The sequence below is a fragment of the Bubalus kerabau genome, chromosome 4, assembly GCF_029407905.1.
Source record: "Bubalus kerabau isolate K-KA32 ecotype Philippines breed swamp buffalo chromosome 4, PCC_UOA_SB_1v2, whole genome shotgun sequence".
NCBI classification, from domain to species: Eukaryota; Metazoa; Chordata; class Mammalia; order Artiodactyla; family Bovidae; genus Bubalus; species Bubalus kerabau.
In genome coordinates, this window is record NC_073627.1 from 136,875,412 (window position 1) to 137,012,051 (window position 136,640).

The 136,640-nt window shown below is 47.9% G+C and overlaps 2 protein-coding genes and 3 pseudogenes across 2 annotated transcripts; 1 reads left to right on the plus strand and 4 right to left on the minus strand.

Annotated features, from left to right (window-relative positions):
- Positions 1-8,325: 8,325 nt before the first annotated feature.
- LOC129650978 (tumor necrosis factor receptor superfamily member 10B-like) lies at positions 8,326-11,004 on the minus strand. The gene is made up of 4 exons (XM_055579730.1): positions 10,980-11,004; positions 10,814-10,925; positions 9,762-10,000; positions 8,326-9,314 (listed from the first exon to the last, which is right to left on the minus strand). The coding sequence occupies exons 1-4, from the start codon at positions 11,002-11,004 to the stop codon at positions 9,124-9,126; spliced, it is 567 nt and encodes a 188-aa protein (XP_055435705.1). The 3' UTR covers positions 8,326-9,123.
- Positions 11,005-11,721: 717 nt separating this feature from the next.
- LOC129651642 (tumor necrosis factor receptor superfamily member 10D-like) lies at positions 11,722-30,279 on the minus strand. Its single transcript, XM_055580273.1, has 3 exons — positions 30,011-30,279; positions 12,672-12,771; positions 11,722-12,047 (listed from the first exon to the last, which is right to left on the minus strand). Exons 1-3 carry the CDS (start codon positions 30,179-30,181, stop codon positions 11,899-11,901), a joined length of 420 nt encoding a protein of 139 aa, XP_055436248.1. The 5' UTR covers positions 30,182-30,279; the 3' UTR covers positions 11,722-11,898.
- An 11,196-nt stretch (positions 30,280-41,475) lies between these two features.
- On the plus strand, positions 41,476-54,943 carry LOC129650350 (rho-related BTB domain-containing protein 2-like; annotated as a pseudogene).
- Positions 54,944-70,355: 15,412 nt separating this feature from the next.
- On the minus strand, positions 70,356-97,313 carry LOC129650979 (liprin-alpha-1-like; annotated as a pseudogene).
- Positions 97,314-110,301: 12,988 nt separating this feature from the next.
- LOC129651644 (2-hydroxyacyl-CoA lyase 2-like) lies at positions 110,302-112,205 on the minus strand (annotated as a pseudogene).
- Between the last annotated feature and the right edge of the window lie 24,435 nt (positions 112,206-136,640).

Genomic DNA, 136,640 nt, shown 5'->3' on the forward strand with positions numbered 1-136,640 from the left:
GATCTTGAGAAGGAAATAGCAACCCACTCCAGTATTCTTGCCTGGAGAATTCCATGGACATAAGAGCCTGGTAGGCTACAGTCCATGGGGTTTCAAAGAGTCTGACATGACTGAGCAACGACTAAACAATAAATGGAGAGGCCCACATCACAAGGACAAAGGACAGCCTCCTGCCAACTGCCCCCAAGAACTGAATCCAGCCCCCACCTCACGTGTAAGCTTGGAAGCACGTCCTTTTCCATTCAGGCCTTGAAGGGACCACAGCCCCAGTCTGGTGAGACTCAGTATCAGAGAACCAACCTACACTGAACCATTAGAAATGGTGATGTAATAAAGGCTGTGACAAACCTAGACGCCGTTTTAGAAAACAGAGACATCACTTTGCCGACAAAGATCCGTCTGGTCAGCGCTATAGTATTCCCAGTAGTCGTGTACGGATGTGAAAGCAGGACCATCAAGTAGGCTGAGCACCGAAGAACTGATGCTTGTTTAACCGTGGTGTTGAAGAAGACTCAGGAGAGTCCCTTGAACAACAAGGAGATCAAACCAGTCAATCTTGAAGGAAATCAACCCTGAATATTCATTGGAAGGACTGATGCTGAAGCTAAAGCTCCAATACTTGGCCACCTGATGGGAAAAGCTGACTCACTTGAAAAGACTCTGATTCTGGGAAAGACTGAAGGCATGAAAAGAAGTGGTCGACAGGATGAGATGGTTGGATGGCATCACTGACTCAGTGGACATGAGTTAGAGCAAACTCTGCGAGATGGTGAAGGACAGGGAAGTCTGGCATGCTGCAGTCCATGGGGTCACAGAGTCGGACATGACTGAGTGACTGAACAACAACAATAAGGCTGTAGTGTTAAAACTCTATGTTTTAGGTTAATGTCCACTAATACGTGCTCTTACCTATCCTGTAAAACTGCTCAGATGCATCCCATATGTGAAATGTTAGTCGCTCAGTCATGTCCGACTCCTTGTGACCCCATGGACTGGGACTTGCCAGGCTCTTCTGTCCATGGGATTCTCCAGTCAAGAATACTGGAGTGGGTTGCCATTTCCTTCTCCAGGAGATCTTCCAGACCCCGGAACTGGACTCGTGGGTCCTGCATTGCAGGCAGACTCTTTATCATGTAAGCCACCAGGGAAGCTCAAGCCTGTTGATTATATAATATTGCCCCTAACACCCTCAGCCCCCCACCCCTCAGCTTCTCATAAAGTGTTAACAGACACACAAAAAAATGGAGGCCCAGTCACTCTTCTCCATTCAAGGACAACATAGGTGATCTGATATAGGGGTCTCACACAGGCACCACTGCTTCTCAAGAATTTATTTTCAAGTAATTATGAATTCACCTCTTCCTCCTGATTTGTGATCTAAAATATTTTTCTTCCCACTCCTGATGTAATATGTTCACAGGCAGGAGTAGGGGCAGTCAGGGGGTGTGCAGCTCTGCTCGAGCACCTTTGCTCTGGGAAAGGGGACAGGGCTGGGACCACGGGGCTCCCCCAGGAAATCTAGGTGGGTGGGGGATCCTACCCTAAGGTCCAGGGGAAGGGAGTTGTGTCTCCATGAGGTTGCAGGGCTGAGCCACCAGACCCACTGTGACGAGGATGCAGAAAGGACAGCAGGGACAGAAGGGGAAGGTGGCCCCAGAGTGGCTGGAGGTTCACAAGTGAGGGGCCACTGAAGAACCCCAGCAAGCAGGGCCCCACCAGCCCTTCCCAACAGCTCTGTCAGAGCCAGTCTGCACCTCCAGGGAGCCCAGCAGGCCCAGACAGGACTCAGAGACACCACAGCGGGGAGGCTGTGCAGGAGCCTGGCCAGGCTGGGGCCTCTCTCCCAGGGGAAGAGCAGGGAGGAGGTGACAGACGAGGGGCTGTGTTCAGGTCCCCCAGGAATCTGGCATCTGGAAATCTTGAGTCAGAGCAGGAGACACACCCATGCAAGATGAGCCTGAGGCATAAAGGGAGAAGGAAGGAGTGGGTCACACAGCAAGAACACACCCCTGTACCCTTCACTCAGAACTGCTCCAGAGAACCAGAGGATGGGGAAAAAACACACACATGCCTCTTTTTATATAAAATTACATATTTAATTTGGTCACAAATTCATAAAATTGTATATTTCATAACAGTTTGATAGTTTTTATACTTTTTATAACATTCCACATTTGTCAAAATGTATAAAACTATATATAAAATTATAATATTTGTATATAACATCACATATTTAATTAAGTCACAGTCATAAAATTGCATATTTATATAAAATTGCAAAATGTTTATGTAACTGCCATGTAATTTGGTCACAAATTCATCCAATTGCTTATTTATATAAAATTATAAAATTTGTATATAACATTGCATATTTAATTTGGCCACAAATTCTTTAAATTGCATGTTTATAGAAAATTGCAAAATTTGTATATAACACTGAATATTCAATTTGGTTCAAAATCATAAAATTGCACATTTACATAAAATTATTTGTATATGACATTGCATGTTTATTGATTTTTTTATATTTAATGAATTTTAATTATCCAATTTTTAGATGAGATATAGTATTATGGTTCTTTTTTATTTTTTAATTTAAATTTATTTATTTTAATTAGAGGCTAATTACTTTACAATATTGTATTGGTTTTGCCATACATCAGCATGAATCCACCACGGGTGTACACGTGGACATAACATATTAAAATTGGTCACAAATTCATTACTGAGGAGAAACCTGAACAGGCATCCAGTCTTCAAGTAAAACTTTAAATTGTCACATTTGCACTGGCATAAAGCAGTAATGCTTCCCGGATGGCTCAGCAGACAAAGAACTCGCTTGCAGTGCCGGAGACACAGGACACGCGGGTTCGATCCCTGGATCGGGAAGATCCCCTGGAGTAGGAAATGGCAACTCACTCCAGTATTCTTGCCTGGAGAATCGCATGGACAGAGGAGTCTGGCAGGCTTAGTTCACGGGGTCGCAAAGAGTCAGACACGACTGAGCGACTAAGCACCCACCGGGAAGCAACAAAGGAGTCAAGTTTCACGTTTCTTGAAGGTTCTCATTAGTAAAACACACAAGAAACGGGTACAAATGAATACACATGACAAATACTGACAAGGCTGATACTCTAGATGGGCACTCAAGGAAGTCTTCTGCGAAAGGGACAAGTGACCTGACACTTGACTATTTATTTTCTTAAACTGTTTTACAAATGCACATGCTTTTTGTAACATATAGGTGACAGTTTCAAATTTTATTGTATCTTATTTATTTTAGCTGTGCAGACTCTTCACTGCAGCACACAGGCTCCTCTAGCTGTGATGTGCAGGCTCTACAGCACATGGGCTCAGTTGCGGAGCACATGCTTAGTTGTGGTATGTGGGATCTCAGTTCCCCAACCAGAGACTGAACCCGGGCTCCTTGCATTGGGAGTGCAGAGTCTTAACCACTGAACCACCAGGGAAGTCCCAAGAATTCATTTCTATCTCCTTCTGGGGATGAAGGCAGAGTGTCCTGCACAGAAGGGACAGCAAAGACAGGAAACACCTGACTTCCAGGAAAGGGAGGGACATCAGGGCCAGAGGGATGTAGCACCAAGACCACGGGGGTCAGCCCTTCTCAAAACACAAGTGAACTCCACCCACTGTATCCATTTGTACCTAAATTTTAGGCAATTCCAGTTTTGACCACACCAGTCACATCAACCTTAGGGAAGACAACATATAAGCCTTGAGATGGACTAGACCAAAAACCTCCCTGAGAATTGCTTCTGCCATTAAATTATCCTGCAGTGATTGGAATACTACAGAGAAGGGTTTAGCAGAAGGCAAAAAAAAAAAAAGTTTTTAATTAAAAAAAAAAAAAAACCTAATATAGCAGGCATTTTAGGTCAGTTCTCACAGTATTTAAGAATCAGCGTTTCTGTGTCTTTTCTGCAGAACATCAAAGCTTACAGAGGGGCTGAGATCCTTAATCAGCCAATTCAAACACAAAAAGGCAATTCTGGGCTCAGAGCACCAGTATCAAGGGGGGCCCATCTAGTGCGGAGCAAGCCAACACTGAACATAACCCAGGAGCCCGTCCATTCTTCCTCCCAAAAACTATGGCAGATCCCTGTCCTCTCTTCCTTGAGCCCAGATGCAATGAAGGTCACTGATAAGAGCAGACATGACACAGAAACTATCTGACACTCATATCTAACCCACGTCCCACCCTAACCTCCCAGATGAGCAGGAGGAAGCCCGGGGAATGACAGCCCAGTTCACGGTCACCAGACACAGCACGGGGGTGCCACTTCCCCTCCCTCTCTGCTCACTTGTTAACATCTCCCTAGGAAAAATACAAATATTCACCCAACTATAAAGTTGACATGTTTAAAGCCTGGACCCTAAAGAAGTCGCCAGGCAATCCCAAAGTGGTCAAATTCCCCCAGCAGTGGGCTTGCTCTCCTTTATTGTTGTTGTTGTTTTGTAGGTTTTTGTTTGTTTGTTTTTGCCTCATGGCTCGTGGGATCTTACTTATTTTTTTTGCCTCATGGCTTGTGGGATCTTACTTTCTGACCAGGGATTCAACTCAGGGCTCTCAGCACAGAGTCCTAACCACTGAACAGCTAGGGAATGCCCTCCTTTTGTATTTCTAATTGCTTTGGATTGCCAGTACTCAACCAGGTAGCCCACATAAACCTAGAAATTATATTTGCAAAATGTTTTTCTACACATATAAATATATGCACCAACATAAAAGTACCAAGACATACAAGATGTTTGCACTTTAATCATGTATATTACAAGTTACAGGGCCTCCCTGGTGGCTCAGTCGGTAAGGAGTCTGCCTGCCCAATTCCCTAAGGTTGATGTGACTGGTGTGGTCAAAACTGGAGACCTAGGTTCCATCCCTGGGTAGGAAAGATCCCCTGGAGAAGGAAACGGCAACCCACTGCAGTACTCTTGCCTGGAGAAACCCCATGGACAGAAGAGCCTGGTGGGCGACAGTCCATAGGGTCACAAAGAGTTGGACATGACTCAGTGACTAACACCTTCATTATAAGTTACATCATTAAATGCATACATACTAACATGAATGACAAATTTCAAACAAATACAAATAAAAACTAGAAGTCTATTAGGAGTGTGTCCTGAAATGAAAGATTGACATCCTCAAACAGTCAGGGCACAGCAGAGCCTGTCTCCCTTTCTTCATAAACATGTTAATACTTTCCTGAGTTCAGCAGGCGCTCTTGAATTGTCTCTTTTGTCAACCTTTGCCCCAGCATTTCCAAGGCATCCATAAGGGTGTTGACTGAGGTCCCCTGTCCCTTCTTGGTGACCGGCAGCATTTCACACAAGGCATCTGGAGAGACCCAGGCCTATTCTCTGGTCACAAGGATCTCATTTCATGTGAGGCCCAACTGCATCAAGAGCGAATCACAGAAATCACAAGGAAAAGATAGCTGCAAAGTCACTGAAGAATAGCTTCAGGCCTAGGTTGGGGGAAAGTCACAGAGACAGAGTTGGAACAGGCTTCCACAAAGGCCAAGGACCCTCAATTCAGGCCTAGACTTCAGGATGGGAACCTGAGGAGCTCCCCCTGCTGGTAAGCCTGCTGCTCTGCGCCCCTGACCTGCTTCCCAGCAGCAAACAAGCCACACAGGCACTGGGCATTGGACTTTGCCAGCACCCAGAGCAGTTGGGGACAGTCCAGGTCAGCAGAGAGTCCTGCCCCAAGCAGGGGATGAGGGCGCATCTGGAAGAGGAGACTGCTGTCACAGAGGGAGAAGGCATCTGTGAGAGGAGACAGAGGGTGGGACAGTGAGGGGCAACAGACCTCAGAGGAGGGCACCTGTCTTTCTCAGGAGGGTGGGGCACCTGCCTTTCTCAGGAGGGTGAGGCCCCCTGGCTGCCACCTCTGCACTGGGGACAAAGCAAAGGCCTGGAGGGAGGAAGGTCTCCGGCCTCACACCCCGCTCGGCCTCACTGCCTGACACTGCGGTAGAGCTGGATGGGGACAGACTCTGAGCAAGAATTTAACCCTAAAATGGAGCAAACACCACCTGCCTCATGGACTGTGCTGCAGATTCAATGCTGTGTGTGTGAAATGCTGTGCACACCACCATCCACAGTACATAAGGAGGGCACCCGACACAAGTTTATATTCTCTAACAGTTACACTGAAAACATGAAACATAACAATACTACTTTTCATGAAATATGGTACTAACTCAAAGTATTCTAAAAAATTTCATTTCAATATGTAATATAGATAGCTAATGGGAAGTGGCTTTATAACACAGAGAGCTCAATCCGGTGCTCTGTGATAACCTAAGGGAGGTGGGATGGGGGCGTTGGAAGGAGGCTCAAGAGGGAGGGGATATATGTGCACCCATGGCTGGTTCAGGTTGCTGTACAGCAGAAACAAGCACAACATTGTGAAGCAATTATCCTCCAATTAAAAGTAAGTTAAGAATTTTTTTCACTGCAATATGTAGTGTTAGCTGCTCAGTTGTGTGTCTGACTCTTTGTGACTTCATGGACTGTAGCCTGTCAGGCTCCTCTGTCCATGAGATTCTCCAGGTAGGAATACTGGAGTGGGTTGCCATTCCCTTCTCCAGGGGATCTTCCTGACCCAGGGACTGAACCCTGTTCTCTTGCATTACAGGCGAATTCTTCACCATCTGAGCCACCAGGGAAGCCCCTCAACATGTAATCAATATACAAAAAAAAACTGTTAACGAGACAAATTACAGTCCTTTTTTCTACCAACTCCTTGAACTACAGTATCGAGTTATATACTACAGTTCATCAGATTTAGCCACAGTTCAGGCGCTCCTCAGGGCTTCCCAGGTGGCACCAGTGGTAAAGAACCTGCTTGCTAATGCAGGAGATGTAAGATATGGGTTCGATCCCTGGGTTGGAATGATCCCTGGAGGAGGGCATGGTAACCCACTCTAGTATTCTTGCCTGGAGAATCCCATGGACTAAGGAGCCTGACAGGCTACAGTCCATGGGGTTGCAAAGAGCCAGACATGATTAAAGAGACTTAGTACGCATGGACAGGGGCTCCACAGCCTCCCTGGGCCAGGAGGTGCCCTGCTGGACAGCACAACCTCTCGGATGTCTCAGAGTGGGTCAACCTGGCCCTGAGCAACCAGGGAGGAGAGAGGATGGTGGAGGAGGGAAGGACAGGGAGGTGTTAGGGGCCACTGTTAGAGGACAGAGGGGTGCAGGGTGGGAAAAAGAGGAGGGGGCAGGGAGGGAATTAGAGTCCCGATGGTTCAGGGACAAGCCATCCCCTCTCTGAGTTGCCCTAACCGCTATGGAGACAGAAATTAGGACACTGTCCCTCCTCCCTCCACTCCTGATCCCCTGCCCAGGAAAAAAACACTTTCAGTGCCGTCTGTTGGAACCAGCAGCCATCTTCTCCTCTGAGATCCTTCAGGTGCTGCTGGTTTCTGTAAAACACAATGGAGAGCAGCCTTGGTCTTAACCGGGGTCCTAGGTTACAGAACTGAGCCTAGTAAACCTTGTTCTGAAATTCTGGCAGATGCAGCCGTAAGCAAAACAAAACCAATGCAGGATCTTTGAAGGGAGCGGACAGAAGAGTCATTATTTTATATACGATTGTATTCTTATAAAACTCTAATGGTTCAACAATAATACGTAAATGTGAGTGTGTGGATGGTGAATGTTAAAAATTATGACAATAAATTCTATAATGAATTATGAGTTGGATAAACTCATAAGGTTATAGAACATTGTAATACAAAGATACAGCCTCAGCAAGAAATGAGTAATTTACCAAAGGAAAACACACATGGAGTTGAGGTATTATAAAACTCTTAACTTAAAATGCTAACTCTTTTCATAAGAAAAATATAGAATAGCTAAAAGATCTCAATTCCTCCTAGATTAATTTATAAATTAAGGTAAAACTCAAAAACCTCAAAACTATTAAAATGATATGACCCCAAATTGTAAACGTCTCTGTATGTGTGTGTGTGTGTGTGTATGTATACATATATAATATACGTATGTTTAGTCACTCAGTCATGTCTGACTCTTTGCGACCCCATGGGCTGTAGCCTGCTGGGCTCCTCTGTCCATGGGGATTCTCCAGGCAAGAATACTGGAGTGGGTTGCCATGCCTTCCTCATACATATATATATATATATATATATATATATATATATATGTACACACACATACACATAGTGAAAATACTTCTATATGTTGACAAAGAAATTTTACTTCAAGTAGATTCAACTTAACAATACTTTTGAAATAAATGTGAAATTCCCACTATGATGAGGAATGGCTTAAAAGTATGTAACAGTCACATAGAAAATTATTATGTAGCTCTGACTCCATCACTGGGTCAGTCATGGGAGGAGTGATTACCCTTCGCCTGCCCTGTTCTAGACGAGGGATGTGGTGACAAGACAGATGAGAAGTAGCATCAGAGCTGCCAGTGGACCAGAACACGGGTTGGGGCTCCCTTCCCCTCCATGCCCTGGTCTCTCTCCAGAGCAGGGGGTGGGCTCCCTTCCCTCCATGCCCCGGTCTCCCTCCATCACCACCTGCCCAGAGAAGAGGAGACCTGACCCACTGCCTCTCCCTGTCTCTACCACAGTCCCAAGCAAGCAGAAGGGCCAGAGCCCCACACTCACCAACAGGCAGTCTGCTTGCTGCATCTCGGGACTGGGCGTTGTTTTCTGCAGCTTCTTTTTCTGCCAAGGGACCAAAATGGAAAGTCAATCTCCATTGGTCAGCCTGTTGTTGTGTGCATGGTCCAGAGCCCCAGACCTTCCTGGGGGACATAAGTGCCAGAAAAGGGCCTCGAAAAAGCAAGGCACTGACCCAGGAGTCACAAACCCACAAACCCCTACAGCTTCTGAGGGGACGCAGTAGGTTCTGCCTTCCCACCTACACCTGTGCTGTGCCCCCCAAGTGGGCATAGACTCAGCACATCTGGGCTCTGCTGATGGCACCCAGACTCTGGTGTGATGCTAAGGGGAACTGAGCACCCCTGCCTGACACCCCCCACACCCCAGGGCTACAGAGTGAGGGTGTCTCAAACAGTAAGGACAGGGCCAGCGCTGCCAACCAGCCTTAGGACAGCTCTCAGCAGGCCAGTCTCCCTCCTACATTCAGCCTAGAGCCCCCAGGCCAGTTGAGAGACTCAGGGACAACAGCATAGGACACACCGGGGACCGTGTCCACCCTGGGCTTTGTTGTGATGCAGTTACTGAGGGTCTGAGGCCACCAGATGCTGGAGAAACCGATCACCTTGTGCCAGCACTCATTAAAGAGACCTAGAAGAGAAGAGACATCCACTGAGTGGTGGGGAGGGCGCTCTTGCCGCACCTCCCTTCCTAGGGACAGGGTGCAGGGTGGGGGCTCAGACACTGAACAAACAACCCCGGGCCTGTGACTGCAAGCGGGATATTCTGAATCTGGAGAGCCCTCAGGGAGGAGAAGAGAAGGGAGAAAATGAAGTAAAATGAAACCCATGTAAAATCTCTGTGCAGTGCTACTGAACCACCCTCTTCTCCTGCCTCCTCCCACCAGACTCGGCCAGGGGGAAGAGGGGACCGTCAGCTGAGTTGGGGGCCCAATGTGATCAGTTTTGTAGGACCAGGTGAGGTGGGAGGAGGAGGGGTTTCCTGGGGAACAAGAGCAGAGACAAGCCAGGAGGAACAGGAGGATTGGGGAGATGGAGGAGGGAGCCAGCACCTCCTCCTTCCCTTCTAGAATCTCACCTGTAAAGTAGCACCATACACATCCGATTAGGACAGCAGCAATTACAGATACAATTTTAATCACCAGCCTTGAAAGGCCTGATGAGGGAGAGAGAGTGATGGGTAGTCTCTGGCTCATGGTTGCTAGCTCTCCAGGAACTGGGGCCTCCCCATGGGGCAGGGTACTTGATTCTTGGTCCACACACTTGATGTTGCTCCAGGGGGTACATTTCATGACCATGACCTTCCCATCAGGGCACCTGGGTACAGACACAGGGGGACCCATCAGGGACAGCTGGCTGGATGAGGAGAAAGAGGGGGCAGCCTCCCGTCCTGGGTCCCCTGACAAGACAGTGGAGGGGAGACAGGCTCTTGCTGTCTGCAGGGGAGGGTCCCCTCACTCCCCATCCCTGGGCGGGAGAACGATCCAGGATTGTGTACTGCGGCTCCCGGGCTCCTACTGAGTGTTCAGAGCTGTCCTTCAGGAGCTGGGCTTCCTCTGCAAGGCCCGCCTGGCTTCCCTGGGCTGCACGGGAAGCTCTGTGGGGGGTGGGGGGGGGCCTCATCCAGGTCAAGGGTCACAAGTTTGACTCATCCTCCAGTTAAATTGGAATATGAGGCCCTCTCATCCACCTGTTGACTCTTCCTACCAATCTCAGCCAATACTGGAGCATCAGAGGATAGTGAATTACTATTGGCCACCGAGTCCCCAAATAGGAAAGATTCAGGTGCTACTGGGGAAAAAGGGGCTGGGTGTGAGGCCTGTCGAGTTGGCTCCGGTTTTATAGGAACCTTGAAGGAACACACACGTGGCCTCCTCATGACTTCTGTCTGCTGTCAGCACTTCGGTCTTTCTAGGCCCCTCCCGAGGAGACGTGGGAAGGGGCCACTGGGAAAGCCGTGCAGGACAAACAGTGGTGGTAGGGAGCACTGCTGCAGGCTCAGGAGACCCCACAGGCACAAGGGAGCTCTGGGAGGTGGGAGGGGCTTCACGGAAGCAGGAGAGAGAAATGGGTACAAGGAAACTCGGGTCTCCTGTGGGTTGGAAGCCCCCCTAGGCTCCTGGGTCTCACCCGGTGCTGCATTTTTGACAGAATTCAGGGGCATCTTCTCCACGGAAAGTGCCAGGTTTGCACTGACACTCAGTGTCCTTGGTCGGGGTGCAGCCATTTTTTTCTTCTTCTCCTAGGGACCAAAGATAAGGTTTTGAGGGTGTGTTTCCCTCATATGTCTCTCAACCCTTCTTCACCACCCAGATCTCCATCCACTCAGTTCAAGAAGTAATTCGGAGGGCTTCCTGGGTGGTCCAGTGGTTAAGAATCCGCCTGTCAAAGCAGGGGACACAGGTTCCATCCCTGGTCTGGGAAGACCCCACATGTTGCGGGGCAGCTAAGCCCGTGTGCCACAACTACTGATCCTGTGCTCTAGGGCCTGTGCACCACGATGAGAAGCAACAAGGAGCAGCCCCCCTCACCACAGCTAGAGAAAGCCCTTGTTCCGCAACAAAGACCCAGAACAGCCAAAAATAAATGAGTTAATCTTTTTTTTAAAGTAATTTTGGGGGCATTTTCTGTGGCAACACACATACACCATCCATAGAACAGCCACTGTTCACGTGTCACCAACCGAGGCATACAAAAGGCACTGTGCATCATTACAGATTGCATCAGGGTTAGGAAGCAAAATGTTTTAGATCACAAATAAGGAGCAAGAAGTGGGCTGGGGTGAGGTGTAATCTGAGATGCTGTGGATGGAGAGGAACCCTTGGTTGATGTCCCAACGGGTGATGCCCTGCTGGAGAGGCAGAGGGACCTCAGGTCATGAAGACTGAAAGAGGCTGAGACCCCAGAGTAGAGGGCATGGCGCCCGCAGGAGCCTGGCCCAGGATCAGACACATCACACAGCTCAAACCCAGCCCTGCCCCACTCCCCCAGGCCTTCTGCACTCTTACCATCCAGCCCCCTCCATCAAGGGACACATTATTCTCCTCTTTCCAGCTGATGTTCTGAAAGACTTCCCTACCAGTTGAAATGCGTTATGCAAGTAACTTCTGTTTTCATTATTTTACTGACCTAAGACAGGATGAAGACCTAGCTGGGCTGGAAATCAGGTCTCTGACTCCTCGTCCCATTTAAATCCCATCTCATCACCCAGCACCCTAACTGCAGGCATGCGGGACCACAGGCTCTGTACCTGATTTGCAAGTCGTGCAAGGTAAGCAAGAAGGGAGGGTGTTTGAATGACTGGTGTAGTCTATCCCATCGGTGCATGGGGCACAACCTCCAATGGCTTCTTCCATATAGAATCCTGGGAAGGAAGGGAAAAGCTGGTGAGAAAATCCCCACAGCATTCCCTGAGGCTGGCAATGTGGCTGCGGAGGCCTCTTTTGGCCATCTGTGGAATCCACAAGGGGAACTCTCCTCAACTGGGCTTTCATCTTTTGATTCTTCATCTAACACATACCCTAGACCAGTACTGCCGACAGAAATATATTACAAGCCACACATCCAAGTCACACTCATAGCTGGCACATTAAACAGTAAAAAGAAAGGTCAGGAGCTTCCCTGGTGGCTCAGTGGTAAAGAATCTCCCTGCCTATGCAGAATACATGGGTTCGATCCCTGGTCTGAGAAGATCGCACATGCTGCAGAGCAGCTAAGCCCACGTGTCACAAACACTGAGCCTGCACTCTACAGCTCGGGAGCCACCACCACTGAGCACACAGGCTGAAACTACTGCAGCCCGTGCACCCGAGAGCCTGTGCTCTGCAACAGGAGAAGCCCCCCAGGGAGAAGCTCAAGTACCGCAACTGGAGAGCAGGCCCCGCTCTCCACAACTAGAGAGAGCCCATGCAGCAACACAGCCTCAGCACAGCCAAAAATAAATACACAGACATGAAGACAAGGGTTGGAGACCAGTCTTATAATCTACCTGGTGGACATAAGTTCTGCTGGGGGCTCCGTTCCAGTGGGGCTGATGACTGCTGGTGAATTTCATCCTTCCTTACAGATATGGCTGAAGCAGCTTTGACCTATGGGGACAAAGCAGGGACAGGCATGAGTGGCTTCCACACTCTCACCCCTTCTAGGATCCACCCCACATTTCCTTGACCACTACCTGCAAAATGAAACAGAACTGGGACCTTTCTTCCCAGCTCTCAACTCTCATTCATGTTTGTTCTTTGGCCTTTTGTGCTAGCAAGTAACTTACACTTAAGTTTTTTCCCCTGTATTTTTTCCTCTTAAAATGTTTATTCCAGAAAGTATGTGCTCAGATATGTCCAACTCTTTGCAACCCCATGGACTGTAGCCCATCAGGCTCCTCTGTCCATGGGATTCTCCCAGCAAGAATTTTGGAGTGAGTTGCCATTTCCTCCTCCAGGGATCTTCCCGACCCAGGGATCAAACTTCAGTCTCTTGCATCTCCTGTGTTGGCAGGCTGGTTCTTTACCACTAGCACCACCTGGGAAGCCCAGAAAGTATGGACAAGGAAAATTTTTTTTATAAGGACACAGAAACCATAGAGATCCCCTTGATTAGAGAAAACATCCATTATTTTGTGTCTTGACTTCTTCTATTTGACCACGTGTGAATACTCTCAGGCTCTCTCTTTCTTTCTCACAGTGCGTGCACACACACACACACACACATTTTCACAAATGAGGGTTCTGCCATGAATACAATTTTTCATAATCAGGATATAGAATCACATATTGAGTAATGGACTTATGGCTTTAATCCAACAAGCGGTCCCCAAAAGGCAGCTGTCAGTGTTCCACAAAATACCAGAACCACATGGAGAAAGAAGAAATTGCAATATAGGGTTTTGAGCCAAGTCTCTGTGCTAAAAATGACAGAATGGGGCCAGTCTGAAATCACTGGAGTCTGAGGATTCCACCAGGATTAATGTGTTGATTATAGTGTTCTGACGTTCAGGATTGTCTTGTCATTTGGGGGGAGACTGCCCTCATTTGTGGGAAATACACATTCAACTGTCCAGTCATGGGATCTGTCATGTCAGCAGCTATGTTTCAGATGATACAGGAAACAAAGGGTTTTGTATAGTTTTGTAACTTTAATCTGGGAGTGATTTAAAGTAGAAAATGACATGAAGAGGAAAAAAAAGAAAGAAAAACAAAGTGAAAATGGAAACAGCTTATGTTGAGCCCAGTTCAACTGCCTGCATCTAAACAAGATAAAATGCCACCAGTTAAATATTTGGGGACAGCTAAGCTCATATGTGTCCCCTAATCATCCTTTCCCCAGTCTGGGCCTCCTCCGAGTCACCCCAAATTGGTGGACTCTCCCTTCCCTGCCCTCACAATCCTATGCCTTCCTTTCTTCCCTGGTTCTCCTCTCACAGACTCTCTCCCTCAATGTTTTGTTACGAACAGTTTCAAACATCCAACAAAGTTCTAAGATTCATTCATTAAACTCTTATATGCTCACCACCTAAGTTCTGTAACTTAGGTGTATCACATATTTCTTTCTCTATCCATCCCCCTCTGTCCATTCTCCTGTCTTATTTTTATGATGAAATTCATATCTGCAACTTTTAATACATCGGCATTATGTCAGTAACTCAAGCTCAATATTTCTTTACAGTTTACGTCAATGTTAAGATTTCCAAAGAAAGACGTGCACAATCTTACGGGAACCATTCAAAGAGTTTTTTGGTTTTTTTTCAATGCATACAGTTGGGAAATCCAAACCCTCTATCTAGATCATGGAAATTAGCTTGCTTCAAAACATTCCCTCATGCCCCTTCCTCAGTTATCCTAATCTCTAATGTGACCCCAAGAGGGAGTGGCCTTCATCATATGGAGGAAGGTCCCTTTTCTGACAGTAAAGAATCTGCCTGCAACGCAGGAGACCCAGGTTCAATCCCTGTGTCAGGAAGATGCCCTGGAGAAGGGAATGGCAATCCACTCCAGTATTCTTGCCTAGAGAATTCCATGGACAGAGGAGCCTGGCAGGCTACAGTCCATGGGGTTGCAAATTGTTGGGACACGATTGAGCAACTAACACTTTCACCTTTTCATTACAGGGGGTTAAGTGTCAGTTCAAATTCTTTTTCTGCATCTGTTAAGCTGTTCGTATAGTTTTTCTCCTATACACTGGGGTGTGTGTGTGTGTGTGTGTGTGTGTGTGTTTTAAATTTTTAATTAGAGGAGAGTTACTTTATGTGACGTTTCTGGCATAGTTTTTAAAGATCTATTTATTTGTGAAGCCACTGCAATGAGAAACCTGGGCACTGCACTGAAGAGCAGCCCCTGCTCACTGCAACTAGAACAAGTCCACGTGCAGCAATGAAGACCTACTGCAGCCAAAAATCTAAATAAATAAATGGATCATATGAAATATTTTTTCAGTTAGGAAAAATAAAACAAAGACCGACCCACAACATCAGATCAAAACTACTGAATTCCAGGAACCAAAGCTGGATGCACCTGTGCCCAAGTGTGTGTGTATAGCTGGGTTACAGTAAAAATACACTTGTATATTTACAAGTACAAAATATGCTTGGTGGGTTGACCCAGATTCTACTCTTCTAGAAAGTCACCTACTAACGTCATCAGAAAACATATATGGTTTTATTTTCAAATATATTCAATGTAATAATTTTGAAAAAAATCAGAAATGTTTAGTTTTAGGAGGATTATTACTAAATATTATAACCACCACACAGTGGAATACATGCAGCCTTTATTCAATCATACAACAACCATAGGAGCACCCGCTCTGTGCTGCCTGCTTGAGGTTTCAGGAATATATTGACAGCTAGTGAAAACAAGACAGGTAATAAGTAACACAACATCTCTTAGAGCAACCAGTCTACCACAGCTGGCTCCCCTCCCCTCCATGAACCTGATCTCCCTCCTTCACCACTTCCTCTTGGGGCAGAAGATCGAACCAGAACAGCCTTTTCCAGTTTCTACTGCAGTCCTGGGCAAGCAGAAGGGCCAGGGCCCCACGAGGTCCATCACACGCTCATCAGCATGGACTCTGTTGTTTTTCTAGCTTTAGTTGCATTACTTTCTGTTCTAATCTGTACTACTTCCTTCCTCTGTTTACCTTTAGTATGTTCTTCATTTTCTAGTGTCTCACTGTATAGTATTAGGTTATTGATTTGAGATTTTTCTTCTTCCTGAATGCAGTCATTTATAGGCATAAATTTCTTTCTAAGTTTTCAGCTGCTTTAGCTATATCCCATAAGTGTTGGTATATGGTATCTTCAGTTTCATTCATCTTAAAAGATTTTACAATTTCTTTTTTGATATCTTCTTTGACTAATCGGTTATTTGAAAGTGTGTTGTTTAAATTTTATCATAGCTGTGAAGTTCCCCAATTCCTTCCTGTTCGTGATTTCTAATTTCATTCCATTGTGGTGGGAGGGTATGTGTTCTATTATGCCTCTCCTTTTAAATATATTGATATTTGTTTTATGAGCTAGTATATGGTTTATTCTGGAGAATGTTCCATGCACACTTGAGAAGAATGTATTTTGTTATTGACTGGAGTATTCAATAGATGTCCGTTGGTCTAATTGTTTTATAATGTTGTTCAAGTCTACTATTTTCCCGTTGATCTTCTTTCGGTTTATTATGAATCCTTACAGATTAAGGAAATTACATTTCTAAGTGTGATTTGTGTTCTGAGTACTTTTTTCTAGTTTGTTTTTATCTTTGTCATGATTTCTTCCCTTTGGCTTTCTTCTTAATTTTTATATAGCTTTGGGCAAGTTTTATAATTTGTTTTCATACTGAAGAAGTTCTTCCCCTCTCCAAAGTGGTAAGACATTTTTTCTCATATTTTTGCAGTACTCTTCTGGTTTCATATATTACAATTCATTCATTGATCCACCTACTTTTAATTATCCAATAAGAAGAGCATAAGGAAGAAACATCATTCTTTTTCAGAAGGCATCCTAGTTGCTGTATCATCATTATTGAAGAGTGAATTTTTTATCATTAATAGGAAGTGTCATCACCATAACACATTATTAAGGAAAGGTTTTAAAGGTTGGGTGTTTTAAAGAGCATCTTTCATTATTAATAAATATGAGTTAGATGAGAGAGACAGATCCTGCAAGGAAGACTGAGGTCATCTGAAGGAGGCGAGCCCAGGAGGTGAAGGTCAAGCCTAGGGACATGGGGTCCCGGGTTGCGACAGCTCTTCCACGTCTTCAGCTCCGTTCCAGATCACAGAGCCCCTTCCTGTGGGTCGCTGTTTGACTCGCTACAGGTCGGACCCATTTTTCCTCTTGTCTTCCCGCCAGGGCCCAATGGCATGAGCTTTGTTTGAAGGCTCTTCCCTCATCACTGTATTTTTTCTGTGCCTCTTTGTGTCTCTTAATGACTAGGAGCTCCTTGAGAACCAGAATTAGGACTTCCTTCTCTAAGTTCTAGAGGCCCAGGTGGTGCTGTTCAATAGAGTAATCACCAGGTCCTTATGGGAATGGAGCACTTCAAACAGCTTCTCTGAATCAAGATGTGTTGCAAGTGAAAAATACATTCTGAATTTCAAAGACAGTATTTAAGAAAAAAAGTCCAGCAATGTTTTATATTGATTGTTGTTGTTTAGTCACTAAGTCATGTCCAACTGTTTGCGACCCCATGGACTGTAGCCTGCCAGGATCCTCTATCCATGGGATTCTCCAGGCAAGAATACTGGAGTGGGTAGCCACTGCCTTCTCCAGGGGATCAGGGGATCATTCCCTTCTCATGGGATTTTCCCGACCCAGGGGTGAAACCTGGGTCTCCCGTGTGGCAGACAGATTCTTTACCATCTGAGCCACCAGGGAAACTCCTGAGCTTCCCTGTACCCCATTTTCTCCCCTCTTCCTATAGAGCCCCAACCGCCCCCAGGCTTTCCCATGCTGGTGGGCTCTTCTGAGGCTGCAGAGGCCCCTCCTCATCTGACTGTGTGGCCCCACACTGCCCCTTGCAGTGTCCATCCCCACACCTCCTCAACACATTTCCCCTTAGGCCAAGCTAGCTTCTCCACTGGGCACAGCAGGCTGCAGGTTAGAGCCCATGATCCCATCAGTGGCCCATGAAAAATTTTTCAGTATATATGTAGAATCTAGAGAAATGGTACAGATGAACCTATTGCAGGGCAGGAGGAGAGACACAAATGTATAGGACACACATCTGGACATGGGATGGGGGTGGAGGTGGGGGAGGGAGGGATGGGATGAACTGGGAGATTGGGATTGACATATATACACCGCCACGTGTAAAATAAATAACTAGTGGGAACCTGCTGCATAGCACAGGGAATTCACCTTCATTCTCTGTGATGACCTAGAGGATTGGGGAGGTCCAAGAGGGAGGGCTATGTGTATACATATAGCTGATTCATTTCATTGTACAGCAGAAAATAATACAATATTGTAAAGCAATTATACTCCAATTTTTAAAAAAAATCTTGAAATCATACAAAACTATTTGCATAGAGTTCAGTCTCAGGTATATTCATCTTTATACCTATTGAGTCCTAAATATAATCTTTAATTATTTTTGTAAGCAAGAAGGGGCCTAGAAAGCCCAAAGGTGCTGACAGCAGACAGAAGTCATAATGAGGCCACGAGTGTGCTCCTTCAAGGTTCCTATAAAACCCTGAGCCAACTTGACTGGCCTCACACCCAGCCCTGTTCTCCAGTAGCACCTGAATCTTTCCTATTTAGGGACTTGAAGGTCAATAGTAATTCGCTGTCCTCTGACACTCCAGTGTTGGCTGAGGTTGGCAGGAAGAGTCAACAGGTGGAGGACGCGAGGGCCTCGTATTTAAAGCTTGACTGAAGCATGAAGCTCAGCTTGTGCCCACACCCTTGTGACCCTTGACCTAGATGAGGCCTCCCCTCACAGGACTCCTCCTGCAGCCCAGGGAGGCCAGGGTGGGCCTTGCAGAGGCCCTGCAAGGACAGCTCTGAACACTCAGCAGGAGCCCGGGGGCTGCAGGGCACAAGCCTGGATCCTCTTCCCGCCCAATGAGGGGGAGTGAAGGGATCCTGACCTGCAGACAGCAGGAGCCTGTCCCCTCTCCACTGTCTTGTCAGAAGACCTGGGACAGGAGGTTGCCCCTTCCTTCTCCTCATCCAGCCAGCTGTCCCTGATGGGTCCTCTACGTCATCCCTGTGTCTGTACCCAGGTGCCCTGAGGAAGCTCGTGGCCATGGCCTATACCCCCTGGAGCAATGTCAAGTGTGTGGACCAAGAATCAGGTACCCTGGCCCATGAGGAGACTCCCTCTCCCTCCTCAAGCAGTTCACACACACATACACACACTCACACACACACTTTTACAAATAAGCATTATACATAGTGCAAACAAACAAAAAATCAGATTACAGGATCAAATGTTAAGGAACTATCCTCAGGTTTTTAAAAGACATTGATCTTTTGTGTATTAACTATAGGTTTTGTTTTGTGAAGCCCAAGAATACTGAAGTGGGTAGCCTGTCCCTTCTCCAGGGGAACCTCCCAACCCAGGAATTGAATCGGAGTCCTCTGCATTGCAGGGGAGTCTTTACCAGCTGAGCTACCCAGGAAGCCCCACATATGACAACTTATATCTATAACAGTCTATTTTAAGTTGATAACAAGTGCGACCCCATTCTAAAGCTCATCATTTTTAGTCTCCTACGCCCAACATTGTACATTTTTGATGTCACTTTTCACATCTTTTCATCTTGAATATTCCTTTGTTAATTACTGTAATCCTAGTTATTTTTACTGCTTTTGTCTTTAAGCTTCATATTAGCTTTATAAGTAATCAAACCAGTACTGTTACTAAATATTTACCTTCCAGTGAAATTTATTCTTTCTTATCTGTTCTTGTTATTATTTAATGGCTTTTATTTTCAGCTTAAAAAAATTTTTTTAACATCTGTTTTAAGGCCAGTTTAGTGATTAACTCCTTTAGCTTTTGTTTGGTAACCATAACCATAATGTGCTCAGTCATGTCCGACTTTTTGGAGCCCACCAGGCTCCTCTGCCCGTGGAATTTTCCAGGAGAGAACACTGGAGTGAGTTGCCATGTCCTCCTCCAGAGGATCTTCCCCACCCAGGGATGGAACCTGCATCTCCCGAGTCTCCTGAATTGGCAGGCGAGTTCTTTACCACTCTTGACCATTCTTTAGGGCCAGCTGTCTGGAAAACTGTTTCTCTCTCTTCGATTAATGAATAATCACTTTGCCATGTAGAGTATTACTGGTTAGATGTTTTTTTCCTTTTAGCATTTTGAATATATTGTGCCACTCCCTTCTGACTTGCAATTTTTGTGCTGAAAAGTCTGTTGATAGCCTTATGGGGGTTCCCTTGTATGTAACAAGTTGTTTTTCTCTTGCTGTTTTTAATATTCTCTCCATTATCTTTAACTTTTGACATTTTAATTATAATGTGTCTTAGTAAGGATCTCTTTAAGGCAGCAGCAGCAGTAGCAGCAAGGATCTCTTTAAGGTCCTTATTTGGAACTTTCTGAGCTTCCTGTATCTAGATGTCTGATTCCTTCCCCACGTTAGGTAAGTTTTCAGCCATTATTTAATCAAATAAGTTTTCTGCCCCTTTCTAGTTCTCCTTTGGAGCCCTATAATGCAGTATTGCCCTATAATGTCCTTTAATGTTGTCCCATAAGTTCCTGAAGCTATCTTCACTTTATTTCATTCTTTTTCTTCTCTGATATTCTGATTGGGCAAGTTCCACTGCTTTGTCCTTTTTTAAAACATTTTGAAAAATATATATTTGTCTATTTGGTTGCATCAGGTCTTAGTTTTGTCACGTGGCTCTTTTGTTGCAGTGCATGGACTCTCAGGTTGTGGTGTGTGAGCTCAGCAGTCGCAGCGTGTGCTTAGTTGCACCGTGGCATATGGGACCTCAGTTCCCTGACCAGGGATTGAACCTACATCTTCTGCATTGCTTTCTGGTAGCTCAGCTGGTAAAGAATCCATTTGCAGTGCAGGGGACCTCAGTTCAATTCCTGGGTCGGGAAGATCTGCTAGAGAAGGGATAGGCTACCCACTCCAGTAATCTTGGGCTTTCCTGATGGCTCATCTGGTAAAGGATCTGCCTGCAATGCGGGAGACCTGGGTTTGATCCTTGGGTTGAGAGAAACCCCTGGAGAAGGGAACGGCTATCCATTCCAGCATTCTGGCCTGGAGAATTTCATGGACTGTATAGTCCAGTTCAGTTCAGTCGCTCAGTTGTGTCCAACTCTTTGCGATCCCATGTATTGCAACACGCCAGGCCTCCCTGTCCATCACCAACTCCCAGAGTTCACTCAAACTCATGTCCATGGAGTCAGTGATGCCATCCAGCCATCTCATCCCCTTCTCCTCCTGCTCCCAATACCTCCCAGCATCAGAGTCTTTTCCAATGAGTCAAATCTTCGCATGAGGTGGCCAAAGACCTGGAGATTCAGCTTTAGCATCAGTCCTTCCAAAGAACACCCAGGACTGATCTCCTTCAGAATGGACTGGTTGGATCTCCTTGCAGTCCATGGGACTCTTAAGAGTCTTCTCCGACACCACAGTTCGAAGGCATCAATTCTTTGGCGCTCAACTTTCTTCACAGTCCAACTCTCACATCCGTACATGACCACTGGAAAAACCATAGCCTTGACTAGACGGACTTTGTTGGCTAAGTAATGTCTCCGCTTTTCAATATGCTACCTAGGTTGGTCATAACTTTCCTTCCAAGGAGTAAGCGTCTTTTAATTTCATGGCTGCAATCACCATCTGCAGTGATTTTGGAGCCCAGAAAAATAAAGTCTGACACTGTTTCCCCATCTATTTCCCATGAAGTGATGGGAACAGATGCCATAATCTTCGCTTTCTGAATGTTGAGCTTTAAGCCAACTTTTTCACTCTCCTCTTTCACTTTCATCAAGAGGCTTCTTAGTTCCTCTTCACTTTCTGCCATAAGGGTGGTGTCATCTGCATATCTGAGGTTATTGATGTTTCTCCCGGCAATCTTGATTCCAGCTTGTGCTTCTTCCAGCCCAGCGTTTCTCATGATGTACTCTGCTTAGAAGTTAAATAAGCAGGGTGACAATATACAGCCGTGACGTACTCCTTTTCCTATTTGGAACCAGTCTGTTGTTCCATGGCCAGTTCTAACTGTTCCTTCCTGACCTGCATACAGTTTCTCAAGAGGCAGGTCAGGTGGTCTGGTAGTCCCATCTCTTTCAGAATTTTCCACAGTTTATCGTGATCCACACAGTCCAAGGGGTCGCAAATAGTCAGACAGGACTGAGTGAATTTCACTTTCACTTTCCCCTGCACTGTAAGCTGGAGTCTTAACCACTGGGCCACCAGGGAAGTTACCACTGCTTTGTCTTTGAGATGACTGATCCTTTCTTTACTTTACCTAGTCTGCTGCTGAACCCTTCTATTGTTTTTCAGTTCAGTTATTGTATGTTTCAGCTCTGTGGCTTCTATTTGACAGTTTCTTATATTTCCCATCTCTTTCTTGAAGTTCTCACTGTGTTCATCCATTCTTCTCCCCAGTTCAGCAAGCTTCTTTATGACCATTACTTTGAACTCTTTATCAACTAAATTATTTATCTCCATTTCATTAAGGCTTCTTCCTAAGGCTTTATCGCATTTAGTGACTTGGAACAGGTTTCTCTGTTTCTTCATTTTGCTTGACTCTCTGTGTTTCTTTCTATACAGTAGATGAAACCCCCTCTCTCCCAGTTTTGAAGGAGTTGCCTTGTGTAAGAAATGAATTTTTCATTCAGCCTGCTCTTAGTCATCTCTCAAACTCTTGGGATTGTTGAAGCAGCCTACTATATTTTTTAAGAGTTCCCAGTAGTTGAGCATGTGCCAAGACCTGTCCTATTGCAACGGAGCAGGACACTATGGTCCTTGCCCCTCCCCCCACTACGTCCTTTGCCTGCCTCTTGTCTATGGAAAACTTCAGTCCAAGAATAAGTTTCATCAAAGAAGTGAGAAATGCAGAAACTAAAGAAAATAGTCAAAGGAGACCAAATAATAATAATGTAGTGATTAAGCTTAGTCAAGGATCTTTCTTTCTTTCTCAAGGGCTATAGATAATATTCTGAGCCATATCCTGTGAGCTGTCTTTTTTTTTTTTTAATTAATTTAATTGGAGGCTAATTACAATATTGTAGTGGTTTTTGCCATACATTGACATGAATCAGCCGTGGGTGAACATGTGTTCCTCATCCTGAACCCCCTCCCACCTCCTTCCCCATCCCATCTCTCAGGGTCATCCCAGTGCACCGGCCCTGAGCACCCTGTCTCATGCATCGAACCGAGACTGGAGATCTAGTTAACTATGATAATATACATGTTTCAATGCTATTCTCTCAAATCATCCCACCCTCATCTTCTCCCACAGAGTCCAAAAGTCTGTTCTTTATATCTGTGTCTCTTTTGCTGTCTCCCATACAGGTTATCGTTACCATCTTTCTAAATTCCGTATACATGTATTAGTATACTGTACTGGTGTTTTTCTTTCTGACTTACTTCACTCTGTATAATAGGCTCCAGTTTCATCCACCTCATTAGAACTGATTCAAATGCACTCTTTTTAATAGCTGAGTAAGATTCCATTGTGTACCACATCTTTCTTATCCATTCATCTGCTGATGGACATCTAGGTTGCTTCCATGACCTAGCTATTGTAAACTGTGCTGCGATGAACATTCGAGTACACATGTTTATTTCAATTCTGGTTTCCTTGGTGTGTATGCCCAGCAGTGGGATTGCTGGGTCATATGGCAGTTCGATTTCCAGTTTTTAAAGGAATCTCCACCCTGTTCTCCATAGTGGCTGTACTAGTTTGCATTCCCACCAACAGTGTAAGAGGGTTCCCTTTTCTCCACACCCTCTCCAGCATTTATTGTTTGTGGATCCGTGTGAGATGGTATCTCACTGTGGTTTTGATTTGCATTTCTCTGATAATGAGTGATGTTGAGCATCTTCATGGTGAGCTGTCTTACAGATACTGAAACCCCAAGTGGGGAAGTTAACTACATGATGACCAGACTGTACCCAGGATATGAGCTGCCACAATTCCAAGAACTGGCCTCAGAGAAATGGAAACAAATGGACCCTGGAACTGGACCTAAAACAATTAAGATGATGTTGGTCAGACCACCGATGATCAATTTGAAGATGACTATCAGAGCTGACTCTGCTGTTTCTGTATGTGGCTCCCTCCTAACTTCTGTCTATAAAAGCTCTTGCCCACAGGTTGCCGGTGGGGGCGGGGAGTCGGCCTTCAGAGAGATGTTCACCACTCTCGCCCCCCAGTTGTAAGCATCTGAAATAAAGCAAACTTTCCTTACCACCAACCTGGACTGTTTATTGGCTTTTGGGCAGAGAGCAGCCAGACCCACACACACACTTGCAGTAACACTATCCCAAAGGGGAAGATCTCAGTGCCTAGATTCAGGTTGACTGGAAGTCAGCCACATACACACACAAAGAAATTTACAGGCCAATATTCTTGATGAACACAAACGCAAAAGTCATCAACAAAATTTTAGAAAGCTGAATTCAACAATACATTAAAAGGACCATACAACATAATCAGTGGGATTTATTCTAAGGATGCAAACTATGGTTCAAAATTTACAAATAAAAAAAAAAATCACAGTCAATGTGATATACCACATTGGTAAAATGAAGAACAAAAGTCATATGATCATCTCAATGGGTACAAAAAAAGCATTTGACAAATTCAATATTGATTTATGATAAAACTCTCAACAAAGCAGACATAGAGGAAATACACCTCAACAAATAAAACCCTATGTGACAAGGCCACAGCAAACACCACATTCTATAGTGAAAAGCTGAAATTATCTCCTCTAAGATCAGGAACAAGATAAAGACACTCACTTTTGTCATCTTTATTTAACATAGTATTAGAAGTCCCAGCCAGAGCGATTAGGTAAGAAAAAGAAATAAAAAGCATCCAACTTGGAATGGAGGAACTAAAAGTGTCACATTTTGCAGGTGACATGATATTATGTATAGAAAATGCTAAACACTCCACTGAAAAAAAACCTCAAGACTAATAAATGAAGCCAGTATAGTTACAGGATATAAACATCAATATGAAAACATATGGTGCATTTCTTTACATGAATAACAAACCAGCAGAAAGAGAAATAAGAAAACAATCTAATTTACAGTGGCATCAAAAAAATAAAATTCCTATGAATAAGTTGAATAAATTTAGCCAAGGAGGTCAAAGACCTGTACATTGAAAACTGCACAAATAAATGGAAAAATAGTCCATGCTTATGGATTTGAATAATCAGTATTTGTAAATGTCCATATACCCACAGAAATCTATAGATTCGATGCAATTTTTATCAAAATTTCAATGGCACTTTTCACAGAAATAGGACAAAGAATTAAACTTTTTACAGAACCACAAAAGACTCTGAAGAGCCAAAGTAATTTTTTAGAAAAGATAAGGAAGGCTGGTGGCATCTTGCTTCTTGATTTCAAACTATGCAAGTGAAAGTGTTAGTCGCTCAGTTGTGTCCAGCTTTGCGATCCCATGGACTGTAGACAGCCAGGCTCCTCTGTCCATGGAATTTTCCAGGCAAGAATAATGGAGTGGGTACCCATTCCCTTCTCCAAGGGATCTTCCCAACCCAGGGATTAACTCTGGGTCTCCCCCACTGCAGGCAGATTCTTTACCATCTGAGTCACCAGGGAAGCCCTGTATTGGAAAGGGAGAGTCTTAACCACTGGACCACCAGCGAAGTTCCTTAATGAAGGATTTTTGCGTGTATAATAGATGTTGGTCAGTATTTTTTTTTTTTGGTAATGTCATTGTAAGTTTTTGATACCAGGGTTGTGCTGGCTTTATAAAACAGTGAAGAACTGTTGCCTGTTCATATTTTCTGAAAGAATTTGTATAAGACTGATATTATTTTTTCTATGAATATTTATAGAATTCCTCAATGAAACTACATGGGCCTGCAGTTTTCATTGCTGTAAGATTTTAAGTGATGAATTCTAATTCATAAAAAGATAAAGGATTAATCAGATTTTCTTTTCATCTTGTATTTGTTTTGCTAAGTAATATTCTCAAGGAATTTGTCCATTTTATTCAAGTTCAAATTTATTTGACATTAAATTATCCCTAAGTTCCCCTTATTGTCCTTTCTATGGCTGCAGAGTTTGTTATAATATCTTATCATTAATTGTTGATACTGGTATTTTTTGTTTTTTTGGCCTTTTTTCTTTTAAAATTTGGTTTGTTAATTTTGTTCATCATTTCAGAGAATCAACACTTGGTTTGTCAATTCCTTTCATTATTTGTATTCTATTTCATTGATTTCTACTCATAGTATTATTTTTTCCCTATTCTTCTGAGTTTAATTTACACTTATTTTATGGTGATTTAAAAATGTGAATCTTCAGGTCGCTTTTTTTTCTTTACTTTAAAAAAATTTTACTCCCCACTTCTCCCAACCCCCTATTCTTTTTAATAGAACATCTTTAATTGGAAGAGCTTCCCAGGTGGCACCAGTGGTAAAGAACCCACCTGCCAATGCAAGAGACTTAAAGACTTAAAGAGATGTGGGTTCAGTCCCTGGGTCGGGAAGATTCCCAGGGGGAGGACACAACAACCCACTCCATTCTTGCCTGGAGAATCCCTTGGACAGAGGAGCATGGCGAGCTACAGTCCATAGGGTTACAAAGGCTAGGACACAACTGAAGTGACTTAGCATGCACTCACACTTTAATTCGGAGAAGGTGATGGCACCCCACTCCAGTACTCTTGCCTGGAAAATCCCATGGACGGAGGAGCCTGGTAGGCTGCAGTCCATGGGGTCACTAAAGAGTCGGACACGACTGAGTGACTTCACTTTCACTTTTCACTTTCATGCATTGGAGAAGGAAATGGCAACCCACTCCAGGGTTCTTGCCTGGAGAATCCCAGGGACGGGGGAGCCTGGTGGGCTGCCGTCTATGGAGTCGCACAGAGTCGGACACGACTGAAGTGACTTAGCAGCAGCAGCAGCAGCACACTTTAATTGAAAACTGCAGTTTAAGCACTGTGTTAGCAGCTTTTCACAAGTTTCCACTTAGTATGTATTCATTACTATTTGTTTTTAAATTCAAAAAAAATATTCTTTTGATTTCATGTAAGAACCATAATGATTTGAAGGATGTTGCTTAATAGTCAAATTTTGGAGTCCTTTTCTAGAGATCATTCTTGACTAGCAATGTAATTTCATTAAAGTCAGAGAATAGAGTTTATATGATTTCATTGCTTTTAAACTTATTTAGACTTTTTAAATTGTCTAGAATGTGGTCTATCTTAGTGGAAGTACCACATTCATCAAAAAAGAATGAGTCTTCATTAGATGTTGCAAGCGTGCTCTCTGAATGTCAATTAAATCAAGATGGTTGATTTTTCTTTTTCTTTTTTTTTTAATTTGGTCTCTCTGTGCAGCTTTGAGGATGTTAGTTCCTCAACCAATGAACCTGTTGTGCCCTCCATAAGACAGCTGAGTCCTAACAACTGAACGGTCAGGGGAATTCCCATTATGGTTAACAGCGTTACTTTTGCTGTTGTTTAGTGGCTAAGTTGTGAGAGACTCTGAGACCCCATGGACTGTAGCCTGCCAGGCTCCTCTATGGGATATTCCAGCAAGCATGCTGGAGTGGGTTGCCATTTCCTCCTCCAGAGGATCTTCCCCAGCCTAGGGATCTAACCTGTGTCTCCTGCATTGGCAGACAGATTCTTTACCGCTGAACCACTGGGGAAGCCCGATAATGTTACTACCCTTTTTCATTTTCATTAAAGGGTGATATGATAGTCCTTTGATTTCATCCATTTTTGCTTTATGTATTTTTAAAGCTCTTTTATTAGGCACAATATATTTATGGTTAAGATGTCTTCCTGATGAATTGACACTTGTAACACTACAAATATACGTTTAAAAAATCTTTGGTAACATCAGATGAAAACTTGAAATAGTCTTCTATGGACCTGGGCAATCCTTCAGCATTGACATTCAGTTATCTCTATTCTGTCCCCAGCTTGCCGGTCACATTTCCCACCACCCAGATCAATACCCTCCATGCCCCTCAGAGCAGGACACAACACTAACATTAGTGCAGGCATCTTAGAACCCACACCACCCACGCATTCAGGGGGAGTCCTGTCTGCAGCCTGCTGAGTAGCCCTGTGCAGGGGCTGTGGGGCACCGGGGACAAGGCGAGGTCCTTGCTTTCCTCAGGGCAGTTCTGGCCACAGGAACCTGAGGCAGAGACAGCAATTCCCGTAAAGTCACCAAGGTGAAAAGAGCCTGGAAGGGCTGCAAGGCAGATGGGACAAGACTCCCAGTGGCAGAGAACAGGTGTGGACATGGAGGGAAAAGTCCCACAGTGCCAGGATCACAGACAAGAACGAAGTCAAAGTAACGGGAGTGGGGGTGGGGGGGGGTGGGGCTGGGATGGACGAGGAGCAGGCTTCCTGGTGTGTAATCTCCATTTTGGGCTGTTTGAGAGACAAACACTGGGGTGCACCAGTGCGGTGGAGATGTGAGACTTTGCCACTCACAGACTTGTGGTGTGTGTGTGTGGAGAGTGGGTTGGGGGTGTGAGAGAGAGAGAGAGAGAGGAGGGAGACAGGAGGGCTGCGGTGGAGCAGCAGCGTGGGACAAAAGAGAGGGAAAGGAGGAAACTTCCCTGGCGGTCCAGTGGTTAGGGTGCCGCACTTTCACTGCGGGGGTCAAGGCTGGATCCTAGGTTGGGAACTAAGATTCCTGCAGCCTTTGAGCCTTGGCCAATTAAAAGAAAGGAAGGAACTGAGAACGGAGGATGGGTCGTGGAAGTGTCTTCAGTTCGGCTCAGCAATTTGTCCACCGCTACCAAGCTGGTGAAGTTAGAGCTGAGTCCCGAGTAGGGATTTCCTTTCCTGCTTCTTACCACTTACTTCCCCCAAGTGATGCAATACTGTTAGCTGGGTTTGCAGAGTCTAGTTGGACCTTGCTGTGTTCCCATGTGACTTCCCGGAGCTGATGTAACTGTTTTAGGGTCTAGCTTGATTTTCACTATCCCTTGATAGGTTACCCAAAACAACACTACTCTTTCCTCCCTGGGGACAAATGGGCCCTAAAAGCTGCACCGTTTCGTTTTTTTGTTTGTTTTGTTTTGGTTTTTTTTGAACAAAAGATTCTTTAAATTCTATAGTGCTTTACAATTTTCAAGCGATTCACACACAGGATTTCATATAATCTCACAGTAACTCTTCTTTTCCCCTCATCCCTATCTTGACCCTCCCTGCTTCCCTCTCCTCACTGGTAACCACCAGGTTTTCTCTGTATCCCTGAGTCTGCTTCTTTTTTGTGTGTTACTCACTAGTTTGTTGTAATTTTTCTATTGCACGTGCAAGTGTAAGTAACGTGTAAGTAACATCATACAGGGTTTCTCTTTTACTCTAAACCTCATCAGCTGTGACAAAGCCATCGTGTCAGACTTGTTCTCCAGGTCTTCCTGTGCTCTGAGACCTGTTTCTTCTAAGATTTGTGTGGCTGTGGGGTTGTTTTTACAAGTAAAAAGACAGCTAGGTTAACAGTAGACCCTTCCGCCTGGAGTTCAGGGCAGCCATTAAATAGTTTTTTCAGGATGCATGCCACACCTGTTTCAGACTCAAAACAGAAATCAAAAGAACATCTTCAGACCCTTTCCTCCTAAACTAGACAGAGCCCCTGAGGCTAGCCGCCTGATTACTGGGGATTTACCCTGTAAGCCCTGTGGGTTGCTGCGGAAGAAAGTGGAAGGAATTTGCAAAATGACTGACAGCAGCCCAGAAGGGGTGCTGAATGCAAGGGAGGGTGGGAAAGCTACTTTTCTGTACAAATCGAGGGGAAGAATAGATGCGATGAGCATATTCTAGAATCTCAACAAAAAAGGGGAGGGGAGAGGAAAAAGAAGAAGGGACACGGGAGGGAGGAGAGGGGAAGGAAGGGGAGCGGAGAAGCTTGCAAAAGAGTTTTCCATTCTTTTCCCTTTGGAATTTACTTCTGGGACAGCCAGACAAGCCTAGGACCGGGACAGAGAACACAGGCTCTTCTCCCTCTGGGCCCGGGTCGGTCCCGCCAGGCCCTGAACCTGCTCCTTCCTCGCATTCAGCCCACGGTAGATCTCGCTCGGACATGCCCCGGCCGCAGCTGACCCGGGCATGCACACCGCCGGGTCTTTTCCCGCCGCCATTTACCGGCCACCCGGCGCGCGTTCCGGAGTGGTACCCGCGGTGGTACTCACCCACAACACGACACCCATGACGAAGACGAGGTACCCGAACCGAAGTTTGGGGCCACCGGAGCGCCCTGCACCGGCGCTCGAGGAGGCCGGTGCCTTCCGTCCCCGCTGCCGCTTGCGGTCGGGCAGCGTTCGCTGTCGAGGTCCCCGCAGGTTGATGGCAGGCACAGTCATGAGGAATCTTCACGGTCGTCCGTGGAACTTGGAAACCCGCCTCTGATGGCCAGACGTCGGAGCTCCTCGCTATACCGCCGCGGGGCTCCTCGCTATACCGCCGCGGGGCTCCTCGCTATACCGCCGCGGGGCTCCTCGCTATACCGCCGCGGGGCTCCTCGGTATACCGCCGCGGAGCTCCTCTGTATACCTCCGCTCCCGCGCACTGTACTCACGCTTTCAGAGAAAGCAGGCGGAGGTGGCCCCTCCTTGTCTTACTCAGGATATTGCTCAATCAGTGCCGGAAAAATAAGAATCTCCGTCTCTCTCTCTAGACGGCGAGTTGAACGCAGCCTGTGCGTGCTCAGTCGCTCAGTCGTGTTCCACTCTTTGCTGACCCCATGGACTGCGGCCCACCAGCCTTCTCTGTCCATGGGCTTTCCTAGACAAGAATACTGGAGTAGGTTGCCATTTCCTCCTCCAGGGATCTTCCCGATCCAGGGATGGAACTCTCCTCTCCTGCATCTCTTGCATTGGCAGACGGATTCTTTACCAGGGAGCCACCTGGGAAGGCCGAAGCACGCAGAGTTGGCATTAAAGGTTCTTCTTGAACCGGATCCCTTCTCAGGGGCAACGACCCTCCTGAGCTACCTCTGGTCCTCTGACTACCGCTCTCAGCTTCTGCTCCTCCCAGGCTCATTGACAGTGTGGGTGCCAGGGAGGGATATCACTGTCTCCAGAGTCACATGGCAGCTCTGTCCCAGGGGAAAGTTGTTCAATCAGAGGTTTGCTCTTAGCATCTTAGTAGCCAGGTGCCTGACTGGAATAGATACTCAATGAACAGGTGGGTGGACAGAATGAAGGTCACAGAGACGGCCATCGGTGGGTCTGAATTCAGGTCACAAATAGGCTTCGGATGTCCTCCATCACTACCTGTGCGTTGCAGTAATGCCAGGGTCAACGTCTGCCTTTCACACGCAGGACTTCATACCATCTCCTCTCGACCCTACTGCTCTTGCAGTCAGGCAAGCTAGAGGAATCCACTCCATTCAGCCTTTCTTGGAAATTTTTCTTCCCCGTAGATTCTTTAAAGCCTTTGGGAAACAGAACTGCTGGACGCTAATTGGCATATGAAACCAAACGGGCCAGGAGGAGGAGGTCCCCACGTGGGTCAGGCGCGTCCAGCTGTCCGGAAACATAGGCGCTCAAGCGGCTCAAGTCTAGGTCCTACAAAGCTACGGGCGACTGTGGGCTGGGGACTGGGCAGGGGAGACACGAACCGGGAGCCTCCAGCTCCACCCTTTTGTATCCGTTTTGTGAGGCCGGTGTGGTAGGAATTAAAATTCCTTTTTCCTCCATATGTTTATCCAGCGGTTCCAATACCATTTATTGAAAACACTTTCTTTTCCCATTGAATAATATTTCTGCCTTTGTTGAAATTCAATTGACCATCTGTATGTTCCATTTCTGGACTCTATATTGTGTTCCATGGGTCTATTCATTTTCTGTCCTGTGCCAATACCACGTTACTTGATTGTGTGTGTGTGTGTGTGCTCAGTCGTGGTCCACTCTTAGCGACCCCATGGACTGGAGTCCGCCAGACTCCTCTGGCTGTGGAATTTCCCAGGCAAGAATACGGGAGTGGGTTGCCATTTGCTTCTCTAAAAGCTTTTCTGACACAGGGATGGAACCGCGTCTCCTGCTGCTCCTGCACTGGCAGGCGGATTCTTCACCAGTAAGCCTCCTGGGAAGCCTGTTGCCTTGATGACCATAGCTTTATAGTGAGTGTTGAAATCAGGTAGTTTAAGTCCTCCAATTGTTCTCTTTTTCCTTTGAAATTGTTTGCGTTTCGATATGTTTTATATAAAATAATTTTAAAAGTCCTGCTGGGATTTTAATCCATATTGCATTGAAAGTGATGATTGACAAGAATTAACATTTTAACAATATTGAGTCTTGCAATCAATGAGATGGTTTTATATTAGACCTTTCTTACTTAATCTTGACAACATTTGGTAAGCTTTCTGTGTACAGATTGTATACATCTTTTGTAAATGCATTCCCAAATGTTTTTGATGTTACTTTCAGTGGAATGGTTGAGATTATTGGTTTTTCTTTTCAGTCCATGGGTCCCAAAGAGTGGGACATGACTGACTGAGCATGTTTTAGACAGCTTATAATTTCAGCTTGCTTTTTTCCAGTTGGAGAATCTTAGCCTTATAAATGACATGTTTATTCTAGTTACATTCATTGTTGTAGCTTTATTCAGAATATATGATTTGCCACAATTTTTTCATTTTGCCTTTGTTTTTTTAACAATATTTTCACTGGGTATAAATGAGTAATGAGTCAACAGGGTTCTTTCACCACGTTAATTCTTAGCTCCATTGTTTACGTCAGGTCATTCATTGGTCTTTTGAATGCAAAAAAAATGTTTTTTATGCACAAAATTTTCTCTTTGTTACTATGATGTGCCCAGGTGGTGTTTTCTTTATATTTATCTTTCTTTGGGGCTTTCTAAGCTTTTTGAATTTGTAAATTGGTGTTTTGTACTACAGTTGAGAAAATTACGGCCATTTTTTTCTCATTTGTTCAGTTATTTCTTTTCAGTCTTCGATCCCAAACATATTCCATGGTGTTGTGCCGAAGGTCACCAAGACTCTGTTCCTTGTTTTCTTTCAGTTTTTTTTTAACCTCTGCTCTTCAGATTGAATGCTCTTTAGATCTATCAAATCTCTCTTCAAGTTCACTCATTATGTCTTCTGCAGTGTTCAAACTCTGTTAATAACATTCAAGTGAATTTTTAATTTCAGATAATGGGATTTTCAGTTCTAAAATTTCCTTTTGGTTCTTGTTTTATAGTTATCACTTCTGTGCTGAGATATCCTAACTTTGTTCATTTTAATACTTTTCTACAGGCCAAACATATATTTTAAAGCTCCCCAAAAGAGATTCTATTATGAATTAGAGGTGAGAACCAGTAAAAAGATATAAACTTTACCCGGAAGGAAGAGATATGTAATGGGAAGTATCGGTAGCAGAAAATGTTAAAATCCCTCTGTCCATGGGATTCTCCGAACAAACATACTGGAGTGGGTTGCCATTTCCTTCTGTAGGGGATCTTCCCAACCCAGGGACTGAACCTGGGTCTCCTGCATTGCAGGCAGATTCTTTACTGTCTGAACCACCAGGAAAGTCGACAGAGAAGGTATTATACTTTATTGACAAAGAAGTCTAAAGGGAAACCCAAAGACAACAGAGAATAGATAAACAAGCACAACAAGGGAATTTTAGTCTCTGACAGCAACCGCTATCACAAAAATAAATAAAACCTCACCCTAAACACCTACTTAGCTCAGTTCCCTTACCAGTTACATTATGTCTAACTTTAAGCAGAAAATTATATGGCATCCTAAAAGACCAAAGCCAAAAACACTCATTGAGGTTTAAGAGATAGAGCCAGCACCAGAATGAGACACAGATATGGTGGAGATGTTGGAATGATCACATCGGGAATTTAAAACAACTAGGCATAATATGCTAATGATTCTAATAGAAAAGTGGGCAGCATGCAAGAACAGATAGGAAATGTAAGCAGGGAGATGGACACTTCAGGAAAAAAATTAAAAAGAAATTCTAGTAACAAAAACCCCCACAATGTAACAGAAAAAAAGGATGCTTTTCATGCGCTCATGAATAGAATCAGCGGAAGGGGAAGCATCAGTGAGCTTGAATCAATGTCAACAGAAACTTAGAAACCTAAGTACAAAGGGGAAAACAAAAGAATTAAAAGGGCAGAACAGAATATTCAAGAACTGTGGGACAATTTAAAAAGGAAGTAACATAAACATAAGGGGAATACCAGAAAGAAAAGGAAAAGAGAAGAAAAAGAAGTATTCGAGGAAATAATGACTTCACATTTTCAAAAATAAATGATAGACATCAAACCACATATGTAGGAAACAAGCAGAACACCAAGCAGGAAAAATGTTAAAAAAAAATTTATGCATAGGCATCTCATACCCAAGCTACAAAATACCAAAGAAAAAAAAGAGAATCTTAAAAGAGGCCTGAGGCTCAAGAGGGAGGGGATATATGCATATATATAGATAGCTGATTCAAGATGTTGTACAGCAGAAACTAACAACATCGTAAAGCAATTATACTCCAATTAAAATATTTTTTTAATTATATGGTTTCATGAGTGATTGTGAATAAACTGAATTTCAATTCTAAAAAAGAAAAATCCTGAAGGAAAAAGCATTTTTCCTGCAGAGGATGAAGAATAAGAATTGTAAAAAAAAAAAAACCAAGAAGAAAGTGAGGTAAAATACTTAAAGTGTGAAAGGAAAGAAAATCCCACCAACCCAGGGTTCTTTGTGGAAGAAAATTGTTCTTCAGAAGTAAAAGAGAAGTAACAACTTTCTCAGACAAACAAAAATTGAGGAAACTTGGGCCTTGCAAGATATGCTTTTAGGAAGGTGTTTTGTTTTTTTTTTCCAGAAAGAAAGGAAATGATAGAGGTCAAACACTAAGATTTGCATAAAGAAAATAGCTTTAGAGAAGGAATAAAATAAGACAAATTTTTTAAAAAGGCAAATTAAAATCTTGTACTTAGTTTTTTGAAAGAAGTTCTATATATTCAACAGTTCTTTATTGAACACCGACTATGGACCAGTAACTCTTTAGACTCTGGACAGCCAGAATGTCATCCTGGAGCTTATCCACTAGTAAATATATCCACAAACCACTTTCTGATTCTTCAGTGAAAACTATATTAATTATATTGCTATGAAGTTTGACTATTTAATCCAGATTAGAGACAAATGACATTCTAAGATTACTTATTCTCGTTTGGTCCAACAAAACCTGTGGAGTGAAGTCACTCAGTCGTGTATGACTCTCTGTGACCCCATGGACTGTAGCCCACCAGGCTCCTCTGTCCATGGAATTCTCCAGGCAAGAATACTGGAGTGGGTAGCCGTTCCCGTATCCAGGGAATCTTCCCAACCCAGGAATCAAACCCGGGTCTCCTACATTGCAGGTGTCTTTACCGTCTGAGCCACAGAGAAGCCCATTTGATGCCACAGATAATAATTTGTTCCAAATGATACTAGCCAAAATGTATGTAGTGATGATAACTTCTTGATAAGTGAAATGAATGAAAGCAGTATTATGAAGGATGGGAGGGAGGGATTGGGATGGCATTGCTGTTGAGTACCTGTACTGCCTGTGAAGTGATAGTGTTATTAGAAAAAGGACTTGGATTCGTTTTATTTTTAAGTTCTTGTTATTTGTTTATGTGGCTGCACTGTCTTAGTTGCAGCAGGTGGGCTCAGTAGTTTTGGTGCACAGGCTTGGTTGCCCTTTGTAAACCAAAGGACAGCTACTTAGAAAGTACAAAAAGAAAAAGAAGAAGTAAAACTTATATGCCAACAGAGGTTAAAAATGAAATCATATAAAGTGTTCAATTAAACCCACAGAAGCCAGAAAAAGTGGAAGTCAATACAAGAAACAAACAACAAGGCAATGAATACAGAACAGTAACAAATATTTTAGATTTATAACTCAACTATATACATAATAATTAAAACATCAGTGGTCGAAATACCCCAACTGAAAGGCAGGGACTGTCAAAGTGGATAAAAACAAACAACACTCAACTGCATGATGTTTGGGGGAAAAAAAGGCAATGGAGATACAGACAAGCAGTAAAAGTGTAGAGAAAAATATGCTAACACTAAAACTAGAAAGGTGGGATGCTTATATTAATTTCAGACAAAGCAGACTTCAGAGTAAGGAAAATTATCAGGATTACAGAGGGGCAACATGCAATGAAAAAGAAAAAAAGTCAATTCTGCATAATTTTTCCAAAGACATAACAATCTTTAATGTGAATGCACCTAACAACAGAGTGTCAAAATATACATGAAGCAAAAATTGATAGAAAGGCAAGGAGAAATAAAAGAATCCTCTATTATAGCTAAAGACTTCGATAGCCTCCATCAGTAACAGATAGATCCATCAAGCAGAAAATCAGTAAGATCCTAGTTGAGCTCAACAACACCATCAGTCAACTGCATCTGTGACATCTATAGTCTACTTCATCCAAAACCAACAGAATACATGTTCTTTTCAAGCTGACATGGAGTATTCACCAAGATAGATCACATCTGGGCCATAAAACACTCCTTACCAAGTTTTAAAGAATAAAAATCTTACAATGTCTGCTCTCAAACCACAATGGAATAAAACTATAGAAATCGATAACAGAAACAACTGGAAAATCCTAAAATATTGGAAATTAAATAATAATTTCTCAATCACACATGGTCACATGAAAAAGGATTTAGAGAAATGGAATATTTTGAACTAAATGGAAGTAAAAATAAAATGTATTAAACTTTGTGGGCTGCAGCACAAGCAGTGCATGGAGGCAACTTTGTAGCAATGAATGCACATGTGAGAAAGGAAGGAAGATCTAAAATCAATAGTCTAAGATTTCATCTTAGAAAACTAGCAAAAAGAAGAGCAAGTTAAATTCAAAATAAGAGAAAGAAAAGAACAAATAAAAACCAGAATAAAAATCAACACAACTGAAAACAGGAAATCAATAAAGAATATCAACCAGACCAAAGCTGGATGTTTGAAAAGATCAGTAAAATTGAGAAATCTCCCATGAGGTTCATGGGATAGAGAGAAGTGGGGGGAGGTGGTGGAGAGAGAGAGAGAAATGACAAATTTCAAGGAAGAAGCAGAGACCATAACAACTAATCCCAGGGATGTTGACAGAATAATCAAGTAATATTATGAGCTACTACTATGTCTATGAATTTGATAACCCTGATAAAATGGGCCAAATCCGTTTGGTAGAACTTAAGAAAAATAGACAATCTGAATAGGCCTATATCTGTTAAAGAAATCAAATCAGTAATGAATAAAATACCCAAACAGAAAGTACCAGGCCCAGATGGGCTCACTGGTGAGTTCTACCAAACATTTAAAGAAGAAATTCTACCAATTTTCCAGTCTCTTCCAGAAAATAGAAGCAGAGGGAATATTTCCTAACTCATTCTATGAGGCCTGCATTACCCTAATATCAAAACGAAAGACATGACAAGAAAAGACAACTACAGACTAATATCTTTCAAATGTCCATGCAAAAATCCTCAACAAAACATTAGCACATCTAATCAAGCATAAGAAGAATTATATACCATGACCAAGTGGGATGTACCCCAGGTATGCAAGACTGGTTTAATATCGGAAAATCATTCAGCATAATCCACCACATCAACAAGCAAAAGAAGAAAATGGTTTGTTCATATCAAAAGATGCAGAAAAGCATTTTTGAGGAGCGTATGTAGGGACTTCCTTCATACTGTTAAGATGCTGAAACTTTGAAATCCTGATTTTGCCCATATCTTTCTGGATGCTACTTCCCTGGTGGCTTTGACGGTAAAATATCTGCCAGCAATGCGGGAAACCCAGTTTCGATCCCCAGGTCGGGAAGAACCCCTGGAGGAGGGCGTGGCAAACTAATCCAGTATTCTTGCTGGGAAATCCCATGGACAGAGGAGCCTGGTGGGCTACAGACCATGGGGGTCACAAAGTGTCGGATACAACTGAGACTAACACTCCCAGATCCTATTGTACTTGAATGGTTAATAAAACCACAGTTCAGTTCAGTTCAGTCACTCAGCCATGTCCGACTCTGCCAACCCATGAATCGCAGCACGCCAGGCCTCCCTGTCCATCACAACTCCTGGAGTTCACCTAAACTCATGTACATCGAGTTGGTGATGCCATCCAGCCATCTCATCCTCTGTCGTCCCCTTCTCCTCCTGCCCCCAATCCCTCCCAGCATCAGAGTCTTTTCCAATGAGTCGACTCTTTGCATGAAGTGGCCAAAGTACTGGAGTTTCAGCTTTAGCATCATTCCTTCCAAAGAACACCAAAAAAAAGTTTCTCCTAAACCCTGTTTCAAATTGCTAGTGTCCCCCTCCTCCCTTCGGGAAGCAACAGGATTTTTTTTTTAATCTTCACTGTGAGAACCTGGCAGAGCTCCTGGAAGTAAAACTCCTCACTTCGAGGGATTCCTTCTAAGACTGGCCTTTTTGGTATTTTTAATTTTCAGACTTATCCACATATAGTTTTTTGATACTTTGATACTGGTTTCAAAGGAGGATTTCTCTTGCAGGTGTCTGCTCTAGCAAGTGTGATTCTCTGTAGCTTATCTGTTTCCCCAGTTTTGGTGATAGAAGTTTGCCCTTTGACCTCAGTTCTCTGATGGGTCTAAGAGTTGTTCATTTATTGCTTTTTCAGATCTTTGTTAGGACAAAATGATGGCTTCCAAGTTACTTTTATGCTGGACTGGAAATATAGAACAATTTAGAAGGAAAGAGTGGAAGAGAAGACAGTGAGATGAAAAAGTGATACATTTGGATTGCCTGGTGATCCAGTGGTTAAGAATCTGCCTTCCAATGCAGGGGATATGGGTTTCATCCTTGATCAAAGAACTAAGATCCCACATGTGACTAAACCGCAGCTACTGAGCCCAGGTGCCACAACAAAAGATCCTGCATGCCACAGCTCAGACCCAACACTGCCAAATAAGTAAATATTAAAAAAATAAACGGGGATCAATTCTTTGGAGTGAAATTGAACAGAATCACAAATGGTCACTGAGTCATTCTAAAGAGTCGTGGTTGTTAATAGGTAGATAGCAACAGCCTCTGTGGTCTGGGTGCTTTGAAGAAAGAAAAGGGATTTCCCACACCTGTTCTTTGCTCAAGCTTCTCAGTCTGAACATGGAGGCAATTAAATTTAGAGGTATTTCGGCCCCAAACAGCTAAGAAACAAACAGTCATTCGAACAGATCAAAGATTCAACTATTGTATTAATACATTGTATTCAGGTAAATATTGTTATGCAATAAAGGATAACAATTTGATTAAATTGTTTCTTTATTCAGAGTTTGGTCAATTAAATTCATTCATTTATTCATTCAACAAAGTCCTCCGGATATGCCAGGCACTGTGCTAGAAACAAACATAATTAACAACACAGTCCCTAACAGGACGGCACTTCAGCTAGTCAGAGATACAGGCACAAAAACAGAAACTTAGAAAACAACATGGGGGACTTCGCTGGTGGTACAGTGGAAAAGAATCCACCTGCCAATGCAGGGGACATGAGTTTGATCCCTGGTCTGGGAAGATCCTAAGTGCCTCTAAGCAACTACACCCGTGTGCCACAACTACTTAGCCTACACTCTAGAGCCCAGGAGCCGCAACTACTGAAGCCCATGCCCCTAGAGCCTGTGCCCTGCAACAGAGATGCCACCTAACCGCAGTGAGACGCTCATGCATTGCAACGCAGAGTAGCCCCCACTTGCTATAAGGACAGAAAACCTCCCACCCGCCCAACAACAGAGATCTAGTGCAGCCAATAATAATAAAGTAAATGAAAGCAAACAATCTGGCACAATAAATGATAGGAACACAAGGTTACAGAAGGATAAGGAGCGACACCTAATCCAGCCTAGAGCAGGAAGGAAGGAAGAGGAAAGAAAGAGATTGGGAAAGTCTCCCATAACACAGCAGTGCCTGAACAGAATATTAACAAGCCTGCCTTCTCCCTCTGTAAACCTCACAGTTCAGTTCAGTTCGGTTCAGTTGCTCAGTTGTGTCTGACTCTTTGTGACCCCATGAACTTCAGCACACCAGGCCTCCCTGTCCATCACCAACTGCCGGAGTCCACCCAAACCCATGTCCATTGAGTCGGTGATGCCATCCAACCATCTCATCCTCTGTTGTCCCCTTCTCCTCCTGCCCTCGATCTTTCCAAGCATCAGGGTCTTTTCAGATGAGTCAGTTCTTCGCATCAGGTGGCCAAAGTATTGGAGTTTCAGCTTCAATATCAGTCCTTCCAATGAACACCCAGGATTGATCTCCTTTAGGATAGATTGGTTGGATCCCCTTGCAGTCCATGGGACTCTCAAGAGTCTTCTCCAACACCACAGTTCAAAGCATCAATTCTTCGGCGCTCAGCTTTCTTTATAGTCCAACTCGCACATCCATACATGACCACTGGAATAACCATAGCCTTGACTCGACGGACCTTTGTTGGCAAAGTAATGTCTCTGCTTTTTAATACACTGTCTAGGTTGGTCATAACTTTCCTTCCAAGGAGTAAGCATCTTTTAGTAAATCTCACAGGCTAAGAATAATGTATTTTCCTTCTCATTACTCTTTTTGCCAAGTCCTAATGGCTGTAAATCATAGGAATGAGAACTAGAAATAAATGGGGAATGCAACAGGGTATGCATATTTATACAACAATGATGAGGCATTGCCAATAAGCAGGAGAAATGACATGGGGCATTGTGCATCATAGAGGCATTGCAGTGTTTGAAATATCTGCAATGTTTGTACTTTATGGCTGAAGTTAGGCTGCTTCAGTATCTGGCCAAAAACATATTGGGGCATCAGTATAGAAATAGCACAGCCATGACACACTGATGTTTAGGTGATACTCTGTTCTTCAGACTCCCCAGAACCAAAGGATCTCTGCAATCACACATTTACAGGAGATACTACATTTAAAATCAGAAAGCAGGAGCTAGGAAAAAAACTCAAGATCATAATGTAGAAACCTTTACTTCACAGAGGAGGAATCTGAGAGGAAACCTGCCTCTCTGAGTGCCTGCAGCTCTTTACCAATAGACATGAAACCAGAATGCAGGTCTAGGTGATTTCTTTCTTTCTTTTTTAATGGAATAATATCTAAGTGTTGAGCTATGTGCTGGGTACAAAATATGAAATTTATACTCACTGATACTTCTCTACTGTCCTCCACCCAACCTCCTGCCACAATATCATACAATCTCATTCATAAATATTTTTCCCACAAAAGAAACACTACGTGTTTTAGGGATACAGAATTTTTCTAAGTTATAAAATACATCACCATATACTGTGGAGAAGGGGTGTAGACATGAGCTGGAATGGGACCTGAAGAGGAAATAAAATTAAGACAAAGCTGGAGGAGGAGAGCAGATGATAAATGAGCTGCCTAGGCAGACACCTCTCTTCCCAGGAGAGTGGGGACCAGCCCCCGAGCAGACTCCGCCTTGGGATCTCTCTCTGGCATTCCCCAACCAGAAGCCCTGCTGCTGGAGGATGGAGACACCAGGAGGAAGACCAGAGATTCACCCAGTGGAGCTGTGCCTCTCAGCCTGAAGGGACTCCTGTCTCCTCGGGCCCATGTGGAGCCTGTGCCCGGAAAGCTACCCACTCCCTTGTCCTGCTCTCTGCTCAAATGCTCAGAGAGGGGGCAGCCCCGGCAGAGAAGAGCTGCTGGCCCTGGCCCTCAGGGGCTGGTGTGCGAAGTTGTCTTGACTGCTTCTCTTCTCTCCCTCAGGTCCCAATTAATGGATTCTGACATGGATTATGAAAGGCCAAACGTAGAGACCATCAAGTGTGTGGTGGTGGGGGACAATGCTGTGGGCAAGACCAGGCTTATCTGTGCCTGGGCCTGCAATGCCACCCTCACCCAGTACCAGTTGCTTGCTACCCACGTGCCCATGGTTTGGGCCATTGACCAGTATCGGGTATGCCAAGAGGTAAGGTTGCAAGTCTATGGCCTCACTCATCTGGGCTTCTTCCCCAGGGATCTCTCCAGAGGGGCCTTATGCTGAGCTCACGGAAGCCCTTTAAAGGTTGAGTAGAGGCAGCTGAAGAGCACAGATCCTTGGGAGAGGCCTGAAGGGAGCCCACTCCAGGGGAGGAGTCCCCAGCCTTTTGTGTTTGTCTGAGCAGAAGCCTGGGGCATCTTGTGTAACATAGACCCCAGTAATGGGAAGCCCTGGAGCTGGGAAAGGGGTGGTGCTTTGGAGAGATGAGAGCTGCCAGGAGAAAAGAAACTGCTGGCTAATGATACCCAAAGACCCAAGGCTGGGAAACATCTGATGGCAGGTACAGCTGGGAACAAGGATGGGCTCCTTGGGAGATCGCATCACTCCCGTGACTGTCTGCCCTCTGGAGTCTCTTCTGTCCTGGCCAGCTCTTGTTAGGGGACTCAGGTGTTCTAGGACACACAGAGGGAGACACTAGTTGTCCCTCCAGCCCCCATGCTGTGGGACCCAGGAGTGAGCTAACCCCACCCCAAGTTGGCATGCAGGGCCCCCAGGAACCATTGCCTTCGCTTCCCCCCCCTCCCTGTCCCACCTCGCCCCCTCCCACCCCCACCAGATGCTAGAACGTTCCCGAGACGTGGTGGACAATGTGAGCGTGTCTCTCCACCTCTGGGATACCTTCGGAGACCACCACAAAGACCAGCACTTTGCTTATGGGAGGTAGGGAAGGCCCCCGCTGCCTGCAGGGAGCCAAGTGGGTGGGGTTTTTCCCCGAGGTATGAGGACACTCTGTGAAACTGAGTTAAAGGAATTTCACTCTGTGAAACTGGGAGGAAGGAGTGGAGAAAACAGCCTTGGGAGACCCTTGACAGGAAGGCAGCCCGGGCTGGGCAGGGAGCCGGCTTTGCAGGCGGGAGGCCAGGTTTCAGTTCTCCCCTGTTAACCAGTAACGCTGGGACTTTGAGCAATTAGGAAGGCTGTTCTGAGATGAGTTTTCTCAGATGAGATGGTAAAAGTGGTGATGTCTAAATCTCAAGAGAGCTGTGAGGTCAACCCAAGAGTCTTTGAAAGCTCTCAAGTGCTAACTTGGGGGTATAGAAATAGGAGGTGCTATGATTAAATGTTTTGGGGAAGATCATGTGAGCCGATCCATATGACACTTGTGGGATTGCAGTGTAGGGGTGCCGTTGGGTATGTGTTCTCCCTTGTTCCAGCAGCAGGGAACCTATCACTAGCTTTTTTTGCCTATAACCTCACTCTCTCCCACCCCCAGATCTGATGTGGTGGTTCTGTGCTTCTCCGTTGCCAACCCCAACTCCCTCCACCATGTCAAGACCACGTGGTACCCAGAAATCAAGCACTTCTGCCCCCGAGCACCTGTCATCTTGGTGGGCTGCCAGGTGGACCTGCGTTACGCTGACCTGGACGCTGTCAATAGGGCCAGGAGACCCTGGCTAGGTAGGGAGTCCTGGTGCCTAGGGAGGGAAAGGTGGCAGATGGGGAAGGGGAAGAGGGGGTGGAGGGAGGTTGTGTGTCTCTCAACTCTCTGCTCAGCCCTGAGAGAATGCACAGAGCCTCACTTCTCTCCCTCCATTTGAAGCAGATTCACATAGGGGGCCAGTTAGAATGATCATTCTTTCATCCATCCATCCATCTATTACACACTGAGTGGGCAATACTGGGCTAAGCATCATGAGGAGAGAAGGAGAAGGAGAGGTAATCTTTGTATGAAAGGAGCTTATAATCTTGCTGGGAGACGAACTGGATAGGTGAATATGTTAAAAACCAGCATGCTAATTGCCAGAGAGGCAGTCAGCCCTCCCACTACTCTGAGCTGGGGAGATCACCCAGGCCTGCCATAGAGGCCTACCTACCATGGAGGGCTTCCTGGAAGAAGAAGGGCTTAGAAGTCAGCCTTGAAAGAATGGTAGGATCTGGCCAAACAGAGGAGAAAGGGAGTGGAAATGAGCAGGGCAGGAACGGGGCTTAGACCCAGATCCTCAGCAGGGACGCCCCCAGTCAGGTGAAAAACACACAGGATCGGGGGAATGCATCTCCCTGCCCCCCAGCCCTCCACCACCGACATGAATTTGGCTTCCCTTCTTGAACGTGCCAGGCCCATGAAGCCCAATGAGATCCTTCCCCCAGAGAAGGGCCGAGAGGTGACCAAGGAGCTGGGTATCCCCTACTACGAGACGAGTGTGGGCGCAGTTCGGTATCAAGAATGTCTTCGACAACGCCATCCAGGCAGCGCTTATCTCCCGCCGGCACCTGCAGTTCTGGAAGTCCCACCTCCTCCATGTGCAGCGGCCCCTGCTGCAGGCACCTTTCCTGCCCCCCAGGCCGCCGCCCCTGCTCATTGTGGTGCCCGACCCCCCCTCCAGCAGTGAGGAGTGCCCCGCCCACCTCCTGGAGGACCCGCTGTGTGCAGATGTCATCCTTGTGCCTCAGGAGCGGGTGCGCATCTTCGCCCACAAGATCTACCTCTCCACATCCTCCTCCAAGTTCTACGACCTGTTCCTCATGGACCTGAGTGAGGGGGAGCTGGGGGACCCTCGGAGTCAGGGGGTCCCCGCTCAGAGGACCACCGGGGTCACCCTGATCAACACCACCACCACCACCACCATGGCTGGGACTTCCTGCTCCGGGCAGCCAGCTTTGACGTGTGTGAGAGCGTGGAGGAGGGCGGGGGCTCTGGGCCTGTTGGGCTCCGGGCATCCACCAGCGACGGGATCTTACGGGGCAATGGGACAGGGTACCTGCCTGGGCGGGGTCGAGTGCTGTCTTCCTGGAGCCGAGCCTTTGTGAGCATCCAGGAAGAGATGACAGAAGAGCCACTGACTTATAAATCCCGGCTGATGGTGGTGGTGAAAATGGACAACTCCATCCAGCCAGGGCCGTTCCGGGCTGTTCTCAAGTACCTGTACACAGGGGAGCTGGACGAGAATGAGCGAGACCTCATGCACATCGCTCACATCGCAGAGCTGCTTGAGGTCTTTGATCTGCACTTGATGGTGGCCAACATCCTCAACGAGGCCTTCATGAACCAGGAGATCACCAAGGCCTTCCATGTCCGCCAGACCAACCGGGTTAAGGAGTGCTTGGCCAAAGGCACCTTCTCAGGTATGAAACAGGCTTAGGAGCTGGTGTCCCAAAGGCAGGGGACTTCCCTCCAGGCTCTTTCTGCAGAATCTGGGTTGGTCCGAGTAGCATTCTGAGTCATCTCAGCCACTGATGTCCTGGAGATACTGTGGCTCTGCTCCTGAAACCTAGAGTCCCCAGCTTGAGATTGTGGTCATGTGGTGCTCACAGAGTGTGGCTTCAGGAGGAAGCAGTCATCTGGGAGCAGTGTCGACCCGTGGGGCTGGTTGTCCCCTATTCTTTCACCCCATCTTCACGTGATGCATCTTCTCTCACCCAACAGATGTGACCTTCATCCTGGATGATGGCACCATCAGTGCCCACAAGCCCCTGTTGATTTCTAGCTGTGACTAGATGGCTGCCATGTTTGGGGGGCCACTTGTGGAGAGTTCCACCAGGGAGGTAAGGCTAGGATGGAAACGGCTGGGAGGGAGAGAGGTTTACTCCCTTTCCATCTGAGGCATCTGTTACTTCACAGTACTTCCTTCAGCCTTGACTCTGTACAAACCACCAAGTGATGGGCCCAAGAGAAGTTTATGAGATGGCTCCTATAGTCATGGACTTTGCAATATACCAAGATGGACCATTATGGTCACATCCTAGCTCTATAGTTGAGAAAAAACTTGTTTCTTAAAGCAGTAAGAACAGATTTTTATTCAGAAACTATTGCAATAGGGGAAGAGAGACCTCAGTATAGAAGTGGTTTTAATTCTTAATTGAGCATGATCAAGTGGGGTTTATAGTCAAGGTGTAGGGTGGGAGTCAGTGGGTAGAAAATTACTAAGAGGAAACATCAGGAGTCAGTGGGAGTTCTAGCCAAATCAAGACTGGCGTTCAAGTCTGATCTCCTTTCTGCCCTTCTCTGAACTGTGACACTGACTGTCCATCCCTCAGCCTTGTAGTTAACAGTGTCCTCCTTTGTGAATCTACTTAAAGTTCCAAGGGTCCACACCAAGTTTCTCCAGCTGATCTGAGGTTTCCCTTGAGTATGCGGATGAGGTCTTTTATTTCTGCTGAGTACCCTTCTCAGCTCTGGTCCCTTAGTCAGTGCTCAGCAAACACTTGAATGAAAAGCTGAACAAAGAATGTTAGAGCATAGCATCCTATAACCCTGAGAAGGGATTTCCTAAGATTTCTGGGTCTGGAAGATCCTTTGGAGGAGGGAAGGGCACCCCTTTCCAGTATTCTTACCTGGAGATTCCCGTGGACAGAGGAGCCTGGCGGGCTACAGTCCATAGGGTCGCACAGAGTCGGACATGACTTAAGCGACTTAGCACACACTGGAAAGGGAGTCCTTTTGGGAGGTGAAGAGGAGAGTTCGAGGTTTGAGTTGCCTCTGCTCCCTGAAGCATGAGTGGGTTGAGATGTGCAAAGTGTGAGATGGGAACTCTTCAGAGCCACAGAAGCAGCTGTAAAGTTCCAGCCAATTCCCAGTGCAGCCTGGAGAGGCTGGCGGCTGATGAGAAAGCAGTTTTTGTGTTGGTCCCGCTCTGGAGAGATCCCAGAGGCCCAGAGCTGTAGCTTCGAGCAGCCCAGAGAGACCAGCTGGTGTTCGCTTTGTTCATCCACATCCCACTTGCACTGCTCCCTGAAGGATAGAGTGGGGCTGGGTGCAGGTGACCGGCAGGACTCCTTCATGGTTCCTCCACACCAGAAAGATGCTAACGCGAGTCCAGGTCCTTTTAAAAGCTGTTGGAGCCCTGCTCACAGGTGCTTAGCAGATGGGTTCATTGCAGGCTGTTGGTGTGGGAGATTAGCCTTTAGGGAAGGAGGGGTTCTGAGCAGGTCCAGGGACCGCAGAGGGGTGGCAGCCTGTCTATGGGAGACCAACTGTCCAGGCCAGAGCCTTCTGAGTTCTTCGGAACTGCTGCTCTTTCCCTAAAGCTGGACCTTGCTGCAGCCTGCTCCATTCCTTCCCATTCACAGGTGGTATTTCCTTAAACAAGCAAAAGCTGCATGTGGGCCATGCTGGAGTACCTGTACACTGGCATGTTCACCTCCAGCCCCGACCTGGACAACATGAAACTCATCATCCTGGCCAACCGCCTCTGCCTGCCGCACTTGGTCACCCTCACAGGTAGCTAAGCCCAGGGGAGGAGCCTCCAGGGAGGAGGAGGAGGAGTCAGGGGATCCCCTGGGAGTCATGATTTCTTCTCTCACCTGTCTCCTCCTAGGGGACAGGCCACCAGCACCAAGGGGATATGTTAACATAGCGTGAGATACATCTGTGCATATTGGGGTTGCGGTGAGGACATGGATGTAAAGAAATGTGTGAGAGGGATGCTTGGTGGGGTCACCTTATAGGTCTCTCTAGAGGTTATTGCGGTGCAGCAAGTGGGCACCAGTAGATGCCAGGGCTCGAGGTTCTCAGCTTGGCCACACTCAGGCAAGCTTAAGAAGCCAAAAAGAACAGAACACCATTCCTCATTCCTACCCTTGCATCTCCTCCTTCTGCCTTTCGTTTTTCTTCCCCTTTCTCATTTCCTTCTTCTCTTCCACCTTCCCTTTCTCTTTCTTCTTCTAGAAACACAGTAAACATTGACCTAATTGTTGGTCACTCCTAATTCTTTGATTCCTGGAAGATCCTGTGAGCTAGAGCTCAGGTTTCAGGATGGACCAACCCCAGAGGCTTGGGTGGAGCAGGGACTGGGGCAGGAGGGAGACAAGGAGCAGCACTTGGGGTGCCAGGGCAGGAGGAGAGATGGTGCAGTGCAGATGAGAAGCCGTCTGGAGCCCTTGGTGCCCGCCGACAGGTGGAGCTCCTGAGCTGGAGTCAGCATGTGCGTTCCATTGATGTTGGTGTTGGTACCTGTACTGGCATTGATGTCCAGGTTAATGTCCTTGGGTGGGTCGGCGGCAGATAGCAAAGCCTCAGATACTGAGCTGAGGTTCAGGGAAGGACCTGGTGTTAGACCTGCTGTGGCCCTTGGCAGATGATCAAGATTGGGACTTGGCTATGAGGGAAGCAGCGATCCTATGATGATAAATGAGTTGAAAAGTGGCGCCTGGTCCCTGGAAGAGGTGGAAATGATTGACCAGAATCAAATATTAAGAGCTGAGCCTGCAGAGGCAGGCCAGGGGACACTGAGGGCTTTAGGGCAGGGAGTAAGAGGCTTCTAGAGATTTCAACTGCAGAATTCCCTGGTGGTCTGGTGGTTAAGGCTGCACTTCCACTGAAGGGGGCACAGGTTCGATCCCTGGTAAGAGAACTAAGATCCCGCATGCTGAGTGATGCCACCAATAAGTAAATAAAATAAATAAGATCACAGCTGCAACAATTTGAAAAAGTGGTACAGCATTCCCAGAACACAGAAAACAGTCTAAACTCTTAGACTAAATAACTTTTGAAAGACTTGCTGCAAAGAAATGGCCCAAATGAAAAAAAAATGTATTCAGGTGTTTCTTTAAGTTTGTTTCATCATAGCAAGCAATCAGAAACAAGTCAAACAGGCACACTGGTTAAGCACACGTGGATGGATTTTGCAAGGTAGCCATTAAAAATGTTACCTCTCACTGCTGCATGGAAAGGCTTATAGAAAATAACATTGAATGGCCTTTCCTTTGAAATGCTTCATAATCGCTAAAAATCATCTTTAAAAAATACGTTTCTATGTACCTTGTCAAGGAACAGTGGAAAATGCCAAATGTTGTATAATAAGTGACATGTTTTGTGATATAAGCTTACTATGAAGTTATTAGTTTAAGCTTAATTTTAAAATGTTAAATATTGCACAAAACATGTAATATGTGTTCATCTTAATAAATTATTACAAACCAAAGTGGCCCTTGCTCGCCACACCGGAGCCCCCAGTCTGTCCCTCTCAACCATAGGCCCTCCCCACCCCAGAGTAACCGTTCTGCCTATTGCGCTAAGATTTGATGAGAGCTTTTCCTTACTCTTCTTCATAGTTATGTCATCCAAGTGTGCATCCTGAAACACTATAGCATGATTTTACTTTTTGTATATCTTTTAAGGTTTTTTTTAATCTGTAAGTACCTTGTCTGTTAAAAACAAAAACAGAAATTTCCCTTGCGATATGTTGGAAAAACCCTCTGATCCAGGGAACCTAGATTTATTTACTGATCGCCTTTCTGTATCCACCATGTTTCCTTCCTTTCAACTGGCCTTCAGGTCTAGAGGCTAGATTAGATCCAGTCTTCTTTTGGTGAGACTACATTTTGTAGGCTGTTTCTGCTTTTCATCAAGAAACATAGATCATCTGCTTTTCTCTCTTTTTGTGGTGTTAGCAGCCTTTGAGTTTTATTGCCTGGATCCATTTATTTATTAACTGTTGTGAAATGGTAATATTCCAGGTCTTTTTTTTTCTTTTTTAATCTGTTAGAATACTTTCCAAAGGAGGGAAACTTTCCCTCACCTATAGTTTGATTTCCCAGTAGAATAGTTCATGTAGGAAAGGCAGGTGAATATGTGGCATTTTAATTTACCAGTTGTTTTTCTTTTCTCTCATATTCATGTACTTATTTGGCTGCAGTGGAGTCTTAGTGGTGGCATGAAGGATCTTTAGTTGTGGCATGTGGGATCTAGCTCCCTTACCAGGGGTTGAACCTGGGTCCCCTGCATTGGAAGTGTAGAGTTTTAGCCACTGGACCATCAGGGAAGTCCCTGTTTACCAGTTTTCAAGACACACATTTGTTTCCTATCATCCTTTGAGAGTGACCAGTTGATTTTTTGTTATTAATATTACATGTGATTATGAATTTTTGGACTTGAACATACTCTATTGGCTTTTAGTTCAGGTCACTTGCTCAGTCGTGTTTGACTCTTTGTGACCCCATGGACTGCAACATGCCAGGCATCCCTGTCCATCACCAACTCCTGAAGCCTACTCAAACTCATGTCCATCACGTTAGTGATGCCATCCACCCATCTCGTCCTCTGTCGTTCCCTTCTCCTGCCTTCAATCTTTCCCAGCATCAGGATCTTTTCAAATGAGTGGGTTCTTCACATCAAGTGGCCAAAGTATTGGAGTCTCAGGTTCAGCATCCGTCCTTCCAATGAATATTCAGGACTGATTTCCTTTAAGATTGACTGGTTGGATCTCCTTGCAGTCCAGGGGACTCTCAAGAGTCTTCTCTAACACCACAATTCAAAAGCATCAATTCTTTAGCACTCAGCCTTCTTTATAGTCCAACTCTCACATCCATACATGACTACTGGAAAAACCATAGCTTTGACTAGATGGACTTTTGTTGGTAGAGTAATGTCTCTGCTTTTTAATATGCTGTCTAGGTTGGTCATAGCTTTTCTTTCAAGGAGCAAGCATCTTTTAATTTCACGGCATCAGTCACCATCTGCAGTGATTTTGGAGCCCCCCAAAATAAAGTCTCTCAGTATTTCCATTGTTTCCCCATCTATTTGCCATGAAGTCATGGGACCGGATGCCATGATCTTAGTTTTCTGAATGTTGAGTTTTAAGCCAACTTTTTCACTCTCCTCTTTCACTTTCATCAAGAGGTTCTTTAGTTCTTTGCTTTCTGCCATAAAGATGGTGTCCTCTGCATATCTGAGGTTACTGATGTTTCTCCCGGCAATCTTGATTCCAGCTATCGGTTTTAAATCATTGCAATTAGCTTTATGGAAACTCAGATACTCTGCTGTTCCTTTAACCTGTAGAAGTCTTCTCAAGTTGGCTGCAGAGTCTCTAGAGGAGCTTTTGATGCTCTGGAATGACAAGATGTGCCAGGTTCATTGTGTACATTTCCTGCCCCATACCCGGTATCAGCCATTTCTCTAAGAAGTCTTGGCTTCCTGTAGTTGGAAATGGGATTTCAAGGCTACAGTATTTGCATTAGCAATGCTTTTGCTATTGGGATGGCTGTTCTTTCTAGGTCTTTTTCCATGGACTCAGCTGAGACATATTACTTTTAAAGATAAAATACTTTATCAGTTTATACTGATACAGTTAAAATTCAGAACTCAAAGTGTTTACTTCTTCCCTAGAAAGGTCTTAACATGAAATGCAAGGTTAGTACACAATTTGTTACAAAATTTAAATTAAAATGAACAACTTGATTTAATCCTTAGTTCTAATCGACAGTTCTCAGCAAATTTGAGATTTAATACCCCCTCCCATCAGTATCAATGGCTGATTCTCAGGGGTGGGGGCTTTCACCCCACCTGTATAACTCCTTGCTGCAACATATGTAGCTTAAAAAACTTCATAGGTTATTCTAGTCTCCGCCTTCACTTCCCACCTCCTCTCCAGTGGGAAAGTCTTGCTCCAATCCTGGTTTTCTCACTGGTAGGAGCCGACTTAAATCTCCTGTGGCCTTACCTGGCCTGTTGAGACTTGCCCTGGACCTCTCTTTGCCCTGCTGTGGGCCCCTGCTGGGGTCGGGGCGGGGATAAACAAGTGCCTGTCCACTCCTGTGGTTCTTCAGCCCATTCCTGGCTGTGTGTGTGTCACAGAGCAGTACACAGTGACTGGGCTGATGGAAGCAACTCAGATGATGGTGGACATCGACGGGGACGTCCTTGTGTTCCTGGAACTGGCTCAGGTAGGATGGCAGGGAAGGAATCTCTCCAACATTCTCAGCTCTGGGCTCTGCCTGTTGGCAGCAAATGGGGAGGGTTCGGGAGGTGATGGGTAGGAAGGAAACCCATTGACAGACTTGGTTCCCCCAGTGGGCAGACCCATCTTATCTTGCAGGCCAGAGGATTCACCCCAACATGCCAAGAGAAGAGGCTGGCTGTGGCAGGAAGGGACGGAGACTTCAGGCAACCGTTGGGCCGGAGAGGGAAACCAGAGCCCTGTATAGACGTGGTTGCTGCCTGCTGGGGTCATTTAAGGCACACTGGGGACTCTCCATCTAAGAGGGACTTCCTTCCTCCATTTTCCCAAGTGATAGTGTCAGTTGCTCAGTCATGTCTGGCTCTCTGCAACCCCGTGCACTTTAGCCTGCCAGGCTCCTCTGTCTATGGGATTCTCCAGGCAAGAATACTGAAGTGGGTTGCCATTTCCTCCTCAAGGGGATCCTGCTGACCCAGGGATTGAACCCAGGTGTCCTGCATTGTGGGCAGATTCTTTACTGTCTGAGCCACCCAAAACAGGCAAGCAAAATCTCCCCTACGAGCCCTCAGGGTGCCAAACATTCTAAAGATTAGTTTATGAAGTTAAAATATGGCAGATATGCCTGGGAGGCCAGCTCTCTAAGCCCAGTTGTCAGCACCTTAATGCAGGCTGCTCTGGTCCAGCATGGAGGATGAGGGGTCAGATCTGAGGAGGGCAGACCCAGTAAGAGGCTACCTCATAGGACTGTGGGTTTCTGGGGCTGCTGGGGGCAGGTCACGGGTGAGGTGGTGGTGGTGGTGGGGCCAAGGAGCAAATCCATGTCATTCCGTCATGGTTTTGTGTGGCCTTGCCTCTCGAGGTGGGTTCTTTGTGACTCAGGGCCTTTGCCCACCTGCGCCAAAGCTCTGGCTCTGAAGGCAAAAGTAGACATCTGTGTGCAGACCTTGGCCCAGAGGTCCCAGCACAGACATGCTGCTGTCTGTTCCCAGTTCCACTGTGCGTACCAGTTGGCTGACTGGTGTCTTCACCACATCTGCACCAACTACAACAATGTGTGTCGCAAGTTCCCCCGAGACATGAAGGCCATGTCCCCAGGTGAGCATCCCCAGCGGCATTTGTCGCCTCCCTCTCCTTGGGTCCAAGCCTCTGACCCAGGGCACCCAGAGGCTGCCAAAGACCCCTGTGGGTGGGGAGTAGCCTGCAAACATGCACCCAGACCAGCGGAGGGGGTCCTGGAAAAAGCACTGGTGTGGAGGGCGGCCCCCCCGCCCCGGCCCACCAGAGACCTTGGGCAATTCACTCTGCCCCTCTGAGCTCCTGCTTTTCACAGGTACAGTCAGACTAGAGGTGATATTTTTTAGATGTTTGTGGACCAAACTCCACATTAAGAAAAACATTTTTGTTTGTTTGTTAATTTTTACAATGTTGGTTGGTTTCTGCCAAACAACAATGCAAATCAGCCATAATTATACATATATCCCCTGCCTCTTGAGCCTCCCTCCCATCCCCACATCCCACCCCTCTAGGTTATCAAGAATTACATTGTATCTTGTGACCTAGTACACATATTGAAAAATTCATCAGTTGTTTTTAATAGTGTTCACGACTCATGACATTAATTTCATAACCTAGGAATGGGCACAAGTCACAGCTTGGACAACACAGATCTGGGCATCCTCTGGGGTCCCTGCAGCTTGGTCTCTGCTTAATTGATGTCTCAGGTCCTGGGGCCTGACAGGAATCCAGGGGTCCAGGATTCATGGGATCCAGGGAGAGGTGTGGCTGGCCTCCCCCAGTTTCTTCACCGGGCACCGTCTGCTCTGCTGTGACCCTCCTCCCCACTAGTGCTCTACCAGGTCTCCCACTCCTGCTCTCTCCTCGTCACCCTTCTAGCATTTTCTTTCTAAAGCACAGCTCCAACTGCCTCACTTCCCTGGCCCCAAACTTTCGTGGAGCCCCCACACCTTCTAGAAGAAGTCCAAACCCCTCAGCCTAGCCTTCCCTCCCATCTGACCTCCTGCATACCCCCACCCCCCACACCTCCCCTCTCAGAACCTCATCTCTGCCAGCTGCACCTGCTGTCGGCCCAGCCAGGCTGAGCATCTTCTTGCCCACAGCTCTTCTCACCGTTTCTCCCTCATCCGTTGTTGCAGCCTGCTTTATTCTCCAAGCCTTGATAGGATCTTCCCTCTGCCTTTGAAGAAAAACGCAAGTGGAAATGCCTTTCCCCAGTGTGGACTGTCGGCTCCACTCCTTGGGCAACTGACTCTCTTTGGGGGCTCAGTGAAGGCAGGGCTTCCGCTTCTGGTCCCCAGGGGTTGGCATGTGGGCCTAGGAAGACCAGAGGCATGTTCCATGGCAGCGGGGCAGGGTTGGGAGTCCCTCTGCCCCTCCTCCTGCGTCTTCCTCACCCAGCTCTACTGCCGTTCTGCCCCAGAAAACCAGCAGTATTTCGAGAAACACCGGTGGCCACCCGTCTGGTACCTGAAGGAGGAAGACCACTACCAGCGGGCCTGGAAGGAGCGTGAGAAGGAGGACTATCTGCACCTGAAGCGGCAGCCCAAGCGGCGCTGGCTGTTCTGGAATAGTCCGTCCTCTGCGTCCTCTTCGGCCGCCTCCTCGGCGTCCCCATCCTCCTCCTCGGCTGTGGTCTGAGATGCTGCCACCCTCTTCTGACCCTGCTGCTGTTGTCCCCACTTGTCTTTGCCCCTCTGCTCCTCCGCATCGCCCCTTCCACCTCCCAGGGACAGAGGACTCGCATAACCAGGACCCTTTGCGTGGAGCTGCCCTCACCAGCCAACATAGCTCAGCACAGAGAGGAGGGAGCCTGGCCTCGTGGACCAGAGCAGTGGCCCTGTGCAGAGGTCCTGATTCCATGGCTGGCCGGGAGACAACTCTTGGAGGCGGGCATCGGGGAGAGAGCTGAGGACTGTGGCATCTTGTCTGTGGGTCGCAGAACCCTAGCATCAAAGGGGAAACTCTCCTGCTGGGAAGCTGTGTGTCCTGGTCTGCGCAGGCGGCCCCCTCCCAGGGAGCAGCAGTGGGCAGGCAGGGTCCTACCTCTGTTGGCCCCACGTCTCCATTTATGGACTTGAAGGGTTATAGAGGCTTTGTGGGCCTTTCCACGTGGAGCCTACTCAAACCCTCACTGGAAAAGTCAGGGTAGAAATTAAGCCTTCAGAGCCCAACTCCAGGCTTCCACCTCTGTGGTGCAGCTGCCAGAAGCCGCAAGCAGAAGGCTTGCCCTCTGCCAGCATTGCTTCCGGGGCTGTGGGCAACCAGGCCTGAGAAGGTGGCAGAGGTTTTTCAGAGCTTCAGCCCTGGAAGCAGTGCTTCTTGGTGCAATGAGAAACTTCTCTTTCCCCCATCCTTTACCGCTCAGGTTTGGAGATGGAAACAAAAGGAAACACTGGAACAGGGGGAGAGAAAGTAGAGGGTGATGGGACCTGAGTACAGCAATCCCATGCTCCTTTGGGCTCCTCCCCCCAGCTGCTGGCCAGCACAGCTTCTAATGGGGAGAGGGTAAATTTTGCAAAAATACGCAGACAATGAACAAAATCACTACCGACAAAAACATTGTGGCCTCTGTCCCCTCAAAAGAAGAAAAGCAGAAAAAGACCCTGGATGGCTCTCATTCTTATAAAGCCAAGCAGGGGACCCCATGTGGATGAGGCAATGGTCGAGGTGGGAGAATTGACTCCGATGCTTTTCAGGAAAGCAGTGTCACCGGCTGTGACCGAGGACGTCCTGGCCCCACTGACTGACTCTGGAGGGCACGGTGCAGGCCTTCAGCATGCTGGGGATGAGGTTGCAGGGGCGGGGAGGGTGGGCTCGGGAATCACCATGGTGTTGGACCCATCATGAGAATCAGTCTGTTGTCAACTTCAGCAGGTAACTCCATAGGATATGACCGTGTTGAAGGGGTGGGATGCGGTAGGGGTCAAAGGTCAGGGCAAAGGGCACTGACATGGAGAATAGGAGTCTTTGTAAAGAAGGATCATAATGAAGTACGTGACCTTACCCAGTGCTGGTTGGTGATAACAGGGAAGAATGGGGGAATTGAACAGGAGCAAAACCAAGGTCAGTCCAGAGAAGAGGAGGGAGGAGACTGGAGGATGGTGGAGGATTAAGACAGTATCTTGCAGCCCCATGGGGGAAAGCTGGGCCACAACTGACCCTGTCCCCCTTTTCTGATTCTGATTTGTATCTCACTCCACACACCCTTGTTAGATTCAGAACACAGGGTCCCTCTGATGAAGGTGGAGCCAGAGAGACTGAGCTCCTGTCCTCAGCACTCAGGAGTCATCTCATCTAAGAAAGATGCTTTAGGGAGAGGAACTGGGTTTTGGTCCCAGGGCCCGGTGTGGGGGGCTCCACCTCCAATAATCTGGCATAGAGCAACCCCCCCCCCCCCCAAAAAGGAACCTCTGCATCAATTTTGTGGTGCCAAGACCTAGAGATTTGAGGTCAAGGCCTTGTCAAGAGAAGGAGCAGGAGGTGGCCGGTAAGTGGGTCTTGAATGACTGTGACCCTTGGTGTCTGAGCCCTAGACCTCAAGGCCATGGCTGCCTGGCCTCCAAGTTCTCCAGGTGGCAGGCTTGGAAACCAGACATGTGCTGCCCTCTACTGGCTGGTCAGCTCACTTCTGCTGAGCTCAGGCTGAAGCTGAGGTGAAAGGGACAGAAGGGGAGCCTCCGAGGTGGGGTGTGCTGCTCTGCACCAGCCCCTTCACTCTGGAAAGGGTGTAGGAGGGGCCTTGGGGGCCTCTCAAGAACTCTAGGGGGATGGGAGAGCCAGGACCTGAAATCCAACGGCAGGGGAATTAGGTCTCCATGAGCTTGCAGGCCTGAGTCGTCTGGCCCAAAGATGAGGATGCAGAAAGGCCAGCAGGGACAGAAAGGAAAGGCGGCTCAGGAGTGGCAGGAGGCTCACAAGTGAGAGGCCACAGCAGGATCCCAGCAGGCAGGGTCTCGGCACCCCTTCCCAATAGCTCCGTCAGAGCCAGTCCATACCTCCAGGAGCCCAGCAAGCCCAGGTGGGACTCAGAGATACCACCTGGGGAGGCTTTGAGGGACCTGGGCCAGCCCAGTCAGGGGAAGGGCAGGGAGGAGAGGGATGGAGGAGGGGCTGAATTCCAGTCCCCCAGGAACCTGGTGCCCAGAAATCTTGAGTCAGAGCGGGAGACACATTCATACAGGGCAAGCTTGAGCCTGAGGCATAAAAGCAAGAAGGAAGGAGGAAGAACACACACACCTGCACCCGTATCACTCAGAACTCTAGAGGAGAATGGGAGGATGGGGGAGAAAAACACACACATGCCTCTTTTTATATAAAATTGCATATTTAATTTGGTCATGAATTCATAAACACATGAGTATTTTGTACCTAATGGCCTTTCTTGTACTGTTTGATATTTCCAACAGACTCTTCTAAAATAAGAACTTCCAACAGAGAGAAGAGTAAAAAGATAAACCACCACTAGTGAAAAAATTAAGTGCCTATCTTGGGTCAGGTGCTCTTTGGATTGGATATAAAACAAGGCAACTTCATGCTCTCACCAAGCTTACCTTAAATAAACATGATGAACACTGACAAGGCTAATACTTTAGGTGGGCACTAAGGAAGTCCTCTGAGAAAGGGATAAGTGACCTGACACTTGATTGACAAGAATTCATTTCTATCTCCCTCTGAAGATGAAGGCAGAGTGTCCTCCACAAAAGGAACAACAAAAGCAAGAAACACGTGACTTCCGGGGAACAGAGGGGCAGTAGGGCAGGACCTCTGAAAGGGAAGAGGAAAGGGCTATTGCACCAAGGCCACTGAGGTAGGACCCCTACCAAACTCCACTGGAGCACCATACCCTGAATGTCCCTAAATACTCAGCCAATTCTAGTTTGGGTCCAGCCATGCCAGTCTTGGGCACACAAAGTTTTGAGATGGAAAAGATAAACTGAGGAGTACTACTTTCATAACATCATCCTGCCATGACTGGAATACTATAGAGATAGGTGTGCTGGAAGGAGGGCTGAAGTGCTTACAAAGTATTTTTTACAGTAAGAGGAAGTGATCTGCCCTCCCTGAGCTGAGGGTGCTGCAGTGCATCTTCCACACTAAGAGTACTCAAGCAAGGAGACCTCCCACCAAGAACTGGGAGGGGAAATGGAGGAGGAGCCAGAGAAGGGGAGGAGACACCAGGAGAGGCCCGCTTGCATGTCTTCATTCTGAAAACCAGATCACAATACAGACAGGGCAAGATGGCAGAGCAGAAAGACCCTGAGCTTGGGTCCTCTCACGGGCAGCCCAAATTACAACTATTTGCAGAGCAAGCACTGATAAAAAAGACAGGAACCCACCAGCATAGATCTTCTACAACTAAAGACATAAAGCAGGAACCACACTGAGATGGTTGGAGTGGGCAGACTCACACTATCATCAAGTACCATACTCCTGGGTGGACAACCCACAAAGTAGGGAATTATATTGCAGGGTTTTTCCACCGGAGAGTTCTGAGCCCCAGGTGGGCTCTCCAGCCCAGGGATCCTGCATCAGCAAGATGAACCCCCAGAGCCTTTGGCTTTGAAGGCAAGCAGGGTCCTAATTTTGCGTGTCCCACAGGACTGGAGGAAACAGACACTTCAGTCTTCAAGAGCACACACATGCACTGGGACCTAGGGCAAAAGTGGTCACTTGATGGAAAGCTGGGTTAGAGCTGCCTGCTGGTCTTAAAGAGTGTCCCAGAGGGGCAGTGGGTGGGTGTGGCTCAGGCTGTGGGTATAGACACTGGTAACAGCTGTACTTTTCACACTGTCCATGGGATTCTCGTGGCAAGAATACTGGAGTGGGTTGCCATTTCCTTTTCCAGTGACCCATGTTTTATCAGAACTCTTCACCGTGACCCACCCATCTTGGGTGGCACTGCATAGCATAGCTCATAGCTTCATTGAATTACGCAAGCCCCTTTGCCATGACAAGACTGTGATCCATAAAGGGGATTGACAGAGGAGCCTGGCAGGCTAGTCTATGGGATCACAAAGAGTTGGACACAACTTAGCAACTGAACAGTAACAGCCATACTTGGAAACTTCTTCTGTTGGTGGACACGGGTGCTTATAGGCACTATTGTGGGATCTTCCCCCTAGCTCATTAGCCCCAGTAGCTAATGAGTTGGGTGGGGTTGATCAGCCCCACCCAACAGCCTGTAGGCACCACTGCTGGGATGTGGTTATTGTTGTTTAGTTGCTAAGTCATGTCTAATGCTTGCTACTACTGCTAAGTCGCTTCAGTAGTGTCCGACTATGTGCGACCTCATAGACTGCAGCCCACCAGGCTCCCCCGTCCCTGGGATTCTCCAGGCAAGAACACTGGAGTGGGTTGCCATTTCTTTCTCCAATGCATGAAAGTGAAAAGTGAAAGTGAAGTCGCTCAGTCGTGTCTGACTTTTCGCAACCCCATGGACTTCAGCGCACAAGACTCCTCCATCCATGGGATTTTCCAGGCAAGAGTACTGGAGTGGGGTGCCATGTCTAACACTTTGCAGCATGCGAATGGACTGTAGCATGCCAGGCTTCCCTGTCCTTCACTATCTCCCAGAATTTGTTCAAATTCATGTCCACTGAGTCAATGACGCCATCCAACCATTTCACTCTCTGTTGCCCCCTTCTCCTCCTGCACTCAATCTTGCCTAGCATTACGGTCTTTTCCAATAAGTCAGCTCTTGCATCGGGTGGCCAAAGTATTGGAGCTTCAGCTTCAGCATCAGTCCTTCCAATGAATATTCAGGGTTGATTTACTTTAGGATTGACTGGTTTGATCTCCTTGCTGCCCAAGAGACTCTCAAGAGTCTTCTCCAGCACCACAGTTCAAAAGCCTCAATTCTCAGCCTTCTTTTTGGTTGAACTCACATCTATTCATGACTACTGGAAAAATTATAGCTTTGACGATACAGACCTTTGTCGGAAAGTAATGACTCTGCTTTTTAACACACTGTCTAGGTTTGTCACAGCTTTTCTTCCAAACTGCAAGTGTCTTTTAATTTCATGATTGCAGTCACTGTCCACAGTGCTGGGATGCTTCAGGCCAAACAACTAACAGTCCCACCCATCATCAGACAGCTGAGTAAAGACGTCCTGAGCCCACCACCACCTCTAGGCATGCCTGTAGACATGGCACTGCCCACCAGTGGGCCAAGACCCAGCTTCCCCCGCCAGTGGGCAGGTAAGGGTCCTGCCCTCCAGGAAACCTTCACTAGCCTCCGGACAGCCTCAGCCACCAAGGGGCAGAATGCAAGAAAACCACAGTCCTGCAGACTGTGGATGCAACCTGTACACAGCAGGTGACACCCTGTCCTAGGACCAACTGGGCCCCAACCCTGCCTGTTAGCAGGCCAATACAAGCTTCAGGACATGCCAGATTCGATCCCCAACTGTGTCAGGAACTACCCCCAACCCCCACCCTGCCCCAGTGATCTGACCCCAACTCGGGATACCTGGGCCCTGTAGCCAGACTCCAGGGCATGGCTCTGCCTGCCAGTCATCTGGCACTAACCCCAGGACCTGGCTTCACCCACCAGTGGGTGGGCAACAGCCTTGGCGTTCTCTGGACCCTGGCCATGCCCACCAGTGAGCCAGCACTAGCTCCAGGTCCCATGGGGCTCTGCAGCCAGCTTCCCTGGGACCAGGCACCACTAATGAACCGCTGGCAGCCTCCACACAGGGTAGGCCCCAGCAACCAGGCCTGTGACACCGCCTACAGAGCCCACCCCCAACAACAGAGGGAACACCCCTAGAGCAGGGGTCCCCAACCTCCAGGATCGAATGCCTGAAGATCTGAGGTGGAGCTGATGTCATAATAGCCAAAATAAAGTGCATAGAATTGCCAATAAGATATTGAAGAGAAGTAGTAAAACAGCGCATCCTGGTCTTATTCTCGATCTTACAGGAAAAGCTTTTTGTCTCACTACTGGAGAAACTCTTTGAAAAAGCCCTTTGATTTTTTTTTTTTTTTTGATGATTACTTTTTCCTTCTAAAACCCAGGAACAATATTAAGCAAAATGAAGAGGCCAAGCCTCAGAGAAACGTGGCTCGGTATTTTAAGAAGTATGAATATATAGTTGGTCCCTCAGAGGACTTACAGAACAAGGGAGCTTGACCACAGCTTAGTTTGCCACTTCAAGCAGAGCTGTATTGGAGAATCCCAGAAGTTTTAAAAGCAGATAAGTTTTCTGGACTCTTGGAATCTCTTACCAAAACTTCGGGATCAGCTTCGAGAAGTCTTACAATAAGTAGGAATGACTTGTCAATATTACAAAACTTATTTCCTAGCTTCCCTTTTATTCTGGTTTGAAAACCAATAGCCAGGTCAAGATTCTAAAGTAATGGAAAAGTATGTTTAGTCACTGGAAAATTCTTTCAGGGACAATATAAGCATATGTATCGTACAAAGCAACCAATTATCTATTTCTTTCTTGGGAAAGGTAATAATATGAACAGACTTGTTCACAAAGGAAAAATCGATCAACGTTTTAAAAAGACTGCTGCTGCTAAGTCGCTTCAGTAGTGTCCGACTCTGTGCAACCCCATAGATGGCAGCCCACCAGGCTCCTCCGTCCATGGGATTCTCTAGGCAAGAATACTGGAGTGGGTTGCCATTTCCTTCTCCAGTGCATGAAAGTGAAAAGTCAAAGTGAAGTTGCTCAGTCGTGTCTGACTCTTAGTGACCTCATGGACTGCAGCCTACCAGGCTCCTCCGTCCACGGGATTTTCCAGGCAAGAGTACTGGAGTGGGGTGCCATTTAAAAAGACAGCTGATATGAATTCCTTGTGGCAGAGTGGAGATGCACAAAAGGAGGGAAAAGCCCAAGAACTTTTGCTTTGGTTCAAGGGACGAATGGAAAATAATTGTTTGTGCAAGGATATAGATCAGTGGAAAAAAATTACAATACCCATCATACCTGCTTTTTTGGATCAACTTAGAAGTGGTAGAAGCATAGAAAAAATAATCTTTTTATAATACCTGGGGTTTTCCACTGGAGACCCACAGGCTTCTGACAGGTTATGTGAAAGTCTAATCTTCTCCCTCCAGTTATGTGGACACAATAGCACTTAATTTTTTTTAGACCCAAGATCTATCCTTTAATTTGACAGATTTATAGATACAGCCTCTGACTTTTTGCCCCTGTATGTGCAATATTTATATTTCTTCTTAAGCATGCTACGAGTCCCATACGGACTGTGGTGAAAAAGGAAGGAATGAGAGATGTGGAAGCTATCAAATGTCTTCCTTGGTTTGGACAACACCACTGAAGGCAAACTAAGGGGGAGTTCTGGATGGAATTGAGCTTCCCTGGTGGCTCAGATGGTAAAGAATCTGCCTGCAGGGCAGGGGACCCGGGTTTGATTCCTGGGTCGGGAAGATCCCCTGGAGGAGGAAATGGCAACCCATTCCAGTATTCATGACTGGGAAATCCCATGGACAGAGGAGCCTGGTGGGCTACAGTCCATGGGGTCACAAAGAGTTGGACATGAATTAGCGACTAAAACAACAAGCTCTTCCCTTTTCCTATCCTGACACCTTGACGAGCCCACATTGTACATGAAAAGGAAAGGCACAAGAACCTTTCCTGTGATGTGAATGGAAATTAAACCACAATACTGTGGTGCCCCATTTTTACTTCTTAGACTAGCAAAGGATTTAAGTTCAATGTGGCGAGGGTGTAGGGAGACAGGGAAACTTGTTTACTCTTCAGTTCAGTTCACTTGCTCACTCGTGTCCAACTCTTTGCGACCCCATGAACCACAGCACGCCAGGCTTCTCTGTCCATCACCAACTCCCAGAGTTTACTCAAACTCATGTCCACTGAGTCAGTGATGCCATCCAACCATCTCATTCTCTGTCATCCCCTTCTCCTCCTGCCCTCAATCTTTCCCAGCATCAGGGTCTTTGCAAATGAGTCAGCTCTTCACATCAGGTGGCCGAAGTATTGGAGTTTCAGCTTCAGCATCAGTCCTTCCAATGAACACTCAGGACTGATCTCCTTTAGGATGGAGTGGTTGGATCTCCTTGCAGTCCAAGGGACTCTCAAGAGTCTTCTCCAACTCCACAGTTTAAAAGCATCAATTCTTCAGTGCTCAGCTTTCTTTATAGTCCAACTCTCACATCCGTACATGACTACTGGAAATACAATAGCCTTAACTAGATGGACCTTTGTTGACAAAGTAACGTCTCTGCTTTTTAATATGCTGTCTAGTTTGGTCATAACTTTCCTTCCAAGAAGTAAGCGTCTTTTAATTTTCATGGCTGCAGTCACCATCTGCAGTGATTTTGAAGTAAAAAAAAATAAAGTCTTTCACTGTTTCCACTGTTTCCTCATCTATTTGCCATGAAGTGATGGGACCAGATGCCATGATCTTAGTTTTCTGAATGTTTACTCTTAGCGTGAGTTAAAATGGTCCAGCCTTTTTTTTTTTTTTTTTTTTTTTGAGGGCTTTATCATTATCTGAGAAAAAGTATAAAATTCTCTAACCCACTGACACAACAATTTCACTTCGAAGCATTTACCCAGTAGACAATACACATACATGTATGACTCATACAAGTATATGCTACCCACTCCAGTACTCTTGCCTAGGAAATCTCATGGACAGAGGAGCCTGGTGGGCTACAGTCCATGGAGTCACAAAGAGTTGGACACGACTGAGCGACTGACACACACACACACACACACACACACAGACAACAGCTATTATCTCTCCTACTCACTTGACACAAGCAGGTATTGTTGCTGTTGTTCAGTCGCTCAGCCGTGGGCAACTCTTTGTGACCCCATGTACTGCAGCACACCAGGCTTCTCTGTCCTTCAGTATCTCCTGGAGTTTCCTCAGACTCATGCCCATTGAGTTGATGATGTCATCCAACTGTGCATTACCTTCTATTTTATTTTCGTTTTGTAGACTGCTTGTATTCTGACCAGACAATTCTGTCAATATAATAGCTTTCTCATTCTCCCTTCCCATTTTTTACTTCCGAAGTCTTTTTCTTTTCCATACTGTGTCTTACATATGTTGTCTAACACAGAGTTTGTTCAGTGGTCATCGATCTTGATTTTATGGAGACATTTTTCATTTCCTGGGTCTATTTAAGCTTCCCATATGGCTATTATTAGGCCTCCCAGGCTGAGTCAGCTGGGGCTGTGTCTGCCGTGCAGAGAGGACAGTAGACTGGAGCAGGTGTGCTGCGTCTGCAGTGAAGTGGGTGCGAGTTTCCCAGGCTGGGTAACTTGAGATGTCTGCCTTTACTCTGTGCTGACGTATCAGCTGGGGTCGGGTTCCTCTGTAATTCCACTCCGTCCCCCTTGTGCCCAGATCAGACTCAGCCCAGAATGACAGGGCTTTTCACTCATAGCCCAGCACCTGCTTGAGAGAGGGGCGCCCCCCACGACCAGAGTGTCATCCCTGCTTCCTGCAGTGTTCTGCCTGGTGCTGACTGTCTAATAAGAAATAGAGTCTCGTCAGTGTAAGACCAAGGCCAATCTGGGGGAGAAAGCTGTTTTGATCAGAAAGTTGGGAGAATCGCTAAGCTTTCACTCTGGCCACATTTTTGGAAGAGTTTGCTCTGACTTCTTAGTGATGAAGAGTCATGCTGGGGGATCCTTTGGGTGCTGCTGCCTCCATGTTCCCTTGTTGATGTTTTCCGGGTGAGACCCCTGAAGCTGCAGATGGGTGGTCTCTGCCACAGGTTTTTGGAGGTCGCGGTGCTCTGGATTGGCTGTTAACTGTGGGCATTGGATCCAGCCTGGGAGGGAGAGAAAGTAACAGCTCCAGACTGGAAAGTGAAACCTGTTTTGCTCCCTGGCTGTGGAAGAACGCGCTCCCTGAGCTGCCTGCAGAGTTGTCAGAAGTGGTGATGACCCTGTGGGGGTTGGACCCTAAGCTGCCGCTGAAGTTCCAGATAAACAAGTGGGAGAGGAGTTGGTAGTGGGCCGGCAGGCCCCTTGCTTTATTGTAGGAGGGAGCCAAGGTGGGGGTGACCCCCTAAGTAGGAACTAGGCTTTGGACGAGCCGCCTCCTCGCCTGGCATTGGTCATGCGTCAGTCATCTGTCCTGTGTCCTCAGTGTGCACAGAGAGGTCCATGACCACTCTCCATTCTGCCGAGGGAGCCTGGTGCCTTCCTCTAAGGGTCGGGCCTGGGCAACTAGAGCAGCACGGGGCCACTCAGGGCTCGGGGTGTAAATATTTTTAGCTTCCTGGCCACCACAGGGTCTCGGGTGGCTCCTGAACTAGCTGTAGTGTCTTGACACAAAGTTAGGCATCGATTTTCTGTAAACGAACAACTGTTCAGAAACATATGTATGTTCCAGAAAGCTTTATTTACAAAGAATCTCGGTGCTGGATGTGGGCATGGGCCATGGCTTGCTGACCACACAGCGCAAAGCTCGGGGTGGACTGCTCAGTCAGCATGTGGGCTTCGGAAGTCACCAGACCCACTTCCCTGACTGGGGTCTGATGAGGCGGTGGCAGGCCCCACTGCACACCTGGGCGGGCTGGATGTGTGGCAGGTGTTGACCCTGAACGTGGGGTGTGCCTGAAGCATGTCATCCGTGTTCCAGTTTGTGCCCTGATTCCTGGGTCACGTGCTTTGACAGTGTCCCACCTGAAGAGGGTGATCACTGCCAGCAGTCTTCCTGGAAGTGGGCTTAGGAGTCGTTGGCAGGCTGCTGGCTCTGTGGTTCCGGTTGGGGGCTGGCCTCCTGTTTCTTCATGCTCAGGCACCTCAGAAGGCTCTCTATGGCTGGGGTTCTTGGGAGACTTCTGGGGAGCCTGGTGTGGAGAGGGTTCAGGAACACCTGACTAGGGGGCCCTGGTGTTGCGATGCCTCCTGGAGTTACCTCCCTCTGGGCCGGCTTCCACGTTGAGTGATTTTGTTTGCATCACCCACACTGAGCAGAAGTGCAGGCTGCCTCAGGGTTGGGGGGCGGGTCCAGTTTGGCAATGCTGGTGGCGTCTGATGCTTCACTTTTGCCCCTGTTCCAGTCAGCTGTCGGCCATGAATACCAGTCAAAGCTCTCCAAGCACTGCTTTCAGGTCGACTCCGTCTGGGGGTTTGGAGGCAAGTTTGGTGTCCAGGTGGACAGGTGAGTGAAATAGGTGAGTGAAGCGTTGTGAGCAGACAAGAATCGGGGTAGTGGCTTACCTTGGGGATCAGGAAGGGGGCTCCTGGGTGCTGGCCGTGTGCAAGTGCTTCATTACCAAAAAGGTATCGTGTGTGCCTGTCTCTGGCACATGTGTGAAGCTCCCACAAGATGGTTTGAAGACATCAGGAGAGGACAGTGCTGGTACCCACCCCTGCTTCAATCTACCTCCGCATTCTCACCAACCATGTAATCCCACCATGGAATTATCCATAACATGACTTCTGTCTACACGGGGTATCCTGTGTTGAGCTTGCTGCCAAACCCTACACAAGGGTGAGAGACCAACGGCAGGGCGGTTAGGACAGATGTCAGGCAGCTTCCGGGGTCTTCTCTTGCAGAGGTTGTAAAAGAGCCTTGGTCAGAGACCTGCTTCTCAGGTACAACACCAGTCTCAGACACCAAAACTCACTCTTTATCAAGCAAAGAGTTGGCATATGTTTTAAGTAGGGTATCCAGTAAACTAAGAGGTCTATGCTAGTGGGATCTTAGAGCAGAGAAAACTGTGCCAGAACCTTGAGTCCATGAAAGAGAACAAGTTGACATGGATGAACTGACCACCCAGAGCCACCATAAGAAGTATATTAGTTAGCTTGCACTGTGTAACAAACAACCTCAGATCCTAGTGGCTTAAAATAACGTGTATTTGTTATCTCAGGTTCTTTCGGTGGGGTCAGAAATTCAGAAATGGCTTAGCTGTGCGATTCTGGCTTGGGAGTCCCTCATGAGGTTATCGTCAAGATGTCATGGAGGGCTGCAGGTTTCTGAAGGTCGTTCTGGGGCTGGAAGATCAGCCTGCAAGATGGCACACTCACAGGGCTGTTGGCCGAGCCTCAGCTCCTCCCCACACGGACCTCTCCTCAGGCTGCTTGAGCGTCCTCACAACATGGCGGCTGGCTTCGCCCAAGGCAGGAAGTCCGAGAGAGAGTGAGGAAGAGTCTGAAATGCCTCTGATGGCCCTCTTTTCAGTAGTTACATGCTGTCATTTCTACCTTATTCTATTCATTAGAAGCGAGTCACTAAGCTCAGTCCATACTTAAGGGGAGGGAGATTGGGTTCCCTTCTGAGCAGAGGAACACCCCAAAACTTGAGGACATAATTTAAAACCACCTCAGCAAAACCCCAGGGACAGCAGTATTCTGGGAGCTTCTTTCGGCTTAGACTTTGTGACGGACTACGGGACGGTACCAACTGTCGCTAGCCCCCCTCCCTCCTCCCCAGTCAGAAAGTGGCCTCAGCTGGCTGTGTCTACAGGGCCTAAGACCTCTGGGTGTCGGCCACCGTGTCCTCACTCTGGAGATCACACTCATTCTCCTCTAAGCATCGCACACCTGGAACCCAGCATCCTGGGCAACCCAGGGAGCATACCACATCCTCTCCCACAAGTTGGCTCCAGCACCAGTTTTTAAATATTTACTAATTTGGCCATGCTGGGTCTTAGCACCAGTTTTTAAAGAGTTACTTATTTGGCCACGCTGGGTCTTAGCTGCATCGCGCTGGATCTTTTAGTTGCAGCATGTGGGATCTTTAGTCGTGGCATGTGGGATCTAATTCCCTGAGCAGGGATCAATCCCAGGCCCTTTGCATTGGGAGCATGGGGTCTTAGCCACTGGAGCATCAGGGAAATCCCAGTAGCATCATTTTTTGAAGCAATAAGACAAATGGAGCCTTCGATTTGATAAAGTCTCAGCCAATTCTGATAAAGAGTGCCTGGTCACATTTCTGAGTTTTGGGCAACTCGGCAGGATGTCAAAAAATTGGGCCCAATCACACGTACAGGCTCATTCTATGATTTCCAGGACACAACCATAAATAACAGTTCATGTTCAACAGGCCCAAAGAGAACAGCCATTGTGGGTTATCTACTGTTGCACAGTGAACCACCCAGAACTTAGTGGCTGCAAACAGCCACACATTCTCTCTCATCAGGCTGTGGGTCGGGGGGCTGATGGGGGCCTGATGTGTGGTCGATCTCCAGTGGGGACACTCCTGCGTCCACAGTCGGCTGGTGGGTTAGCTGAGGTTGGCTGCTCCAGGGTAGCCATGGTTCATGATGGACAAGCTGGCTGTTGGCAGGGATAATGATGGGAGTCTTGTCCTCCAGCAGGCTGGCCTGGGCTAGTTCACAGGGAAGTGGCCAGAGAGCAATGCTCTCAAGGCCCTGGAAGCTTGTCACTTTGCCTCTTTCTGTTGGCCAAGCCAAGTCACAAGGCCAGCCCAGAAGCTGTAGAAATATGCCATGCCTCTTTACAGGAAATGTTGCAAAGTAATGTGGCAAAGGGGGCAGTTACAGGCCAGGGCAGGAGAATCATGGCCTCCTACAATCCACTCCATGTGTGGTCTTCTTGACTTGAAGCTGAAGAAGAGATTGGATAGAACGCAACATCTTCCCGCTGTTGTTATTGTTGTTCTGTTGCTAAGGCGTGTCTTACTCTTTGCAACCCCATGAACTGCAGCACCCCAGGCTTCCCTGTCCTTCACTATCTCCTGGAGTTTGCTCAAACTCATGTCCATTGAGTCTGTGATGCAACCTGACCATCTCATCCTCTGTCTCCCACTTCACTGGATAGAACTGAACATCTTCCTGCTAAAAACTCTTTAAAAGCAAAAAAGACAGCTTTGAAACAGAGTTAGAAACATCTATTTGAAGCCAAGGGCCAAAATCGCACTGAATAGTGATGTGTTACTAGTGGTCTCATTAAAGTCAGGGACAAGTCAAGGATGTTGTGATCACCTCTGCAAATTATCAATGCTCTGAAAGTTCTAGAATGTGCTATCAGACAAGAAAAGTCAATAATAATTGTAGTTGCTGAAAGAGGGAAATAAAATAGCCACTGATTGAAGATGATATGATGGCCTACCTGAAAAACCCAAAAGTATCAGCTGAAACATGGTGATAATGGAACAGCTCTGTCAGGGAGTCAGATGCTAACAACTCTCCAGAGTTATTGTTGGCAAAAGAATCAGTGTACCTGCTGGAAACTGCAGCGGAGAAAGGATGCAATCCAAAAAAGCAAGGTGCTGGGAGAAATAGAAATACCCTATGATTAAACTTAAGAGGAATAAAATACCAATATGCACAAAAACGTAAAGTTCTACTGAGGAACGAAGGATGGAAGGAAAGGATTGGGGGAGGGAGGGAGGAAGTTTGTATAGATGGATGGATGGATAAATGAACAGATAAATGGATAAATGAACAGATGATTGGATGGATTAATGAGTTGATGGGTGGATGGATGGATGGGTGGTTGGATAGATGGATGGATTGATAGACAGATGGAAGATGGATGGATGAGTGGATGAATAGATTAGTGAGTAGATAGATGGCTGGACAGATGACTGGCTGACTGGATGGACAGGTGGATGCATGGATGGGTGGATGGATGGATGGATGGATGAATTACTGAGTGGATGGATGGATGGATTAGTGAGTATCGGATGGATAGATGAACAGATGGCTGGCTGGCTGGAAGGGTGGATGAACGGAGGATGGAATGAATAAAGCAGATGTTTACACTCCAATTCTAGAAACATACTCTACAAAATTGAGTAGGAGCTGGGCAATAATTGTTTTCCCCAGAACAGTGACAAGTGTTTGGAAACGGCCTAAGTGCTCATCAGTGAGCGGGGAGGTACAATCTGTGGATACCCCACAAGGAACAGCCCTCCCCCTCCTTCCTGCCACCTTCCCCATCCCCAGGAGCTCATCAGGATTCTTCGCATGCCCCACCCCCAACCCCATCCTCACGGGGGTGCTGCTTGAGTTCACCACCTGTTAAACTCAACTCATAAGAAGCTCCCTTTACTGAGATACTTTAATAAAACCTCCGGGGAACCCTCAGCACCTTCATTTCTAAAAAGGTGGCTCTGGTGAACCCTCGGGCACAGAGAGCAGAGCAGACACACTAGGAACAAGCGCATCAGCGCGGGGTGATTGACCACCCTCACGCTCACACTTAGAAACAAGGAAGACAAACGGACGAGAAAGCCTTCACGCTTTTTGTGTAAAATAACCGTGAGCCTGAGTCAGGCTCCACCTGCTCCTCAGGGCAGGTACCTCTGGGAGGTCACGTCTCCTCACCAGGGTTCCTCTCCAGAGTGGACACACCAAGCGTGGGGACTGAGCTGTGTCCTGAGTCTGCACTCGAGAAATGAGGAGCTGGCTGGCCCTGATCTCCTGGCAACAATCCACGTTTCCACCAGATTCGTTTTAATTTTTCCAACTAGGAGGACCCTCTTACAGGACTTTCAAGGTCTTCCCACGTGGAGGAAACTTGGATGAGCATGATACGACTTGGTGCGACCTGGCGGATGTACGGACTCTTAAACCCTGAGAGCCCAGGGTCTACAGCTCCTGAAAAGGAATCTGCTGAAGAGGACAGGCCTGACAAGTCAAATGAGGGAAAAACAATGCAGCCTGGGGGCTAAGCCTTTTCTCTTTCACTTTCTTGACATTTATATTTACATTTCTTTTAATACATTTTCAAAAACTTCCTTTTTTTTTTTTTTTTTACAATTTTCACGTTTGCAGAAGTCCCTTTTTCATGTTTTCAAAAGCTCCCGTTTCTCTATTACACTGCCACTGCAGCCCAGCTGTTACAAAGATAATCTGTCTGAAGTATTCAATCATCTATCTTTTAACAACACAACTGCCGCAAATGAAAAGCTGTCATGGTTTTGAATGCTAGAACCTTATTTAAGCTGGAACAGTGGACATCTGTATAGAGAACCCCGGAAGCGACACAAACGGGGCGCGAACTCTCCCTACGGAAGGAGGGAGGTGCACCGTTCTGGACGTGGGAGGGGCGGAGGGGCCGGTCAGGGACATGATCTCCTGGATCGCCAGCGCAGCTTCAGCAGGTGCAGCGGGTTGCTGATGCCGATCTCACGCTGGATCTCCGTGTCCAACAGGGGAGGCATGATGACGCCGCTCTTCACGTTGGCTCGCAAGCAGCCACGTACCAGGCTAGCATCCCGACTCAGAACTGGGACTGGAGACAGGAGGCAAGAGGTTATGCATGGCCGTGGAGGGACTGACACACGGGGCCCAGGACGGGGGTGCGGGTGCGGGTGGGGGTGGGGGGGCGCATACACACCTCCAGCCAGACCACAACAGTTGGCCCGTCCCACTGTGAGAAGGCACGCCTTGTCTCCAGGCTTCCTCCAGCAACTCATGCCTACAAGTAACGAAACATTCAAAATTCAAGAATCACTACTACACACGGGTATAAAACAAGTTAACCTAAGTATTTATTCTCTTTATAAATTTGCAAAAGTGAAATAGTATGCATCTCATCATTTTCCTTTAATCTTCTAAGCCATCTACTTAATGAGAGTTCAGACATATTACAAAGAACCCTGAGTCATGAAATGCTGAATGAGTCCCCGCAATTCCTTATAGAATCACATCCTTCCCGATGAAAGAGTTATTGCCAACCTTAAAGGATTCAGAAGTCTGCACATCCAAGGGAGGAGGGTAGTCAAGGAAAAACATCCACTCTTCCCTTTCTAAACAGTGAGGACAGATACATAGAAGAAGAAACCACACCGGGGTCTGAGCAGAGGAACCTGTCCCTGAGAGAGCTTCAGGGATGCACAGCATTTCACACCAGACACACAAAGAGCAGCGCAGACTTTCAACACAGAACACTCTAACACAGCAAGCAAGGAGAGGGGTGGATGGGGGCTGTTTCTATCCTACACTGCTGTTCAGCTAATTAGCTATGTGCTAAATTAAGATACTGGTCATTCTTTTTTGACTAGGCCCCTGTGTGGCTTGTGGGACCCTAGTTCTCCAACCAGGGATCAAACCCCAGGCCCCATGCAGTGGAAGTGCAGAGTCCTAGCTATTGGACTGCTAGGGAATTCCCTAAAGATACACAGTGGCTTTTCAATACACTCAAATGGCATTAGACTTTACTTAAGATTGTGAAGTCTATGTATGGTTAAAGCTCGAAATGGTTCACATCAAATTTCAAGTAACTGTTCCTTTAAGTCAACCTTAAGTTTCCTAGAATAGTAAATATTCTGTTTACTAGGAATAATTATACCAGAAAACACAGCAGGTATCTTAATAGCTCAAGAAGTGAAAGTGAAAGTGAATTCACTCAGTCCTGCCCAACTTTTTGCAACCCCATGGACTGTAGCCTAGCAGGCTCCTCCACCCATGGAATTTTCCAGGCAAGAGTACTAGAGTGGGTTAGTTACCATTTCCTTCTCCAGGGGATCTTGGATCTCCCAGGGATCAAACCCATGTTTGCCACATCGGTGAAGGCAGATGCTTTACCGTCTGAGCTACCAGGGAAGCCCCTTAATAGCTCAGGGAGAGTTTTTAAAAAAGGCAAACTTTTTAAATTCCCATATCCCAGGGGAACAAGGCATGTATCACGTGCCTGGAGTTTGCGTCCCAACCACAACCACCATCCAGAAGCAAATGGAAGACCCGCTTGGCTTCTGCTGGGGTTTATTTCCTTCCTCGGCTATAGGATATTGCATCACTCTGCTGTCACCGGCTCACTCTCAGCTGAAACCTAGCTTTACAGAGACAGCTTCAGAGACGAGCCTGGGGGGCTACCTGCTCTGTGGAACGCTGTGATGACCCTGCTCGGGCCACCCTGCGGGGCTACTTAGCTCAGACCTCCTCTGCCCCCTCGAGGGTCAAATTTGAGACCCCAAGTGCAATTCGTTAAAACACTTGCTTAGCAGTCAACTGACGTGGCATGCTTCCTTGCCTTAAAGTTAGAGTCACAGGAGAAAGACATTCGGAAATACCGTGAATTCTATGGGGAACAGACACGCCCGAGAGAAAGCCACACCATCTGTGGATGACAACGGGCACTTTAAAGCAGGACATGAGCACCACGGTCAAGCTGTCTTTCCTAACAAGATGGCTGTGTGAGCTTCTTCCCATCAAGTGCTACACACGTGGCACCACCCAGACAACAGGTGTGGCCTTGTTTTCAGAGACTGACCGTCCACACAGCCCAGCACCTCCTACGAGGGTTCGCTGGGCTCCCCTTCACCAACACCATGCCCCACTCCTGCAGCGCTGCTCAGCTCAGAGCCTGGAGCTGGGGACGAGCCCCACGGGGAGGCTTCAGGACACACACAGCTCAGCACACCTGCTGACTCGGCTTCCCCTGGAGCTGGCGCGTGACAGTGTCCACCAAGGGGAAGAGGAAAGACAGCATTTAGAGCAGGAGGTACGTGATGCCTGAGGGGAGTCCCCGCACGCCCAGGACACTGCGATGACCAACAGGGATGCGGACGGTCCTGCGGCCTCGGCCTCCCTTCCTCACGGAGCGTGTCCAGCACCTGGTGAGCCCGCAGTGCTCTCCCTGCGACTTTCCACACAAAGTGAAAATCTGAGTTTCACCAACCCTCAAAAATGCTCTGAAAGTGGATGCGTTGGCTGTGTACATTTAGCAATTAACAGAATAACTTTGAGACAAATTGGGCTTAATAGAAAGAAAATAGTTTTGAGAAACAAACTGATTCTCACATCTATAATGCCAAAAATGTTAAACTATATTCAAGTGATTTTTTTTCTGGAATACTAAAACATTTTTTTCACGTTTTATAGATAAGGCATTTTCCCTGAGTCAATGTTGTCTCTGGTTGACTGACAGAACTAAGATTATCCTCTGTGGTCAGAAAATCTTCGTACTTTGAATTGTTCCCTATGAAGCCACCAGAACCTCCTAGAGTTTGCCACGTGTAGCAACAGAGCAAAGAACAACCCACTTGTGCATGTGCGCACACACACACAGAGTTAGACATCCACCTTAACACCAGATCCAGAGAAACCTGCCTACCAGAAAACACACACACGCACACACACACCCCTAGACACAGGCACCAAATCCACTGGGATTCCTTTAAAATTATGCTACCATCACTTTCAAGAGGCACAGGGCTCCTGAAACTGACGACGAGGCGCACAGGCTCCTTACTTGCGGACGTCCCTCAGGTCCCTGTGGCTGGCCGTGCACAGCACCCCGTCTGCAGCCGGTCCAGCCGAAGGGACCGCAGAGAGGTGGGGGTCGAGGTTTCACATTTGATGGTGGTCTTGTCATCTCGTACCTCTTCCCGTAAAGCTGGCAGCTGAGGGAATGAGGTAAGTGTAAAACTGGGTAACAATAGACTGTGTCGAATATGTGAATCTGGAGCTCTGTGAATCTGGAGGTCTCAGGAGAGACTGGCAGCTAGCTGGTCACGTGGAGTAGCTGTCCCCATGACGGCGTTTCTGTCATCGAATGTGCCAGTGCTGCTCTAGTGTGACCACCCCGCCCCCCCAGGTGGCAGGGACCCCCACGTGACAGCCCCCAGGCTCGCTCTCTCCGCCTCATCCACCCTCTAAAAGTTTCCCCAGACCCTCAGTAGGAGTGGGCGCTGCTGCGGGTGTGAGTGTGAGTGTCCTTGTGCCCCATGTGACATTCCACGACTACCCGCAGTCTGTGTTTGCACGCTTCCTCCCGCACTCTTGGGACCAGGAAGCGTGGCAGGAACGCAGAGGCTGGATTCTGCTACAGTCAGGACTTACTCCTGCTGAGTTTCGGGGTGAGTACAGGCTGGCCTGGTCCCGCAAGGGCATGGAGGCGACACCCTAGGACTGGAGGGTCAGCGGGTCTCCGGAGGTCAGCCCGGGAGAGCCCTCAGCAGCAGAGAACATGACCTTGGCACCTGGCTGCCGCCGGAGTAGTCAGAGCAGGGCCCGAGTCTCCCTCGCGTCCATGCACACGGGTGTCCCTCCCACAGCAGCAGTGCTGCTGGCCACGCCCTGCGTGCACGTTCTCAGAGGGCACAGGGCCCAGAGCATCAGGGTTCACGAGGCTGCCCTGCCCTGGGCCTCTCCGTCCGGAGGCCAGTGTTTAACACTGAAGTGCACCAGCATTTGGGGGTCGGCTGCCGCTGAGGGGCCACCGTCCCTTGCAGGTTCTGCTCTGGGTGGTCCTCTGGTGGGTCCAGCCCGGGAGCCCAGCCCTGCTCCAGCCGCTCTGAGAGCACGAGGCTGTCTGCTCTGTCCTGTTCACGGCTCAGCTGGAAAGCTGGATTGAGTTTTAAGTTTTTTTACCAGCAGCTTTTAGCTATATGTCAGAATAAAGTCAGCCACAAAGTTCTCTCCTTGATCTGCTTGGTCCTTTGTGTTTCTCTGGATTCTCAAAGCAGCTGAAGCCCAGAATGGGGTGGGGGTGGGGTGTCTGAAGGGGCAGGGGCTCCGGCACCAGCTGCCGTCCCTGGACTGACTCGTCTGTTTGTTTCCAGTTTACCTGCACTAATTCTGCAGGCGATTATACAGCGTCCAGAATACGACAAAGACTACATTTTGAACTCCATGCAATCTTTAATCTGTTAATACTTGTTATATGGACCCTAAGATATTTTATTACAGAGTTTTTAATTAGTGAAAAATTCATGAATACCACAGAGAAAATATTTTAAAATTTAATGTTTCTTATATTTATGTAAACTTATGACTTCATTTATATACTTACTTTTTCTTGTATATCCGGGCTATGAATCTCCTTTCAGATCAGTTCATGTTCTGATACCTGATTTTAGTCTTTCAAATGAATGTACTGTAATGCTTGTCTGTATAAATCCTATGAACAAATATAGGGCTTTTGTAAATGATGCATTTCTTGTAATTATTCTTGTTTAATTTTTAAATGTTAAACCATGAGAGAAGGGGTTTTACTGCGATTGTAAAATCATCATGACACGGTGTGCATTATCCTTCCAGAATGTAACCAAGCTGTCCAACAATCACTCTGAAATGAGCGAACTTAATTTCAACCAATTGTTGTATTTTAACGACTGACTTAAACTGTACTTTTTTTTCTAGGAAGACATGCTTTTTGTCTGCAGTGTGAAGCGATTTAAAAGTACTGGGTGTTAAATGTGAGCTTCTAATGAAATTTGGGCTGAAAGGATGACTAGAAGACGACTATGAAAATCTCTCCTGTAACCTAGTCTCTGTGGACCTGGATCCCTCGCCTCCAGTGAGACTCTTCGAGGACCAACCGCGGTGCCCTGCACCCGCTGCGGAGCCATCGAGCTCAACACTGAGGGCGCCACATCCCAGACAGACAGACAGACAGCAGAGTGCAGCTCTGACAAAGGCCTTGTTTTTCTTATGTAAATCATCTCTTTACATCTGTTTGTAAACATGTTTAAAGAATGGACCTAGGGGTACATTTTTAGATTTTGATGACATAGCCATTTTGGATAGTTTAAGTAGCAAAGGTAACTTTTACTTTTTCAGCAGCACATTAAAAAAGCTAGTAAGAGATGCGTTCAGATGATGCTGCCTTATGCAGCTGATATCTCGGTAGACAGAGACAGCATGTCTCTCTACATGTGGGTTCTGCCTTTAATTTCCTTGTACAATTCATTGTTACCATTCTGTTTTTCTATTAATCTTTTGTGATCTTCCTGAATATGTGACAAAGTATGTCCAGTCTACTTTTGAACTATTTTTATCACAGTATTATTTATTGCTTTCTTTCAATAAAGTCAGAGCTTCCCTGGTGGCTCAGAGGATGAAGCGTCTGCCTGCAATGCCGGAGACCCGTGTTCGGTCCCTGGGTTGGGAAGATCCCCTGGAGAAGGAAATGGCAACCCACTCCAGCATTCTTGTCTGGAGAATCCCATGGACAGAGGAGCCTGGCGGGCTACAGTCCACGGGGTGGCAAAGAGTCGGACACGACTGAGCGACTTCACTGCACTCACTGCTTCAATAAAGTACTGGAGCAAAATTTCCCGCTGCCAATAGAGAGTGCCGAGGGTAAGCTGTACTCTCAATGAGAACAGACCAGAGCTGGTAATGGGAGCCCGTGTCATCACACGGACATTCTGTTAAGAGAAACGGATGGATACAATGGAAAGGCTAGAAGGCGGAAGTATAGGTGTCCCCAAAGGACGACCGACTAGGTGTTCGTACCCTTGGCTCCGGAGACAAGAGGCTTCATCACTTCAGCATCTGTGGGGACAGGGCCCCTCTGCTGCTGAGGCGTGGGCAGCGGGCCGAGGGTGGGAACAAAGTGCAGGTGTCAAGGCTCACCGTGGATCCCAGGGCGGGGTGGCCGAGGGCAACCCTGATGCGGACCCGAATGATGCACTAGGGAGTGTGCGTGTGCATGCTTGTGTGTGGGAGCTGTTTATGTTATTTTAGTCAAGAGTCTTTATTATTCATATATCCATAGAAACAAGAATGTAGCAAAGGGAGGTGGGAGGGAGATTCAAGAGGGAGGGGATATATGTACACCTATGGCTAATTCATGTTGATGTATGGCAGAAATCAAATCGATATTGCACAGCAATTATGCTTCAGAAAAAAAGAACATAGCAAGGTGGTCAGGAAAGTATGAAAAAAGATTTCTCATATTTATAATCAACTCTGTGTACATCTGGGAGCAGGCTGCCCACCATCATCACACCTCCCACCAGCATTAGACGTTTGCCCCCAGCATCAGGCCCTAGTCCAGGATCAGGACCTCCCCCAGCATCAGGCCTTAGTCCAGCATCAGGGCCTCCCCCAGCATCAGACCCTAGTCCAGCATCAGATGTTCCTGCCCCAGCATCAGGGCCCTCCTACAGCATCAGGTCCTCCCCCAGGACCAGGCCCATAGTCCAGCATCAGGCCCTCCTCCAGCATCAGACGTTCCTGCCCCAGCATCAGGGCCCTCCTCCAGCATCAGGTCCTCCCCCAGCATCAGGCCCTTCCCCAGCATCAGGCGTGGCAGCCCCACTTGTCTGACACTTCTGAGCACCCTTAGGCAGCCCCAGAGCAGCAGGACGATAGCTCTTGCAGGAGGTGCATCTTTAGGAATCACCTGCGGAACAACAGTAGCAGCTGGGGTCTGTTTCAGGCCAAGGAGAGGCAAAGAAGAGGCACTTGTGCCGGAAGCAGCGGTGGGGTGGGCACGTTTCAAAGCTCTGCTTCCTCCCCGAGGGGGCTTTGCTCTCCAGCTCTCTCACGTGGTCACTCGAGGGCCCCAGGGCTGTGTCCTTCCAGATTCACGGTCTCCTCGATATCTCAAGCCCAAGTCCTGAGTTGAGTCCCGGTCTGGTGTGGCAGAGGGCTGGGAACACACAAGCTCAAGGGCTGAAAGGATCCCAGGGGAACAGTCGGGCCCCAGCGGGTGGCAGAGCAGGGGACGAGGGTGGCCGCCCACAGAGGGCCCCGCAGCAGCACTGGAAGGAGAGCAGGGATGCCTTAGTCACTCGGGGACGTTGCCCGGCCTCAGCGCCCAGATGGTACCACCAGCAGCTCTGGGGACGCAGAAAGCTCCCTCGGGCCGTGTGAGTGGGCACTGCTGACCATGGCCTCGGTTTTCATTCCGGTTCCAACTGTCCCTCCAAGGGCTCCTCTTCCGAAGGGCACATTTTCTTGCTGTGGGTGAACGCATCCCTGCTTGTTTCTGTCAGCACTGTTGTCGGTCATCGTGTGTTTTCCTCTTTATGATCTGTGCTTGCTGCTCTTCCAGTTTAACTTAGGAGCAGCCCTTATTTTCTGCATTTCCTAGTTGTCAGCGTTCACTGGGGCTTTCCAGGTGGTTCTAGCGGTAAAGATCCTGCCTGCCACTGCAAGAGGTAACAAGAGATGGGGTTTGATTCCCCTGGAGGAGGGCATGGCAACCCACTCGTCTTCTTGCCTGGAGAATCCCATGGGCAGAGGAGCTAGTGGGCTACAGTCCCTGGGGTCACAGAGAGTCAGACACGACTGAAGCAGTTCAGCACACACTCAGGTTTTAGTTCAGTCGCTCAGTTGTGTCCGACTCTTTGCCACTCCGCGGACTGCAGCACTCCAGGCTTTCCTGTAATTTACCATCTCCTGGAGTTTGCTCAAACTCATGTCCATCGAATCAGTGATGCCATAGAACCATCTCATTCCTGTTGCATCCACCAGAGAGGTGGCTGGGGCTCGGCAAAGTGCATGGTCACACTGCATGGGTGTGAACCTGCCCTCACCACTCCCTAACCGCATGACCATCACTGTCTCCTCCTCTGTAAATAGGGAGGTGGCAGCACCTGTTTGGTAAGGGGCACACACAGCATCTGGTATATAATCAATGCACCATCCATCTCAGCGTTATATTTATTAATAATAAGGAGAGCATTTAATAATCTGCTTTTTCTCTCTTCTCACTTAACTGTGCTCCAGACCATATCTGTTTTACTTACCCCTATACATCCCACACCCAGCACAAACAAGACACTCAACAAATCTCTGGCTGAAGAGGCAGGAACATACCCTGTCCTTCAGGAGATGAAGCCGAGTGAGATGGGGGCCTGATAACACTGTGTGATGAGGAGACACCAGGAGGACCTGTGTGGCTGTGGGATGGAGTAGGGGGCATGGGCAGAACCCATGATGAGCTCCTGGGGATGGGGAAAGTGGCAGGAAGAAGAGGGTGCTGTTCCTTATGGGGTGTCCACAGATTTTACCTCACCCCTCACTGATGAGCCCTTAGGCCGTTTCCAAACACTTGTCACTGTTCTGCAGGAAACACTCATTGCCCAGCTCCTACTCAATCCATTTCATAGAGTATGTTTCTAGCACTGCAGTATAAACATCTGCAATATTCATTCCGTGCTCTGTTCATCCACCCATCTGGCTAGCCATCTGTTCATCCATCCATCCACTCACTAATCCATCCATCCATCCACATATCCATTCATCAACTGATCCAATCATCTCGGACCCTAAAGAAGACAGACGCCTCCTCTGCTCCTCCCAGGAGGACACCCAGTGGGAGTGACAGGAGCCTCATGGGGACAGTGGGGGAGACACAGAAGAGACATGCATGCAGACCCTCCTCCCTCTGAATGGTGAGGCACCCACCTGGTCCTAGCGCCTCCTTTCCGGGGTGTCCAGGCCGGCCCTTCTCCTTCTTGCCAAACAAACGACCGATGGAGGACTTGATGCCCTTCTTCTTTGGGGCTTTCTGCAGCGAGTCCTGGCTGCTGCTGGGGTTGCCCCCGGGGCTGTCTTGAGAGCCTGTCGAGCTTTGGGGAGAGAAAACAACCTTTAACCGGTGCCCTTGTGCAAACACACACCCCTCCACAAGACCTACTGATAGAACTGGCCACCCAGCAACACCCGTGCCTCAACCTCACAGCAGACAGTGGAGTCTGCTTCACAACCACACTCCACACGAGCAATGCAGGCTTCCGGCCACAAACAACGGCCCTGGGAAGCTGAGATTCTCTGCCTGGAGCTCTCCCCTGAGGAGGGCTTCACTCCAGACGAGCTGGTGCAGAGGGCCCTCCAACCCTCCCTCAGGGTTGCTGCTTGGCAGGTGACGACCCTCCCAGAGAAGGCAAGCTCCCCTGCTCTGGGCAGTTCCCCCCACCTCTCACAGGGTGACCATCCCCGGCCGTGCCAGGAGAGTGACGGTCACCGTGTGCAGGGCTGCAGGTCAGGTGACCACATGTGCCCTCCATCGAGTGCTGCCTGGCTCACGACGGGAGCTCAGCAGGTGGGGGTCTGAATGAGGACAGGGTCAGTCACAGGAGGTGACAGACAGTCTCCTGAGAGGAGACCCCTGAGAAAAAGGGAGGGACCCTCAAGAACAAATCCGAGAGGCACGGAGCCATAACCATCAGGAATGCGTCCCAGGCTGGGCAGACCTCTAGCAAGAGCAGGAAGAAATCTCCCACAGGAGTCAACACATAGAGACGGATGTTTTTTAAAATCACTGAGGTCACTGAACTCTTCTACCCCGGCACCTGAAGTTCACCACTAAACACAGGCACCGAATCCAGTGGGATTCCTTTACAATCATCCTTGCAACTCTTTGAAGACAAGAGGCGCAGGGCTCCTGAGACTGACGACGAGGCGCACAGGCCCCTTACTTGCGGGCGTCCCTGATGTCCTCGTAGCTGGCTCTGTGCGGTGACCCCCTGTCCAGCCGGTCTAGCCGAAGGAACCGCAGCAAGGCGGGGGTCGAGGCTTCACATTTGATGGCGGTCTTGTCATCTTGTACCTCTTCTGGTATAGGTGGCAGCTGAGGGAGTGAGGTAAGTGTAAAACTGGCTAACGATAGACTGTGTCAAAAAAGGCAATCACACAGGCTTTACATTATAACCAGAAACTTATTTGAAAACATATTAGCGATGCTATCCGCCAAGTACAAAAAAATGTGTTGTTCTAGCTTAATGCCATCTTAAAGGACTGTCTTGTTCAAGAGAAGCAGGGCCATGGGGCAGCGAGAGCACCCTACTGAGTGCAGAGATCCTGGCCAGGAGCCTCCCTGCAGCCAGGCTCCGCCCTCCTTTGCATCCAGCGACCAGATGGCCCCGACAGGCAGGACAGCGGAGCCACGCCAGCACTGTGAACCCTGCATGGCATGAACTGCCCTGATGAAAGGACTGTGTTCATCGCCAGATGCTGCTCAGGAGCACTACTAGCAAGAGTAAGAAACCTCTCAGCAAAGCCGTCCAGACCTTTCTGTTTGAAGGAGAAAAGGAAACAGCTTGTACCACCACCCAAGATCATGTTTAGTGATGATGCAGGTTACTGAACCCATGACAGCAAGTGAAGTACAGAAAAGGTACCTAACCCCTCCATGCGAGCACCATGTGTCTGGCTTGTATTTCTCAGTAACATACAGACTGGGGGCTACACACTGAAGTGCTTGCAGTTTGAGTGTAATTTGCTCACTGTGGTTTACATAAACTGCTGCTGCTAAGTCACTTCAGTCGTGTCCGACTCTGTGTGACCCCACAGACGGCAGCCCACCAGGCTCCCCCGTCCCTGGGATTCTCCAGGCAAGAACACTGGAGTGAGTTGCCATTTCCTTCTGCAATGCATGAAAGTGAAAAGTGAAAGTGAAATCGCTCAGTCGTGCTCGTAGCAACCCCATGGACTGCAGCCTACCAGGCTCCTCCGTCCTAGGTCTTCACTAAGAACTGATTGGTTTCAACCTAGAGGGCTGGGATGGGGAGGGAGATGGGAGGGAGGTTCAAAAGGGAAGGGATGTATCTGTACCTATGGATGGTTCATGTTGAGGTTTGACAGAAAAGAACAAAGTTCTGTAAAGCAATTACCCTTCAATTAAAAAATAAACTAAAAAATAATGATCTCACCTGGACTCCCAGCTTTTCCGCTGGTCCTGGGTCTGAAGACAGGAAAGACAGTGGTGGCAACAGTGTGGGGAACAGATTAACCCCTTCGGGGTCCAGACAGGTCTCACTTATACAGTTGCTACTGGGTGTGCGAGCCTGGGCACGGTGCCCGGCCTCTCTAAGCCTCAGTGTCCATGTCTGCTGAATGGGGATAACAGCAGCCTGGACCTCACCTGGGTATCTGCGGGATTAGATGACAGACTCGGAAAGCATTTGACACGGTGCCTGGCGCACAGAGTCTCCTGCACACTGCTACCCACCATCATTAAATTGGCTTCCTCCAAATCTAACATCTATGGCTCTGAGTCAGTCATTTGTTTTTAAAAAACTCTAAGCGGAGATTCCATGGTAGTCCAGACATTAGGACTTGGCATTTTCACTGTCGGGACACCAGTCTGATCCCTGGTTGGGGAACTAAGATCCCATAAGCTGTGCAGCATGGCCAAAAAAATAAGTAAAGAAAATTTTAAAAATAATAAATAATACTATGTCTACTATAAATAAGCATGAGATGATTAGAAGGTAAACAAGTGGGATATAGGCAAACTGTTACAATCGTCCCAACGAATGACCTATTTCCAACAGAACCATCAACATATTTTAAGTGGTGGGTGAGTTTCATTACTTCCATTAAAATGTCAATTCTTCACCAGTACATAACCACACAGTGTTCATTCACGTAAAATGATAAGGACTCTCTAATACTTCACAGAGAAACAAAGGCATGCTAAATTACTAAATAGTTTACCTTTCAACAATGCTTCCTTAAATCACTAGGCTGATAGATGCATGCAAAGAAAGGAAGAGAAACCAGATTTATTGTGACTTTGAAGCTAAAACTTCAAGAATCAGCATAGACAAACACAGTATAGCAAAAATGATGGCAAACATAGAAGTGAGATGACGATTTAGAGAACGTGTAACTGGAAACAGAACATTTTTTTTGACCACAGAAATTAAATAAGCTATTCAAGATTTACTAAACACTATAAATTATTACTCAGGAAGATACAATTCTATTACAACATCATGATTTATTAAAGCACAGCATTCTCTACAATAAAGGGTCTTAACAGTTGTCTCTTCTCAGCCAAACTTCTCTATACGTTAGTTTCTCTTAATAAAAAAGATGTTATACTTTAAAATAGTGATTTAACTGATGAGGAAGTTACCATAATACCTATTTTAACACTGAACAAATCTAACCACCTATTGGATATTAATGTAAAATGCTTACCTAGAATTTGATTTAAAATTTCTCAAAATAAATGTATTAAAGCAGGTTCCCTGTGAAAATATGTAAGAATGGAAGCTAGCATAATAGCAGGTGCAGTCTTTACATTTTATTCACCAGAGAAGATAGTTTTTTAGAGAGTCTAGTAGAGACATTAACTGTGCAAAAGCTGATGAGATTTATAGGCTTAAATACAAGCACCAACATAGAAAGGATATTGTGTCAAAAGTCCATTAATTCTACACTTAAGAAGATCATTTCTATAGGTAAGGATAATCTCATTTATGAATTACACATGATATGTAGTTGAGGATCCATCTACATTACGCTTCTAAGTACATAGTGATAGGCTAATTCAAACTTACTGCTCTGGGGGAAAAACACCATTTAATGAGACATGAAGACAAAGCACAAACCCGACTAAGTGCACCCACAGCACTGCTATGACCTGAGCAGGTGGGAGGACGGGGAAGGGGAGATGGATGGGTGAACTACAGCCTCGGGGGCGAGGGGGGGCAGTGGTGGGAAGCTGGGCTCTGAATTGACAACCACTAAGCAGACAACAGGATGAGCCAGGAAATCAAAACCAATGATGAAAGCAGACGCACCGTCAGAGAAATCCGACAACAGGACAAAATATACACAACTGTTCTTTTACAAATACTCGGAAGGAAATCAAGCATGAAACCACAGAGAAATCGTCAAAGAATTTTAAATATCAACTAATTAGCCAGTGATGCAAATTAGAAAAACAGTGTCTCCAAAGACCACACAATGGACTAGTTACCACTTCACATGCCGCTACAATGATTCACACTTAATTTAATGATATGCTGACTAACAATGCAGCTAACATGAAGTGGGTGGAACACCAAAAAAGGGACAATACAAGTGCAGTGACAAAGCCGAGTGTTGTGAACCTGATTTCATGGGTGAACAGCGATGCACTCACAAAACCTAAGCAAGCAGGGAAGAAAGCTGGGACACGTGCTTCAGAGCCACACACTCTGTCACCAAAAGCCCTAGGTCGTCATCCCGTTTTCAGACTCGGAAGAGTGAAGAAGCCCGACCTCTTCCCTGGGGCCCTGGGGCACCGGGCTTTTAACCTGGTTTCACAGGCAGAGCTGGCCTGAGCGCACAGCCAGGCCCATCAGCAAGCAGACCAGTTTAGATTCCTGGTTTGGTTCCCGCCGCACGCCCTGCACCCTGCAGCCGGGCATCCCCAGTGGGAAATGTGCTGCCCGGTTTCCACACGCCGTGAGAGCTGCCTACGGTTACTCTCACGAAGCGGTCTGCTCCCTGAGAACAGCAACTTCCCTGCAGCTGCTGTTGTCCCAGCACAGGCCAGGCCCAACGTTACAGAGGCAGGCTCTGGCTGAGTTCATGATGACGTGCTAAGCCGGTGGTCCAAATATCAAGACTAATTTGTCGCTGTGCGATTATGGAATGATCTCGCTCAGTTGTGTCCGACTCTTGGCGACCCCATGGACAGTGGCCTACCAGGCTCCGCGGTCCATGGGATTTTCCAGGCAAGGATACTGGAGTGGGCTGCCATTTCCTTCTCCAGGGGATCTTCCCAACCCAGGGATCATACCCGGGTCTCCTGCATTGCAGACAGATGCTTTACCGTCTGAGCCACTAGGGAAGCCCGATGAAAAACTAGGCAGTTTTAAAAATCTTAGACCTCTGAGTGTAGCAAATGTACCTGATTTTCTTCTGGGTGAAAAGAGAAAAAACAAACAAACAAAAGAAAAACAGTGTGCTCGGAGAGGAGCACAGACACATACCAGAGTCATGATGTCCAGCTTGTCTACTTTCCGCGCCGGGCTGCGCCGCCTCCTTCGGGGCTTGGAGCGCCCTCTGCTGGGCGGGAAGGAGCTGGCATGCGAGGAGGCGGGATTCAGGTTGAGGGAATTCAAGGTTTTAAAACGACGAAGGTTACTTGGGCTCCTCTTGCCCACCCTGCTCTCAATCCCCTCGGCCTTTTCTTGGATCAACCTAAAATAGAATAAAATCACCACCTGCATTTGTCACCAGAGGCATGTGTCTGGACAACAAATTTGGGCTTGCACTCTGTGTCACGATTAGCGAATTCCACCAACAGTTGCTCAATTAACATCTCAGCAAAAAGGTTCAACTTTCCCTCTTTGGAATATTCTCAAACTTAAAATAACTTATCATTGAGTCTTACAAAGTGGTCCCTGATCATTCACGTTTGATTTGACTTATTTACTCTACCATTCTGATGGGGTCTGGGTGGCGACTCTCTCCATGTGAGGAGATACCTGAAGTTGACAACCTTTACCTTCCCTGCCCTCAGGGCAGAGATGCACGTCAGTGCCTCAAGTCTTTTCCATTGGGAATCCGGAACTCTGTATAACCAAAACAGCTATTCATGAGCAAGCTGGAGTTTCTAAACACGAGTCTCCAGACCAGATGAAGTGCTGAGTTGCTCTTTTAATTTTTTTTTAAAGGTTGTATATGTACAAACGCATCACTTGAAGTTCTCCACCAGCTTTGCGTGAGTTTCTGGATTCATGTCAATGTGCTGTATTAACCTAGAATTCAGTTACTGCTCTTCTCCCCTAATGTGTCGTGGATGATTTTATATACAGGTTAAATGCATGATTATGCAAATGGTTTCCAAATTAAAATACAAGATCCTTACAGGTAGTAAACTCTCAAGTTTCACTTCTACTTATACATCTTGAACGTTTTTCACTGTTGACAAGTTGATGGACAGAATTTACCATTTACATCATGTCAACTTGTTGCATAAGGAAAAAATCACTTTTACCTGACCACTTGCTGTAAAAACAAAAATATTAATATATAACCGTTCCAAATTTCCTACGGGGATGGGGAAAGACAGTCTTTCTGAGCTTGTCTGTGGCTCAAACACGGCCCATAAGGCAGTCTGTCTCGGCATCAAAAGTGCAGGCGGCACCATCTGCGTTTGCTGGCTGTGCCGTTCACCCCTGCCTTTTGCCCGAGCCCCCGCACTCGACCGGCAGGAACGGGCACCTCGGCCAGGGCTGACGGGACAAGAACAATCTGAGCAGCAGCTCTGCCAGGTCCTGTGCAGGGTCACCGGCCTGTGGCCACTCTGAACGTGGACTCGGGACGGGAGGCACAGGTGCGCGGGTGTGGCACCAGGCAGGCCTCGGGGCCCCCAGCCACACGGCTGCACCCAGACCCAAGGCCCCCTGCTCACCACGAGGCAGGCCTTCGGGTTCTATCCTGTTTTGTAAACTGTTAGAACTGCCAAGACTGTGTCTAAAGAAAACATTTTAAATATATTGATGAGATGAGAAAAACTCAAACACATGTCCTGAGAGTAACATACAGTAACATATCACTATCTTACAACAAGCCAATCTTCACACTTTTTAAGTTAAAGTTAAAGATTAAGTTAAAAAGGAAATGCAGATCTGAGTGGGAATTTGCCAATCCCAGAACCCCAGCTTTTCTGTTCCAGGTGGCTTTTCACCAGAACGTGGGAGGCTCCGAGGGACACACGAGGGCGAACCCTCAGTGCCGGAGGATGCACGGGCCGCAGGAGACACCTCCTCGGCACCTCACCCACCTTGGGGCCCAGAGCTGAGAGGGGGACACCCCACAACACCCGCCCCCGCAGAGTGCCGACACCACACTGTGGACAGAATGCCCTGGCTGACTGAGCTCTATAATCAAGGGCAAGCTCAGAACTGAAACTTCTTGAAGCAGACCTGAAGTCCGTTTTCTTACTAAGGAACACTCAGACTTCTCTAAGCAGAAGACAGCTCCTCAGAGGAACCGAGTTTCCGGGGAGTTGGGCTCAGGCGCACCCACCGGATCTCTTCGTTGATCTTGGCCAGCTGCTCCTGAATCATCATGGCCAGAGTCTCAGCATCGGCCTGCCCGCTGGGCGACAGCAGAGAGGCCGAGCTGAAGAGGGTGACCCCGTCACCCTCGCCGTCAGACGCGCCCTCGTCACTCTCGAACGCCTGGGCCACGTTGGCTAGCACGCTGGCTTGCTGCCCATGCTCCCGGTCCTGATCCTTCAGGGGCTGCACCTGGGCACGACAGGACCACGTCTCGTCAGCGACATTCTGGGCAGCTCAAGTCTATCAGGAACTGAACACAATTTTACATGGAAGCCCTGACTTTGGACACATGGGCCATGCTTATGAGACACTGCCATCTCTTAAGCGAGCAGTACTGAAGAAACGGGCAGGAGGAGACTCCAGTTCCTAGATGGCCTGGTGACACTCAGGTCTTAGTGTGGACGGAAGGCAATCCTATGAGGTTATTCACAAGGGTGGGCTGATGGAGTCAGAGACAAAAACCGAAAAGTAAAAAAATACATCCATGCTTCCATCAGCCACGCTGAAGGAAAATTAGAAAAAAATCCTTCAGCTCCGCAGCCGCTGGGTCCCCCCTCAGAGGTTATCACTGGTACTAGTTCACCGGGGAGTGCCGTCCTTGCGGGTTCCCAGCCCTCCGTTTCCCACGCTGGTCTGAACACACACAGACAGGAGCGAGCAGGGGCAGCCAGGGGACGGGAGGGCCAGCACCCCCGTGGCTCTCCTCTCCAGGCACAGGCCCTCGGGCTGTTCTGGGGATGGCCCCTCACACCGCGACGTCGGCTCTGTCATCTGAGACGCATGGGAGAGTGCCTGCTGGGCCCCATGCCACCCTCCCGCTCTCACACCTCACACCCTTCTCTCCACAAGTCTCTCCCCCCTGCCCCACTCTCTGCCAGGTCCTGCCTTGATTTCCCAGATATGACCTCAAAGCAACCAAGGGGCAGCCTCGAGGTGCTGGCTTGCCGGCTCCCTGTCCCCCATGGGCAGTACCCTCGCCCTCTGTCTGTGTCACGACCCCTCCCCAGGGCTGGGCCACCCCTTTTTGAGCTCACGGAAATAAAACCTGTCACAGCTTCCCCAATAAGGCATTGGCATTCAAATATTTTTAAAGCAAAACAAAAATTGACTTTGAATTGGCTTAGTCATAAACAGCATCTCAATCTCAACAGCCTCTGAATAGCAGTTCTGAAAGTAAGGAAGTGCACCCCCGATCAGGAGACCTTGTCCTCTCTGCCTAAGCAGGGAGGGAGCCTCACTGCAGGTCTCATGATGGGAGTCAGAACCACAGCCCCCCGGGAGCCCGCGTGTGAGGCTCTGCAGTCAGGCCCAAGAACACAGGTATGGTGGGGACAGTACTGACACTTGAGGCTGGACCTGGGATCCCCACTCCATTTCCTGAATGGTCTGTATCACCATGTGGCTAACCCTTCTGGGAAACCTCTCTCAGGACTCTCTGATGCGAGCCCCCACCATCGCCCTTTCCTGACAGGCCTTCTGTCACAGCAGAACTATGGTTCTCCTCCTGCCTAGGAGCAGCCATCCTATACACACACACCATGTCTGGACCAGTAGTTGGGCATGTGGGACTCTAGCGCCACGTCCGAGGCAACCACCTCCACACCTGGGCACCATGGGCCTCGGGCTGGCACCCTCAGGTCTGTCTGAGGGGCATTCATAAGGTCCAACTGTATCCCGAGCAGCTCCCCGGCCTGGCTGGTCAGAGCAACAAGCAGCCTCTTTGAACGTGGGGACCCCCTGGCCCCTGCCCACCACCTACGGGTGACCACATCTGGCCCTGCTCCCGAGGTTGGGTGCCTGGACCAGCAGACAGGGCTACACACACACACTCGACGGCAGAGAAGGGAGCAGCGGAGAAAGCAGCACTGGCCCCCGCCCAAGCCGCGTCTCTGGCCCGGACACGGCCTCCCCATCAGCACACGCACCCACAGCAGCTCCTTCTTGTTCTCCTCCAGTTGGGCCTCCATCTGGCGCAGCCTCTCCTTGATGGTACGGTGTCTCTCTTCCACCTGTCGGCCAAGAAAAGCGTCAGCTCCGCTCGCAACGACCCTGTCCTGACGACACGCGGGCTGTGACCGCAGGGGTGGCAAGCGGGCTATGCTCTGTGCAGACCACTGGCCCTGGGTTCCCGGGGGGGGGGGGGGGGGGGGCACGCCCGCTCGCCTGCTCACGCAGCCAGCGCGGCTTCGCGTGTGACACGTGGCTGACGGAGGGTGCTGCTGACCGGCTCGTGAGAGGAGACGTGCTCGCCCCCGCCCCGGGCCCCGCACCCGCGGCCGCTGCACAGCCTCCTCAGACTGCCTGTGGCCAGCCAGCGCGGGCAGGGCAGTGGCAAGCACGGGACGCACAAGAGCACACGTTCTACCTTCCTAAGCTGGGAGGTCAGTTCCAACAGTTTAGCCTCCTTAGTGACAGAGCTTCCGGAAGACCAAAGTTCAGACTACAAGGCCGACCGGGGACAGACAGCAGAGATGTCAGGGGAGAGAAGAAACCAACCCTTGAGAGGAAGATCACAGGCAGAAGGGTGCCCCCTGGCGGCTATTAGTGACCCTGCTCTGGGAGGGTTTGCGAGCACCCGGCACCACCGGCCTCCCGCGAATGGCAGGCCCCTCAGCCACTCACTGAGCTCCGGGCAACGCTCCGGACAGCCGCACCAGCACAGGCCCACCTCTCCATGCCCAGCCAGTACCCACCAGCAGTGCGGGGCCACACCTTGCCCACCAGAAGGACGGGGTGGCTGGCGGGCTGTGCGGACCATGCCCCCAGCAGCGCCACGTCTCCGGGACGCGGCCTCTCACCCGCGGGCTCCCGGGGACTGCAAGCTGGGAGTGGGGCCCCGGGTCTGCACCATGCCCCGCTGTGACTTACTCAACAATGTATGAATCAAGACTTAAAACTGTGTTCATTACAGAGCTATTTTGGCCATCTCTTAAACGAGAATGGGATTTTTCTAGCTCTCTATCCTGCTAGGCTTTGAGGTGCTGACTGAACTCTGAGCAGCAGTGACTTGGAGCTGAAGCGTCCTGGGGACACTCAGAACACAGGACAAAGCTGGAGGGAAATTAACGGAGGGATGACAAGGGAGCCGGGACTGTCTGACACTCAGGGCGTGCTCCTATCTCAGCCGGGCAGCACGCTCCCCGCGTCTGCGCTCCTTTGTGGACTGAGCAGCACGGGGAGGGGCACGGTGGGACAGCATGGAACAGGCCCTTCCCCGCCCGCCCCCCAGGGAGCCAGAGCAGCACCTTGGAGAGCGCGGCCACCCGCTGAGCCAGCTCAGCCTCCCCTTCTGGCAGCGTCTCCGCCCTGGGCAGCGTCTGCTGCAGCTTCTGCTCCTCCAGCTCCAGGTGCTCCTGCAACGGTCGCTTTTTATCCTCCTCCTACAAAGGGAGAGCAGAGCATCCAAACAGGCCAAGTGGTGTAGCCGCTGCCGTTTTTAGTAAGCTGAGACAAAACCTAAATGCACGTGTCTACTGGATTAGTTCTGTTTCGGAAGCAGCGTCACGGTAATTTTTCTCTCTGTTCCTGGGCTTGGTCTCAGTGGGCAGAACACCTCGTGCAAGAGTATTTGCTTTTCCTAAACGTCCCCAAAGAAGTCTTTAAAAAAAAAAAAAGTTCTTATATATTAAAGAAGGTCAGTTTTCTGTAGAAGTGTATTCATTCTTCTTGACAAGGGAATAAGGGTTCAGTACTGACCCTTCTTAAAACATCACCAGAATCATCATTTGAAGGGAACCCTACCGACTACAGATTGCCACAGGCTTGTAAGCCAAAACATGTCTTTCATCTCCTCTGAAACAGACCTGATCAGAGTGTGCCTGGTGAAATGCCAGTCAACTAATATTTGTAAATGCACGATTATTCTTTTAACAGATCTTCTTACTCTGAAAAACTTTCAATGTAGAACATTTAGATTCTTGTTTGAAAAAGAAAAAAAATTAAGTTATCTATACGCTCGGGTTCCTGAGAGGTTAGCATTTGTTTCTAAGCAGCTTTCTTATGTTTTCTGTGTGCGTATTCCTCTATGTACATACATAAACAATATGATATGCTTTAAAACCCTCAGAAAACAACAGCATATGGTACATAGTATTTCCTGATCTGCCTTTTACAGCCATTATTTTGTATATCATAATGCTCTTAATTAGCATTCCACATCATAAATTTCAATGGCTTTCTAGGATTTTATTTTTGTGGTGGGGCCAATGATACACTTTGTCACACACCAGATGGACTCACTTTGTTTTGGAGAAGCCAGATTTGGTTTTCCTGGGTAAGTCCTGATTATCTGAGACCACACGGGAACAGGAGCGAGTAAAGCTCACCAAACCATAGGAAGTACACACCCTAATCAGACTGGAGCTCTAACCCTGCCTTTTGTCACAGTGACCCCAGTTCCCAACAGGCAGCCAGCTGCCCTGAAGTTCCCTGCTGCTCTCTGCTCTTTCAGGAAAAATGCTAACAAGCCAACAGATTCAAGTCAAGTAAAACAAAAGAGTCAGGAGTGGAATTCCACAAAATGGTTAAACCAAATCCCAAATCATTCAAACCTGTAAGTTGCAGTCACCCTCAGTTTTTAAACATTGTATTTCTTTTCAGTACAGTTGATTTATCATGATGTACATCCACACTTTTGAGCACAGTATTTTCGGGTCATAAGAACTTTACACTGGGACTTGATTTCCAACATGGGAGTCACATGAAAAGGTCTTTACCTTCCTTCCTCAGTATTCACTACTATAAAAGTCAGACACAGGTCAGTAAAGGCCATTACCTGTCGATGCAGAGAATCCTTATTTGCGATTTCATTTTCAGGTTTATCATCAAGGTCATGCACAGAGGAGGCTTTGCGCTGTGCGGCGAGGTAGCGTTTCTCAAGTGTAGTGATTCTCTTCTCCATGTCCTCCTTCTGGGCCATGGCCTACACCGGGCATTACAGAGGAGAAAAGTAAGTCATTATCATGGAATACTCCAGCACACTTAAGAGTAAAAAAGCTGGACTAAATCCTAAGTTTCAAATCAAACACAAAATTAGCATCCTCAAAAGTAAACTCCTAGACATGGCAGTTTTCTTAGACGTGAGCAAAATCGTGCGTACCTCAAATGTCACATTTGCCACGATGGCACCCATCTGTCTTAATGTCTGTCTGGCCACTCGATTTACCAAGCTTCTTTTCTACATAATAAACCCAAACAGCAAACAAAAAGTACACTAAACTACCCTGTCATTGCAAGAATTCCAGGAGGGAAGGGATCTGGCATGAAACGAGGACCTCTGTCTCCTACACCATACAGGCGTGCTTGACCCAGAACAGGGAGGGACCTTCAACAGATCCAACAGGGAGCTCTGAGGTTCATTTCCTCAGGTAAAGTGGGAAAAATCTCATGCAATTTCCTCAAAATTAAAGTAAGAATATCAATGAGTGGAAACACAAGTCAAAGTGTAACACAACTGGAAGCAGCCTTCTCAAGCCTAGTTCTTCTAAAGCAGAGTTACACCACATGTGTGAAACGCTCACACCAGGACCAGAACTTGCTGCCGGTGCAGCTCCTGTCCGCCAGCTCAAACTCCATTTCAGGTCCCTCCGTAGTCACTAAGTAACCAATGTAGTCCTGACATTAAAAGTGAAAGGTTCTAAAAACGCTTTTTCCAGAATTCTCTACATATTAAACTCTGCCACCTAATCTCCTATTGCCAAAGAGTAATGTGAACAGGTTATACAAAGATGTGCAAATATTTCTGTTTTGAGTTCTCACACAGAATTACTCACACCAAGCTACTAAACAAGTCCACCTGCTGGAAAACATGTTGGAGGGGTTCTCTCTGAGACGGTCTCACGGTGGAGGGGTGGGGCAGGGTGGGCTGTCTGCCTGTGTACAAAGGAAAGCTGAGGAGGAGGCCTGAGCCCCCAGCACTCTTCTGTTTTCACAATGACTGTTAGGTAGTTTCTCATAAATCATGATACCCGCAGACATGACCACCAGAAGCATCATGATTCTACATGTTACACAGCACGGGCCTGAGGATCTGAGGGTGAGCAAATGCCACTCGTCTTGTCTGACCGCCGTGTCACTGTCACACATCCCTTCCAGGAGCGGAACCTCAGAAACTAGAGAAGATGGCCAGGCAAGCTGCCTCAGCAGAGCCCACACAGCATGCTCCCATCTCTCCGAGAGAACGGGCTCCACAGACGTCACCAGACTCGCCTGAGTGAATCAGAAGGAAATTTCAGCATCATCGGGAATACATTCAACAGGCAGGTAGGGGGATGAACTGGGAGACTGGGGTTGGCACATATACACTACTGATACTATGCATAAAGTCAACAATGAGTAAGGACCTACTGTACAGCACAGGGAACTCTACTCAGTGCTCTGTGGTGAAGTTAATGGGTAGGAAATCTAAAAAAGGAGATGTGTGTGTGTGTGTATATATATGTGTATATTTATGATTGATTCACTTTGCTGTACAGCAGAAATTGACACAGCAGTGTAAAGCAACTATACTCAAATCAATGAATGAATGGATGAATGAACTTTTTAAAAAGGAACACACTAGGCCCCCTAGAACTTGTAGAAATGAGCAGCCCACACCCAGGGTGCAGCACAGCGCTAGGGCTACCCTTATGTTGGTCCACTGCCAACGGACCGCCTGGACCAGGCCTCTTCTACCCCGAGACCTCGACGCAGAGGTGGGGAGGCAGCCAGTTGCGGTCTCGCCAGAGCTCTGCTCTTGCTCACGCAGCCATCCCCAGGCTGAGACCACCGGGAGAACAAGGGACCCACATTCCACCTCAGGACAACAGACACGTCCACCGTCACTCACTTCGCGGAGGTCCCGCTCTAGTTTCACGTTTACTTCCTCGGACTTGAGGAGATCCTTCCTGGCCGTGTCCAGGTCCTCCTCCATCTCTGTCACCTGGGCAGAGAGGGCTGCCAGAAGCTCCTTCATCTGGCTCAGGAGCTCCTTCATCTGGCTCTTCCGCAATTGGTTGTTTATGATTTCCTGGAGCTGGATCACCCGAGCCAGAGAGCCGTCGCGGGTTCTCTAAGGGGGAAAGGAAGCCTTAGACAGCCTTGTTTTGGGAGGCAGGGAACACAGCACTTCCGGGCAACCGGTGAGGTCAAAACTGCCTTCTGTGCTCTGGAGCTCACACGACTGCCACAGTCTCACAGAACTACATGGTGCTTTGGTGAGAGGTCCCAACAGCCCTGCACAGACTGGATGGGAAGACGAGAACCAGATCGAGTGAGACCGGGGACTTGCCTTTCCATCGGCGCTTGGCATGTTTTCTTGCTTGGGATTTACATCAAGCACCCCGTCCATCAGTATCTTTTCCGGGTTTTTCTTCTCTTTAAGAATCATCAGCTAAAACCAAAAGTTTGAATCACAATAAAGAAATAAGTCAAGACAGCAAAACTCCATTTGGAAAAACTCAACTCAAAACTGAAATACAGCATAAAAAGAAAATACATGGTGATGCTATCCATCCCAAAGAGAACCAGGTGATTAGAGTCAGAATTTTGTCTTCTACTGGACAAAGGGGGTACTTAAGAGATCCTGCAGCTCTGAGCCACAAGTCTAGGTTACTAGTCATTAAAATAACCCAAGTGGGAGGGTCCTCAATCAGAAAGATAAATAACATCTGATGTCCACTACAGCCTTCATACTTCTTTTAAATGAAAGGATACAAATGACAAACCCTTCACGGAAACTACACGATGACTGATCAAACTTATCTCTTTATGTGTGGCACCTAATTCTTCTTCTAACAAACTACACCTTTCAAGTGCTCCTCGTAATCGCTCTCAACTGAAATAAAAGGGGCCGAGTCACTGTGTGTTGAAGTGTGTATATATGTTAGTGCACGTCTTAGTGTACACTCACCCTAATTTAACACGGCTACTGTAACAGAAGACATTTAATACATCTCATTGATCTTAACGTCAAGAAAATCTGCTTATTAACAGCTTTAAATTCTAAGTTAGAGAGGGAAAAAAAAGTTCCTAAAATAATCCTATTACCTAGTTTTTAATTGCAAATTGATATACAGAATATAATAAATCTTGAGACATTTATGCCAACTAATACTTTTTACCTGGGGCTTCCCAGGTGGATCAGTGGTAAAGAATCCACCTGCCAATGCAAGAGGGCAGGTTCTATCCTTGGGTCGGGAAGATCCCCTGGAGTAGAAGATGGCCACCCACTCCAGTATTCTTGCCTAGGAAGTCCCAGGGAGAGAGGAGCCTGGTGGGCTACAGTCCACAGGGTCGCAAAGACTTGGACATGACTGAGCATGTACACAGGCAACACTTTTTAACCATATAACATTCTGACTTCTTACAGAAAAAATGTATTTACAAGAATTCAAGAAGCTCAAAAGTCAACCAGTTACATAAATACAAGCATCATCCACCTAACAAGGCAGCAAGTGTCCAAATCCAGGACGGCCGGGTGGCGGGTACCTTCTCGTCCAGGGCCTTGTGGTACTCAAACAGTGATTTCAGGGCCGTGAGCACCTCCACCTCGCTGCTCATGCCGGCCGGGGACTGCGCCTGCTGCTTGCCCATCTTCATCCGGAGGGACGGCACATAGCGTGAAACCAGGCATTCCAGGTGCTCCAGCAGCAGCTGCAGGGCGGGGCCAAAGGAGCACCTTCAACCTCATACTTGAATTCAGGGCCGATAACTCCTCTCAGCCTCATGCTAACACCGAAACCATGCTAAGGCAAGTCGCAATCCCGCCAGTTCAGTCGCAAGTTAGAGTGGACTTCCCCAGTGGCCTAGTAGTTAAGACTCCACACTTCTGCAGGGGTCCTGAGTTTTAATCCCTGGTCGGGGAACTAAGACCTCACACACACTGTAGCATGGACAAAAATGTAAGTTAAGAGAACTCCCCCCTCAAATGTACTAAAATTATATTAGCTCTCATCATCAATTTGAAGCAAAGTATGAGAACCCCGATCTGATCCACCCCGGTCTGCTCAGTGGGAAGATGTGAAAAATGACTTGAAAACCAGACAGAGTTTAAAGACAGCAACACGGAACCCAGTGGTGACCCCCGTGGGGCAACTGTCCACACGTGAGAATCCCCCTACTGACCCTGGTGTTGTTCCTTTCAGCTCTCATCTCGGCAATCTCTTTTCCTCTTGCTAGAAGCTGCTCTTGGCATGCACTGACTTCTTCCGTAGGTGATGCCAACTCCTAGAAAACAGTTAAATGAGTAAGTAACTAAATGCAAACACAAATTAAAAAGAGAGTGAGACTGAAGACTGACCCTGTCAAGTCTCTCCAGCCTCCACACAGAGGGTCTCCCTGCCCCTCCGGAGAAGAGGGGTCCGCTGACCCCATGACCACACAGACCACCACAACTCAGACCAGCCTTTAGCCTCCACCTCGATCTGGCAGGCACACGGCAGGGGAGAACCTGGAATCCAAGCCTGCCTTCTCAAGACCCAGGGAAGTCTGAGAAACTTTCCTAAACATAAACCTAACAACAAACTGGACAAAGAGGTTCTTAAACGACACACAGACCAGTGACCTAGAACCACTGGGGACAGGGCAGAAGAAAGGGAAGATCTACAAGGCCACCAGGCTTTGGAGTGTTCCTCTGGGAAAAAGGCTGATGGCACCCCACAGCCATCTGTTAGCCTGACCCCACTGAAGTCACACAGTCATTCAATAAACTGGTTAAAGGGTTAAATTCATGTTTTATGTATTTTATCACAATTTTCATGCACACGGTGCCATCTACGTGGTGAACTTGCTCAAACTGAACCACACGGCATCTTTCATTCTTCTATTTTTCTTCACACACATAAAAAAATGCTGGGCCGCATATCCCCTACTACACACTGAGCATTCAGCACCTAGAACACTGCCCAACACTTGTAAGAGGCATGTAGTAGACATGTGAACTATGAGGGTGTATGTTATACATGTAAGCAGTAGGTAGCCATCATTAAAATACTGGACACACTGTTCTGTGCTTTGTAAGATGGGAGACGATAAGGGGCTTAGCCTTTCTGCTTCAAGGACTGACTCTATAGCTCAATCCACGTGCCCCAGTGACTCCTCCAGCCAGCGTTTCCCTTCTGGTGGGGCCCCCGGCCATCCTCCACGCAGCACCTGCACAACCACTTACAAGGTCAACCTGCTGGGGTCGATCTTGCCCAGAAGACCAAAACGCCCTGGCTGGCAGGGACCCCCGGCAGGGCCCACAACCATGCTAACAAAATGAAACACAGCCCCAGTGCTTCACTGGGTAAGGGACAATCCCACGGGCCCAGCCCCCAGCTGTTCTCACGTCAGTCCGCTCCGCTTCCAGAACTTGGGCCGAGGCCGAGGTCTTCCTTGTCTTGGCTTTTGCCTTGGGGTTGCAGCGCTGGAAAAGTGCCCATAGGCGGGCCCTTCTGCGACCCATCCTCGCGTATGGGGGCAGTCCCCCACTCGGGGGCAACTGCTGTTTCACGGTTAGATAGCTCAGCACCGGAGCTATCACCACCGATCTCACACTACGGCCACCGCTATTCACACTACAACCACTGCTCTCACACTCACCACTCTCACACACCGCTCTCACACACCACTCTCACACACCGCTCTCACACACCACTCTCACACACCGCTCTCACACACCACTCTCACACACACCGCTCTCACATACCGCTCTCACACACCGCTCTCACACACCGCTCTCACGCACCACTCTCACACACCACTCTCACACACACCGCTCTCAAACTATGACCATCAGCACTGCTGTCTCTAGAAGAAATGGCACGAAGGCTCTGCCTCCAGCATGTCTCCCAGGGGCCAGAGCCTGAAACCCACTCAGTCACAAGGGGCTCCATGGCAACAGGGGGGCTGGGCTCAGGCCCATCATCAGGGGTGCACAGAGGGGGGAGGGGCTGCCAAAAAGACGTCAGGGGAGTGTGGTGTGTGGGAGAAGGAAAGCCATGCCCACAGCTCAGGCCCACCGTCAAACATAACCCTGCAAGGATACTGGTTCACAGTCGAACCAAATAGTATAAACTGCTTCAGAAACCACCACCACTAGGAATGAGCATGTCTTCTAAGTGGGCTTCTGCCTCCTTCACCCCCCAAACAAGTCTCCAGTGAGGCTACTGAAAGGGCACCCCTGAACTCAAGGGTGCCCCCAGAACCCACTCAGGTGAGGAGGACTCACCGCGCTAGCTGCCCCTCACTCTCACCCTGAGCTCGGTCCTCCCTGACTGACTCCCTCCCTCGAGCTCAGCAAGGGCTTGACCAACCTCGCTCCAGGCACTTAAAATGAACCCACAGTGGATACAGGAGTTCCGTCAATCTGCTGTGAACTCGCCCTCTTAACTTCGACCCTAGGATGCCAGACAACTCTGCCCCGTGGCGGCTGCATGGTGGAGGTTCAGGGGTGTCCCTGCCTCGAGCCGTGACAGCCAGCGCCTCCCAGACCCAGCCAGGTGCTGCCCCTACCTCTGCGCCCGAGTCTCCCACCCCCTCTCCTGGCCCCACTCCCAGCCTCGCGGCTCTCCACTCACCAGGGCACAGGCCACACTGCTCCTGGCTCAGCCGGGACCTCGGCTCTCAGTTGAGGACCTCGGTCCCCAGGGTGCTTGGGACCCTCTATCCACCCATCTCAGCAATTACAGACTCTGGGAGGGACAGAGTACAGTTTGGGGTCCCGCCCGCAGTTCACACTGAACACATTCTCTTTTTTTTCACTTTATCTGCTGGAGTTCTCGGAGATGTCTTTTTAAAACCTCAACTGTTGCTTTCAAAAAGACTGTAAAATCACTGTGCTCAACTTTAAGAATAAAATCTTCATTTTCAACCTTAAAGTCAAACTGGAGGGAAGACTAAAAGCAGTCATTTTTTCAAACTGAAAAAGAAAACACGCATGTGACCACGTCACAGAATACAGTTCACGCAACCCCTGCCTCCTCAGCCTTCTCCTGGACCACCAGCAGCCCGTCATCACAAGGCCTGCCCTGGGCCGTCAGGGGCAGGGGAAGAGGGCAGACCGGCTCCTCTGTCCCCAGGCCGCATGGGCCGCTTGCTCCACCTTCTTCCCAAGTTGAAGTGGCACTGACACAGCCCAGGGAAGCTGGGGATTCTGATCAAAAACACAACCGTGGGTACTAAGCATGGACCTCTGGTTCTTGTTTTCCCCGGTATCAAAGATGATCAATATAATTACTGTGAATTCTACATGTGGCTTCAGATGAGAGAAGACACCCAGGGCTTCCCCACTTCCAGTTACAGACACAGGCAGCTTGTGGGTCAGCCTACCAAGAGCTAGAGAAGCTAAATACACTTTAAAAAGAGGTCCTTAGGCAGCCACAATCCAAGATTTCAAACAAAAGCCCAGTGAGGGAGCTGGACACTGAGAGGGCCACTCCTTCCCTCGCGGCATCTGAACAAAGCTGACTCTGGGAAGAAAAGGCAGGGAAAAAGTCAAGCAGAGGGTACTGGCTAACACAGCTCTGGATGGTTCCTTGGGCTGGGAAGACAAAAATTCGAGCTCAGGCCTGACAAGTCAGTCCGGATGTTAGAGACTAAGCTCCCCAAGAAAAGGGAGGCACAGAAAACGTACCCAACACTCTGCCCAAACCGGCTGAGCGCTGAGTATCAATCACCTCGTGGTGCTCGGGAGACAGATGGTGGGCCTCAGGACTGGCCGAGAAGAGGCCATGGGAGGCATCCCAGGCTTCCAGATGGACATGCTGGAGGGCTCCTCCCTGCGGTCGGGGGGAAGGTGGGTGAAGGCTGCTAAGACTCAGCTTACAAGGACACCCCAGCCTCAAGTCACTCAGGCCCTGAGTGAACAGACATCTCTGTCCCCACTAGAGGTCTGCCTCAGAGGAACCTCTGGAGAAGACAGCATCACCAGAAACTCTAGGGTTTTCCATAGATAATGTCCAACATGCAACCAAAACAAGCAAAAAGGGTGTAACAACAAACAGGACCAAGAGAAAAAGAACTGAAACCGATCCAGAGGTATCAGATGTGTATCAGCATATCAGAGGTATGCTAGAGGTATCAGATGCAAACTTCACCAGTTCAGAAATATACTTGACAAAAGGAAAAACGTCTGAGAATCAAACCCGATTCTAGAACTTTCAAATAACAGTGACTGAATTTAAGAACCCAGTCTCTGGGCTTAACATCAAATTGGACATAGCTGAAGAGAGGATCAGTGAACTGAAGAACAGATAGGTTAAAAAAAATATATATATATATATAAGAGGGAAAAAAGTATAGAATATAGCGAAGGAGCCTGTTGTTAAACCACATTGTTAAAATGTGGCCCCTCATGGTAGAGAAAAGACAGAAAGGGGAATAAGAAATGCCTCCAGGGGCTGAAACTAAAGAGCCTCTTAATGAAAGTGAAAGAGGAGAGTGAAAAAGCTGGCATAAAACTCAACACTCAAAAAATGAAGATCAGGCATCCAGCCCCATCTGCTGCTGCTGCTGCAAGTCGCTTCAGTCGTGTCCGACTCTGTGCGACCCATAGATGGCAGTCCACCAGGCTCCCCCATCTCTGGGATTCTCCAGGCAAGAACACTGGAGTGGGTTGCCATTTCCTTCTCCAGTGCATGAAAGTGAAAAGTGAAAGTGAAGTCGTTCAGTCGTGTCCGACTCTTAGCGACCCCATGGACTGTAGCCCACCAGGCTCCTCCATCCATGGGATTTTCCAGGCAAGAGTACTGGAGTGGGGTGCCATTGTTTTCTCCTAGATCCATCACTTCATGGCAAATAAATGGGGAAACAATGGAAACAGTGACAGTCTTTATTTTCTTGGGCTCCAAAATTACTGCAGATGGTGAAATGAAAAGACGCTTGCTCCTTGGAAGGAAAGCTATCACAAACCTAGACAGCATATTAGAAAGCAGAGACATTACTTTGCTGACAAAGGTTCATTTAGTCAAACCTATGGTTTTTCCAGTAGTCATGTATGGATGTGAGAGTTGGCCCATGAAGAAGGCTGAAGGCCAAAGAATCGATGCTTCTGAACTGTGGTATTGGAGAAGACTCTTGAGAGCCCCGTGGACTGCAAGGAGATCCAACCAGCCAATTCTAAAACAAATCAGTCCTGAATATTCATTGGAAAGACTGATGATGAAGCTCCAATACTTTGGCCACCTGACGCGAAGAACCGACTCATTGGAAAAGATCCTGATGTTGGGGAAGACCGAAGGCAGGAGGAGAAGGGGACGACAGAGGATGAGATGGTTGGATGGCATCACCAACTCGATGGATATGAGTTTGAGCAAGCTCCAGGTATTGGTGATGGACAGAGAAGCCTGGTGTGCTGCAGTCTGGGGGGTTGCAGTGGGTCAGACACCGCGCGACTGAACTGACTGACAGGGACAGTGGCAAGAGTTGGTTCAAGAATCAGAGCATTGGCTCAAAAATGAAAACTACACATTGGTTTCAGCAGCTCTGTGGGTGTCTAAGGGAAGAAGAAAATGTTCAAGCGCTCAGAGGAAAAAAGGAGTGGCTTTTAATGGCACAGCAACACTGAAAGCTGACTTTTCAAGTCAAAGGAAGTCAGAAGATAATGGACTGGCATCTGTAAAATGCTGAATAAGAAATAACCACCAACCTGGAATTCTATACTCAACAAAAACACTCTTCGAAAGTGAAAGCAAAATGAAGACTTTTAGGGCAAATGGAAATGAGACAACTCATCACCCACAGGCATGAACTAAAAAAATATCAAGGCAGTGCTTTGGGAGAAAGAAAAGTAGTCTCTGACTGAAATATAAAAAACAAGGAAAGACCAACAATGAGGTAACTGTGAGGGTAAATATTAACTCTACAATGATGATAATGCCAAAAATATATCTAAAATTTTAAAGGATAACAGTGACAAGGAGGAAACAGTCGTGTCAGGGAGGCAGTAAAAGTGCTAAGTTAGACTTAAATGTAAAACACACGCTGTGTGTGCGAATGTGACCCCAACAACCTGACAGAGGAGCACAGAACCAGAGAAACACCTCACACTTCTAAAGGACGGCAAGAGAAAGGAGCACAGACTAGGTGGGGCGAACAGAAGACACACAGTCACATGGCATCTACAGACTGAAATATCAACACTATAAATAGAGCAAATATTCTCATTAAAGGATAAAAAGTGTCAAACTGAGGAAAATGAAAACTATACACTATTCACAGAGGTACATGTTAAGATGGAAGACCACAGACAGGTGAAAGTAAAAGATACCCAGGCCAACAAGGACAGAAAACTGACGTGGCAATATCACCGTCAAATAGTGTCTAAAGTAAGAGGCATTACTAGTGATAGAGAGGAGCATCTCACACTAATACAAGTTCAGTCTACCAAGAAGATGAGGAGTCTAAATTTGAATGTACCTAATAACATAACCTCAAAATATCAATACATAAAAACTGACAGAAATAGAAAAGGAGTAACAGCCAAGTTCATAATTGCAGTGGGAGACATTAAAGACACATATCCCATGCAGCTGGGCTCCCTGGTACGTAGTCACCTGCAGCCACGAAGTACCTGAAATGCGACTGGCTCGACAATGAGATGTGCTGCAAGCATGAAACACACACTGGATTTGAAAGGCTTAGCATGAAAAAATGAATGTAAAATATTTCATTAGGTTTTATTGTGTTGATTACACAGTGAAATAATCATATGTTGAGAATGTAAAAATAAAATATATTACAGGTAATTTCGCCTACTTCTGCTTTATTCAACATGGCTACTGAAATCTGAATTACGATTGAGAAACCTGATCTAACTGATAGGCACGTAACACTGCATTCCTACTGATACATATTATTTTCAAGAGCCCAAGGACATATAACAAAATGAATATGTATTGGGTCCTTAGGAAAGCTCGAATTATTTCAAAGCACTGAACTAATGCAGGGTATACTTACGGATTGCAATGGGCTGATGGTTTATGTGCCCTCAAATTTCACCCTGCACGTGGTGATGATCCTAGGAGGCAGGGTCTCTGGGAGGGGTCAGGTCAGGAGGGAATGGGCTCCCGTGCTGCGAGGACAGGGAGAAGCAGCAGGCAGTCTAGGAACCAGGAAACAGGCCTCACCAGACGTGGCACCTGCTGGTGATCTTGGGACTCTGCAGCCTCCAGGACTATAAGAAACAACTTTCTGTTTATCAGCTAGTCTATGGTATTTATAACCGTAGCCCCAAAAGACTAAGACGGGGCTCTTCATGGAATTCATAGAGATCAAAAAAGGGTCACTAGAAAAACCTCCCCAAACATTGGGAACATAAATGACATACTTCTTGTAGAATTTCATGAATAATCTTTAAAAACACAATGTAAATTAGAAAATACTTTTACATAAAAGGTAATGAAAATTTGGCTTATTCAAGCTTGTGGGACCCAGTGAACTGTGTTTAGATGGTAACTTAAAGCCTTAAACACATATACTGGAAAAGAAGGAAGGCTAAAATCAATTGAGCCTCTCCCTCAAGAAACCAGAAAAAAAAGCATAGCCAACGAAACACAAGGCAGATGGAAGAAAAAGGAGTAGAAAATAAGGAAACATAAAGCAAATATGAAATTTTTTTAAAACAAAGCCAAAAGTTGGCTCTTTGAAAGGACGGATAAAACTGATAAACCCCTAGACAGACTGATTAAGAAAAAGCGACAAAGCACAAATCACCAGTATCAAGGATTTTTAAAAGGGGAGACAACACATCTTGCAGATAAGAAAGATATCATGAACCACAGTTCACTTACTAATAGGAGAGTCTGCTGCCTAGCAAAGGGGAAATGCTTTACCTAAATATACCCAAGAAGACATACAAAATCAGAACATTTTATTTGCATGAAAAAAAATAAATCTGAAATTAAAAGCCTCCCCACAATGAAACCAACTGGTTTTGCCAATCAATTCTTCCAAAAATCTAGGGACAAAAACAGCAAGCTCACAGGAACTCTCAGGGTAAACAAGGAACACTCTCCACCTTGTCTTATAAGACTAGCATACTGCTACTGCTGCTAAGTCACTTCAGTCGTGTCCGACTCTGTGTGACCACATAGACGGCAGCCCACCAGGCTCCCCCGTCCCTGGGATTCTCCAGGCAAGAACACTGGAGTGGGTTGCCATTTCCATCTCCAATGCAGGAAAGTGAAAAGTGAAAGTGAAGTCGATCAGTCCTGTCGGACTCTTAGCGGAGTCTTAGGACTGCAGCCTACCAGGCTCCTCCGTCCATGAGATTTTCCAGGCAAGAGTACTGGAGTGGGGTGCCATTGCCTTCTCCATGGATTATAAGAACTTTAAACATACACAAACACACAGAGTTAACTGTGTGAGGCGATGCATATGTTGGGCAATCATTCCATGATGTCTATGGGCATCAAGTCATCACAATGTAGACCTGAAATACACAAAAACTGTATCGGTCAGTGACTCCTTAGTGAAGCTAGGGTTCTAAAATCAGGGCCTGGCACCTTATAGCTGGCAGGTGTGGGAACTCGGGTTCATGTGCAGGCTGTACACACTCTTAATCACAGGTGAGACCTGAAGCAACCAAGCCACTCTCCATTTTTCTTTTTCTGTTTTTCTTTGTTCCCCTTGCCATTTGTGTTTAACAGATTCCCAGTATGGAGTGAGCAGTGTCAATGCAGCAATAATGTTCCCCATCTAAGGCAGGAGCCTGTAACACCAGCAGACTTCCCAATCGCCCAGAGAGTAACTGGGGTGCTGCATCACACACAAAAAAGCAAAGAAACACAACATTTCCCGAGACAGAGCTGCCCAACGGCAGTGGGGACTATGGTCCACCAGATGTCCCAAGGGGACCCTCAGGGGCTAGGAGCCCACGCTGGGCCCCCCAGCTTGAGGCCACACTTGCCTTTCCACCATTCTGAAGGTCCTGGCAGAAGAAAGCCAGGCCATGGAAGGGGGATGGTGTGGCCGGGCCGTGGCACTCAGGGCAGGACTGACTTGGGTCTGTGCTGGGCTCCACATCCAGTCACCACTACCCTTGGAGTGTACAAAGTTCTTGGGATCATTGTAGGTTTCTGGCAAAAAGCAATGGAGCCAAAGTCACTTAGGATGGTTTTTAAGGAAAAAACCTCACTGAAGATTTACTCAGTGCCAGCCTCGCCCCTACTGAGATGCACACTCCTGGTGGGGAGTGTGGGTGGGGAGTCTGGAGGCCACAGAACCGCAGGGGCCTCGAGCCTTGGCGTGGGCATGGGGAGGGCCAAGAGGCTCGGGGAGGGGACAGGGTCAGGGCCCTTGCAATGGACCGCCACCAAATGCTGGACAAAGACAAGAAATAACAAACCCCACACCTTAAAGTTCCTAAAGAGCCAAGAAGGCCCAGAAGAGTGACCAGGACTGTGCCGTCCGAGGTGGGGGAGGGGAGGGGGGAGGCTTGCCCATGGCAGACTGGATGGGGTTCAACCTCTGCTCCCAGCTCAACTCACCGGAACAGCGACCTCACCACAGTCATTCCCAGCACTTTCCTTTTAGAAGGAAGAAGGGAATCACAGGACAAGCAAAAACTTGCCCGAGGGGGATTCCTGGTGGCCGAGGATGCCAAGGCTCCCTCTTCGTCCCCACGGCTGCCTGAGCCGGCGTGTTGTGTGTCACGGTCACCCGTTTCTGCTGAAGGGCAGCCACCTAGGTTGTTGGAAGGTTGGCCTCAGTGAGGCCGAGCCTGGGGTCCCTAGCTGCCCCCAGAGGGCTCCTGGGCAGCACACCTCTCCAGCCCACCCTGACCCCACAGCTGCCGCCCACCACAGAGGGCCCTGTCACTGCCATCAGGGAACTATGGGTGCCAAGTCTCAGGCCCGAGGGTGGTGTGGGAGCCTCCATGGCATCCTTTGTGTACACCCGTCCCCGGCTCATGGTCCAGCAGGAGCTGCGGGGAGCATGTGTGCACGGCAGGTACACACAGGATGGCTCCCGAGCACCGCCGGGCCAGGAAGCCACGGAGCCCCAGTGGGAGGCCTGGGCCGGACTTCTGACTACCACAGGGGCCTGGTCAACTTCCCCCCTGTGCCCTCGGCTTCCTCAGCTCCAATGATAATACCACCACTCAGAGGGCCTCTGATGCCAGGGCTCCTCTGTTCTCCCCAGACGTGTTCAAGGCACGTGATGCCTGGTCAGTCCCTAATGACCGGGTGCATTCTTGGCAGCCCTGGGTTCCTGTCTGCTCTTCCTGTTGGCACTGGGGTCCCACATGGGTGTGAGCTGGAATGATGGTTCCAGGCTGGGTCTGTCTGCTTAGGTGACCGACGGGCCCCCCAAGAGGGAGTGTCTGGCACGGGGTGGGCCTCACCCTCTCCTTCTCCTGATCGGCGCCAGGACAACCCTCCTTCCAGTTCCCAGAGTTGGAAGACAGGGGCCCTTTCTGGGTCACCTGAACGTGTCATCTCACGGGAGCCTTGATTGATGATATTTGCTGAGTGATCCAGGGGGCCGGGGGGACAGTCCTGCTGAGCTCCTACTGTGTGCTGGCCAAGGATGTTCCTGCGGTCCTTCCCCAACCTCTGGCAGCATCCTCGAGTTCATTTTAATACTCATGGACGAGGGGGAAGGCTGGAACTGCCACTGGCGGCTGACCCTGACTTGCTCACGCCTGCCCTCCACCTGGACAGCTCCCGAAGGCGACAGCAAAGTGCTCAGTCCCTGGGCAAGGGTCTGCAGGGAGGCATTTCTGCACTGTGGTTCCTGCTGACCATGTCTGCACCCCCCGGGAGGAGCGGTCACATGGGGTGCTGGCATAAGCATGCCTTCTACACATCCTGGACATGGTACCCTCGACTGTCTCCAGTAAACCAGGACCCAGAACGCGGTCTCTGAGGGAGCTCGGGCTGCAGGACTGGCTAGGGCGGACTTACCCCTCAGCTTCGGCATAGGGTCTGGCTCTCAAGGCCTGGCTTGTTGAAGGAATAAAAGACATGTATTCATTCACACTTCTGCTTTGATGATTGGTGGGTAGGTTACTCAGATCCACCCTCTCATGGAAAACAACAACAACAAAAAGTGTCACGCCTTTAAGTTGCTGAAGACCTGAGAAGACCCAGAGGGGCAACTGCCAAGAGGAAGAGTCTAACAGAAGACCCCTCCCTCCCCATGGAGCTGGACTCCCAGGAGACGACACTTTCAGGTGACCCAGAAACCACCTCCCTCCTCCAGCCACGGGAATTACAAGGAAGGTGGTTCTGGTGCTGAGCAGGAGAAGGAGCGGGTGAGGACCCCAGGGGGTCCAGGCATGTCACCTTGGTTCAAGGTGATCCTATCCATAACACCCTCAGATGAGTGGAGAATGCAAGTGCCAAGTCTTTCTGGATAAAGACACCTTCTTCCCAGGCTTGGGAACTGCCCCACGGGTTATGGAAGGGTGGTGGCCATTGTGGAAGAGCATCAGGCACACCAGGATGAAAGACAGCTGGAGGAGAACCAGCAGAAGTGACCCCTCAGCTTTGGGATTCTGAGAGGATTTGATGGATAATAAATCTAATCAATCAGCTAAGCTCACCTCATTTAGAGAAATAAACCTCAAGATAGAAAGGTCCTGCACAGGACAGGAAACCATTAAAGAAAATCACACAGCCAACTTGGAAGAGAACCAAACAGAACGCGCAGAAATAAAGAAGCGTCACAACGAGAAGCGAAAATACAACAGACACGTTTGAAGACACTTGACCTCTTCAGGAAAAGGAGACACGTGGCCACACAGCAGGGGCATGCTGATAACGTATGCAGCCCCCTGCCCAACCCCTTGCTCTCCAGGAAGGAAAACCAACTCTGATCTGTAGCTACATCATTTGCCAATTTCCGTGGTGTAAATACTCCTGCCGTGGCCTGTTTCATGTACCAAAGGGTTAACACCCAGCTGGCAGAATTCCCCATGAGCCAGAAAGAGCTGACTCTGGCACACAATGACCTAGAGACATGGGAGGACGTCAGAACCACAACCAGAGGGGCACAGATTTCAGCCCGACTACCTGGGACCGGGAAGAGCCGTCCTTAGGAACTCTAAAGACAAGACTCTTAAAACATGTCCAGAATTCACTTTATAACTTTGCCATTTCCTTCTCCAGTTTATAACAAGTACGCTTCCACAAAACCAAGAGAGGCCCAAAGGAAGCCAGGTGGGGTGTATAAAAGCCTCAGCACTTAAGACTCAAGAGACATAAAAACGTTATGGCCAAAGAAATGAATGTGTAATGGTGGAATTATGAATACAGATATGAATAGCTTCGGGACTAGACAATGGCCCCTGAAACCTCACTGTAGGAGAGGCTCATGGCATAGGCACTAAGCCTGGGGGTAGGAGTGAGATGGGGGCTGAAGACCACATTTTGTTGTTGTTCAGTCACTAAGTCACATCCAACTTTTGAGACCCCCTGGACTGCAACACACCAGGCTTCCCTGTCCTTCACCACCTCCCAGAGCTCACTCAAACTCATGTCCATGGACTCAGTGATGCCATCCAACCATCTCATCCTCTGAAACCCCCTTTTCCTCCTGCCCTCGATCTTTCCCAGCATCAGGGTCTTCCAATGAGTCAGCTCTTCACACCAGTTGGCCAAAGTATTGGAGCTTCAGGTTCAGCATCAGTCCTTCCAATGAATATTCAGGGTTGATTTCCTTTAGGATTTACTGGTTTGATGTCCTTGCAGTCCAAGGGACTCTCAAGAGTCTTCTCCAACAACAGAGCTCAAAAGCATCAATTATTTGGTGCTCAGCCCTCTCTGTAGTCCAGTTCTCACGGTTCAGGGAAAAGAGTCTTGACATGAGGACCCAGCACCCAGGTTCAAGTGCTGGCTCTGCCCCTGTCGGGCCCAGTGGCCTTGATCTCCTTGCCCCACCTCTCAGAGCCTCAGTGCCTTCCCTCGGTAAAGGGATCTGACCCCTGTACCACAGGCCAGGTCAGGATGCCCACAGAGGGTGGGGTGGGGATGCGGCTTTGCATCCAGGCTGACAAGTCCCTGAGAACATCTGTTGCTGCATTATCCTTACATACGGAGTTGTTGAAATTAGACTTGAGGTGCCTCCAAGTCGAGAACCCCCACCCCAATGTCCAGGCTATGAGGAGGGACCCCTGCCCCCCAACTCCATGCTTATCACCACACTTAGCCAAGTCTGGGAACTGTCTCGGACACCAGCTCATGCCCACTAGGCCTCAGCTGGAAACTGCAAGAAACATCCCCCTCTCCCCTGTTCCATGTCCATGGCAACCCTTCCCACCCCCAGCAGATGAAAGCCCCTCCATTCTAAGATGGAAAAACCAAGGTCCCAAGTGGGGAAGCCACTTGCCTGAGGCTGCTCAGCCCCCAGGAAGTGGCCAGGCTGGGTCTGGACCCAGACACGTGGCCTCAGAGGGGCTGTGCGGGGTCTGAGCCTCCCTGGGAGCTCAGGTACCCTCACCGCCTGATCAGCCATCCTGGAGTCTGGTGTGGAGGCGGCTCCCATCCTCCAGCAGGTAGTTGCTCGCTTGCTTTTCAAAAAACAATATCCACGAAGACGGGAAACAGATACCGCCAGGGCCCACACCAGCTCCGGGGAGGAATGAGGAGAAACTACAGCGTGCCAGCCCTGGGGTGCCGTGGCGAGCCCTGAACTGCAGCTTGAAAGTAAACTGACCGTGTAGGGTTCACGTGTCTGCGGCCTTAACAATTCTGCCAAATCTGGAGTCAAGTTCAACATCAGGGAGGTGTGGACCTCCGTCACCCCAGTACACAGCCCCAGTACACAGCTGGGTGTTTCCTGTGTGGCCTTTTCGGCAATTACCAGTGGACATAAAAATGCCCTGGCTTTGAGTTTGCGCTTGAAAAATGCTGATGGGTTTCAGTTACAAGGAAACATGTTGGCCCACAAGCTGCTCCTTTTTTTTTTTTTTTTTTTTTTTGAGTACTTGGGCCCCCATGGACCAGACGTGGTTGATTCAGTGTGTGAGAAAGGAAGCTGCAATACTTTGGCCACCTGATGCAAAAGAGCCAATTCATTGGAAAAGACCCTGTTGCTGGGAAAGACGGAAGGCAAAAGGAGAAGAAGGCAGCAGAGGATGAGGTGGTTAGATAGCATCACCGACTTAATGGACATGAATTTGAGCAAACTATGGGAGTTAGTGGAGGGATGGAGGAGCCTGGCGTGCTGCAGTCCATGAAGTCACGAAGAGATGGACAGGACGTAGCGACTGAACAAGTGAGGAGGGCAGAAAGGACACAGGTGAGCTCACAAATAGGCCCAAGGACTCCCCAGGGCTGTCAGAGCCTCTCTTAGCTCTGACTCCTTCCAGCCCCTCCCTGCCCTCAGGGAAGACTGCAGGGTCACTGGGCCTCATGGCTTAGGCCCAGGGCAGGCAAGGATGAAACTCCAAGCCAGCTAGGCACAGTCCAGGGGTGGGAAGAGAGCCAAGAGCACTGACCCACGAGGCCCTACATGGCAATGGAGCCATCCCGGAGTCCGTGCTCCCGACGAGGATGCTGACCACAGCCGGGGGGCTCTCTTGGCACCGCTGCTGGGCGTCACGCACCCTGACCACCTGATCCTCACTCTTGCGTGAGAGCAGCAAGCCCTGGGCCCCCAGTCCCTGGGCTGCCTTGTGATAATCAGTGTAAGCCAGGCTACAGGCCACATTGCTGCCCAGAGAGGGCACCTGCTCCCTGGAAATCTGGGTCCAGCCAGCATCATTTCCTATCAAGGCCATCACTGGGATCTTGTGTCCAACGAAGGTGTCAAATTCGATTAGGCTATAGCCAAACGCTCCATCCCCAAACAGGCACCAGACCTCAGCATCCGGCCGACACAGTTTGGCCCCAAGCGCAAATCCGGCACCAACCCCCAGAGTCCCGAAGGCCCCAGGATCAAGCCAACACAAGGGCCCACGGGGCTGCACCAGGTAGGCAGCTGTGCCCACAAAGTCCCCGCCATCGACCACCAGGATGGAGTTGTCAGGCAGAGTGTCCTCCACCAGCTGCAGGACCCGCACCGGGTTAAGATGCTGGGCTACGGGCATCACTGCCTTCTCCCGAAAGTTCTGCTCCTTCTGTTGGTCAGTTTGCCGAAGCTCCTCTGCCCAGTCTGAGGCCCACATCCGACCCTGGAGGCCCTCCACCAGCTTCACCACGAGGAGCCCACATCTCCCTGCACAGCCTCTTGGGGCTTCCAGAAAATGTCTGAGTTGATCAGCATCTCCTTCCGGTCACGGTTGACAACAATGAGTTTGCTGCTGCAGCTGAGGACATGCCCACAACAGGCAGAAGTCACACACTGCTCCTGCCAGGACAACCACATCTGCCTTCAGGGCGGCCCTGTGGTTCTGCCGGAAGTGGAGGGGGTGGCTGCGGCCCAGCAGTCCCTGTGCCATCCCCGCCAGGAAGCAAGGGATGCCCAGGGTCTCCACGGCAACCCGAAGTTTGTCTGAGGATGTCGAAGGCAGCAGGGCCTGGCTCCCAATTAGCATGAGGGGCCTTTTGGCCCGACTCAAGATCTCCACATATTGCTGAACCTGCTGGGGGGAGGCCTGGGGAATGTCCAGGGGCAGAGGCCCCTCAGGCTGAGGCTCCCAAGCTCCTGCAAAGAGGTTGGCCAGGGAATTCGCTAAGTACCAGTGGACCGCTCGACTCATGAGGCCCTTGGGCGGCTTACCTGGCACCATCTCCTTCTGAAGGAGGAAGTAGGGGTACAGCACGTCCAGAGACAGTTCCACAAACACCGGGTCGGCGGTGCCCGACTGTGCAGCGGCCATCGCGGTGCTCAGGGTGGGGATGAAATCCCGCACTCTCCACACAGAAGCACAAAACTTGCAGAGCGGCCTGAACAGGGCTATCTGATCAACTGCCTGGAGTGCACCCTGATTCGGCAGCAGGGTGCTGGCCCCACCACCCAGGAGCAGGACTGGGGACTGGGCTACCTGAGCATTCTTCACCGCAGTCGCTGCGTTGGTGAGGCCGGGGCCGGCCGTCACTGCTGCCACGCCCACCGTCCCGGTCAGGTGGGCTACAGCATCAGCGGCAAAGACAGCTGTGACTTCGTGGCGGGTGTCCGCCACGCGGATGCCCAACTTCTCACAGGCCACCAGCAGTGGCGAAATGTGCCCGCCGACCAGCGTGAAAAGGAAGCACACACCGTGGGCCTTCAGCACGGCTGCCACATTCTCCCCACCATGCCGGATGCTTGCCGTGTCCACCTTGTGCATCAACTGATAGAAGAGCCCCAGGCGGTGAGCGGCGCCCAGCAAGGCGGCCACTAGCGTCCCGAAGGCCAGGAGCAGGAAAGAGGAGAAGCAGCCCCAAGTTGGGGCGGCAGCTGCCGCGGTCTCCATGAGCTGACACCTGCTTCTCAATGGGTCGGCGGGAAGCCCCGCCTCTCTTTGATATCAAGGACCCGAATCTTCGTCCTAGTGGTGAGACCACCCCACGACTACACCCCCAAGTCAGTGTGCCCCTTCTCCTGAAGCCGAACCCTCCGCTGCAGCGAGTGCCTGGACTTCAATCTGACTCCGGACCCCAGGCCCTGAGTCAAGGTCAGATCGTTTCAGGATGCTCCTCCTACCCCCGTGGCACTTTACCCTTCATCCATAGGAAATGGCGCTGGCTCCAGAGGAATTCCCCACAAGCTGCTCTTGTCCGTTTCCTGGGAACCCTGGCCACTAACCCCACCGCCATCGGAGGGACAGAGCAGTGGGGGATGGGCGGAAGAGGCGCTTCTGCAGAAGGCAGGCCTGGGCCGCCTGCCTCCAGGACCTTTCCCCACCATTTCCATCCTGTCTGCCCCCCAGGGGTCTCTGACATGACACCCCTCCTGGACCTTCATGCATGAAACTGACTTCGGGGCCATCTTCTGGATCAAGGTGTCAGATCCTAATTTGACAATGAGGGCCCCTCTTGTGGGTGGGTGGGGAAGCAATTTTTAAGCTGAGTTCCTCTGGGCCCACAGTGCCTGGCAGAGGGTGGGGGGCAAGTGGATCACCTGTGGTCACAGCCAGTCAGCCAGGCTCAGCCTCCATCTGTCCTATACGCAAAGTTATGAGCACATTTCTTCCAGACCCACCACTTCCTCCTCCACTGGGTTCCTGGCCGGGGCACCCAGTGTTGTGTACAGGTCTCTGTCTGGGGTACCTCTGGGGCACTGGACAGGGGATCGGGGACTTGCGTGGACAGTGTCGGGGGGGGGGCTTCCTTGGGGAAGTTTCTGACAGCTTCTGGGAAACAGGCCTGCACGCTCCTTGCACCTCTAAGCATGGACCAGGGTCATCAGTTTATACACCCTGGGAGCAGGTGAGAAGCGCACTGTGGGGCACTCCTAGACCTGCTAAAAGTCAGAACCTGCATCTTGACGACCTCAGGGGCTTCCATGCACAGCCGGGGACCCTGCACTGAGGCAGCCAGGCCAAGGCTTGGTCCCCGACAGACCACCTACCCTGCTCAGCCCTCCAACCACGCACCATGTCTCCCCCACCCATGGCTGTACTCGAGGGGTCCCGTGTGAGCTCCCCCTACTCCTGGGATAACCGCTCGTGTGTTAAGGGCTCAGCTTTGTGGCAGGGTGAATGGTGCCCTCCAAAAGAGACACCCACATCCCAACTCCCCATATTTGCCAGGGGGCCTTTTTTTGGAAATGGGGTCTTTGCAGATGAAATCAAGTTAGATAAGGTTACAGTGGATTAGGTGGGCCTTATGCAGGATGATGGGTGTCTTTATAAGAAGAGGAGAGGCACACAGAGACAAGGAGGCCGTGTGAGGAGGAAGCAGAGGTTGGGGGATGTGGCCACAAACCCAGGAACACCTGGAGCCCCAGAAACTGGAAGAGGTGGGAGTGATGCTCCTCCAGAGCCCAGGTCGGGGGGCCCGGTCCTGCTGACCCTTGACTTTAGACTTCTGGCCCCCAGAACTGGGAGAGAATCAATTAGTATTGTTTTAAGCCTTCCCGCCACCCCAGTTTGTGGTCGTTGGTATCAGAAGCCCGACCTGGGACACTCAATGTTCTGTGTCCCTAAGATCCACCAATCGATCGCTACCTCATCCAGGCCAGTCTTCCCCCGGTCATCGTGGGGTGTCTTCTCAACAATAAATCTCCTGACTCGGGAGAAAGTCTCATGCTGCACACAGGGGCCCCATCTGTGTGGGGCTCGAAGCCCATGCTGCCTCGGAGTGGCTCAGCCTCACACACCTGCTGGCCCAGGGGGAGCAAAGGGGGTCACAGACCTCTGAGCCCCAGTGACCTCCACACCCTGCCCAGTCATAACTGCAGACGACCGGGCCAGCAGACATTTCAGGAGGGCAGACTTACTTATCTGCCCCCATTCCTCTTGCTTCACTGTCCTTTTGCATCCCCCTACCCCTGCTCCTGGGCTTCCCTTGGGCCTCCGTTGGGGCTCAGTGGGTAAAGAATCTGCCTGCAATGCAGGAGACCTGGGTTCGATCCCTGCGTTGCGAAGATCCCCTGGTGAAGGGAAAGGCTACCTACTCCAGTATTCTGGCCTGGAGAATTTCATTGACTGTGTAGCCCTTTGGGTCGCCAAGAGTTAGACACGACTGAGCAACTTTCGTTTCATTCATCCCTGCTCCTGGTCCAGCCTGTCGAGCTGGCCCTCATGTTTGGGTCCGGGGGACACTGGTGACCTCTGGGGACATTTTCAGTTGCATTTATGAATGCTGCAAGATATTAAATGCCAACAACGCCAAGGCTGAGAAATCCCACTTTAAGACTCTTCATCTTTTGGGGGTCATTGTTTGAGGATCCAATTGGAGCCCATGGATTTCTTTCTCCCTGGGGAAGCACGCATAAGCCCCAAGTTTGTTTCACAGTGGGCAAGGTCGTGTGGCTGGGCTCTTTCCGAGGCTATCTTGTTCCCCAAACCCTCTCACTTCTTGGAATCAGAGCACACCTGGGAACGAGTCATCCCGGACATCTCTCCGCTAATCGGGCTGGTGTGGACCCGCACACACCCCGCACGCTGCCTGTGCCCAGCGGCCCCTGAATAGACTCTGGTCTCGAGCAGGGGCAGGCAACAGGCTTCCTGGGGCCTGACTCATCTCAGGGGAAAGCTCGGGGTTGCAGGGGCCATGGAAAAATCGGTAATGATCTGAAGACACCACAAGAAGATGGCCCATGCTCAGCTCCAGCTTTTCGAAATCTTGAACAATTTAGTTTATGCCACGATAACAGTTTCACCTAAAAAGGGCCCAATCAGGGACTTCCCTGGTGGTCCAGCGGTTAACACTCTGCCTTCCAATGCAGGGAGTGTGGGTACAATCCCTGGTTGGGGAACTAAGATCACCGTGTGCCTTGAGATGTGGCCCCAAAGTTTTTTTTAAAAAAGGTCCAATCAACCGCTGAAAAACTTTTAAGGCTACAGAACCAAATCATCACTGAAATTTGGGGTCACTGGGAGCTTGTGATTTGTATTAATAATAAGAAATCCATTTTTGGCCTTTGTGCCCTGGTCCTGGCACAGGGCTCCTAAAACTCTGGGAATTATCTAAGTGGGGAGAACAGTCAAGGTGTCTCTTGTTAGGTGAATGAGGTGACTTTTCGAAGAGTGCCTCCTTTCCAAAGAGGGGCACTGCTTGCCAGGGTAACTAAGCACATGGTTAGACGACTGAAACTTTCGGTCCCTCCCCTGCCCCCACCCACTATATCTGGGAAAGCCAGAAGGGCTTCTGCTTGAAGCAATCACCAACAGCCAGTGATTTAATCAATTGTGCTTGTGTGATGACTCCTCCATAAAAACCCCCAGAGTCTGGATAGCTTCTGGGTTGATGAACACATGCAAATTTGGGGAAGTGAGGCTCGGAGAGTGTCAAGTTCCGTGCCTCCCCCCACACACCCTGTCCTGTGTATCCCTCTCCATCTGCTGTTCCTGAGTTTATTATGTTTTACAATAAGGCTGTGATCTTCCAGGCAACATGTTTCTCTGAGTTCCATGACCATTCAACAAATTAATAGAACCCAAAGTAATTAGAATCTCTGAACAGGTAGCCACTGGGTCAGAGCGCAGGTGACAATCTGGGCTTGCAAATGATGGCTGGAGTCAGGGGAGGGTCTTGTAGGGCTGGGCCTTTAACCTGTGGGGTCTGGAACTACCCCCAGATAGGCAGTGTCCACACTGAGTTAAGTTGCAGGACCCCCAGCTGCTGTCACAGAAGTGCTGGGTGGTGCTGGGAAACAACGCATGCATGTTGGAACTGGAAGAAGCCTCGTCACTGATTAGTACAACTCGATCTTTGCTGGTGGCCATAACCAATGTCTTTAAGCTTGATGTTTATTTCAAAGTCAGAAGTTTTAAAGAAGATATGTGTGGTGAAGGATTTAATTGGACTTGGAAAGGCTATTCTTTCTCCTTTGTGAGCATGGCCATTCCATTATCATATGAACAATAATGACATATGACTGAATATTCACATCACCAGTGAGAATTTCCCGAGTGCCAGACTCTAAGTTAAGTCCTTTAGGATACCCCGTGATATACTGACTTGTTTCCCAGGTGGTTCAGCAGAAAAGAACCCACCAGCCAATGTAGGAAGTGCAGCAGACCTGGGTTCAATCCCTGGGTGGGCAAGATCCCCTGGAGGAGGAAATGGCAACCCATTTCAGTATTCTTGCCTGAAAAATTCCATAGAGGATAGAGGACCTTGGTGCTACAGTCCACAGGGCTGCAAAGAGTTGGACACGAATGAGCAACTGAACATGCACACTGTCGAGCAAATACTGTTGGTATCTCTGTTGCACAAATGGTGAAACTTCATGGCTGTTGGTGTTCAGTCATCCAATTTTGTCTGATTCTTTGCCACCCCATGGACTATACACTCCACGGAATTCTCTAGGCCAGAATACTGGAGTGGGTAGTGTTTCCCTTCTCCAGGGGATTTTTCCAACTCACCACATATTGTAAGACTAAACTTGAGAATTCTTGTTTTTTATTTCATTTCAAACAGCCTTTGGGTATCTGAAAGGACAGTGTAGGTACTTTCAAGATGTCTTCTGCAAAACAAAGCCCTTTTGGCAAATATGCTCATGATATCCAGGTAAGTGTTGCTGTTGTGTCACATCTCAGCCAGAAGGCAGATCCTAAGCTCTTCCTCTGGCAGAAACAAATTCACAAAATAAGCCAGGAAAGACAGCTGGAGAAACAAACCACACCAACAACTGGAAAACCATTCCTCATGAGACAAAGCTAGAGAAAAACCCAACATCCTTGTGGCCCAAAAACCCTCTTGGCAATGAATGTTCAGTAAGGAAGAGATGAAACATATCAAGTTCTAAGGAGAGGAAATGCCCATGGCCAGTGTAGTTTAGAGATGGCCTGACTGCTCAGATGTAGACACACACCAATGTAAACCCTTTGCAGACAGGAGTGATGGTCATCACCATAGTGTTTACTCTGGTGACAACCTGCCCTGGGCACCACATAAGACAGCAGACCTGATGCTCTTCCTCTGCCCCCACACCATTCACTCATGAAGGCAGCTCAGGCGCTATCGTGCCCTGCCTGCCTGTCTGGCTCGTCCATGAGCTGTGACCACCTCCAGGGAAGGACTCTGCCTTCTCTTCTCTCTGCACCATGAACCTGCACACAGGGGGCCTTCAGAACCTCAGGAGATTCACCACACCCCAAGTATAGCCAGAACCCTCCCCAGGCATTAAAACGGCTGTGGAGTCACTTTGGCCCAAGCCCTGGTTACGGATCCCTGGAACCTACTACAGCCTCTACAGTGTGAATAATCAGGTCCTTTATGCACAGATTCCCGGCTGTGAGATCTGAGCTTTGGATTCATTGTCAGCTCTGTCCCTCCCGTGGCAGCCAGGTGGGCCGTGATATAAACAAAGGAGCTCATGAGCTGAGTTTCAAGGGAGGCATTGAAAGGACAGCGATGGATGGAACCTGTTACAAACTGAGGGAGGGTCCCTACATGTCTCAGAAGAGGCCTCTGGTGTGCAGGTGTGGAGGAGGGCCCCCACACTGCAAAGGAAAGAGAGGTACTCAGGGGCAAAGGCTCGTGGCCTCTCCTGTAGCAGCTCCAGTTGGTAGCTCGTGCACAGTGGACAGCCAATGTGGTCACATGAGTGTGACTCTTATTCCCTCACAAAGCAAGAGAAAGGGGGCAGGGTGTGGGAGTACCTGGAGGGTGTGGTGGGGTGGATGAAGGGAGGTGTCCTTCCTCTCTTCAGTGCAAATTGCTTTTGTGAGTCTCAGAGCCGCTAGAAGGCAGTCAGCAAATCAGGTCCCCACAGTATCCAGTGTGGGCTGGGTGCCTTAGCCCCTGTCAAGCCACACCATATGGCTTCCCTGAGTTCTAACAGCAGGATCTGGGGATTTTGTCTAGGTACACACTTCCTTGCTGTAGCTGTGTTACCTGTTACCCCCTTCTTTGAGCCCCAGTTTTGTCCTCTAGAAAAAAGACATCGATTGCTACCTTAGCAGGTTGCTACCTTAATCCTGTGAAGACTAATTAGGGTAATTCTACAATTAATAGCTCGCCTTAAGAGATATCAGTGAATAGCTGGCCTTAAGAGATCCTGGGCTTCCCTGATAGCTCAGCTGGTAAAGACTCCTCCTGCCATGCAGGAGTCCCCGGTATGATTCCTGGGTTGGGAATCCTGATCCACTGCAGAAGGGACAGGCTACCCACTCCCGTATTCTGGCTTTTCTTGTGGCTCAGCTGGTAAAGAATCTGCCTGCAATGTGGGAGACCTGGGTTCAATCCCTGGACTGGGAAGATCCCCTGGAGAAGGGAAAGGCTACCCACGCCAGTATTCTGGCCTGGAGAATTCCATGAACTCTATAGCCTATGGGGTCACAAGAATCTTCCACGAATGAGGGACTTGCACTTCACTTTCAAGACATATGACCTGAATCCAGATTAAACTGGAGTCTCCAAGTGTCATCTGGCATTTCTTCTCTGAAGCCAGCCAAAACCCACACAGTTGCATTTCCAGGGTCTCCACTTAGCCAGCTGGACAGAAAACCCAGCGTGGTTCAAACAAGCTGACAGACAAGCAGGAGAAGACTCACAGGCAGAAGGCTTCCCTCCGGTTTCAGGTGGAGCTCCGGGACCACAGCAGGAACCGGCGCTCTCAACCGCTGGGCTCAGCAGCGGCCTCATTCTCAGGCCAGCAGCTCTACCCTGATGGGCTCAGGAAGGCCACCAACCGCCCCAGGCTGACCTCACACCCCTCCCACTGCTGTAGCCTGACCTCACCCAGCCCCACCCCTTCTGGCAGAAGGCCAGCTCCTCTTCCCTTGATTCCAGCGTGAGGCCCGGCCCTGGGCCCCGATTGGTCATCGCACCAGTCCTGAGCCAATCACGGTGGCCAGGGGGGAGAGAACACACCGATTGGCCAGGGCCAGGTCATGGGCCCATACTCTCCAGGACACGTGTGAGCTGCTCCCCCTGTGGCCGCGGTGGAGACAATGCGATACCCCCAGAGCAGAGCTGAGAGTCCAGTCACTGTGTCCATGTGCTCAGTGTCCTGGGACGTGCCTGCTCATCCTCTCTCCACACCACTTTGTCCTCTGCAGGCACAATACTCATGACACACCTCTAACCTTCCCAAGTGCTGTTTCACGCACCCACATTCAAGGGAGCAGGTCCTCCTGTTGGAAGATAGGTTTGGAGATCCTCTCTTAACCTCTGGCCTTGTTTCTTCTGTCATGGTAGAATAATTTATTCATTCTAAAAACCCCCACAAGCACCACCACAGGCTGCTTTGCGTATTCAGGATTCTTAGCTGTTGTGAGTGGAGGACATGGCCCACGGGCCTCCCAAAGGGAATGAATTTTGTCCAAGGAAGCACCTGAGAGGCTAAATCAGTGAATCACTTTGCTGTACACCTTAAACAAACAAATTATTGTAAATCAACAATATCTCAACTTAAAGAAAAGATATTCCTTCATCAAAAATTGTTCGAAATTTTGTAAAATTTTTCTTTCAATTGTTGGTTCTTCAGTTCAGTTCAGTCACCCAGTCGTGTCCGACTCTTTGCGACCCCATGAATCACAGCACGCCAGGCCTCCCTGTCCATCACCATCTCCCGGAGTTCACTCAAACTCACATCCATCGAGTCCATGATGCCATCCAGCCATCTCATCCTCTGTCATCCCATTCTCTTCCTGCCCCCAATCCCTCCCAGCATCAGGGTCTTTTCTAATGCGTCAACTCTTTGCATGAGGTGGCCAAAGTACTGGAGTTTCAGCTTTAGCATCATTCCTTCCAAAGAACACCCAGGGCTGATCTCCTTCAGAATGGACTGGTTGGATCTCCTTGCAGTCCAAGGGACTCTCAAGAGTCTTCTCCAACACCACAGTTCAAAAGCATCAATTCTTCGGCACTCAACTTTCTTTCCAGTCCAACTCTCACATCCATACATGACCACTAGAAAAACCATAGCCTTGACTAGACGAACTTTGTTGGCTAAGTAACGTCTCTGCTTTTCAATATGCTATCTGCTGCTGCTGCTGCTGCTAAGTCGCTTCAGTCGTGTCCGACTCTGTGCGACCCCATAGATGGCAGCCCACCAGGCTCCCCAGTTCCTGGGATTCTCCAGGCAAGAACACTGGAGTGGGTTGCCATTTCTTTCTCCAATGCATGAACGTGAAAAGTGAAAGTGAATTCGCTCAGTCATGTCCAACTCTTAGCAACCCCAAGGACTGCAGCCTACCAGGCTCCTCCATCCATGGGATTTTCCAGGCAAGAGTACTGGAGTTGGGTGCCATTGCCTTCTCCAATATACTATCTAGGTTGGTCATAACTTTTCTTCCAAGGAGTAAGCGTCTTTTAATTTCATGGCTGCAATCACCATCTGCAGTGATTTTGGAGCCCCCAAAAATAAAGTCTGACACTGTTTCCCCATCTATTTCCCATCAAGTAATGGGACCAGATGCCATGTTGGTTCTTAGTATGTGTCTAATTGGTTTGGTGGTGTTTTGTGAGGTAGGGATCCAACTTACTTTTCCATATGGATACCAAATTGTCCCAATGGGATGATTCCTTTGTCCTTTCTCCTGGAAATGTCCTTTCTGGGCTTACATATTAAGAAGCTTTTTTTTAAATGCCAAGTATCAAGAACTTCAGAATTTTTTTAATTTGTAGAGCACCCCAGAGGCATGTTTCCATTTCTGTGTCTTCTCTTTGCATTTCACCATTGCCAGTTTCTAGTATACACAAGTACCCTCAGAGGGTTCTCTGTAGTGAACCGTGTATGTTTCTGTGAGAACAGAGGATGTGAGCATGGGGGAGGGTCTGAGTCCATAGTGACCATGTAACTAGGCTCAGCAACCCCAATATTAAGTCTGGCTGAGACTTCCTAAGGCAAGGTCTGTGTTTCTTCCTCTCGGTGTCTGGATACGGAAAACGATGTTGGTGGATTGGGACTTGGGTCTCTGGGTCCAGCAGTGTAGAGATATACGCATAGCCTGCTTTTCCATTATATTTTCCTCCTGTGGGCTCTGCTGAGATGGTGTGGAGATATTTCTGCTAAAGGCCTGAGAGGTAGTCAATCCTTCTGCTTCTCATCCCCTGCCTCATCTGTCCTTCTGTCATTTTTTTTTTATATAGCTAATTTTCAATGTTGTTAGTCCTTGTGTCATTCTGACACTCAGGCACCTGTAGTTTAATAGACCTCCAGCTCCTGAGAGCTTTTTGCCTGGTGGAGACATGGAGAACTCAGGGAGCAGCACCACATCACACTGGAGCCTGGACCAGAGAGAAGGTTCTTGCCAGGAAGGCTCCATCCCTGCTGTGGGGGGTTCGGAGTTATCACTTCTGATTGTGCATCCACCGGGGCCTCGGTGCAGGCCCCACTCTGAGATCTGGAAAGGAGGTGGCTTCCCTCATTGACACAGAACTAGTACTTTTTGTACTCGTCCTTGTCCAGTCCCCTTTGGTTCCCAGGCTCTACCCTTAACCCTCACCCACCGGATCAGGAGAGCCCCATTCTAGAGGAGTTTCATACAAGGAGAGGCTCCTGGAGACACTCTAACCCCCAGGCCTAAATAAGCATCTCCTTGGAGTTTCACAGCCCTGGAAGGAGATACTGGGTTTGTGTCCATTTTACAGTTGAATATGTTGAGCCTCAGATCATGGTGCAGTTTGCCCTGGGTCACTCTGCAGGTCAGTAGGTGAGCTGGGATTTGAACCCAGACTCTATGTCTTGGAGCCCATAACTGTACAGGTGTTTCTGCCCCTCGGTTAAATTTATTTCAGGTATTTTTTTTTTTTGGATGCATTTGTATATGGGACTGTTTTGTTCTCTCTCTGATGGTTCATATCTTGCTATATTGCTGAGTTTACTAGTTTTAATAGTTGTTACTGGTGGAGTTTTTAGGGTTTCATATAAATCCTGTCGTAATCGAATAGTGACAGTGTAACTTCATCTGCTCCAATGGGGATGCCTTTAATTTCCTTTTCTCGCCTAGTTACTCTGGGTAGGACACTTCCACTACTATGTTGAACAAGACTGGGGAGGGTGGACATCCTTGTTCTTTCCTAATCTTTTAGGAAAATCCCTGTTGGCTCAGATGGTAAAGCGTCTGCCTACAATGTGGGAGACCCAGGTTCGATCCCTGGGTTGGGAAGATCCCCTGGAGAAGGAAGTGGCAACCCACTCCAGTACTCTTGCCTGGAAAATCCCTGGTAGGGGGGTCGCCAAGAGTCGGGCACAACCGACGGACTTCACTTTCACTTTTCACCTCTTTGCCACTGAGCTGGATGTTAGCTGTGGGCTTGTCTTATATACCCTTTAGTATGTTCTATGTATAACCACTGTATTGAGAGATTGTATCAAAATTGATGTTACCCTTTGTCGAAAGCTTTTTCTGCAATTATTGCGAAGATCATGTGATTTTATTCTTAATTTTGCTCATATTGTGTATCACAGTGATTGATGTACAGATAATAAATCATGCTTGAAGGCACGGAATGACTTACATTTGATCATAGTGTATGATTCTTTTAATGTATTCATCAATTTGGTTTGCTAATATTCTTTTGAGGATTTTTACATCCATGTCCACCAGGGTCAGGGTTCTCTGGTGGTTCATATAGTAAAGAATCTGCCTGCAATCCAGGAGACCTGGATTTGACCCCTAGGCCAGGAAGATCCCCTCAAGAAAGGAATGGCTACCCACTCCAATATTCTTGCCTGGAAAATTCTCTGGACAGTGGACCTGGTGGGCTACAGTCCATGGGTCACAAATAACTGGACATGACTGAGTGATTCACACTTACAAGACTGCTTCTTGACATTCTTAATATCTAAATTTCAGATTTTATCTCAGTCAAAAATTACAGTCAAAGGCAAAATGTCAAAAGTCCAAGAGTCCTTAGAAATAAATGACAATAAGGCATAACAGATGAAAGCAAGAAGGACTCCACATAATTTACTTTTCATAAGAATTTTAGATCTTCAGAGGAATTCTCATTAAGCTGAATTAAAATGCAAGCTTTAGTTTACAATGGAAACCTTTTTTGGTATTACGTTTCTATGTGGAGACTGAAATTTCATTATTTATGTATGATATCTTAAACAATGCTTTGTGGCTATTAAAATCATATTTTCAAAACCTTTAATGACATTTCTAAGCACTTATAGTGGAAAAATAACTAGGAATAGAAGATGATCCCATATAGCTTTAGATGACAGTACAGATGTGTTGAATGATAGTTTTCAGATTGTATTTATTTTTAATCAAAGAATAACTACTTTACAATGTTTGGTTGGTTTTCCTCATACAACAACACAAATAAGCCATAAGGATATTATCCACTCTTTGGTGAGCCTGCCTCCCACTTCCCGCTATCCCACCCTCTAGATCGTCACAGAGCTCCATGCTGGGCTCCCTGTATTATATAGCAACTTCCCACTAGCTAGCTATTTTGCATATGGTAGTGCCTATGTTTCAATGCTACTCTCTCAATTCGTCCCACCCTCTCCTTCTCCAGCTGAGTTCACGAGTCCTTCCTCTACATCTGTGTATCTATTCAGTTCAGTTGAGTTCATTTCACTGGCTCAGTGGTGTCTGACTCTATGCAACCCCATGAACCACAGCACGCCAGACCTCCCTGTCCATCACTAACTCCGGGAGTTTACCCAAACTCATGTCCATTGAGTTGGTGATGCCATCTAACCATCTCATCCTCTGTCATCCCCTTCTCCTACCTTTAATCTTTCCCAACATCAGGGTCTTTTCAAATGAGTCAGCTCTTCGAATCACATGGCCAAAATATTGGAGTTTCAGTTTCAACATCAGTCCTTCACACCCAGGACTGATTTCCTTTAGGATGGACTGGTTGGATCTCTTGCAGTTCAAGGGACTCTCAAGAGTCTTCTCCAACACCACAGTTCAAAAGCATCAATTCGGTGCTCAGCTTCTTTTTATAGTCCGACTCTTACATTCATACATGACTACTAGAAAAACCATAGCCTTGACTAGACAGACCTTTGTTGGCAAAGGAATGTCTCTGCTTTTTTAATATGCTGTCTAGGTTGGTCATAACTTTCCTTCCAAGGAGTAAGCGTCTTTTAATTTCATTCCTGCAATCATCATCTGCAAGGAAAGATATAAGCATCTGAATGCAGAGTTCCAAAGAATAGCAAGGAGAGATAAAAAAGCCTTCCTCAGCGATCAATGCAAAGAAATAGAGGAAAACAATAGAATGGGAAAGACTAGAGGTCTCTTCAAGAAAATTAGAGATCCCAAGGGAATATTTCATGCAAAATGGGCTCGATAAAGGACAGAAATGGCATGGACCTAACAGAAGCAGAAGATATTAAGAAGAGGTGGCAAGAACACACAGAAGAACTGTACAAAAAAGAGCTTCATGACTCAGATAATCACAATGGTGTGATCATTCACTAGAGCCAGACATCCTGGAATGTGAAGTCAAGTGGGCCTTAGAAAGCATCACTACAAACAAAGCTAGTGGAGGTGATGGAATTCCAGTTGAGCTATTTCAAATCCTGAAAGATGATGCTGTGAAAGTGCTGCACTCAATATGCCAGCAAATTTGGAAAACTCAGCAGTGGCCACAGGACTGGAAAAGGTCAGTTTTCATTTCAATCCCAAAGAAAGGCAATGCCAAAGAATGCTCAAACTACCGCACAATTGCATTCATCTCACATGCTAGTAAAGTAATGCTCAAAATTCTCCAAGCCAGGCTTCAGCAGTACATGAACCGTGAATTTCCAGATGTTCAAGCTGGTTTTTGAAAAAGCAGAGGAACCAGAGATCAAATTGTCAACATCCGCTGGATCATCAAAAAAGCAAGAGAGTTCCAGAAAAACATCTATTTCTGCTTCATTGACTATGCCAAAGCCTTTGGCTGTGTGGACCATGATAAACTGTGGAAAATTCTGAAAGATATGGGAATACCAAACCACCTGATCTGCCTCTTGAGAAACCTATCTGCAGGTCAGGAAGCAACAGTTACAGCTGGACATGGAACAACAGACTGGTTCTAAATAGGAAAAGGAATACGTCGAGGCTGTATATTGTCACCCTGCTTATTTAACTTCTATGCAGAGTACATCATGAGAAAAGCTGGGCTGGAAGAAGCACAAGCTGGAATCAAGATTGGCGCGAGAAATATGAATAACCTCAGATATATAGATGACACCACCCTTATGGCAGAAAGAGCAGAGGAACTAAAAAGCCTCTTGATGAAAGTGAAAGAGGAGAGTGAAAAAGTTGGCTTAAAGCTCAACATTCAGAAAACAAAGATCATGGCATCCGGTCCCATCACTTCATGGCAGATAGATGGGGAAACAGTGGAAACAGTGTCAGACTTTATTTTTGGGGGCTCCAAAATCACTGCAGATGGTGATTGCAGCCATGAAATTAAAAGACGCTTACTCCTTGGAAGGAAAGTTATGACCAACCTAGATAGCATATTGAAAAGCAGAGACATTACTTTGCCAACAAAGGTCCATCTAGTCAAGGCTATGGTTTTTTTAGTGGTCATGTATGGATGTGAGAATTGGACTGTGAAGAAAGCTGAGCGCTGAAGAATTGATGCTTTTAAACTGTGGTGTTGGAGAAGACTCTTGAGAGTCCCTTGGGCTTCAAGGAGATCCATCCTAAAGGAGGTCAGTCCTGGGTGTTCATTGGAGGGACTGATGCTGAAGCTGAAACTCCAATATTTTGGCCACCTCATGCGAAGAGTTGACCCACTGTAAAAGACTCTGAGGCTGGGAGGGATTGGGGCAAGAGGAGAAGGGGACGACAGAGGATGAGATGGCTGGATGGCATCACGGACTCAATGGACATGAGTTTGGGTGAACTAGCGGAGTTGGTGATGGACAGGGAGGTCTGGCGTGCTGCGATTCATGGGGTCGCAAAGAGTCGGACATGACTGAGTGGCTGAACTGAACTGAACTCAACTGAATGTGCTGAGTGTGCTATATCTAGATGATGGAAAAACAGTGAGGGTTCTATATATATGTATCATTTTAATCTTCTGCAGCAAATATGTCTAACAAAACATATAATAAATATTATTTTAAAATATACAATGTTTGACCCTGTTTATAAGAGAGGTCTTTTTAATATGATTAAATTTACTTTAGTGTAATTATTTCTCCCAGCAAACCAAATGCTTGTAAGCAAGCATTTCCTTGAACAATGCTAATTTTTTTTTAAACATGAACTAATCTTTTTTTATTTTTTCACGTATTGATTTATTTTTGGCTGCACTGGATCTTATTGCTATGCTCAGGCTTTCTCTAGATATACTGCATGGGCTTCTCATTGATGTGGATTCTCTTGTTTTGGAGCATGGGCTGCAGAGCGTGTGGGCTTCAGTAGTTATGGCACACCGGCTTAGTTGCCCCATGGCATGTGGGATATCCCTGGACCAAGGACGGAACCTGTCTCCCCTGCATTGGCAGGTGGATGCTTAACCACAGGCCCAACATGGAAGTCCTAAAGAAAAAAAAATTTTTTTTGAAAGGGGAATTTCAGCCAGTTTCTACATCTGCAGTAATCACAGTGATTCAACAGTAACAGAGTGAATTTATTCAATGGTCCCATACACTGAGCATCCAATGTCCATGACCTTAATCCTCATTTGTTGCTGTTGTTCCATCACTCAGTTGTGTCCGACTCTGTTACCCCATGCACCGCAGCATGCCAGGCTTCCCTGTCCTTTACTATCTCTCAGAGTCTGCCCAAACTCATGTCCACTGAGTCAGTGATGCCATCCAAGCATCTCATGCTCTGTCACTCCCTTCTCCTCCTGCCCTCAATCTTTCCCAGTATCAGGGTCTTTTCCAATGAGTCAGTTCTTCCCATCAGTTGGCCAAAACGCTTGTTGTCCAAAGGACCCTCATGAGTCTTCTCCAGCACCTCAAATGATCTAGAAAAATAATTAGGATGAAATTATTGCCATTTTAACCATCTCCTGAACGTGCCTTGCTTTATTTTAGAAAACTCATTTCCAGATTTCCTGCTTTTGCTTAGAAGAAGGTAGGCGAGCAGGCTGACCAAGAAATGCATCCTGGCCTAGGTCTCTAGCTAGGAACTGGGGTTTCTTTTGTGGGGTGAGAAGGTGGAGCTCTGCAGAGCCTTTGTGTAATTGTGGCTTTATAGGGTAGTCACGGGTCTAGAACAAGCTTGACTTTCGGCCAAAGCACCTCATGTTATTTTCAACTATTATAAAAGGAAATGAAAGGGAATAAGATGTAGTGTTCTGGTGCTATACTCTGTTTTTTAAAAGCAGGATGGTTATGCGGAGTCTTTGAGCACAGCACAAAGGTTTTCTTATTTATTTATTTCCTCCTCCTATTTATAGGCAGATCAAATTCTTGAGAAATCTAGGTAAGGGGCCGAAGTTGAGGTTAATTGGTGTGAAATCCAGGAGAACTGGAGGAAGCCAGGAAGATGGAAGAAGTGGATGGGGCTGCAATCAGTAAAACCGGCACCCTCCTCCTGCAGCACACCCCTCTGAAGTGTAACCCACGGCGCTTTGTCTTCAGTCAGTCCCTCCCGCTGGCCCCACGAGGACAGGAGAGCGATCAGCTTTGCCCACTGAGCACAGGGGTGGTTGGCCCAGTTAATCTGCCCTGTGTTAAGAAATTGGGCCTGCAGCCCAGCACACAGGGCACCAGACCCATCCATTCTGTGTGTTTTGGCAAAAGTGGCTGAGGATGACAGTCCAACAAATACCAAAGCTGCTTCTGTTTCCAGACTCATTCCTGAGTGCATTTTCTTTTAAAGTATAATCAGGCTCCCTCCTGATTGCACTTTGTCTCAGATTGCATAATAAACATGCTTTTGTTGAAAAAATTGCTTTGCATTGTCACTTCTGAACTATGTTGATAATATCCTATCTGACATAGCAACAGAGTTTGGTTTTTTGTTTTTATTTTCACTCAAGAAGGGTTCTGTCTTCAAAAGACAGAAGAATGACCTGAGAAGTGTCACTCTTTTGGAGGCCAACGCTAAGGTGAAGGGTATTGCAATATCCAGGGAGAGGAAAATTCTAAAAGATGAACTTCAATAAGGTACTTTTGAGCATATTTTCCATGGGGTTTTAGTAGATGAAAAAGATCCAAATATGGAGAAGGAATGGCAGCCCACTCCAGTGTTCGTGCCTGGGAAATCTCATGGACAGAGGAGCCTGGTGGCCTATAGTCCATGGCATCACAAAAGGACAGACACAACTTAGCAACTGAACAACAACAATACAAAATCAGCAGATTGTGATTTGGGGAAACACTGCTTGATGGAAATGTAGAATAAAATGGAGAGCGAAGTGACCTAGCAATATGGAGCATAGAGTTTTGGAAGAAATTAAAAGTGTATAGAATAATAGTTGGAGAAGGCAATGGCACCCCACTCCAGTACTCTTGCCTGGAAAATCCCATGGACGGAGGAGCCTGGTAGGCTGCAGTCCATGGGGTCGCTAAGAGTCGGACACGACTGAGCAAATTCACTTTGACTTTTCACTTTCATGCATTGGAGAAGGAAATGGCAACCCACTCCAGTGTTCTTGCCTGGAGAATCCCAGGGACGGCGGAGCCTGGTGGGCTACTGTCTATGGGGTCGCACAGAACCGGACACGACTGAAGCCACTTAGCAGCAGAATAATAGTTGCAAATATTCAAACAATAAAGTCTGTGGCTAAAGGAAAAAAAGAAAAAGATTCAAATAAAGAAAAGCAAGTATTTGTAAAAACAGTTAAAGATCAAGCTTCTGAAATTCAGGTGACAATGATGCTCACTGAGAGTTGTAAGCTATGAGGTCTTCATCACAGAAATCTTCTTCCTATCACCAGGGTGTGTATAGAAGGAGAAAAGCCCATGGGGATATTGGCTTACATGAACTGGGGGAATCTTAGATTGTTTTTACGGCAGTGCCAATTAGTAGAGGCCCATAATCCACAGGCGATTTCTTAACAAGACTTGGTTCACATGACTGTTCAGATTGCCTGAGGAATGAGCTGTCTGTCCAGCAGGGAAGTCATCCACCAAGATGTGGCTGTTAGGACCTGTATTGCTGAGGATACACTTCAAGTTAAGATCGCAGACAATGCCGTCTGCAGAGACTTGTTCCCCGTGGACTATGTCATTGCCTGGGGGACAATGAAAACAGGCGGATTTGGTGGATGGCCCTTGAAAGTCTGGTTAATAATGAGTTCTCCAGGGCCAGTGACCTGTGGGCCTTCAGAGTGATGCTGTGGGAGCTAGCTTTTGACTCAGGGCCAAATGCCCTACGTGGACATGGACCCCTTTGACATGGCTGTGTGCCCTAAAAGACGGTTACTGTGCTGTCCTGAGGACCTGTTTGTTGTGCTGGCTTGTTGCTGGCCCTTCGATCTGGAAGGGAGAGCCCAGTTCTAGCAGCTGGTCATGTATAGCCACCTCTGCCATGTCCTGATGATTACAGATGAGTCACTAATTGCACCACATGTTCAGCTATATATCTTGAAAGAAAAAGATCAAAGAATTTGTGCACCTGCCTTAAAACCACCACAGGTAAATACTATTAATAATCTTGTTTTTTCCTCTTAACATTTTTAAACACTTTTTTCCAACATTTTTTCATTTCATTAATTATTTTGCTATGTTACTTTTGATAACTCCCTAACATACTGTATGGGTCTAACACCAGTAACTTAACCAGAATCCCATTGGGAACATTTTAATTATTTTGAAGTTTTTGACATTTGAAGAATACTACAAAAACATTTTGTCACATAAATGTCTATATGTGTCTTAGTCACTCAGTTGTGCCCAACTCTTTGCAACCCACCAACTGTAGCTTGCCAGGCTCCTCTGTCCAGGGGATTCTCCAGACAAGAACATTGGAATGGGTTGCCATTCCCTTCTCCAGGGGATCTTCCCAACCCAGGGATTGAACCCAGGTCTCCTGCATTGCAGGCAGATTCCTCACCATCTGAGCCAGCGGGGAAGCCCAAATGTCTCTATAATCCATGATTATTTAACAAGGCTAATAGGTAGACAAATGGTCATTAGTGTGGAAATGGTTTCAGCAACTCAGAGAATGGAGCAAAAGCCAAGCGCTTAATAAGACATTGTCTGGACACTCTCCAGGGAGGGAGGGGTGGAAATCCTGGGAAGTGGTTTGCATCAGGAAGATTCCAGACTCCTGTGGGATCGTAGCATAATGGAGGACAGAGACAGCTGTCAAAGCCGGAGGCCTATTGCTGTGATTCAGCAGGGAGAGCATGAGGTGTGCCCGAGGGGACAGAAAAGACAAAAGAAACCAGAGGAAGAGCAGTCAAGTGCTGAGACATGGTAAAACCTGAGTCTGAGGAGTCAAGAAAAAACAGGCCAAGATGACTCAGGACCCAGGAAAGGGATGGGTGAAAAGTCACTTCATGTTCTTGTGGAAATCTATTCCAAAAACTGAGTTTTGTATTTTCTATTTGTCCAACTCAGACTATTGGGGGATGTCAAAAAATCTTTAAAAGTTTATATGTATTTAATGAAATTCCATAGAGTGAATGTTTAACATCCAGGCAGAGAGACTGTGTGCACCCTGCTTATCTTTACTACTGGGGACAAATTTCTGGCCTTTAATCCTATTATCTTCAGTTTATAAAATGGACATGACTTTTTTCAGATTTGCTTAAAGTTTAAGTTTTTTGAGCAAAGATTGTGGGCAACTTTGCTTAAAGGCTGTTTGAATGGTTAACAGGACTTTTCAGGTGGTGCTAGTGGTAAAGAACCCTCCCTGTCAATGCAGGAGACCTAAGAGATGCTGGTTCCATCTCTGGGCCAAGAAGATCCTCTGGAAAAGAGCATGGCAACCCACTCCAGTATTCTTGCCTGGCGAAGCCCATGAACAAAGAAGCCTGGTGGGCTAAGGGCCATAAGGTTGCAAAGAGTTACACATGACTGAAGCGACTTAGCATGCAGCAAGCACAAATGGTTGACAGGCCTTAAAGGGAGAAGTTGGCTACTGCCCTGTAGGGACTAGAGGTTGTCCCCTGCCGATCAGGGCCGTGTACTCACATTCTAGGCTTCTTTCCTCCAAAAGAGGCTTTGTTTCTATTCCAGAAGAAAATACAGGATCTTTCTTACTGAGGAGAAGAGCAGGAGTTGATGTGTCAGCCATCTATTTAAGCTCTGAGTTTCATAACCTGGAATTGATGCATAAACCCCACTGCACACACAGGTACACGTGCCTCTACCCTCTCCCGCTGTGGGGAACCAGGGCTAAGTGTACTCGGCAACGAAACAGTCTGATCCTCGATCCAGAGATCTCACGACGGGATGGTGTGTGCACAGTTGGCTAGCACGTATGTTTGTATGCATCCATATGCACTTGTATACTGGTATATACATGCTACCCAGGTGTACATGCACACTCATAAAGACTCACATAAATAATGTGGTAAGGTAACTCAATAACTCACAAGTAGGATCTCAGACCTGTCAGAATTTCAGACAAAATACTGAGAAATGGATCAACAGAAGCAGTGGCATGTCTCAAGATCAGGGTAAAAGGATGGTGACTCCTCCGCAGCTCCCACACCCCACCCTCCTTTGCCGAGTTGCTCACTTGCTCTGATGAAACAAGCTCCCATGTTTTGTTTAGCCCTATGGAGAGGCCTGGGCTTCCCTGGTGGCATTGGGGGTAACGAACCCACTTGTAATTGCTAGAGACCTAAGAGATGCCAGTTCAATCCCTGAATCAGAAAGATCCCCTGGAGGAAGGCATGGCAACCCACTCCAGTATTCTTGCCTGGAGAGTCCCATGGACAGAGGGAGCCTGGTATAGGGTCACAAAGGGTCTGACACAGCTGAAGCGACTTAGCATGTACACACACACATATGGAGAGGACTGGGTTCCCTGGTGGCTTAGCCGTGAAGAATCCGCCTGCCAATGCAGGAGACTTGGGTTTGATCCCTGGGTTGGGAAGATCTCCTTGAGAAGGAAATAGCAACCCACTCCAGTATTCTTGCCTGGAGAATTCCATGGACATAAGAGCCTGGTAGGCTACAGTCCATGGGGTTTCAAAGAGTCTGACATGACTGAGCAACGACTAAACAATAAATGGAGAGGCCCACATCACAAGGACAAAGGACAGCCTCCTGCCAACTGCCCCCAAGAACTGAATCCAGCCCCCACCTCACGTGTAAGCTTGGAAGCACGTCCTTTTCCATTCAGGCCTTGAAGGGACCACAGCCCCAGTCTGGTGAGACTCAGTATCAGAGAACCAACCTACACTGAACCATTAGAAATGGTGATGTAATAAAGGCTGTGACAAACCTAGACGCCGTTTTAGAAAACAGAGACATCACTTTGCCGACAAAGATCCGTCTGGTCAGCGCTATAGTATTCCCAGTAGTCGTGTACGGATGTGAAAGCAGGACCATCAAGTAGGCTGAGCACCGAAGAACTGATGCTTGTTTAACCGTGGTGTTGAAGAAGACTCAGGAGAGTCCCTTGAACAGCAAGGAGATCAAACCAGTCAATCTTGAAGGAAATCAACCCTGAATATTCATTGGAAGGACTGATGCTGAAGCTAAAGCTCCAATACTTGGCCACCTGATGGGAAAAGCTGACTCACTTGAAAAGACTCTGATTCTGGGAAAGACTGAAGGCATGAAAAGAAGTGGTCGACAGGATGAGATGGTTGGATGGCATCACTGACTCAGTGGACATGAGTTAGAGCAAACTCTGCGAGATGGTGAAGGACAGGGAAGTCTGGCATGCTGCAGTCCATGGGGTCACAGAGTCGGACATGACTGAGTGACTGAACAACAACAATAAGGCTGTAGTGTTAAAACTCTATGTTTTAGGTTAATTTCCACTAATATGTGCTCTTACCTATCCTGTAAAACTGCTCAGATGCATCCCATATGTGAAATGTTAGTCGCTCAGTCATGTCCGACTCCTTGTGACCCCATGGACTGGGACTTGCCAGGCTCTTCTGTCCATGGGATTCTCCAGTCAAGAATACTGGAGTGGGTTGCCATTTCCTTCTCCAGGAGATCTTCCAGACCCCGGAACTGGACTCGTGGGTCCTGCATTGCAGGCAGACTCTTTATCATGTAAGCCACCAGGGAAGCTCAAGCCTGTTGATTATATAATATTGCCCCTAACACCCTCAGCCCCCCACCCCTCAGCTTCTCATAAAGTGTTAACAGACACACAAAAAAATGGAGGCCCAGTCACTCTTCTCCATTCAAGGACAACATAGGTGATCTGATATAGGGGTCTCACACAGGCACCACTGCTTCTCAAGAATTTATTTTCAAGTAATTATGAATTCACCTCTTCCTCCTGATTTGTGATCTAAAATATTTTTCTTCCCACTCCTGATGTAATATGTTCACAGGCAGGAGTAGGGGCAGTCAGGGGGTGTGCAGCTCTGCTCGAGCACCTTTGCTCTGGGAAAGGGGACAGGGCTGGGACCACGGGGCTCCCCCAGGAAATCTAGGTGGGTGGGGGATCCTACCCTAAGGTCCAGGGGAAGGGAGTTGTGTCTCCATGAGGTTGCAGGGCTGAGCCACCAGACCCACTGTGACGAGGATGCAGAAAGGACAGCAGGGACAGAAGGGGAAGGTGGCCCCAGAGTGGCAGGAGGCTCACAAGTGAGGGGCCACTGAAGAACCCCAGCAAGCAGGGCCCCACCAGCCCTTCCCAACAGCTCTGTCAGAGCCAGTCTGCACCTCCAGGGAGCCCAGCAGGCCCAGACAGGACTCAGAGACACCACAGCGGGGAGGCTGTGCAGGAGCCTGGCCAGGCTGGGGCCTCTCTCCCAGGGGAAGAGCAGGGAGGAGGTGACAGACGAGGGGCTGTGTTCAGGTCCCCCAGGAATCTGGCATCTGGAAATCTTGAGTCAGAGCAGGAGACACACCCATGCAAGATGAGCCTGAGGCATAAAGGGAGAAGGAAGGAGTGGGTCACACAGCAAGAACACACCCCTGTACCCTTCACTCAGAACTGCTCCAGAGAACCAGAGGATGGGGAAAAAACACACACATGCCTCTTTTTATATAAAATTACATATTTAATTTGGTCACAAATTCATAAAATTGTATATTTCATAACAGTTTGATAGTTTTTATACTTTTTATAACATTCCACATTTGTCAAAATGTATAAAACTATATATAAAATTATAATATTTGTATATAACATCACATATTTAATTTAGTCACAGTCATAAAATTGCATATTTATATAAAATTGCAAAATGTTTATGTAACTGCCATGTAATTTGGTCACAAATTCATCCAATTGCTTATTTATATAAAATTATAAAATTTGTATATAACATTGCATATTTAATTTGGCCACAAATTCTTTAAATTGCATGTTTATAGAAAATTGCAAAATTTGTATATAACACTGAATATTCAATTTGGTTCAAAATCATAAAATTGCACATTTACATAAAATTATTTGTATATGACATTGCATGTTTATTGATTTTTTTATATTTAATGAATTTTAATTATCCAATTTTTAGATGAGATATAGTATTATGGTTCTTTTTTATTTTTTAATTTAAATTTATTTATTTTAATTAGAGGCTAATTACTTTACAATATTGTATTGGTTTTGCCATACATCAGCATGAATCCACCACGGGTGTACACGTGGACATAACATATTAAAATTGGTCACAAATTCATTACTGAGGAGAAACCTGAACAGGCATCCAGTCTTCAAGTAAAACTTTAAATTGTCACATTTGCACTGGCATAAAGCAGTAATGCTTCCCGGATGGCTCAGCAGACAAAGAACTCGCTTGCAGTGCCGGAGACACAGGACACGCGGGTTCGATCCCTGGATCGGGAAGATCCCCTGGAGTAGGAAATGGCAACTCACTCCAGTATTCTTGCCTGGAGAATCGCATGGACAGAGGAGTCTGGCAGGCTTAGTTCACGGGGTCGCAAAGAGTCAGACACGACTGAGCGACTAAGCACCCACCGGGAAGCAACAAAGGAGTCAAGTTTCACGTTTCTTGAAGGTTCTCATTAGTAAAACACACAAGAAACGGGTACAAATGAATACACATGACAAATACTGACAAGGCTGATACTCTAGATGGGCACTCAAGGAAGTCTTCTGAGAAAGGGACAAGTGACCTGACACTTGACTATTTATTTTCTTAAACTGTTTTACAAATGCACATGCTTTTTGTAACATATAGGTGACAGTTTCAAATTTTATTGTATCTTATTTATTTTAGCTGTGCAGACTCTTCACTGCAGCACACAGGCTCCTCTAGCTGTGATGTGCAGGCTCTACAGCACATGGGCTCAGTTGCGGAGCACATGCTTAGTTGTGGTATGTGGGATCTCAGTTCCCCAACCAGAGACTGAACCCGGGCTCCTTGCATTGGGAGTGCAGAGTCTTAACCACTGAACCACCAGGGAAGTCCCAAGAATTCATTTCTATCTCCTTCTGGGGATGAAGGCAGAGTGTCCTGCACAGAAGGGACAGCAAAGACAGGAAACACCTGACTTCCAGGAAAGGGAGGGACATCAGGGCCAGAGGGATGTAGCACCAAGACCACGGGGGTCAGCCCTTCTCAAAACACAAGTGAACTCCACCCACTGTATCCATTTGTACCTACATTTTAGGCAATTCCAGTTTTGACCACACCAGTCACATCAACCTTAGGGAAGACAACATATAAGCCTTGAGATGGACTAGACCAAAAACCTCCCTGAGAATTGCTTCTGCCATTAAATTATCCTGCAGTGATTGGAATACTACAGAGAAGGGTTTAGCAGAAGGCAAAAAAAAAAAAAGTTTTTAATTAAAAAAAAAAAAAAACCTAATATAGCAGGCATTTTAGGTCAGTTCTCACAGTATTTAAGAATCAGCATTTCTGTGTCTTTTCTGCAGAACATCAAAGCTTACAGAGGGGCTGAGATCCTTAATCAGCCAATTCAAACACAAAAAGGCAATTCTGGGCTCAGAGCACCAGTATCAAGGGGGGCCCATCTAGTGCGGAGCAAGCCAACACTGAACATAACCCAGGAGCCCGTCCATTCTTCCTCCCAAAAACTATGGCAGATCCCTGTCCTCTCTTCCTTGAGCCCAGATGCAATGAAGGTCACTGATAAGAGCAGACATGACACAGAAACTATCTGACACTCATATCTAACCCACGTCCCACCCTAACCTCCCAGATGAGCAGGAGGAAGCCCGGGGAATGACAGCCCAGTTCACGGTCACCAGACACAGCACGGGGGTGCCACTTCCCCTCCCTCTCTGCTCACTTGTTAACATCTCCCTAGGAAAAATACAAATATTCACCCAACTATAAAGTTGACATGTTTA

Excerpts from the sequence above, each read along its gene's own strand:
- LOC129650978 (XM_055579730.1), bottom strand. The coding sequence starts at position 11,004 with ATGGAGATCTGGGTGGTGAAGAAGG. Across the intron at positions 10,926-10,979 it reads GATCTGGGTGGTGAAGAAGG|GAGAAGAAGAAAAAAATGGC; the intron begins GTTGAGAGACAT and ends TTTGGTCCCTAG. Across the intron at positions 10,001-10,813 it reads TGTCAAAAATGCAGCACCGG|GTGCCCTGATGGGAAGGTCA; the intron begins GTGAGACCCAGG and ends GTCTGTACCCAG.
- LOC129651642 (XM_055580273.1), bottom strand. The coding sequence starts at position 30,181 with ATGACTGTGCCTGCCATCAACCTGCGGGGACCTCGACAGCGAACGCTG. Across the intron at positions 12,772-30,010 it reads TCATGGGTGTCGTGTTGTGG|GTCAAAGCTGCTTCAGCCAT; the intron begins GTGAGTACCACC and ends TTGTCCCCATAG. Across the intron at positions 12,048-12,671 it reads GCAGAACTTATGTCCACCAG|GATTCTATATGGAAGAAGCC; the intron begins GTAGATTATAAG and ends CTTCCTTCCCAG.